Here is a 141,793-nt window from a genome sequence, read left to right as displayed (position 1 = left end):
AGATTCCCCAGGCCGGCTAAAGGGGAATTGTGCATTTCCCACAAGGGAAGGCAGCTCAGCAGAGAAGGGGGTCTGGACTCCCAAGGGGATGCAGAGTCATGATGCCTCTTGCACTCTTCTGGCTCAATGGGTATTGACTTCTTTCCCACTCAATGAAAGTTTTTTAATAGGAGCCATCAAAACTACTCCCCAGCATCCTGTGTCTCTTCTCTGGCAAATACACACCTGGGAATGGGTTAGGTGAGCTCTGAGGCAGGTACTATGTTGTTCAGCACAATCAAAACAAAGTTTTTTCTGGGCATGGTGATTATTTCTAAGGGGGAAAAAAGAGGTGGATTTCAGCTAAGTGGGAGAGTAGAGCAGGAATTTCTGGGTTCACAACCTGAACTGAGCTTCCTGAATTCTGCCAAATAACCTGTTCAGACACCTAACTCTTTACTTAGGCCAAAAAAATAATGAGTACAGTTAATCAGCTATATTTGCAATCTGGAAATAGTTTGTGCATGTGTTGTGGTGGGAAGGAGGGTGTCATGCAGAGACTTGCAGAACTAAGTGTGCTTGGCATACCTATTAAAATTTCAATTCATTCCTCTGGCTTGACATAAGATTAATTACGCAGAATGGAAGTGTCTTATTTTTTGGTGATGTGGAAGTTCTCAGCTCTGCATCCTGCTCTCTACTGGGGGCCAGTTCAAGCAAGGACTGGCAGGTGGAGCACATATGCTCGAACCCATCAGCTGCTCTTGGCATAGTTGCCAGTCCCAGTTGAGGTTTGTGGAGTGGGACTAGAAGGAAGTGGACACAGGTGGAAGGAGCCTAGCAAAAGAGGAGGGAGAACTGATGGGAGAATGAATATGTGACACATACCTTGAGTGGTAAAATATCTTGTTGCAGGCCTGACCTGAGGGCAATCAGTGAGAAGGGGACTGATTCAGAGGGCTTTATTCAGATGTGTTTAAAGGCAGGAACAAACAGTACCAGCAACACTCCATTCTGTCCCCTCTCCTGAAATTCAGCCCATGGTGCCCTTTACAGGGAAGGGTGCACTGCTCTCTAAAGCCCGTTCCCCAGGGAGGCTGGCAACACTCCCTCAGCCCAGCGTTGTCTCCAACCCACTGGCCATTTAAGTTTGCTAAGCCTCCCACTACTTCCTGCGTGTCTGATATCTTCCTCTGCCAGGTTAGTGTCTGGCCTCTTCTCCCTGTTTAAATACAAGCAAGATGTTTTTCTGATAGTTGTTTTGTAACAGTTTCTTAAGATATTTCCTGTTTGTTTGATTTTTTTCTTTTTATCACAAATTGGTTTTTAATGCCTATGTATTCAAGGCAAGAACCTGCCCAACCCGCAGTGGCACTGTTTGGTGTACCTCCTAAGCTCTGAGCACCTAATCCATTCTTCACTGGGAAGCAGACCTGCATGCAAGCATGCCAAAACCACAGTCTGTAGAGCTGTATGCTGGAGCCTGCAGGCAGCCTGAGAGAAGTTTGGAAAGAAGGACCCAACTTATCCAAAGGGCATCTGTCTTGTTTTGCCAAGGTGGCCAGAAACAGCAACTTGACTCTACCCACTGCATGGTGGGTGGCAATATTCCTTACAGTTTCTAAAGCACTTCCAATTTTCCATTCTTTAGAATTTCCTCCAAGTCTGCTGTATCATCACACAGATGCTGCTGCAAATCACTCTGACACTGCTTTAATGTTTTTTGTCTTTTGCACAGTGATCCAGAGAGAAGAGAGTCTTACTGGCAAATTTAACCAATGTTTGGCACAGAAAACACAAATACCCTAATTCTAGATTTTTAAATGACCCTAGGGACTTCACATAGTTAAAGGAGATGTATATACTAACATCTGAAATTCTTTCTGTTGCATCCCCTCATTTGCAGACCTCCAGAAAATCTGTGAACAACAAATATGGCCAAATCCATACTATGGCTGAACCTATACAAACCAAAAACAGTGGTATGAATTTCTAGTGAGGACTCATACAAAGAATCCAGTTCTCCCCAAAACAAGGACAGACAGAATTCCTTGAGCCTTTCTAATGTCACAGGAACAGCCTGGTGCTCTGTGGATTTTGCTCTCAATGGAAGATGGGGCCATTGCCTTCTCATATGCTGGGAAGGACAGGCTTTACAATATGCATAAATAAGAGAAAAAGCTGGAGGATGCACCTTCTGCACTCCATGTGCCAGGCAGTACCGAATCCTACATTCATGAGTGGACAAGTCTTTCACAATCATCAGTTGGCTGTTGGACTGCTCTTTAGGAATGGAATATCATGAGCCAGCAGCCATCCAACACATATGCTAAGACAGCTCAGGGCTGCCCATCTCACCCAGTATCCCTTCAGACCCAGGAAACTGCTGCTGCATTCTCCATATGGACAAGCAAGCAGAGTTTGTGGTCTCAAGTTTTGCTCACAATCCAGAAAGCAGCTTGAAACTCTGGTGGTGGTGGTTCAATACAACTGTCTGCAGCACACAAGAATTCTTTAGATTCTTGACAAGTGACAAAGCTTCTGTTTAGGCATAAGAAAAGGATGAGAGTGCATCCCAGGGCTGGAAAGGGTTATATCAGATACTCTTATGCCATCCTGCCTATTGCTATCTGCCTTACAGGTGCTTAACTGCTGATGTAGTTCTTTTAAGCTGTGTTACACAGGTCAGTGTTTTTTAACTTGTCCTATGTGTTTGGCTTCAAGGTTTCTCCTTTCTCATGGCAAATCCATTAATAATAAAACCTGGAGACATCTGCAGGACAAGGACTTGAAACTGAACTCAGCCCCAGTTCTTCAAAGTACTTAAAAGTGCTTGCATTGAAGTGGGGCCATAAAATCATAGTATAGTAAACTGCTTCTAGACTGATCTCTGCCCAGTGTAATGCCATGACATGACATGCCATTTTGATATGAACATTGATAGCCTCATAGGTTTTGTCTGCTTCTATGGCACTTAGACCTTCAAAGATTTTTAAAAAACAAAGTGGGGAATCTAAACAAGCGATCATTTCTGAGCCTAAACAACTAAAACAAAAAAATCAAAGTCTCTGTTTTGTTAATCTCTTAAAAGTATAATTGTGGCCAGATGTATGATGCCTATTTTTTCAAAGTAAACTGAATTTGAGAGGAAAAAGGCTAATTTCGCAATTTGCTGATGCAGTACATCAAGTTAATGCCAGAGAAGAGTTGGTTGACATGCAAATTTTCCAGTTCATGCATCTTATGGGTAAATTATCATATTTATGCTTCTATGTTTAGTTCCATACTAGAAATCTTTCTGTGGGGTCACTAGAAAAGTTTATACCATGTCTGAACAGCGATTGCCTGATGCACTGTACAACTTGCCATTCAAGTACTGCATTGCACGGGTGTGTAGATACAGCTTGGTACAATGCTACTGGACACAAAACTGTGTGGTCCTCCACCTGGGAACCTTGAAGGTCCCAGCAGTGGTGGTCAGATAGTAGGAACCTGGCTCAGGAGGGGCAAGTGAACTACAAAAGGGGTAAAGGCATTCCCTGACATGACACAGCTGCAAAAATGTGCACCTGAGCAGACCAAGCCAGACAGGAGATTGAAGGCAGACTAGCCTTAAGCTGCAGTGGAGCCAATCCCAGCTGCCCCTGTGGCAGGTGACAACTGAGGCAGAGACTGGGATATTTTGTGTGCCTGTCAGGCATGTGCCATCGCCACAAGAGCAGATGGGGCAGGCATGGCACACAGGGACCTGCCTGTGTGGCAAGTAAATACACAGAGCTCATTCAAGGCTCTTTCCCTGAATACACTCACTGGTTCACCCTCAGCCCAGTCCTGTGTGTGGACAGTCGGCAAATTTGGCCTCAGGCCCAGCCTTGAGGCTGCTCTTAAAATTCAGCGTGGATGCAGCGACAGTGTCAGCTTTAGCATTGCATGTCTCAGGAACTCAGCCTCCCTGCATGCGCTCTGAGCAGGACTGCAGGCTCCATGCTCTGCTCCCACATGCAGATACACCAGACCAAACATTTTTCCAAGGTAACTGCTGTTTGCTCCTCAGAGGGTTGCAATTGCAGAGCAGAAGGAACTCAACTCTTCCTGACAAAGCAAGCTGCATGGAAGAAATGTGTTAGCTTACCCCAAACTGTGAATCACTTCTGAAAAGGAAGACCTCTTCCTGGTGTGTTCATACATATAGAGAATCTGCATAAACATGCCACATGTCTAAGCACATGGACTCAGCCATATGCACCCATGAATACACACACACTTCCTTCCGTGTGCGTGCGTGTGCGTATGTATCCCTCTGCCAGCACCAGATTTCTGGCAGGAGCTCCTTCTGCCCTTGCCCCACAAACAGCAGGCACTAATTCTCCCATCTGCAGGCTTCACCCTTTTCCTTGCCTTGCTTTCTTGCCTGCCAGCAGACGTGCCCTCTCTTTACCTAGGCAGTCTTGCAGTCTCCCCACTGTTTCCTAAACTGGTGCTTTTTAATCAAGCAAATTTTCTGTTGAAGCCTGGTGTCATCAGGGGAAGTGCTGGAAGGACCAAACATTGCAGTGATTAGATAGCATGACATGCTGAAGCCTGTCCATATCCTGCCTCTGACTGGCACCCCAGTGGCACAGCTGGGCACACCTAAAAGCCCCAGAACCATGCACCCTGAGCAACGACAGACCACTTGTCTCTGCCTTGGGCTTATAGTGGACTGTATTGCATACTGATGATACAAACACAATAGCAAGAGATCACAAACAGAGGTGTCAAATATGATGATTTCTATTTTTCTTTTGTTTTCTAAATTTATCCATAGGTTATTGTAATTTTGTGTAGCTTAGTGATGCTTTGGCTCAAAGCCAAAGGCAAGAGTATTTTGAGGCAGCTGACTGCAAGGTTAGAAATTAGGTTAATACATTTTCAAAAACAGCCTTAATATTAGGTGGTCATCTGCTTTCCCTATTAGATCAGTCTTTTTAACCTTTAGCTATGCTGTTTAGCTGTATGTTATTCATACAATTTCACAGTTATTTGAAAACCAGACTTTGTCCCAGCACTTCTATCTTATGTGTTTCAAGAAACAACATCAAATCTAGCCTCATCCACTGCAAAGATTAAACCTTCATAGAGGACTGAGTTAGGTCTGATTAAAGTAGAAATGCAATTACACTTTCTTTTCCTGACTCTTCGGGTTTTTTAACCCATACAAGTGTTAAATGCAGTCTGGGGTGGAGGTGGTGTGGACATTTGTTCTGAATGGTTGTTCACTTTTTAGCACTTTCAAACAAGAATGATGGATTTGAGACCAAATCCTGTAATATTTGTTTTCATAGCACTGCTGAATACAAAAAGCTTGAATGACCATCCTGATATTGGTTCAAACCCCCTTTGTATAATTATATCAAGCATGATTACCATGCCTCTTTCTAGCACCATCTCCTTAACAAAAACAAGCAAATGCTAAGGAGGGTAAAAAGAAAACAGAAAGTGTAGATGAGGATAACTTCAATTTTTTTTCTTACAACAAAAACAGCCTCAAGTCTGGCCAGAATGTCTCTCAGATGTTTTATCCTCCCCCCAAATCCTTCCTAGGTTTTGCAATTTTAAAAACCTGCAAGCTGGGACATCAAAGAGAGGCTAGGCAGAAAAGGAAAGCAAGCACAGAGGCACTGTAAAGAATTAATACACACTGTAAAGAATTAATACACAAAGACCTGTGGGATTAGCGGCTGGAGATTTAGGTCTGTGCACAGTCACAGAGGAGACTGTGCAGACAGAGCATGTGAAAAGATTTGCCTTGAATATCAGAGTATCCTGGACAAGGGTTTTCTCAGCTCTGCCTTGCAGGATGGGAAGGCAAAGGCAGCACAAGGAAATCTACACTGAAACAACAGCTGAGTTACTGCCTCAAAGCCAGATCCCTTCCTCCCAGTCAGGACTGTCACATAGGCAGGTTTGGTTTTGTTGGGGCAGTTTGTTTTGGTTTTGGAAGGATATGCTTTGTCCTTGAGATTTTTTCTTTTTGGACAACCAACATTTGGGGCGAGGCCATAGATTCCATCAATGCGGGAGACTGCTGCGTCTTTTCTTTCTAGACTGAGCCCCCAGCCTGCGAGATCAGCATGGTGTCTCTTGATCCTTCCAAATGAAATTAGGAAAATGGGCTGGCTGACTTGCATCTGTCCTACGCTGCACGAAACGGCATTGCAGAGGGGGCGCATTTGCTAGGAGAAGTAATAAATGTAATTTCCTCCATGAATTAGCTGTGCCACACTGGCTCCAAAGGGGTCGAAGGGAGAAAAAGAAAAGAGCCACTGTCTGTTAAAATACCAGCCCCTGACTTATCAAAGGAAACTGGATATCAAGTCACACTTCAAAACCTAATGACAGCCGTTCAGGGGATTTGATCAGACCCATTTTCTTAGCTCAATTTTTACAGGGCACTAGAGTGAGCAAGGAGCCCTCTGTGCCTTTGAGGAGAAGGTGCCTGGAGGATAGACCAAGGGGATAGAGGGAAGGGCAAAGCAGGGCACCGGGTTGTAGCCCTGGCTCTGTTGGTGCCTAAAGTGACCTTGTGTAGAAGCAGGAAGAATTTCAGGTCAGCAGAATGTAATTACTCTGGTTGGAAAGTTGCCAAGATTCTGGCATTAACACCCCTATGCCTCTAAAAAATGCCACAGGGCCAGAACTATAGATTTCTCCATAGCTGAAAAAACCCAGCACTGGAGAGGTAGAGGAGCCTGTAAGCTTTGTGAGCAGCTTGAATTGTTATATAGTGGGGGTTGCAAAAGCAGTTACACTTTCCGAATCTCTTTTAACTTAGAAAACATGGCTAAATTAAAGATATTCCCCCTCTCCCCTTTTTCTCTCTTCTAGAAAAGGAAGAAGAAATTCCCTTAGAATTGTGGCATATACTCCTGGTGTAATAGCACACACAGATTATTTGTGTTTGCACCAGATTATTTCTTCTCCTCTTCCCCCACCCTCATTGCTTTTTGCAAATCAATCTCATTCAGGACAAAGTCTACAGCAGACAGAACAACACTCAATTTTAGCACTGTTCCGGCACCAGATGAAGACTGAGGAGCTACAGTGCCCTCAAAAACCACAGGTGAAGTCCTTTTTTTCTAAGCACCTCCTTCTACTTTGCAGCAGTTCAGGGGAAGCCAAACTGAGTGTCCGACACTTGGCCAAAGTTTTAACAGGCCTTCTGTAGCACAAGAGCACCCTAATAACACTATTATAGGGTATTGGGTCCTGCTGAGTTTCATTGCAAGCAGAAACATTTTATACAACCAGGTGTGGAGGCTTCCTAGATAGGTCTTCAAAACCCAGAGGCCTGCATCTGGTGCCAGAGGAGAGGAAGGGACACGCTAGCACAACAGCTGAATTGGATTATATTCATAATTCTCAGAAATGTACAGAAACACTTTCCAGCATGCAAACACTTGCATGTGAGGATTAGTCTTGAAAAGGCAGAATTGAATTCTTCCCTTTCCTGGCACAGTCCCCTTGACCCACAGGGGATCAATCAGCTTGTAAGCTACAGAAGAAAATATCTTTTCAGATACAGCATTTGCCAGGGGTTCATTAGGGGGAAAAAACGGCACTGCTTTAGACAAGGAGTGGCATTAACTTTTCTTCTTGGAAAAGGCAAAGGATATCAGTTACACAGAAACAGCCATGAAGTTCTGAGGATGGGGACCCCAATAGGACCCCTGACGGACTTCGAGAGCTACATGGCATCACCATACATTGCATATGCAGCTATGACAAAGTTGTGGCTGTGCAGCATGACTTCACTTTTAGATAAGGGTTGGGTCTCCTTATGTGACAGTTGTACAGAAGAGCTTGATAAAGCAACATGGAACAGTCACTGATGCCATCTCTTGCATTTTTCTTTTCACATTTTGTTTTCAAGCCCAGACTGTGAAAGCAGATAATGATGAAATACTTGTATTTTCAAAGATAGCTTCTGTCCTTCTCTGCTGTAAAAGGAAGTGTAAAAAATGTTGGCAGCCCAAAACAGAAGCAATAGAACCTCATTTTCTAAGTGTCAAGATTTCTTGATCTCAGCTCTTCACCTGGTAAGATTGCTTGAAAGCCTTGGAGGCTCCTGCCTCAGGAGCTTGCCTTTCGTACCTGACCTGCAACATCTAAACAAACAAGCAAGAACACATTCATTGCTTTCCTACAATTTTTGTTCTTACAGCTATTCCTATTTTATGAAAGCTAACAAGAGAGATGCATAGTCTAACTCTCCATGAGAGCTGGTTTTATTCTAGGGGAAAAAAATCTATAAACTACAACCACAGTGTTGTTGCTCTTGTTTGTACCTGAAGAGTCAATGAGAGTCAACCACTCCTGCATAGATTTTTGGTGGTAGTGCATTTGCTACTTTTTATAACAAGGGAAAACAGGAACAGACTGCTAGAGAAACTCACATGACTGCAAGTGAATCACTCAGTGCTATTTCTTGTATATGCACAAAGTTTTTCAGTCCCAGCATGCCCAATCCTCAGAGAAGAATATCCCCCTTACTCTATTTTGACTCACTACAATACCTGTAGGATCAGACTGAAGCCCAAACTGTGCTGTGTGCCAGAGAGAATAGTTCTACTGGGTAGATTAAAAAGGACAAAAAAACGCAGTCACGAGATGTCTCAGAATATGCAAGATGATGCTCTGCTGTAATACAGAAAACGCCCTAAGAAGATGATAAGCATAAGCTCAAGTGAAAAAAAAAAAAAAGGCAGGAAAAACTGACCACAGGCTTGTATTTTAGGCAGGGAAAGGAAGCTCAGTTGGTGTCATTCCAGCACAGACCACTTTATTTCAATCACAACACATTTTAAACTAGGAAAGAAAGCTGTCCAAGGAAGCCCTGACTGCCTCAGAGGCATTCTGTAGGTTCAAGCCCCGCTGAGACTGTGTGATAGTAATTCTTTCACAACATCACAGAATATGCTGAGCTGGAAGGGACCCTCAAGGATCATTGAGTCCAACCCATAGCTCTGCACAGGACCATCCCCAAGAGTCACACCATGTGTCTGAGCGCACTGTCCAAATGCTTCTTGAACTCAGTCAGGCTTGGTGCTGTGACCACTTCCCTGGGGAGCCTGTTCCAGTGCCCAACCACTCTCTGAGTGAAGAACCTCTTTCTAATATCGAACCTAAACCTCCCCTGACACAACTTCAGGCCAGTTTTCCCTCCTGGCTGCCAGGGCACTGTTGACTCATATTCAACTTGCCTTCAACCACAATCCCCAGGTCCCTTTCCACAGCACTGCTTTCCAGCACCTCATTCCCCAGACTGTATGCCCTGAAGCATCCAGGGTTGCTCCATCCCAGGTGCAGAATCCAGCACTTTCCCTTGTTGAACTTCATATGGTTGGGGGATTGCCCAGTTCTCTCATTTGTCAAGGTCTCTCTGCAGGGCCTCCCTGCTTTCAAGGAATTCAACACCTTCTCTGAGTTCTGTATCATCTGCAAACTTGCTTAGTATCCCCTCCAGTCCTGTGTCAAAGTCATTTATGAAGATGTTGAAGAGCAGAGGGCCCAAGATGGAGCCCTGTGGAACCCCACTAGTGACAGGTCGCCAGTCTGATGTTACCTCATTCACTATTACCCTCTGTGCTTGACCCATGAGCCAATTGCTCACCCACCACGTGATGTGTTTATCCAGCTGTGGGCTGGACATTTTGTGCAGAACTGTGAGAGATAGTATCAAAAGCTTTACTGAAATCCAAAAAGATTACAGCAACTGACTTTCTTTGATCAACTAAGTGGATTACCTTCTCATAAAAGAAAATCAGGTTTGATGAGCAGGACTTTCCTCTCATAAAGCCATGCTGGCTGTGACCAATGACAGTGTTGTCTTTCAGGTGTTTTTCAATACTTCCCAGAATAATCTTCTCCATAACTTTACCAGGCACTGAAGTGGGACTTACAGGCCTGTAGTTTCCAGGGTTCTTCTTCTTGCCCTTCTTGAAAATTGGGTTTGATTATGCTCAAGCAATACATCTGCACCCTGAATCCCCAAACCTGTAGCTTAGGGTAGTTAGATAACCACTGCAGGTGCTGCTTTTATAAATAAAAATTTTCAAAAACTTATGCATATCTTAATCAAGGTGCAATACTGAATGGATATTCACAGGTGGTAGCCTTTAGAGTATTTCTCATTCCTGAGGAATGAAGACATGAAGCAAGAGCAGCAAAAAACCACCAAAGACTTACTAGGTCCTCACCATAAGGTCACTGGGTTGTAATATGATAGTCCCAGTGGAACATTAGAAAGAGTATTTTCTTTTTTAGAATGGCAACAGTCTAATTTTCTGGCCTCCCCATGAATGATTGGAGGTCTCGCATTTCTGGATGATCTGGATTAGTGTAACTTTAATCTGCCGCAGCACTCATTCCATCACCAGCTCTGGCAGCAATCCAGACAGAGGACAGAAAACCTCCAACAGACTTTCTTTGGGAGCTTTCTTTTCCCAATACCCTTCATAGGCATGGTGACAGAGCTTTTTCTGACACAGGAATAAGTGTGTCTTACACTCCTGTTGGCTTTGAGAGCCTGAAATAGCCACACAGTCATCTGCCACAGGTATCATTCCTCCCATTTTATCATATAATTATGTGACTCAAAGGCCACAGAGTAAGCAGGTATCACAACCAGGAATACGTACTAAGATTTTTACACCTTCAAGGGACAAGAGCATTAAGCAAATGGCAACTTATCATGAGCTATTTTATTTGGTTCTGGTTAGTATCAGTTTTGAGAAAAAGGTGTTGATGGCATGAAGTCCTTCATGATATATTATACTATAAAAAGAGGGAAAGGGGAAAAATAATCAATACTCAGTTAAAAATAGACTCTTAATCTTTCCTTTGGTCAGCCCAGTAACTGAGACCAGGAAGCGGAGCCCTGCTGAACGTAAACTACAATTGTGGCACTTTTCATATGTGGTGGCAGATTAAACTATGACAGTTATGAAACAATACCCCTTCTTTATGAAGTGTCCTGTCTTACCACGGCTTGACCAAGACTCAGGATGTATAGCAGAGTGGAATGCTTTGTGGAGGACCCAAAAACTTACACCACTTGCAGCTGCAAAGCTTTCTAGCTCTTATTAAAGAAAAAGATTAGCCTCTACAAGTACCCAGTCCTGTCTCAGAATCACACATCATACACAAAACACATTCAGATTCACTCTAGAGTCAGGACTGCTATGAATGAGTTCCTTTAAAGACGAATTAAAAGTGTGGCATCTGTAAATAAAGCAACCTGCACTTATGAAGCCAGACATCTTCACTAGGAAGAAAGGGTCTCAAGCCAAAGGCAATAAAATATCTCAGTAGGACTATTGCGGAGTTTAAATTCCGTCTTTGAAGTACCATATAGTACTGCTGTTATGTGTGCTAATGAATAGCTCAGCATTCTCAACCAACTCTCAGTTAAGCACTACAAGGAATTAGAAATGCCTTGTGTCAGCCACTGTTTCTGTGAAGTCACTGGCAATGTTTTTGTGGTAGTTTGACTCTCTGAAGCCTTAAAAGTGGCATTCCTGAGGGTTTCCATAGAGGAAGGGAAAAAGAATGTGGAAGCAGGTGTACTGGATAAATAACAATAACCCTGAAATTTATTTCTGAACAGTTCTGAGCACCAATTTCAGCAGCAGCAAACACAAGTGTTCAGCAGCACTCTAGATATGCACGTGCAAATAAGGATGAGACAGAGACATGTAGAAATGTGAGTTATCTGTTCTCTAATTCCTCTTACTCCTTTTGGTTATGTTCATTTGCAAGAGATTAAGGCCAGAGAAAGCAGTTAGGTATACTGTAATAAATAACAAATCAATTGCTTTTGAACATGAAACTCTGCACCTCTCTGCTATCTAAAAATAGACTGCACAGGACAACTTTCACAGGAGATGCACAGTATCACTGAGTGGACCAAAGCCAGGAATCAAAGCCAGGATAATAGCAGAGAGAAAATAACTGTCATAAGCTATTAACAGTAGCTCAGTGGCTTCTAAGCTTAGCCTCACTTTTGCTAGCAGGAAAGGTTCTGGATACTGCTTCATTGAGTACACTGCCTTAAGAAATACTGTCTCATTCATTTGAGCCTCTCTTTCACCTGCTAAAGAGCAGCATTTTTGATCTTGAAGTGACATTACACTGCACAGCAGCCTTGAAAACACTTTCAAGGAAACATACAGAGAGGGATGCTTTTAAAAACATTAAAGTTCCTCTGCTTTTATTTCTGAACTCTAGAGGCACTTCTGTTTGTTCCCTAGATAAACCCTCGCCCTCCATTCCTTTACTTAAAAGGTTGATGTAGAAGTTCCAGTACATCTGTGAAGCATTTTAAGTAGTGTGACAGCCTCAATCTACACATAGTCCCTGGGAATTCAGTGGCTGGAACAGTCCTGCTCGAGCTCTCTCAGAAGGAAGCAAGCTCAGCAGCATTACCTTCTTCCAGCAGTGAAGTAACTCAGCTCTATCAGCTAACAAATATAGCTGTCTTTTGCAGAGATTAATGGAGAGGTGGGGGCAATGGACACAGTCCAGACTCCATCTCTTCTCCTGGAAAACCTCCCTTCCCCACACACATATACCCCTAACCCAGCTAATGAAGTCCCCTTTAAGAATGAGGGACACCTCTCCCCAGTCTCTGCTGCCTGACAGAGCTTTGTGCATTACCAGCAGAGCATTAACAGCATTACCTGTGCTGTTATCCTCTCCCAAGTGGCCTGTGCAGAGTCAAAGAAGCAGTCCTGTTGCAGAGTGCCCCAGTCTCCCTCAGCAGAGAATCATTAACCCTGCATCAATACGGAACCTTAAAGTCTGCCTATTCCCCTGAAATCAGTTAACACCAGGCAGGTCTCTGGGTACCAGCAAAGAAAGAAGTATTAACAGACAGTGCTCTCTGGGAGAAACATAAAAAACAAAAACAACTCCTCCCCTGCATACTTGTTTTTACTTACGCTCTGATCAGTTCCAAGAAGTCTGTTTTTCACCCAGCATGCTGCTGTCAGGATACACACAGTCTCGCAGTTGACTCCCATTTGTCATGATTATTGTTTCCATCAAGAGAGATCCTGCCTCAGGAATACGCATTATCTTTACATATCCAAACTCTCAGCAGCCTGAGAAACAGTAAACTAAATAGCTCACTATCACCAAGAGATGAAAGTCCTCCTCCCTTTTCTCACCTCTTTGCTCCCTACACATACCTTGTCAGGTCCTATTGCCCATTGCTGCCATCCACAAGCCAGAAGAAATGAATGTCAGCTCAGATGCACATGAAATCTCTGCCGCAGGCTTTTCTCCCTCCCTGCAGGGCTTCTGGGCAAGACCCAACTTACTCAAGGGTCATCTGTTCAACAGAATAGCTAAAGGCTCCATTTTTCTTCAGAAACATTGATCTCTCTAACACAGGACATGGTTCAGCCATTCTCTTTCCAGAAAATAAATAGAACATATTAGTAAGTTTCCCACAGCCATCTACAAGGATAATCTGTCATGTTGCAGCGGTGTTAAATTAGGACAATCATAGATAGTCTCCAAAAAGTACAAGAAACTTAGTTTTTTTCCCTTCACAGTGACTACTGTGACTAGTTTTCACAAGCAGTTGCAGAAGTCGAATTTGAGAAAATGGCCATTATATGAATTAGCATTTGGACTTGCACGTGTCTAACAAGCCACAGCATCAGAAGTTGGTTTTCCTCTGGCTGCAGCCTCCCCTATTTTTCTTTCATACAGATTGTCTAGTAACTCAAACTTTGAGCATACACCATGGGCATTGTTTATAGAGCCACAAATAAGAGCCACTCTGTATCACCTATTTTCAGGAAACTTACAGCAAGTCAGCAACTTCACAATGTATGTGTCAAATAAAATTGCACTTGGCAAATAAATTCAGAAATTGGAGAGGAAAAAACGTGGACACAGAAAAAAAGGATATAACAAATGTGCACAAGCTCAGATGGCCAGGCACCGTTTCCTTAGAAACCGGGCTAAGGACAGGAAAATCCTGTAACCAACAGCAATATCTGTAGCTGGGCATCCAGATTTAATAGTAAAGCCTTGTGTTTTAGAGTACAAGCTCAAAACCAAAAATTCTCCCTCTCCTCCAGATTATACAAGTGTAACACACTGACAGGAGTAGATAGTGATGGCCTTGTAAGGTTCAGATGCTAGAATTACTAGTGACAAGTGCATGGCTGCACATGATACAGCTGAGATTCTGATAAACACCATCCTTCCAGAGAATTGGCAGGAGGGTGCCGCATTATCAGCACCCAGTGTAAAAAGAAAGGATTCTCAGGGAAATAAGCTGCATTTACTATTCTGTGGAATGAAGTCCGAATTTCAAAAACCTCCATCTAGATCATCTTAAATGAAGAAAGGGATTTCACGAAGTAAAGGGGTTCAATGGAAACTTGTGCCCTTTGTCTACCAGTCCTCCTGGAGGATAAATGTAGAACAGCTCAGCATTAGCACTCACCTCCCGTACGCGACTTTTTGGGAAAAGTTCTTCAATCCAAATCCTTTGCCAAAATTCACTGTAGATGGCACCAAGACAATTTTTGAGTGTTACATGGCTTGTTTCATATAGGGATAGTTAGCAATAGAAGGAGTCTAAGTGTATATAGATTTCAAATAGTAAAAATCTGTACTACAGGTCTTGTGCAGCATAGGAAACCGGTGCTATAAGATATATAACTCCAGTAACACTGCTCTAGAGTATGCCAGGGAAGACTTGTTCCTGCAAGGACTCCAGAATAATTTAGATATAGACATGTGGCAGTGGTGTGGTTGTCTCAATGTGCAAAGCAGCAGAATTTGGTTAGAGAACTCCAAAACACATGGAAGTGGGAAGTTATTTTTTCAGACTAGGTATTGGAAAGTGCAAAGGTGATGCTGGTCCAAGGAAGACAAGGGTCTTCCTGCCTCATGATAAGGTGGGAAAAATTGTCTCAGTAAACAGAAAAGGGAAAGTCTTTCTGACTACATTGGTTGATTAGAGGTCTTGATCGCAATAGGACTGAATGTTCATTCCTAGCACTCTGGGCACAACCTGTGACTGACTAAATCTTAATCTGCATGGTGGAGAGGATGTGTATCTTACAGAAATCTTAACAGTAGCTGAAAGAAATGGGTTCTTCCCTTACTATTTCTTTAACTCAAGAGAAGGTGTCTGGTTGTCCGACAGTGCAATCTTTGAGCTAGTGGAAACAGGAAAAAAAACACGAAACCTGTTCACAAGCTGATTATTATGCAGATCAGCAATCGTTATCCTTTCTCTCATTACCTCAAATGCTTTCTGCCATCTGTTGGTAACAAACCTGCATCTGGCAGATTACCAGAGGAGCCCTAATCAATGGGTAATTGGGGTAGAGGATTGTGTGGACAATTGTGGACAAAAGCACAGAAAAACTTGCAGCAGGAGAAGGAAGTTTGCCCATCACAAGTGTGAGATCCTATACCCAGCATTTGTCTACCATTCTGATAGAATTCCTTGGGAAGAGTGTGGAGGGGGGGGTACAGAGATTTGTCACAGGCAGTGGGGTGAATTATACCAGCCTCTGTAATGATACCTCGTGCAAAAGGTTAATTTCCAACAGATTATGCCAGCGAGTTCTGCCAGGAGAGGCACAAGCAGAGCAAGCACAAACATGCATGAGTTTGCATTTCCACAGTTCCCTCTTAGAACCATCTGTTAATGAGACATAGAGGATACTACGCACTCTTTCAAGTACTGTCTCCTAGTCTAGTCTCTTAGTGCCTTCTGGTAAGAAATGCTCAAAATATGTCCACTGCAGGTTTTCCTTTTCCAGCCATGCATTCAGGGTCCTGCCCCATTCCGTGTAGTCCTTCCAAATCTTGATTACAGCAGCTCAGATCTAATATTCACATTATTCCCCTGGCTTCCAAAAGAAACAAAGCTTTTTAAATCCTACTTCTGGTGCCAAACTTCCAACAGAGACATACTGACAGATTTCAGCTGAATTTCAGAATGAGGTAGAGTTACCAGAGTCCTACAAGTTTTGAGGGAAATGGCATGTGAATCAAACAGAGAAACCCAGCCAGAACCTCCAGCAAGGGAAAGCAAAGGGGAAGTTGCTTCTCTGCATTCCCATCATCAGCTGGCCTGGTCAGTCAGCAAATGCTTTGAGCTACTCTCTACACATGGAGCTGTCAAGTAGCTACCACTGCTGCTCTCCTTCTCTACCATGAGCACCTAGAAAGTAAGATGAAAGTTTAACTGGCAATTGTAAAGATTTCTGTAAGAATCAGATTTTATTGATTCACCTTTCAAAGAACAGATCAAAACAAAACCATCACTGCTGTTTGAAAGGTCCACCCTTCTGCCACTCTATAGACCCAGAGGACCATTTCAACCAGAAAAAATGGTCAGGGCATTTGACTCTCTCTCTCTAATCACATTATAATAGCGCTAGAGATGTCAAGATATCTGAGTTTAATAATGACACAATAAATCAACAAGGCCAAGTAATCTCCCAAAACTAGATCTAAGGGTGTGAAAAAAGTAGTGCCTTTTTTTTTCCCCTGTGCCTTGCAGACCAGTGCTGTGCTATACCTGTTTGCACTGGCCCTGGCAGCTGGGAAGGCACATACATAACATCTACTGCCCAGACACCACCCTAGGAGTTTGCATTCATTGGGACACAGAAGAAATAGGGAATTCTTGTAGTAAGAAGTGGCCCAAAGAAAAGAAGGAAGTAGAAATCCCTATAAATATCCAAATCCTGCCAATGCCCACGCATGCTGGGCTGAGATCCAAAGTAACTGTTTTGGGGCGATAAGAATCCTTATGAGGCACTCGAGCATGGGAGAGGAGCACCAACACCCAAGCTAAGATGTTAATGAGACTGTGACCAAAAGTCAACATCCTAGAGTGATCTAATATCCAGGTTGTGGCGACTAAAAAGTGAGAATGTGAATTTTTACCATTCAAAGGCACTAAAAGGACACATAGGAATGCAAGTGAAAGTGGGTTTTTGAAGCATGTTCCCAAGAGATACAGATCTTATTTCCTTCCTGCTATTAAAGGAAAGGGGTGACTTTGATATGTACTGGACTACATTAGGACAGAGAGCAACACCCCCATTTATTAATTTTTTTTTTTTTTAATTCAGTGTTCCAGGGACATTACTGCAATCTCCATCTAACAGCTGCAGCCTGCGACATGTTGCATTTATGTCCCCACTCAGTAAGCATCTGGACACAATAACTTTTCATAGGCTACCAAACTGGATTGCTGCCAAAACCCAAGGGTTCTGTATAGCTTGTGACCCAAATTATCTAACTTAAAACTTTCAGAGATGGAACAGAAAGAGAGTTGGTAGAGAGATTTCCACACTGCTTTTTTGGAGGGTTGTTTTTGTTTTGAAATAGGGATATTGTGTGACCCACCTCAGTCACTTCTCTGCAAGATCGGATACCTGTTTGTCAACGGAAGGAATACCTTCAACAGCCATCTTGAGCCTCCCATACTCATTAATGGTATAAGTCAGAAAGATGAGGGGCATAGTGAAAAGCCAAATACTCTTCATATGTTAGTTGTGGCACCGAAAAAGCAGTGAAAAAAACTCAAAAACCTCAGACTCAGTTCTTCAACAAGACCACGCTACTGTAGATTTAAACATCAAAATTTGTTAAAACAGCCATCCTATTGCTCTGCTGCTCAGACAGCTCAGCACAGCTACTCCAAACAAGAGAGCACTGGTATTAATTCAGACATGACACTAAATTGTCCTGCTGACACCTCAGTAGTGACTCAGCTGTGTAAGCATCTAAGAACATTTTAAAGATCCTAGTATTTCCATACACAGACAGCATAATTTAGGAAATAAAACCACCTAAAAGCCAGGTATGACACTCAGTAGCATCTAGGAGAGCTGTTTATACATCAGTAAGTCTCCTGAATCCCAAGTATGCACTGTCCTATTCTCCAACTCCTCCTCATTCCACCAATATAGGAGGCTTGTAGATCATCCTTTTGTCTGCTGCAAATGATAAAATCTGATATACCCTTCCAGGCCACAACCTTGTGATGCTCTTTTCTATAACTCAGAGAAAAGTGGTACACACTTCAGGCAAGAGAGATTGGCCAGAAGCAAGAATTTTCAGAGCCTGTACTATTCTGCTGTATTGGAATAAAGACTGCAAGCTACATTCACTACCCTAGCACAGCTTTGGTCTGTCTCCTGTGTTTCATCCTTCTGAAATCTGAAAGTCAGTGGGCATCTTGTTACCTTGTCCACATAATTCCCTTCCTTTCTTCCTTAGTTTTCAAGCTTAGTGGAAGGGAGCTTCGCCACTCAGCCCATATTAACTCTTTCTATATTTAGTATTTATGTCAGAATCAAACAGTTCTTTGCTAAAGCAATGAGCAGAGAAGGTGAAAGAACTGAGTGAGAGACAAAGGTGGCTGCTAAGACGGTACCTGCCCCAGTGACAGAAGAACAAATAAAAAAGGAACATGTCAAGCATCACTTGATTTGTGCCCACTCAAGTTGACAGAAGAGAACATTTCTGTTCCCCCTTCATTAGATGTTTCCTGTACTAAAATATTTTTTGCTTTGGAAACTCTGCCACTGCAAGTCTTTGAAGCATATACTGAGGATTACCATAAACAACCTTTCAGAAGAACGTAGAAAGATAACGTGGTCCTAGTTATTCCAATCTCATTAACTGGGCAAGCAGGGAAGTTTGAAACAGACTGGAGAACATAAGGAATTGTTTTTCTCCCAAAAAGGCTGCTCAGCAGAATGTATCACTGTAACACAAATGCAGATGTCAATCTGAGACAGTCATGCTGTGACACACAGGCAAGTATTAAACAAAGAACTGGGACATCTAGGAGAGTAAGCCTCAAGTCTCTGTTTCTTCCTCACCCAGCAACATGCTGCTCAACTCTCTCAAACAGCATGAGCAGATCGAAGTTTACAGCCCTGTTATCAAGGATGGCAACATATGGTTCAGCTACATGTGGAATATTTTACTTAGATATTCTGTACAAATTATGTTGATAGCTACTATGAGAAAAATTGGACAACAGCTATTTTCCTAAAATCATATTAATTAGCCAACAATTTTTTACTACTCATGACTTCACAGGCTCTTACCAGAGAGTATCTTGTTCACATGGTGAAAAACAATACAGCAGCCACCTAATCCAGTCAGGCCAGCTGCTGATAATTGTCATGTAGAGTCTGTAGAGTCCTAAAGAAATAATCCATCAACCCTCATGCTCTTTGTCTGTGACATCCCTCAAAACCACACTGTGCACCTTGCTTTTAATAAATGTGAGAAAATAAAAGAAGAATCTGTAGATAGGAACAACTTTATTTTGAACCCAGTTCCACTGCAGTAACTTATTTATTAGAAAATCTATTCAGTATGTACACACAAAGAGATGAAAAAAGACTGTTGAATAACTGACTAATTGGAAAACACAGATGTCTGCTTAAGTAGAGTCCAGCAGCCTCCAAGTTCAGGCTGTGTTCTGAAGATCATGCCCCATGCCAAGTGACCAGCACTTGGAATTGAATTGCATGAAGTAGAGAATATCTGTTATTGGATACCAAACCAGTTGTTCAATCCTTTTTCTATAAGCTGCCACCTACAATGAACCATTCAATATGAAATGAGGGCTAGGCTATGGTTCAGCTTTTCCTGAATACTTTCAGTTGTAATAAACCTCTACCAACAAACAGTATTCTCAGTTCAGATGAAGCAAACAAACCATGTGTTAAACAAACAAAAGACTAGATCTAATCCTCTTCTGAAGACAACACAGCCTACAGCCACCACAGCAGCACAGCAGGAATATATGAATTCCTCTAAGTAGAGAAATGCCAAAATTACTATCTGTCACATATCAGGTACAGCCTGTATGCTCCTTTATAAAACAAGGATATTCATGTGGTGCTTGGAAACATATGATGAAAACCTCTGTGCAGTGAGACAGCCTGATGTTGTACAGACACATCAAGCTGTGCTTATTCCCTCACCAGCCAAGCTGTGCAGCTCAAGTGTTAAATTCAAACAGCTCTACCACCATCATCATAGGGGTCGTGAAGCTCTGTGGCAAGTCTGAACCCAATACTGACTTGCTACAAGTTGGAAACTGTCCTCTGCTGAGCTGTCCCACCATGACAAAGAGAGTGTGTAGGATCAGTTATAGCTCTACTTGTAACCTTAGACTGCTCCTGTAGCTTCCCTGTTCCTAAGGAACCAGTCTTAAACAAGCTGCCTTCAATACCTTTGGCCATTACAGAGAGGAAATGCCTGAAACCCTTTTTCTCTCCATCCCAACCAGTTTCAACACGTAGATTTAACAAGTTTGTTTAATCTTTTTCCCCTCCTTTCACCTGAAAGCAGCTGCAGGCCAGGTTGCCTTAAAGCTTATTCTCTAAATAAGTAGCCTGATGCCTTTCCATGAAATGTGGGAGTGAAAAAAACCAAACACTGAGTCAAGGGGGAAGTATCACACGTCTCCAAAATCACAGTACAGGCATGAAACTCAAATCCTGGAGGGTTCAAAAGGTGTTAAGTCTGGACTGGGCATACTCAGAGACAGCAGACAGCTTAGGAGCTGACCCCATACATAATTCACTGCAAATTCAGGGCATGCCTGTAATGTTCCACTTTCAAGACCTAAGCTTTTCAATTTTATCAAAATTCTTACTCCAAAGGAAATGAATTTTTTCTTCCTCAGTACCTCAGTGTGAATAGTACAGATCCATCAATATTACAGTTTCATTGGGGAAGCTTCCCTGAAGTCAGATACATAAAGTTTGGCCAAATTATTTTACAGAAACCACCATTCCCTTCTCTTTCTAGGGCGTCCCTTCCTTGATGTACAAAAACGACAGAAGATCCTTGCCAGCCTCTCTCTGGGGATGCCTAAAGATTCTCCCATAAACACTACAAATACCACAGTGAATCACATGGTACTCCATCTATTCTGGGTAAAAATACTTAAAGCATCTGAATAATAACAAATTAAAAATAAAAAACACTGTAAGTCCTGTATGTTCCAAACCTCAAATTTCAGCTCAGTGTACTTGTTGCAAGGAAGAGGCCTAGTTTTATTCTGCCTTCCCACAGCTCAGTACAGGTTTGTTGGATGAAGTGATGCAAGGAATGAAACCCCACTACAAACTAAGAATTTGCACTTGTAAACATAGACAGTCTATATGTTGACATTGACAGTACAGTGGTGAATGGCAACCACCCATTCCAAGAAATACATGCTAATGCATGACTACAGTCTGAGTCAAACTACAACATCTTATTTGATGGAGTGCAAGATGTACTTACTCCCACTTGCAGTTTTATTGGGACTATGACCCCACAACTCAGAGGCAAAAGCAAACATACTAACTTACCTGTTTATGCAAGCCAGTGTCCAATATCATATTACAAATCCAGCTTTACTGGTGCTTTTAACAAGACACACTAAATGTGAACTCAGGCAACTAAGGAGCTGGCTCACAGTCTGTGCGTCTGCTGTCAGGACAAAGTGAAAAGGAAGCAAGCAAAAATGGCCAGGCCCGAGGCCACCAGATATTGCAACTCCAAGCCCAAGGATGATCTCTCTACAGTTTACTAAATCAACTAGGTCTGTAGGGAACTTACACTACAATACAGCTAACAAAAGATGCTGCACCTCAAACACCGTGTTCAGTTTTGGGCCTCCCACCACAAGACAGATATTGAGGTGCTGGAGCGTGTCCAAAGAGTAACAAGGGTCTGGAGCAGAAGTCTTAAGAGGAGTGGCTGAGGGAACTGTGGTTGTTTAGCCTGGAGAAAAGGAGGCTTAGAAGGGATCTTATTGCTCTTTACAACTACCTGAAAGGAGGTTGTAGCAAGGGAGAGGTTGGTCTCTTCTCCCAGGTAACACATGACAGGATAAGAGGAAATAGCCTCAAGTTGTGCCAGGAGAGACTTAGATTGGATATCAGGAAAAATTTCTTCACTGAAAGAGTGGTCAGGCATTGAAACAGGATGTCCAGGGAAGTGACGGAATCACCATCCTGGGAGGTATTTAAAAGGCATGTGGATGTGGCACTTGGGGACATGGTTTAGTGGTGGACTTGGCAGTGCTGGGTGAGCAGTTGGACTTGATGATCTTAGAGGTCTTCTCCAACATAAATGATTTTACAATTTTATGATACTTACTAAATTAACAGAGTAAATGCCTCTTTTGATACTCAAAACCTGAAAAACAGTGATCTGTGAACAAAATTGCCTTTTAGTTAAAGACAATTTTTTAACATCTTTACCTCCAGTAACTACCTTGCAGGTCTGTATCCACACATCTCCAAAGACGCTGGGATCCTGGTTCAGTTCCTTGCTTTTGTACTATTCCGCAACACCTCTAGCTCTCTGCAGCAAACCTCAGTATTTAAATGGACAGCAATGACATCTAGTGGCTTGTTAAGAATTTGCCTTTCTAAATTTCCAGCCTGGGCATTCATTTTTTGAAAGGAGACAGAACACACTGCTCTCCAAGTTTCAGTTGGCTGCTTCCAACAACACAGATCAACAGCAAGTGCACCTGAAATTCTCTACAAACTCTTTCAACACACACACTCGCCATTGTCTCCCCCAACTCTGAGTATCTCCCCCCATCCCTTGCTCAAGGCCTAGGAGAGGTGATGTAGTAGGCACAAGTTTGCTTTAGGTCTTGCCTGCACAATTAAATTTCTTCAGTGTAGATCTAGCTACAGGTATTTTTTCTGGGTACACAGGGCTGGGGGTCCCACCCACCTTTTTGGTTATGCTGTTCTTTAGCTGCATTAAACTAAATGGCAGGGGTTATTCACACAGACAAGGACAAAGCCCAAGGCCACACCATTTGTAACAGCTGGTATACAGTTCATTCATAGCTAAAAAAACAAAGGACTGAGTCCTAAAATGTAACTATGTTGAAATTACAAGGAGAAAAGATAAAAACGCTATTCTGAAAGCAAAGAGAAAGACCTTGCAGATTAGATTTATGGGAGAACAGTAAGCAGTTCACTTCCCTCCACCACCACATATCCACTTGCCTCCCAAAAAAAACAAACCCTCTTACCTTTTTCACTGAGTGACATTGCAAAATTGCCAAGAAGCAAGAGTGGTTATTGAAACTTTTGAAGCATGTGAAATGTAAAGAAAGTTCAAAAGATACCTTTATCTAGCTTCTTGTATTACTGGCACCAGTCGTTTAATCGCTGCTGCAGTCTTTGCTGGCAGTAACACTCTTCACAACCTTGACAACAAATCACGTAAATGATTTTTCAGTTAACAATGGTGAGGAAGCATGAGATTTGTAGTATATGCATCTGGTGCGCACTCCTAGAGCCAAAGAAAACTACATGTGGGGGTTTCTGAGCCATCTCTTAATGGAACCACTGAAACAGTGGTTTCTGATAAGCCAAGAAACACACACCTCCAGGTGGTAACAAGACTGCCTATCCCATGGTTCCAACAAAGGAAAGAGGATTTCAAAGCCTGAGGTCTTCCTACCGTCAGATCTGTTCTTTATTACTCATGTCATTTTACACAGATAAAATTCATTCATTCCAGGCTGAAGCTCCCAATAAAAGCATAGAAGTTCTTCTGAAGTTCTGAATTGTTACCATAATTCTTAGGTCAGATCCTTGAGGACACCAATTTATACTAACATGAAGACCCATTTCTACAACCCTATAAACAGGGAGATTAGGAGACTGAGAGAGGTACTCAAGACAAGCACATTCATATGAAAGAACTGAAAAGGTTTTTCAGAAGACAGTATTTTCTATTGCCCTAATTACAAGAGTATGATTTTCTCCTTTTAGAACATTCAATTCTTTGTCAATTACTACCTTTGTGATTCAGCCCCAAACAGCAAAACTTAATTAAAATTTTATTTTCTTTAAATAAATAAGGAACTCTTGCTAAATCTCTAAAGAAAATATTTTGTTCCCTCACTCACAAGTAGTGATTACTATCTTCTGGGAAGAATTTTCCAGATTGGAGCAATAGATAGAAGCATTGACTTACAGCCATTTCCAGAAAGTATCAAATACTACCAGGAAAGCAAAAGACTTTTTAAGCACAAGGTACTGGCTTTAAAGGGCAAAGCAAAATTTCACACCACAGAACTTTTCTGTAGACTACGATTGAGTGAAACTCTGACTAGATCTCTAGTCTAGTTGTCAAGTGCAGCTTGAAGAGGACCACTTCAGGATAATACAAACAGGTTGTGTTTCTGCTTGCAGAACATCAGTTGAAACCTTATTACTGCATATATCAGTTTTGGTTTGGGGTGAAGACAAAACCAAGACCCGCTATACAAAGGCAGTCATAGTAGAAACAGCATGGAGAGAGGGAGAAAGGGGTGAACAAGCATTTCCAGAAACAGAACCTAGAGAAAATTCAAATGTATGGGCTTGTGCATAAAGCTTGTGAGAAAGAGAATTACACATCTTGAATTGCAGGCAAGTTATTTTAGTGTATTATGAGACACTCCTGCTTGAGAATTATACACATTCTTACATCGCATTGCATAGAAACGTATTTGTGTAGCATGATGTTTACAAAATACGTATGCAAGAGCATTTGTCCTTTCATGTTCCTCCCATGTACGTGGTTATAGATTCTCAGCAAAAAGGAAATAGATGACAATTCCAGCTTTGAAAGCGACAAATGAAGACTACATTGCTTAGTGTCCTTCACTACCTTTCCCTTTAAGCTTGTCTTCACCAAAACAAATACCACACAAGAGGGAAGACAAATCATGGGCTATTTCCAATTCCTTCTGGACAAGACGACACTCCATTAGCTTCCCATTGAGAACCTCAGAAGAACTGCAAGCAGCAAACATCTGCTAAATATATTCCAGGATGTAAGTTAGTTCTAACTATTGCTCAAGTTCTTAAACAGCCATAGCTGTATCTCCCCATTTTTCAGGACTACTTCTCTGTAATCCTGGTAAAAAGACCCCACTACTCTCCTTAGAGGTCCACAGAAGCCACTGTGTTCCTGCTCCTAGAGGTTATACTGCCACTACAGAAGGTTCACAAGTTGTGAACAAAACTACTCTCCCATATTGACAGCTGCAGATTTGGAAAAACTACAGCCAGCTTTGCATCTCCTCTTCATACTTTTGGGGATCAATAAAAGGTTTGTCAATGGATCGGATCATCAGCTCACCACAGTACACACATTCTGCTGCCACAATATCATCAATGTCAGCTTTGATCTGTTCCCGACTCTGCTGCCCCTTCCCCAGGCTAATGGTATCTGCATCCTTGGGACGATGGTGGCTCTTGGATGGCTGACTGGTAGCTGCCAGCTTCTTCTGAAGATCTTCAAGTTTTGCCTGCTTATAGGCAGGAAGGTTTGGGAAAACTGCTTGGAGGAGACAGTCATAGTGAAACATGTGACCACACAGGAAAAGGTAAAAAGGGCGGTTTAGAAGTGGAAAGTCACAAGCAGCACATTTTTCCTGAGGTTCCACAGACCCATACTTATTTCTCATTTCTTGGATGTCCTCTCGGATCCTCTTGGCACTCTGTGTGGCTTCCTCCATCTCCCTTTTCAGTTCCTCAATGTGTTTGTTGTAGTCCTCCAGCGAGTTACAGATTGCCTCCTTGAAATGGTCAATAGTGACAAAGTCTGGAAAGAATGGCAGCACATCTTCAATCTTCAGCAGGGCACAACTGGACAGGCAGGCCATTGCCTTCTTGACATCCTTCTCTTCCTGAACAACATGCCGAGCGATCTTCAACCACAGCTTCTTTCGGAGTTCCTCATCATCTTCAGGAAGATCTGCACAGGACTTGGCAAGATCAACATCTACCTAGAAGTTGGACAGACAAGGAAACAGAGTTAAGTTTCCCTCTTTGTTTATCCACCATTCAACTTCAAAGCCTGCTGTCCATTATAGGAGGCATTAATAGAAAACTTCTCTTTGCCTAGGACTGCACTACAGGCCTGCTCCTTGTTTACATGTCAAACACCTCTCCTCTCCACTAGTATTCCCCCATGATGATTCGCTTGCTACCCAACAGAGAACAAAGCCCAGCACAAAAAGGGCAAATCCATGTTAGAGTATCTTTGCTGGTCACACATTTCAGCTAAGACATAGCAAGGTCAATAGAAAAAAATCCAGCATCTCAGTGAAGGTCAGATTAAGCTGACAAAGGCATTCTTCTGTGACAATTTTCACAGCTAGGAACAGGAAGTAATTAGAATCCTTAACAGTAGCTATACAAGTCTTGCATAAAGGCAGATATGTTAAAGGTATTTTATGTCAGAGACTGAGCTTAAGACAGACAGTACTCTCCCTTGTACTTTCCACGCCCCTACCCTCAGTTATGGCTTGTAACAGTCTGCTGTCTACTTAAAACAATTGCAAAAGCACAGAAGTATGTTAACAGAGACAGGTCTTTCCTCCTAGCCTTAGCTGCACAGCTTCAATCCTGATGAGTCTGTCCAGTTCCTCTCAATGCTCCATTGTTCAAGGTAACTTGAATAAGCAACATTGCTGTATATCATAGCATGCACAGACACACACACACCTGTAAAGCAAGATCCACAGCCTCCTCATATAATTCCATCACTTTGTAAATATGGACACATGCATGGTGGTGCCCATGCTCTGCACACAGGCGCAATGCATACTTCAGGTCATAGTGGATCCTGTTTGGGTTGGTTCCTGCTTGCTCCAGGTATGATAGCAGTGAGTCTGGCCGACATAAAGCGTAAAGAGACAACAGGTAGTTGTGAATGGCTTGCTGGGTTTCCTCCAACTGATAGACACAGAACTCCATATATCTAATGGCTTCATTGATCTGCTGGGTGCTGGCACTCTGGCTGTAGTTAACAAGGGCTGGAATGAGGTTCCTGGCATCCAGTCTAGAGCCCATAGAAATCCAAGCATCAACTACCTTCTTGGGAATATGCTGGATGAGAACTGGAGAGAACTTGTAGAACAGCTTCTCATCTCTGTGCCTGGACAACACATTTAGAGCCTCATCATACTCATCATGCTGGCAGTGGTGAGCTACTACACGCTCGTAATCCTGCATGATGACTGCAAAGTACACCATGTGCTCTGTGTCGCCATGGCTTGCCAACAGCTCGTAAATAGATGCCCGATTATTAAAAAGACAGTCTTTGTTTTTAGGACTGCTCAGGAAAGTGCGAAACTTCTCCCGTGTATCTAAATAGAGATTTCGCTGTGAGGGATCTCCTTCCAATATACCCAGCCAGTTCAGGTACAGCTCCGTCAACCACGTGGTCAGCAGAGTGGTCTGTGTCTTCTCTGAAGGTTTTAGGTTACTTAGCTTCTTAATCAGAAACTCCATCAGGGCCTCTTCTTGCTTGGCTTCAATGAACTTCAGAGCAATTTCCTCAAAGTAGTTCTGGGTCAGTGCGTAACATTTGGCACTGTCTAGATACCTCTTGTTTTGGAAACAGTGCTCTGCCTCCTTTGCCAGTACAATATCTAGACACTCTGGACGGTCCTTACAATACTCTTTAGCTAAATCAAATTTGTTCATATTCATATACATCTTCCACACATCTCTAGATTCCCGTTGGACATGGTAGCGGAACACTACTTTCTCAGTGTGGATCCATATCTGCTGGACTGTAGGATCTTTGATCATGCACGTCAGCAGGCCAAACTTCTCCAGGAAGAGATCTTGGAAAACAACCTGCCCATTCAGAGTGCATACAGCCTTCACCCGGTCAGGCAGCAGCAACAGGAAGTGGAACTGGGTAAGTACAATGGATATTGGCTTGTTCACAGTTATATCAATATCAGAAGGATAAACCCAGACCCGTTCATCACTCAAAATGGAATCAGGACGACTATAATCCAATGTACCATATAAAACACCATTTCCCATCATCCAGGCAAAGGAGCGTGGGTTGGAGCGCAGTTTTGGAGTGTAAAAGGCTATCTCACTGAATCCCAAGTTGGCTGGAAACTCCCGAAAGCTGGGCAAATGGTCAGCATGCATAGCAAATATGGAGCTGAAGCCTTGCTGCTCTGTTCCTTCAGGCACTTTGCCAACAAACTGGAAGAGTCTCTTCCTAGTGGTTGCTATAATAAAAAATTTCCCTTCTATCCCTCGTTCAATCTCCAAGCAGCAGACTGGGGCAGGTCCTGATTCCTCCTCTAGAGTGTAGACCTGTCGGAAGTACTGGTCAGGGTTAGTGCTAAAGAGGCTTCCTTCACTGACAGAGATTTCAGCTTCGTAGATCTGCCCCTGGGATGTCCCCACCAGGATGGGCCCAGTGTTGGTCTCTGAACCAAGAAATTTGTTCCAGCCCACACTTTCAATCAAGTGTCCTTTCCAGCGAGAGAGTGCTCGCACTTTCTGAACACTTCTGTTCAGGTAAAGGCATTCACTGGTGTTCAGAGCAATCAGGAGATGGGAGCCTGCCAACAGGAGATGGGTATGGGAAGGAGAAGGAGAGAACAAATTAAGACCGTGCCTAAGCAAGCCAAATTCCTGAAGCTTCTAATCCTAACATTTGATAAGCTCCAATATCAACATACTTAATTCAACACTTTCCCGGGCATTCACAGGAATGTGGGGGATTTCCATGTTGGATCAGAATGGTAGTCCATATGTTGCAAACTTACATTACTAGTCTCAGATGCTTTAGCAAGAAGGTATTGTGTTTCAATAAGTGTCCTAAGGATAAACAGTTCCCAGAGTTCCCTACTACACCTGGGAGTCGGTGAGAGATACAAGCATCTCTTTCCAAACTTTCATTTAGTCTTTTAAAATCAGTCAAGGCTACAAACTGCAGATGTTTTATGGTCCTTTTAAAAAATCCTTATATAAACCATACAGCTCAGAGTGATGGTCAAAAATTTCCTTTTACTGGCTTTAGCAGCCTTGCTTACAACAGCCTAATTGCATGTGTTCATTTTAGAGAGTTCTGAAACACAACACAGACACAACAAGCCAGTGTTTTATTACAAGCAAAAGGGCAAATGAGTAAGCAGGGTCCTTGGGCAACAGAGCCTGGCCCAGAAGATTGACCTGTTCTCTTTATACACAGAACAGAAAGCAAACTTCACCAGAGCTTTGTTACGCATGCTGAACTGCACCACTGACCACTGTCTGTAAATACACATGGTCCACTGCCTCACCTGTGTGGTCCAAAAACATCTTGTAGACTCTGGCTTCATCTTTGCGTCCCAGCTCTACCTGATTAGGTTCATCTGGCTTCCCAAGATCAATCCTGCAAAGAGAAATCATGAAAGTGTGCTTCCAACAGAAGTCCATGTACGTGTAACTCCTCACCTGTTTTTCATATTTGGCTCATGGCTTCTTATCCAGTTTGCAAATATAAGTTCTCTAATAACTTAAGAAAAGAAAAAAAAAAACAGGCAGGGAAAAACAAGCAGGAACTTCAGGACTCTGGCAACATTACCTGAGAATGGTGTCTTTGCCAAGGCTCATACAGAGCTGGTTAGAGGAGACCACTAAGCTGTTAATTTTCTCTGGAGGAGCAAAATCAATCCTTTGCTTGTTAAATATTGGTGTTTCCTTCTCCAGTCGTGCATTCACATAGCCTGGAGAAAGAATGCGAACACTTAAAAACTAAATAAGACAAACCCCTGCAACAATAATCCCATACTGCATCAAAATCCAACCTAATAGACTAGAAGGATCATTGCCTGCTCTGAGTTTTACTGAAAAATGTGTGCTCCATGGAGCATGAACACAGAGAGCAGCACTTACTTGGATATGTATAACAGGAAAGAAAAGTAATAATATGCTTTACTGTCTTGTCACAGAACTGCAGACTTGTCATAAGTATTAATTTGAAATTCCATGTTGGAATTGAATGAGCTACCATACTTTACATCCATCACACACAAGCTAAAGCTTTTTTTAAAGCCATGTGGGGTTTTTCTATATCCACATAGCAGACTTCATTGCAGAGAGAATTCTGTTGGATCATTTGCTGCGGGGAACACAGCTGGAGTCAAAATGATGTCTTTACTGTAACCCTGTTTACCAACCATAACACCATCCTAATTGCAACTTTCCAGCTTTTGCAGGACAGCATGGAAACTACTTATTAGAACCAAAATAACAGCTAAGACTTGGTGATTGCTGAATCAGTGATCCAGTCATGTCTTAAATCACTTCTTGAGCCAAGACCCATTTAGACTGGTTTATCATTTCATGGCAAATCCCAGCATGGAGCCAGACTAACCTATCCTCAGATCTTTTCAAAAACCATGCCTGAATTCTAAGAAATGCCCAATGAAGTTAAGGTTAGAGTTACGAAGTTTGACAAGACACAGCTACCTTATAGGACACATGCTGTGTTTTAAGCCCAAAGAAGCAAACCTGGCAAATCAATGAACTGAAAATGGGCATGTGTTCAACCAGAGCAAGTTAGCTAATGTGACTAATTAAGTATTCAGCTAGTCAGTTTTGTCCCAGCCAGCTTGGGAAATGTGGTATACATGGTAAGGCACACGGAGGGATTATTTATAAAGGAGATCTAGGTGGGAGAGGCAGAGAATGGAGAAAGTCTGACCTGAGGGAAGCGACATACTTTTGGAGAAATGTGTTAATAAATAATTAAATCTTAGAGGTATAATGCTTTAAAAACCTCTTATGATCTTCAGTACAGATGGGCAAAGCACAAGATGCAGTTCCTTTGGCTATGACAATGGCAAAAGCCCAGCCATAGGCAAGCAGTCAACAAACAGACTTTTAAGACAGGTGAATCTTTAATACATGTGGCAGTGCAGAAAAGCAGCACACCAGATTGAGTTTTCACTACACATGGGTAGACCTCTGCACCAAGAAACATTGGACTTGAAGAGGCCATGCCACTCTACTCCTAAATGAGAACAGCACTCTTTATGGTCTTCTTATGAGGAAGCAAAAAACTACTAAAGTGCTCAGATAACCCAGCGAACTGTAAAATAAGAACACGTTCAGATAAAACCAAACTCAGACGACGATACTCACTAGCAAAATACTGAAACATAAGATCCACCAACAGATCTTATCACAAAGTTTCATCCATATCTGTCCCACAAGTTTTTCCAGTGACTGAATTTCCCATATGCACAAAGTCTTACACAACTCTCTGTCAAAGAAAACCACAGAGGATCTCAATTTGACCAAACTACCTCATGCCTGGAAGCAACACAGACAGATACTTTGCTAGGTTAACACATGTGCTTTGCTCCATATGCAAGTGAAGGATCTCTAAAGCAAGCAGATCCATGCAGCAGTTAGCCTGGACAGGATGATCAAACCCCAAAAGACCTAGAGCAAGTTAAGGCTGTCCAGGGCCAAAGCAGTTAACTAGGAAGGTGTAAACTTAAAGAAAAAATAAATCTGGAATTGTATCTGAGAGAGAACATACTACTTCTGCCCTACAGAGCATAGGCCTAACATGCTCTAAACTGGGACTAACAGCACCACTTTGAAGCACACTCAATACACAATGCAGCAGGACTTTAGGTTGGATAGAGAGTCGCTGCTTGGTTATCTACAACTTTGAGAAACAATACCTGCAGTTTAACAAATGCGGGGGACAACTAACTGAAACTGAGAAATATGTTTCAACATCTTCCAGAATTTCCAATCTAACCTTATGGACTGCTTTTAAGAAATTAACTATTGTATCTTTTTCCAAAATAAATTTGCTTAAACTTCAGATTGCCCACGAGTTTTACCAGCCCAAGTTTTATTAAAAATTGCCAGTCTGGTCTGATTTAAGAATAATTAAAACCCTGATTAGGCTGTGCCTTTGCCATTTAGCAGTTTCCCCAACTTCCTTTGCCAACATCAACTGTCAGCAAACAGGCAGATTTCTCAACTGTAAAGCAGCCATGACTGGAGACAGATGTTGCAGCAGTCAAGAAGAAAAGCTGAGGCCTTGAAACTTTATTTTCAGTGACCTGGCCTGTCCCAACACTGTTCTGCACAACAGCTATTCAGGCCACTTATTCTTTATCTAACATTACAATACAAAATAACAATTTATGTCAAAACAAACAAGAGGAACATACCTACTTCAGTACCTAGGCTCAGAGTAATTCTGCCAGTGTATTTATACTCAATAATATCCACAGTATGACAGAATTCATCAATTCTTACTGCATATATGAACCTCACAACCTGGTTTCCCCAAAGACTCACAGTGGGCAAGACTACATGAAGAAAAAATTTGAAAGAATGTGTCCATGTATTTCCAAACTTGTAACTCAAAAATGCCAGTTCTGCACAGCAGCTGGTACTACCATGACAATACCAGACAGAACAGAATCATCTCATAACCTACATTTCCCTGCCATACCCAACAAAATGTTGAATGGTGGCATCTAATAGGGAATGGTTATTGAACCTAATAAAGCTTGAATTTATCATGGAATATTCCTGCCATTTGTTTGCTTTCTCTCACAGGAAAGAAACAACTGACTGGTGATCACACCATCACTTTACATCAATTGGACACCTCCCTGAATAGAACCGTATACCAAAGCTTCGCAGATCTTGACAGAAAAGTTTAACAGTGATACAGACTGCTTTCTTGGTAACCTTGCTATCATATAGTCAGCCTAAGGGAACCACTCGAAAGAAATGAAGTCTCCGGAAACTGCCCCTGAGTTAGGAAACTAACTTCATGCAGGTACAGCTGTGTACACATCCATAACACTGTAACAGCTGGCTTCCTCAGAGAGGAGATAAAAAAAGAAGCAAAGTGATGAAATGTTCTCAACCAGCTACCACAGCTCTGAGCTGGGCAGGGCTGAGGTGTGGTTGGCTATAACTTGTGACTACAAAGGCATACGCCACTTGGTGCACGCGTGTTCGCACCGCACGGCACAGGGGCCGTGCAGACCCTCCCACAGACAGCAGCACCTCAGTTCTGCTAAGGCGCTGCATCACCCCTGGGCTCCACCAGCAATCAGGTGCTCCCTGTGTCAAAGCATTTCACACAGCAAACAACGGAGAAACAATCGCAGCTGAAAGCTGTGCGACACACACAGCGATACACCTTTTCCTGGAAGCACTCCCCACAGCCTGACACCACCCTAGTCACCACCCGGAGCTGCCCACTCGCCTCCTCGCTCTCAGCAGGAAGACTCGCACACCGAAGGCCCCGCCGAGGGGAGGAGGACACCTACCGGAGTGCGGGATGCCCACGCTGGCGCGGCTCTGCTGCACAGAGGCGGAGCGGTGCAGGGAATCCTCGTACTCGTCCAGGATGGAGGCCATGACCGACACCGGCCCCGGCCCCGGTCCCAGTCCCGGTCCCAGTCCCAGTCCCGGCCGCGGCACCCCCCGAGCCGCGCCGGCCGCTCCCCCGCGCTCAGCTGACCCCCGTCACGTGGCCGCACTGCGCCTGCGGGCCGGGCCCGCCGGGCGGGAGGGGCCGCTCCCTCCTCAAAATGGCGCTGGAATTAGTGACGCCGGTATTCGCAGCCCTGACCTTCGTGTCCCTGACCTTCCCCCGAGAATGGCTAACTGGCCTGTACCCTTGCTTCCAGGTCTTGGGCTCCGTGCGGTGCCCGCGGCTTCTGGTCGCTGCCGTTGATGCCAAAAAGCCTCTGTTGAAATAAGAAAGGGCCTGCTCGAATAAACAAAGGAGTTTTATATGTCAGTAATAATCAGATGATCTTTTATCGGCAGTTTTGTATGCCAATAATAAACCAGAAGTTCCTCTATGGGAGTTGGACAGTCTGGTTTCGTTGTTGAATATAACAAGATAGAACCATGCCGAACTTGAAACCCTGTATTTGTGACCAAATGCCAATAAAAAGAGGTAGGGTACCATCCCAAATGAATACTAGAGACCCCTCAAATGACCGCTTCCCAAATATGTGTGCATGTGTAATAAAATCTATGCAATTAATTAACATATGAATAAAGATGCTTGGAAATAGGTGTAAACTTATGGGAATGTAAATACATATGCATACAATAAATTGGATATAAGCAATAGAAATGTGAATCTCCATGTGCGTGATAGGCAGAGATACCCCCCCATGTACCTGGTGCTGTAACAAAGTAATGTTGGCTTTCTAACCTGTAGCTCTGGTTTGAAAGTTTTCTTTCCCATTTTTCCGTGACGCTGTCCTGTTGTGTGCAGCCGTGTGCATGAGAAATCCCCTCCTGAGTGCAGCAGTGTGCAGCACTAGAATCAGTCCTGATGGTCCTACAAACACAGTATTTCATAGTGATTCTACTTGCTGCAACTAGGGATTGTCTGTTTTTAAACACTCCTGTAAAAACTCCTGTGTTGTGGCTCTTGTGTAGTACCAAGTGGTAAAATCTTGGCTCTATTGCTAGAATGATGGTTGAAGCACAGCATATGAGGATCCAGCATAAGGCTGTTCTTGAACTATACTAGACTTGCTCTGCAAGTTTATCCCAGCTTTCTAGACTAAATCTGTTGGACACAGCTTCTGTATCGCTAAATAGTGCTTATAACTTGAGAGTTTCTTTTGTTCTGGTGTGCTAACAATTGTTATTTACAATTTTACCTGCTAGATTAAACTAGCAGAATTTATAACAATGGCATTAACAAAAAGACTAATCTTTTATACAGCCCTTTGGGTTTCACAGAATCACAGAATATGCCAAGTTGTAAGGGACCCACAAGGATCACTGAGTCCAACTCCTAGCCCTGCACAGGACCATCCCCAAGAATCACACCATGTGCCCGAGAGCATTGTCCAAATGCTTCCTGAACTCTGTCATACTTGGTGCTGTGACCACTTCCCTGGGGAGCCTTTTCCAGTGCCCAACCACCTCTGGGTGAAGAACCTCTTTCTAATTAATATCCAACCTAAACCTCCCCTGACACAACTGCAGGCCATTCCCTCAGGCTCTGTCACTGGTCACCACAGAGAAGAGATCAATGTCTGCCCCTCCTCCTCCACTCATGAGGAAGTTGTAGACTGCAATGAGGTCTCCCCTCACTCTCCTCCAGGCTATATAGAATGAATAGAGATGTCTATGTGTATACTATATGTATTCTCTATACTATATGTATGCTATATACTATACTGTGAGTTTATATTGTATATTAGATGTAATTTTCACTTTCTGGAAGGAACAGAGAAATGTTGTCCCACAGGGTACAGGACAGTTTGCAACCCGGAGGAATCCGTTTCAAGATTGAGGAGGTCTTCCCAAACTTAGTTTGGACATCAGGTGGCAGTGAGGCACCACTAGCAGCAGTGGCATGTGGTTGCCTTTGCACAAAGTTATATCTCCTTTTTCTCTGGTCATTTACTGGATACCTCACTCCCATAAACTAGGGCTGTGATCTGCATCACTCAGCCTTAGGCCTTCTCCCCAGTGCTTAGCCAAATATGCAGGTCCCACGCTAGCAGGGTTCCTGGAGGCTCCAATGGTATGCCTCCACAGGGTCACCTCTGCCTGCTTTGCTAAAAACAGAACATGGCTTTTGCTGACTCTGCCTGCCCGCAAGCTCGGGCAGGAGCCAAGACCCAGTTCCAGCCTCTGCTCTTTAGCCGCTTTATGTGGCAGCTCTGAGCCAAAATAACAAAACCACATTCTTTTGCTGTCTAATCATCCTGATCATCGTAAGCAGCAACTGTTCTCCTTCAGCTTCTTAAAAGGTACGTACAAACTACATTAGGTTTAGGGTAATGAGTTAGGAAGGGACTTCTTGGACTATCAGATCCATTCTCCCACTCTTGTAGATACCACATCATATAGTCCTTTCTCTATTCCTATCAAACTCTGTCTGAGAGTGTGGGTATTTTTCCCCCAACTGCTCCCACTCGTACCTGTTCCAAATGCTCTCAGGATTTCAAACTCTGATTTCAAGCTCTGATTTCCAGTCTAACATAAGCTGTGGCTAGTCTGAATCCTTTTGTTCTTGTTCAAACACTGTCCTTTAGCGTACAGGACATCTGAGAGCGTTCATTTCCTCTGCAAAAGTCATAACCAATGATAGCCTTCATTCAGATGTACCAAATCCAGGATTTATCAAGAAGTTCCTGCCTTTCTCGTCTTAAAAAGATGAGGTAATTAGTTTCCTGGAGCATCCAAGTAGTTCTCTGCATCAGTTGCAGCTTCAGCTTATGTTTATGTAACAGGGTTGAGCATAGTTTAACCCCTCATTTCAGATGAGATCTCCCCCTGTTGCCTTCAACAATGATGCTCATACTTTTTCTCTTCTTAGTCATATTTTTAGCAGTAGAAGATTGAAGGGTTATTTGGTAAGGGGGAAATAAACTGTCTTGAAATATATCTAGAAATTAGGCGAAATTGACATTTTGCACAAATTTCTCAGTGTCCAGCTCTATGGGCTGTTTCCACTCAAAGCCTAGATTAGGACATATCTTAATAATTTTTTTTCTTGGTCACGTCCAGAAATGAAAGAGATTTTCTTTCTTATTCTGGCAGATGTTATAACCTGTTAGGGCTGATAGCTAATGAGAAACCTGTGTCTGATTTTAGTGTGGTTAAATTGGAAGCCAGATTCTCACCTTATTTGGAAATGAAACACCAGCCTAAAGCTAAATCCAGGCCCACAATCCTGCTCCATCCATCTGCACTATCATCTGCTGTGATTATTTAATTTACAAACCTATACAATAATAATATCCCAGTGCTACATTCACAGATTTGGTATTCTGAAAAGAAAAGGAGAGCAAGGGTTGCAGGCAAAAAATTTATCAGCTCTTTGATTCACCAGGAATGTGTGGAGAATCAGATTATTACATTTTGTGTGTAGCAGTGGTATAAGTCTAGAAGAGGAACTTGTGGGAGAGAATCTAGGTGATTTCGGTGATATGTTTGGATTGGAAACCTAAATCCTGGTCTTCTTTTGGTGTGACTGTGATCACAGCTGCAGTAATTTGCAGTAATTTTAACTTACGCGGTTAACATTTTCTCCAAGCTATGGACCCAGCTATCAACATCCAGATGCTATATGACATGCTAATCTCTTCAGCTGCCTTGAGGAACAGATTCTAGATAATGGTCTTGACAAACATATAATGTGTCCAAGGTCCAGACTTCCAGAATATTTAGCCTGTCTGAATCTGAGCTTCCTCAACACTGTCTGTGTCATTCCTGGCTGCCCTGTCCAGCCCACACTTTGTGCACCTCAGTGCATGTATGATTGTAGAGTGAGACAGTTCATTGCCCTGCAGCAGATGAGTATGTGATCCACAATCCAAACATGAGTGCTGATGCAGAGGAGACAGCCGGAAGATGTGGCTATGGGAAGAGGTAAGGGCAGAACCTAGTGACAGAATTATAATTTGAATTAAACCCTGGACTTCCTCTTACATTTCCACTACAGATGCAGTACTGATCATCATTCCACCTCACTGTATATAGAATATTCCTTCACTGTGATCAACATAAAAAATACACTGCATTCATAAAAGCCATAGGCAAATAGGTGTAATTCCCTAAATGCAACACCCTCCATAAGATACCAACAAAGATACAGCCAGGCTCTCAGACACCCCTGTACCTGCTTTGAGGATAGTCTGAGATACCTATGTTCCCCATCCAATCAACAGACTTTCTCCCAGGAGAAGGGAGAGTGTTTTTGAGTGACCACTTGAATGCTATGTACAAATTAATGCAGTAAAAGAAATCACAGTGGCTGTGTACCCATGGGTATCACAGTTACCCATGAGAACCTGAATTGGAACCTACATGGGGAGCCATACAACAATTATAATTTGTCCTGAAAGAGATCAAAGCTAACAATGAGTTTGCCAGAGCCCACCTACTAGCGATTAACCAACCTCCCAAGCTCCTCAAACTCATTGTCAGAAGCAGACTTCCTGCAGACTGGTAAACGCTGGGTGGAACCATATTACGCCAGAGCAGCAATTGCAGACTTGCGTACCCTGATGCCTTAAGAAGTTCTCCCACAAGTGAACTACCAAGGCCTATTGATGCTACATATGCACTCCAGATCATTCTGCCCTTTGTAAGCCCACCGAGTGCCCCATGGAAACCTAGGGCATAACCTCTCAGTCCTACAATGAGGATAAAAAAGGCAGGAACCTTTTTCTGGTCACCAACACCCTGTAGCTAATCCCTCAGTTCTGATCTTAAAGGAAGATCCATAAAGGATAAGCTTGAGACCTGAAACTGGTAACTTGGTTGAGACAGTGGTCTTACAGCATTTTATGGTTTTCCTAGCAATCCCTCTTCAACCCAGCCCCTCACTGTTTGGTGTTAACTGCCTGCCTTTCCCTGTTTCACAGTGGGGATATGAACTTTATACCTTTCCTCTTGTTAATTCCCTCACCCATTTCAGTTAATTGTTAACTCCTCTTTTTTGATAAAGTGTCTAATTGATTGACATAATAATAAATTAAGCTCAGACCATTGTCTCCCAACCTGTCTGTAGTCTGAAATTTGCTATTTCTCTTTCAGATTTAAAGAAAGGGCTTTGAGTGCCTTAAATCTTGCCTGTTCTTTCACATTTATCAGTTGATGTATTAAAAGATGTACCTTCTCCAGCAGATGGCAACACACTTCTAAATTATTTATAGAACAGCTGTGAGGTAGGACTCGTTCCTGTGTAAGTCAGGTGGGAAATGAATTTGTCTTTGAGAAGGGGGCTTAGTACAATACAGGTGCTTGTCTTTCCTTGGAACATTTAAGAAAATATTTTCTGAGCTAGTGACGTTGTCATGTCATTTAAACATATTATTCTGTAGTCTTAAATTGTTGTGGCTCTTTGCCTCCCCATTTAACTAGAGTGGCAGTGAACAGATGAACCAGAACATCTCTGTGCATCTCCCATGGCATGCTCTTATTTTGAAGAAGCACTAGAGTAATTCAAAGGCCAGGATAATGAGATCTGTATTGAATGTTGTTTCTCTCCCTTTTTTTTTTTATTTTCCCAAAAGATATTTCAAAACCAGACATCTCCAGTTCACACCAGAAGTACCCATTAGCTGCTCTAGAATTGTAAAGTATTTTTATTGCTGTGAACTCCAAAACTACAGAGTTCCTACCAATCAAGAACTCTATATTGGAAAGCAAATACTAGAATATTTTTTCCTTTGATTTCAGTTGTAGTAATTTTTCTGTCAATAGCCAGAGCCTGATTTTTCACTGACTTTTGTGCTGTGGCTGTTTCTGTCTCTGTGAAGTTGATAGAAAATTATATGAAGAAGCATTTGACATCACTTCCTGCAGGTTGCAGTGACCAGACAAGGCACACCGCAAGGGAAAACCGGGCTCAGGCTCTTGTCTTCACCCTTTTGTCTGTCACTTCTTTTAACTGGTAATTATGCTTGATTTTTCCCAGGGAGGATACTCACTCAGGTGCATGACAAAACACTGGGTGACTCAGCACTGGTTGTCTTATTGCTTATGACTATGAATGTGACCGGCTGGGCAGTGGCTGTATCTTGATTTCTTCAACGTATCTCTTGGCATCACGGGACCCGGGTTGCTCTGGAACCTGCACTCCAGTTTAGCTCCGCTCTCAGTCTTAGATCCCCGCTCACCTGCCCCAATGCACAATGACATTGTCACCTTTTCTCACCATGCCCCCATTTCTCATCATTTAGGGTTTCTCTTTCACAGCACCATAAAAGGATTCAGAAATGTGATCCAAGGGCACCACTTGCAAAGGGAGCATACTGACATACGCAGCCCACCAGCACAAATGCAAGTAACGCTGAAGGCTGTGTTTGCTCACTAGTGTGTTAAGAGTGGCTGATAATTTTTTCCCTCTCCCTTGGTAAGAACTGAGTTCTGCCAACTGCCGTAACATGAGATACTTTTTCTGAGGCAATGTGAGTAGTTCAGTAGGCTTTGGAAAAACGATAGTGGCTTCCAGTCTGTGACTTTCAGACAAGACTCAGGAGAAGAATATCAGCCAGGTACGCAGAAGACAATGTTGTCAGAGGTGAAGAGTAAGAGATTGTTGGAGGTGAAATATTTCTCAGGAGCCCATAAAGTCAGGACCAGTAGCTGCAAAAAAAGCCCGGTGTCACAATTTCCCAAAATTATAACACCGCATTTCAGAAGGGAAAGTATATGGAATAGTTTGAGCTGATCCATAGTTTTGTCCCCACAAGGGACAAGCCCTAGTTTCCTCCTCATCCAAATTGGTTTATGTACTGGTCTTAATTTGGTCAATAGGTGAATTTCTCCTTCCACACGAGCAGTGAGAAAAATGGCTATAATTATTAGAAATGGGAAGAAAAGGAAATGTCTTCCTCTAAATGACTGTTTCTTTTAAAAACAGGACTTTGTACAGATGTATAAAGTTTGTTTGATGGTAACAATCACACACTACCTAAATATATAGATTTATTTCCACTGTAAATCAATTCGTACTCTAATGGAACAGCTTTTCTATTTCATTTAAGAAGCTACACATGATAGCGCAGCTCAGCTGAGTAACAGCTAAACACTAAAAGTACCTGAAACCTATATTTGATCTGCCTGAAAAGAGTTTGATCTTCTGCACTTAATTCCTGGTGGATGGGAATTCACATCATGAGAAAGACCATCATAATTTGTACTAATTATAATTCTTGGGAGAGGGGCCAAATACAGCCTTGCAGACTGTGTATTTCCCACTCAGACACAGCTGATTTTGGCAGAGGAGCATGTGAGGCAAGCAGCATGCAGTGGGGCTTTCCTGCTATACCTGCTACCTACGTGGCAGAGCTGGTCCCTGTGGCTGTCGGTTCAGCAGCTCAGGAAATGGGACAGAGTTTCACTGCAAAAAACCCCAAACTGTACAAAAAAATCTAGAAAACCCAAAATGTCTGACTCCTCGTTGTGTTGTGAAACTAAACTTGCATCTTCTGTTCACTGTCAGGAGCAAGGCAAGACCTGAGAAATGAACCCATGGGAGCTGCCCTGTTTGTTTGCTTAATCACTTAGTTTAAATATAGATTAAAAATCACTTAAGCTCATTGACAAGTTGTGTATGCCAGCCAATGGGTGTCAGAAGCTGCAAGGAAAAAAGAGCATAGTCTCAGAAGGAAGAAATTTTAGGAGGAATGAGAGAAAAAGAGTGGAGTGGGGCAACAGTGTATCTTCTTAGGGGACATCCATTCCCAAGTAAACAGTATACAGGAAACAAGAGCTGTCAGCTTCATCTCTTCCCCCTGCTACTGCTAACAGTGAACAATTTGGTGAATAATCCCTCATTTACATTCATTTCTTCTGATTAAATGGAAATGTCATAGTTCACAGAATGTTAGCCTGTGTCTGAAGTGCACTGAAAAAGCTCTGCAAGGTCCTCACTTGATGTGCTGCCTGCCTTGGCTGTGGGGTAGTGTGTCCTTGCCTGTCCCATTGGAGGCACAGCCACACCTCACATGTTGCAGCACTTTTTGCCTTTTCTGGAACAGTTCAGCTGTCACCTGGCTCTGAACTAGCACTGAAGAGTGTGGCACCAGAAAAAGCTAATCTAATACAAGCCAGTCCCTTGAGACTGCAGCCACTTGCTGTAGCAAGACTATCTGGCACATGTTTTAGCAGCAGTCTAATTTCTAATACCATCTCCTTTTTTTGTGGCTGTAGAAATTTAAGGCTGTGCTTTAGTAAAAAACACAGAAGGGGTTGATTAAAGCAAACTGCTAGAGAACACTGCAAAGAAAAAGCCTTCTTCCTTCTTGTTCCCAGGAAGCTTGTGGGCTGTCTCCAAAGAGTGGTCATGCTTTGTCCACTGAATCTGAAGGGTTGCAGCGCTTGTGACTTTCTGTCAACCATAGGGAAAAGCATTCTAGACTGTGCCTGGCTTAAAGATGTCTTCTCAAGTTTAGTATTAATACAGGTGAAACACCTGTGTAGCTTCTCAGTGTGGATGCAAACCACAGCAAGACACTAGCTCAGGAACTGCTAATCAGAGGCTCCTTGCAGCACAAACCTGCCTAGTGCAGACAGGTCTCCCTTGCTGAGAGCACCATGAAGAACATCGTGGTAACTAAATTAGTGGTGTTCATAGACAGCCAGAGTTTAGCTCCTCCATTGGGACACAGATCCACGTTCAAAGCTGATGTTGCAATACTAGGTATTGCAGGCATTAATAGTTTCCCTCTAGTGTTTTCAATCACTTGGAGGTGCTATGGCTGGTGTGCAATGATTGCTGTGATAGTGTGGCCACATCTCTCCTTTTAAGTGGTGTGCTCCCACCCCTCTGTTTGTTTAGTCCTACTTCTTTAGACAGTAGGCTCCTGAGGGCAGGGATGGAGCTGTCTTCTCAGCTGCCAAGGGCAGAGTGTGGTTTGTGAGCTACCGAAGGTGAATATGAAAAAAGGCAGCAGGCTGGGAACTCCTGCACATGTCCGTGCAGCTGGAAAAATACACTCTGTGGCTTTTGTCACCATGTAGCAAGAGCTTGGCTGGGTCAGATAAATGATCATAATGACAATCACACAGTTAACAGATGTGATGTATTTCGGGCATTTGTTTTTCATTGTCCCTCGGAATATTGACCAGTACTGTTGGTTTTACTCCTGTCCTGATTTTATGGCAGAAATCACAGATGCCCCAGATGGGGCAATGGCCCTGCTTCTTTTGAAAAGGAAGCAGGAGGGGGACGGATGGAGTGTGGTTTTCCCGTGTGTGCAAGACACAGAGCACGGCGTGGCACCCACCGAAATTCCGAGGGCAGGAGCTGCTCGGAGGGCATCGTGGCGGATGGGGGTGCAGGACCGGGGCTCTCACAGTCGGGACGAGGCGGGAGGAGGCGGCTGGGCCGGGCAGGGCTGAGCCAGGCCGCCTCCCGGTGGGGCGGACCGGGGCGGGACTAGGGAAATAGGGGTCGGTTTTGTGCTTAGGGTGGCAGGTGTAGTGATGAGGAGCGAGGCTCGGCGGGCTGGAGAAGGTGGCCCCGAACGGCAGCTCCGATAGCGGCCCACTCGCACGGGCATGGCAGTGACTTCGCCGCGCTGTTCCCGTCGCTGAGTCCTGTGGAGTCCCCTGTGCCAGTGCCATTGCAATTGCCATGCCTCCCCAGGAGCTCCTGGATTACGCGCCCGCCCTGCGGAGACACAGCCCGCCCCGGGGCAGCGGCCCGGAGCTGGGCATCAAGTGCGTGCTGGTGGGCGATGGCGCCGTGGGCAAGACCAGCCTGGTGGTCAGCTACACCACCAACGGGTACCCCGACGAGTACCAGCCCACTGCCCTTGACACCTTCTCCGGTAGGTGCCCTCCTGGGCTGCGCGGGGTCTGGGGCGGCGAGGGATGATCCGCATCCGACGCGGCGTCGGGACGAGCGGGGCGGAGGTGAGCGCTCCCAGTGCCGCAGCTGCCGGCGGTGCTGCGCGCCGGGTGCTCTGCGGCCAGCGCAGCCCGGGGGCCCACAGCCCGAGGGCGTTTCTGTGACTCGGACCGAGTCCTTCGGGCATTTTGCGAGGTTTAGCAGATGGAGGTCCTACGTTCTGCAGGTCTGTGTCAACCCAGCGTGTGCCGAGTTGGTTTGCAAGTGCCATGACCTTGGGCACCTTCCTGGTTTTGTGGTGGTGTTATGACTAAATAGATGGGGGGCATAATTTTTTCGTTATTGTAGTTTGTGGTGGTTTTAGCTTCAGAAATATCACAACATTGCACTGTAGGCTTTGTAGCTTCAACTGACATTCAGGAAAACCATCCTGTTCCCCACGTGTGTGCTGAAGTTAGCATTGAAGAGAGGTTGGCAAAAAGTTGAAGAGCTTTGTAAGTCAGGCTAGAATTGCTTTCCCTGTCAGCTGATGAGCTCTCATTAGTTTCCACTTTTCTAAATGCTATCTTTGTTCTTGTTCTACATTCCTCTTCCTTTGGGCTCCAATTTCTAATATAAACCCCAGAAGAATACAAAGCCCTTTGAAAGATTTCTTATCTTTATTTGATATGAAGAAACACAACAGTACTTGATAATACAGATTGGTAGATTAGAGATGTGCTCGAGTCAGACCAGGAATGAGACATCTAATGTGTCATAGTCTCAAGGTGCTTAGAGGGAGTGTTTTGTTTGTCTGAATGTCCCCCCACTTGCTCACTTTTATACTGGGAATTGTTGATTTACCTTGACCCTCTCCAAGCTCTTCCACTGTCACTTGAAGGAAATGAACTGGGAACGTGTTGTTGTTCAGGGTCCGGCAGCCCTTTGGGAACAAATGTAAGGAGTCCTGAGTCCTTCAAGGGAAAGGTTACTTCTCTCTCTGCTCGCTTTACATTGATGTGTATGGTTTGGGCTAAGAGAGGCTTAAAATTACTGTTATTAGCCTGCACATTTTTTTTGAAAGGGCAAATCCATAATAAAATTATCCAGAAAGGTGAAGGCAGCATGAGTGCAGAGATGCTCACATTAGCAATAGGCAATTTGAAAATAGCTGCACATGGGTTTAACCTCAGTCTGGATGTCCCAAGTACTAAGCCTGCCTTCAGAGATGCATAGGATTTGCTACTGATAGAAATCAAAAACATTAAAAATGGGTATTCTGAAGTTCAATTTCTGCTTCTTGGGAGGAAATGGGAGAATAGATAAGTTTCCCTTCCCGCTCCTGCTCTTAACCTGAATAAATCTGAGCAAAGTCCCTTCCTGGATTCAAAAATTGTTGTTCAGGATCCACTTCAGAAATTTCAACCCAATTCCTCCCACTCTTGGGGAATACCTGCAATTGCAACTGCCAGCAGAACTGAGCAGTTTACATCCTGACTTTAATCCTGGTCATGGGACTGTGATGCCAATAACAAGATTGGGCAAAGTATTGCATTATTAGGGAAACGGCTCTGGGACAGTGACCCAGCCACATACATCTCTTTGGGTGCTACCTCCTGCTGGGTGTCGCTGCCAGGTAGAGCAGCCTTGGGTGAAACGCGTACTCGGTGACCTTTCTCCACCGGGCTATCCTGTTCTGCCGGCCCCTTCGCTATTGTACCATGATCCATCCTCATCCTGAGGGTGCGGACCTTGTGAGGGCGGTATTTGGAGGGCTGTTGCAGAGTTGCTAGTGTAGCTTAGGCTAGCAGGAGATGTGATAAAACTTTGTGCAAACACTGGAACAGTAGGTAATATATGTCGTGCCTGTCTTCTGAAGACGGCAAAACATTTCAGAGATGCTAATTCCTTCTCTCAATGCACTTATGAGACAGAGGAAACCAGATACTAGAAAGGCAAATGCCTGCTGCCTTGAAGATCAAGTCAGGATCTAGCAGGTTCTTTGATCAGGAACAGGTTTCTCTTCCTCCTCTGGGGCAGAGATATGGTAACAACCCAACTTTTTCCCAGTCACAAGGAAGCAATGACTTTCAGCTATGCCGTGAGGAGTGGCACTGTGGTGGACGCACCCACCCCTTCATTTTTCTTCCAGTCTCAGTCTCCCACCAAACTTCAGGCCATCTTTTGTCTGTGTCTCCCCCCCTCCCGACTGCTTTCAGGGAGGAGCCTTCTCCTTCAGAAGGTCGTGTTAAACTCTCTAAGTCAGTTGTTTCTATCAGTTTTCTCGTCTGACTGATTTCTTCAAGATTTCCAAAAACTTGATCTGGTTTCTGGTTGGGAGTTTTTTTGTTTGCTTTTGCTTTTGTTTTTAATGAAGAAGACAATAAAGCCTCCTCTTTGCACATAGCAATGGAGTTTTGCTAGGTTGTGTCAAGTGCCAGCCATTGTCACCTTAGCCTGATGTCTGCCTCTATTCACCCAACCACAACCCCTCCACCTTGTCTGGACTTCAAGTGACTTCCAGCTTCCCAACCATTTTCTCCTTTTCCTCAATTCCTTACCAGTCTCTGTGGTATCTATGTGCTTAAACATCTAACAGTTTCGTTCCAGATTTCTGTCAGAGGTCCTGCCAGCCCTCAGTCTGAGTCAGCTGATACCACATGAAGGCTTACTGTGATTAGGGAGTGAAATGGGAGCAAACTTTACATGTGTAACTAAGCAGTTTTCCAGTTTTCAGTGTGTGGATAGACTCTGAAGGGGATGTCACTCATCACTGTTTCCTTAATAGCTTCTTCATTTCAAGATGGGTTTAGGTCTTTGTTTTTCCTTAGCTAGGACACTCACAGAAATTTTTTTAAAAGCCAAATTTCTGGACTGAATGGGAAAAATCTCTCAATAGCTGGTTTGAGAGTGATCTGAGTTTTCTTGGCCAAGAAGCTAGGAGCAGGTTGCTGAAGTTCTCAGTTTGTTTTTTTCCTGTGTTGTGGAAGAAGGACGAGTGGTTAATGAGGACACCATTTGTCTAAGGGTTCCTCTTCTCTAGAGGAACGGTTAGTTGTTCAGTAATGTGGAACTATTCTTTCAAAATACTGGACAAGTACACAAAACACCCAAGAGCCAACAAAATCAGAAGGTCTGTTGCAGGTCTCTTAATGTTCCCAGTGCAAGCTTCAGCTGTTTTAGTGAGGTTTGGGAGGATGGTCAGCTAGGAGGACAGACTTAAGTGACTTCAGTGAGTCTGTTCAATGGGATACGACCCACAGTGCTCAGGAAAGGCCCATACAAGTGTGTGTGTGAACGCTGATCAACTGCTTTAGACTCATCCTCATTCTCTTTCTGCTACAGTGCAGGTCCTTGTGGATGGAGCCCCTGTCCGGATTCAGCTGTGGGACACTGCTGGACAGGTAAGCTCTATCAAAGCATCTTCCAGTTCTGATCCTGTGGGACAGGGACTGTTGCAGGCTTTGAGGAAGGCAGTGTTGAACTGGGAAGAAAGGAAATGCACTAGCCCAGCACCAGCCATTTGGTGAACGGCTCTGAAACTTGTGTCTGAAACGTGGCATGGCCACAAAATCAGCACAATGCTCTGCCTCTGAGGGTCTTCCTATCCTAGTTAACATGTGGAAAAGCTACTGAAGTATCATGCTGTTAGAAGATCAGTCCAGTGAAGACTTCTTTTTTCTTTCTCCCCTCTTCCTTTGTCCCCCCTTCCTTTTCTACAGGAGGACTTTGACTGTTTGCGCTCTCTTTGTTATCCCGACACCGACGTCTTCCTTGTCTGCTTCAGTGTGGTAAACCCAAGCTCCTTCCAAAATATTACTGAGAAGTGGATCCCTGAGATACGAACTCACAACCCCCGGGCACCAGTGCTGCTAGTGGGGACACAGGCAGACTTGCGGGACGATGTCAATGTCCTCATCAGCCTGGATCGCTACCATGTGAAGCCTGTGCCCCGACCTCAGGCAGAAGGTCTAGCTGACAAAATCCGGGCTGAAGCCTACCTGGAATGCTCAGCACTGACTCAAAAGAACCTCAAAGAAGTTTTTGACATGGCCATTGTCAGTGGTGTTGAGCACAAAGCACGGCAGGAAAAGAAGATGACTGCCAAAGGCATCAAGACTCTCTCCAAGTGCCGCTGGAAGAAGTTCTTTTGCTTTGTCTGAAGCTGCTTTAAAGGAAGGGGAAAGAAACATCCAAAGCCAGTATTGGCTCTGCACCTTCTTGGAGTGACTGCTCCTATGGCCCCAGCAAGGAGGGTATGATAAGCTGCTGGGCTTGGAAACCTGTCTCTTGCTGGGTACAGTATCAGATGCCTAGGAGACATGAACTAGATTGCCATTGTGCCAAGATGTAGAATGGTTCAGGCAGCTATAATACCTGCTGGACATGTCTATAGTGTCCCAGACTAAGGGGAGCCTTCAATACATGAAGACTCAGTACCCCAGAACAGGCAGGTTCCTTACATTGTTCAAAATGACCAGTTTCCTGGTCGAAGCTCACACACTTTTGAAGTTCTGATGCAGCATAATAAATGTGGGGGACTTTTGAAATTGGCCTGTGTTTTGGCTGATTTACAGGCTTGGCAGAGAGTAGGGCAGGGGCGACTGCAATGTGGTCAAACATGGGCTGCAGAGTTTGTAACGTGAGACTTGGGTTCCCCCTCTGATTCTGTTTGCCAAAGTAGGTAGAAGTTACTCGGCTGTGAAAAAGCAGCACTCTTTCTTAAAAGCCCTCTATTGAGAGTACCCTTGAGAAGGTATTTCCTAAATAAATGCCATTAGCAGGCTGAAGAGAAAATGGACTGGGAGCTACAGTAATACTTTGAGCAAAACTTTTTTTGAGAGGACTGTCTAGTCTACTGGGGGCCAGTGTTATAGTCCTATCCTAAGAGGTAGTTGTGAACCTGGGGACCTACTTAGAAAGGCTTTTTGTGTGTGTGGTGTTTTGAGAGAAAGAACAGGTGAGGAACAGTGATGAGTGAGTCTAGCAGCAACAAAACTCTGTCAGCAAAGGCTTTATAACACTACCAAGGGGTGAAATGTAGAGGGAGAGCCACGCATGTAATGAAAGAACAGAGAAGGAAGAAAAAGAAGAGAATAAACAGGAAAAAGATGGAATGAAGAAAGGGAGATGGAGAAGGAAGGAAGAATGAATGTTATTAAATGAAAGTTGTGATTCCACTTAGCTGAGTTGCTAATATTCAGGGAATATTCTAGGGACCTGAAAAATTTGCTAGTGGTATCAATTTCAAAGTAATATTATCCATACATTCAGATCTGAATCAAAAGGAGGATGTTGTAGTGAGAGAGAGTTCCTCTTCATCAGTAAAATCCTCCACTTCAGACCTACACAAGAGAACAGAATTTACCTTGTACAGTTCTTCCTGAGGCTGCAGAACAGGAAGGGAGGGTACAGGGCTTATTTCTGTTGTGCTTCCATTTCTTAGAAGTCACTGCTTGATCTGCTGAAATCAAAAGCAAAGGCAATCCCTGAAATTTCTGCTGGAGAAAAACATTCACTGTGTTTGCTCCCTTCCCCTCTCACCCGTTTCTCAGGGGATTAATATCCTTGTGGGTCTATTCACATTTTATTACAGAACTTTCATCAATTTCTAAATCTTCATTTGCAGAGACATTTCATTTTGGTTTATGTAGCAGAGGGTGTGACAGGTCTGTCAAGCAATACTTTCAATACTCAGGGGGTTCTCTGCATCTGGCCATGGCCCATCACTTTGGGAATGCTCTGGAGTGATGTGACAGAAAGAGATATAGCTGTGGATGGTTTGCCCTGGACCGAAAGCAAGCTTTTACACGAGCTAGTGAGCCTGTAAAAAGACAAATGCAAGTAATGCAGTCTGGCTCTAAACAAATGCCTGCAAACATCTCTCGCAACTATCTCTTTTTGTGGTGCAGCTCACGTAGTCCCTAGGACATGAGACAAGACTGCTGTCTCTCTGGGCAGTATTGCAGGATGAAAGAGGTGGATGAGTTTTCCTGCAAAGGGAAGTTGCCCACAGCCTTGGAGCTACTTGTAGGGTAAAGCTTAGAGACCTGAAAAGGATGGTGTAGCAAAATGAGCTGAATGTTGAAAGGACTCCTCCTATAGAAATGCCATTCAGGTCCAGGAGGAGTCCTAAGAGATGGTGAGTATAGAGGCAGTAGCTAGGAGTGACATGTCTGACAAAGGTTTAGGTAGGACACCACTTCCTGAACAAAGCTCTCAGCAATGCATCCCTGCATGTATTCCTACCTGTACAGGCACCTTTGCTGTATGACTAGTTCAGTTTGTTGGGTCTTTACACATTTCTTTAGCCTGTGAGACCGAGAGCTGTGGTATGACCTGCCAAAGAGCATGCCATACCCCTATGGAGAAAATCCACAGGTGGAAAGAACACCAGCCTCTCTCCTGCTGAGGAGAGCAAGGGTTGTCCTGCAGTAGCTTGGTATGAAACAGGGATTATTTCATTCTGGAAAAGAAACTGTACTAAGAGCTACTTTCTTCCTCTGTGATTGCGTCTAATACTTGGTCAAATAAATTTTTTTAATGTCCACAATTTGTGTTTGTAATTTTGTCAGTGCAAATTAAATTGGGCTTTAACATGGAGGAGGAGTTATTCCATTTTACTGACAACAGCATAAGAGGGAAAATAGCCTCAATTCTCACTCCATGTCCTAACCACCGTTAGCAATGGTAAAAATCGCCTCATAGCTGAAACCTTCCAAATTCCTTCTGTTGCCTCAGTTAATCTTTCTCTACCTCAGCAGCCAGTCAGGGTGAAAGTTCCTGGGGGGAATGGAGTAGTAAACATCCAAAGCTTTCAATGCCTCTCCCCAGAAGCCACCATCCAGAGGCCAGTCAGGAGGCCCTCCCAGCATTCACTGAATCAAGCCCATGTAGGACTTGCATTTGGAGCCTTAATAACAGCATGCTGCTCTGTCATTAGGCTGGTGGGTAATTTAGCAACCAGTTTTATTTAATGTACCTTGGTAGTTAAACACTGTTCAAGTGCTGAAAAAATTTGCCTGTGTCACACAGGATGCAAAGGTTCTATCCAAGATAGCTCACAGGACTCCTCCTTTTAGCCCCATCTTCAGCATTACAGATAGGTCAAGGTCTGTCCACATCTGGGCTCCCATAGCTGCTCCAAAGTCAGAGGACTGGGAAATGAGGCTGCTGAGGGTGCAGTGTGGTGGTTCAGCAGAGAGCTAGGAGAGAAAATAGACAAAAACCCCAAAATGTCACAGAGGTAATGAGCAAATAGGATTCAGAAATTAGAAGGGAATAGGAAATTAATGCCAACAAAACACGACTGGGGAACTTGTGTTTTGTGTGGGGAGGTTGTTGTGGGGTTTTGGGGGTAGTGGTGTTGTGTGGTTGTTTTTTGGTTTGTTTGTCGTTGGGGGGTTTTTTGGTTGGTTTTTTGTTTTTGTTTAACAAAGTCTGAGATCACACCGTCCTCCTGCAATCTACTGTTTGCTAGATGTAAAGTAACCTGTGGGAATATTTGGAACAGGCTCTCAGCTTTGCAGCTTCCTGGCACTAAAGCTTACAGAAGAACCTGTGAATGGAAATAGCAGCAAAGTGTGAATTAACTTTACTGGGGAGTGAGTCATTCCACTGAGCCATATCCTGTCAAGCGCACAATAAGCACTCTAAAACTCCCTGAAACCCGTGAACAAAGCTGAACTCCTGGGTGGGGGTGTGAATCTACCTCATTAAATGGAGTTTCCTACCAAAGCCACCTGAAGTGTCTGTAAAGCCTGGCTCTAGTCCTCTCCGTGGTGCAGTACTGGATCTGTGCTTTGGTAGTTTGGGTTTGTTTCTGCCTTGCAGTGTTGCTTGACCAACCTGTATTTTCAGATGCTGCTGGGAGCACAGGGGAGTTCCTGGGATACAGTTGCTAACACAAACCACCCCACCAAGCTGGATGAAGCTAGCTCAGCCCATTACTAGGCCAGCACAATTCCTCATAAGTGATGCCTACTTTTATGCCAGAAAGGATCCGTATGATTAGTTGATCTGACTTGCTCCATCAGAGCAGGTTCAGCATCAGATGTTAAAAGTACTTCCTTTCTTTCTCAGGACTCTGACTTGGATCCTGGACAGCAGACTCCTTCACAGTCCTTGCACCCACCAGAGTAACTGATCAGGGATTCCCACCTGCATAGGCAACACTGCAAGTACTTCAGGTACATACCATGTTGTATAAATGCACATGAAAGCCAGTGTGCTTGCTGCCAATCTCAGCTGCCATCTTCAAAGGAGCTGAGCTCGGGTGTCAGCAACGGTAGGAACACAGTATGGAAAGGAAGGACCCTTTAGTTTCCTTTTTCAGTAGGTAGCACACCCTAAATAGGCCTTATGCCAAGAAGGTTCCCAGCTGGCAACACTTTCCTGAGCTTTCACTGAACCCTGACTGGGAATTAATCCCCAAAATAATACCAAGTTTCGTCTGACTCAGCACAGCCTCCTTCCAGCACCAGAAGGGCAGGTCTAAAAGTCCTTTTGGAGATCTTTATGCCCTGTAAGTTACATCCTATTTACTTTGAAGGGACAGGCTGAATTATTATGAAGTGAGCTGACGAGAGTCCAGCAGGAGGAACCCTGCTGAAATGCAATTACCTGTGAATGGCATCCTCTCCCATTTCCTGAGATGGGTATGATTGCATTAACAACCTTATCACTTTCTTAACACCCCCCAATATAATCCTCAGGTGCTAACCGGCTTTTTTCTTCAGATTGCTCCAAGTTTAATGCTATGTATGAATTAAGCGACCATTTCCAGCTTGGAAGCAGGATCTGGCTTGACTTTTCTCAGCTGTAGTGGCAGCTAAGTAATCTGCTTCACCTTTGTTCTTAATACCTCTCTGCTAGACTGGCCCCCTCCCAGGATCCTCTCTGCAGCCTCTCAAAGAGCAGCATGGGAACACGAGAGGAGCAGGAGAGAGCAGAGACATTGCTTAAACAGACACGGTCACCACAAGGAATGTTTGTCCTGTCACAGAGAGTGTGTTAATGGAACTGCTGCTCTTCCATCCTGCTGAGAGGTCCTCTCTGCCCAATATGCTGTCCTTATGGTCTGCTTATACATCTTGGCTCTCCTTTACAGCATTGCCTCTCCTGGAGCCCTGCTAAATCACTCTGTAGTGAGGCTGGGAGATAAAGCATCTATATAAAGAAACCACTTGAACTTTACAATATGGCTCCAAGATTATTCTCACTGTACCGGAGGATGCTGGTTGAGACCCAGCACCTAGTCTGCATCTGCTCACAGAAAAGGAATCAAAGAGCTGGCCCAGCTGGTACCTGGCCCTCTTGGAAGCTGCTTACTCATGACTCTGCTGAGTCCAGCCCTGGGCTCTCCGTTCCCACAGCATAAATGCAGCATTGTACTTGCAAAGACCTATTGCACAAGAGAGCAAGGTATGTTTCAACGTATCCCTGAGACAGGTTCCCTTTGCTGCAGACCCACGTGACCCCCGTTCCCAGGGTGACACCATGCCCTTTCCAGCTCCTGGACTGAGCTGCTCGGCATCCAAACTTGCTGGACTTGTTCTGGAGGAGCAGGAGGAGATGTGGGTCCCATCCTCCCCCTCCAACCCCTTATCCCCAGCGCTGCCCCTAGGGCAGTGTTGTGAACTGAAATACTCTGGTTTCTGCTGCTATGGAGGAACATCAGGTGCAGAGAAATTTGGCTCGGGGACAAGTTTCACCGCGAGTCACTGAGCCAGGCTTTTCTTTCCCATGAGATAATCTTGGGCGGGGCAGACAATCTCTTAAAATTAAAATACAATGAAAAGACAAGGGCTTCCCAGGGTCTAAGGTAAAGCTCCCTTTCCTTGTTTTCTCAGAAAGCAAGCCAGGTTCTGCTGAAACCTTCCCCAGGCTTTCGGCGCAGCAGGAAACGCTGCAGTGGCAGCCTCAGAGTCAGGCCTGGTTTCTTGGCCAGAGTACGGTACCTGCTGCTCCCCCAGCTCCCAGCTGGCAGCCAGGGCCCACCCATGGGACCTGGCTCTGCTGGTGGTGAGGGTGGAAGAGCTTGACCTCCCATGGAGGAACCTCCACAGACCTGCAGAGGAGGACAGTGGGAGAATGCAGTTTAGCAAATCAGGCACGGATAGCAAAGCCTCCTTCCCGTGGCACCTCAATGGCTGCCCTGGCATCATTGTGCTGGTGACACAGTGGGGCTTTCTGGTGGGGGCAGCACTGCTGATTTCCAGGCAATTACCTCCATGTGAATGCTGGTGGCAGTTGTTTAACATCACAGATGTTAAACTTTGGGGAGCTCAGGGCACTCAAGTCGTGGGCTTGCCCCTTCTTCCACCATCCATATAAACGTCTCGCCCTGCCACCGAGCTTAACCCTCTGCTTTGCCAGGTAAACACCTAGTTACAAAGCTCAGTGGCAGCAGGGACACAGGGATCTAACTGGGATCTGTCAGGGATCTAACTTGGAACTCACTTGCGATGCTTCAACGCCTCAGCCCCGGAGACTGAGGTACTTTCTCATACAAAAGGGAAAGTCAGCATCACGTGCTGCAGCAGGGCTCATCGTGGGAGGATTTGGTTTTCCAGTCACAGACTGCATCCCTGCAGGGCTGGATGGGAGAGAGGCTGGGAAAATGCTGCCCAAGCAGTGAAAATGGGTTTCTGATGGTATTGCAGAATCCTTGCTGCTCTCCTGCAGCAAGCGCTTTGCTAAGCCCCCCTGCCTGGGGAGCAGCGTGTGCCTGGGGACAGCTGGTGCCTGCTGTGGCCAGAACCACTGGGATGGCTCTTCACAGCGCTGAGGCAGGAGGAGCAGCCAGCTACCAGCAGGGCTTCAGAAACAGCACATTCATCTTCCCTGCCAGTAAGCCAGAGAGCGCCTGGGGCGGGTTGATGACGCACAGCACACCTGAGATCATTTTCATGGGAATAGACCCGTGAGAGACAGCGAGAGGAAGAGTCAGGGAAACTCTCCCAGCACTTCAGTCAGTGTCAGCATTCACAGGGCAGATTTCACAAGATAAACAAAAGCCTTTAATAACTGCACTGGAGGGAGACACTGAAACCCTGTGAAACCTCTGCCAGGAAAGAAGAGCAGCAGGCTTCTCACGGAGCACCAACGCCACCAGCCAGCCAGAGACTTGGCGGGCGCAGAGAAAAAAAGGCTTGCAAAAACCAAACCATAAAGATCCAAGTGTGGGTACCCAAGCTGTACTCCCAGCTGTGGGTAGTAGTACACATGGTGCTATATATAGCACAGAGGAATATTCATTCTACTTGCTAAGGGGTTTTAATAACAGGGAGCAGATGAAAGATGTCAGCCACCCTGAAATATTATCTGGGCAGCAGTGTATAATTTGAAGGGAGGGTAGGAGAGGATATCTAATGTTGTGATATCTTCTATAGGATGATTTGGTTTATTTCTTGTAAGCCAAATAGATTTGTAGAATAACAAGCTATTAGCATCTAACAGTAAAGTCTTACACGTACAAGACTCCTTTCATAGGATGTTAAGCCTGAAATGTGGGGACTGTATGCTGACCAATAAAATACAACCATACCTTGGGAGGAAGAGGACATCCTTCCTGCAGTGCCTGCCTGGCTGCCTTATAAGTACCAGTAACAGCAGTACCCAACCTCTTTCTGTGCAGTGCATTTATTCACCATCTCGAGACATTTTTTTTCAGATTATAAAGACACTGCATTAGGTGTTGGAGAGAGGGTAAGTCTAAATATAATTTTTGTTGTCAGAAACCTGGAAATGCAGACCCAGGCATTAACATCATTTCCCTGTGTGGTTTTGGGTGAATGACTTTCCCTTTTCCATTTGCAAGAGACAGTTCCTTGCCCTCCATAGTATGGTATTCATGAGTGCCACAGCAGGGTAAGGGTTATTGCCAGGAATATCTCCACACAGTCCTCAAAATGGGACAAAGGTTCTGAAATGTGTCCAGACACCCGTCTCCATTAATGTCTTCTGTGAGTTTCCAGAGAGAATTGGAAAACCAAACTCTCTTGATTATAGCTCGAGATCTGGGGTTTAGGTAATTAAGGGAGAAATTCAGTATTCATTTAGAGCAAATGTCTCCAACCTTTAGAGCTGTTGAAGGAAACACAAAAACTGTAGTCTGCAAAGTTAGGAGCTGATCAAAAGGAAGCCCTATACGTATTGCTATTTAAATGGTACATATGCCACCTTGGTGATATGGTAGGGCAGGAGGAAGACTGAAACACAGTGTCTTCATATAGCTATCAAGTCCCCAGAGAATAATAAAGAATTGGACCCAAAATGCAGAATGTGGGACATTCATGTCTGCTCTACTGCTTCCACCTGATATCTGTAGCTCAGCCAGAACTATCTGAGCATAGCCACAGCCAGGGCTGATGAGAGGACACCACACAGGAGGTCTGGGGACCCAGCAGCAGCAAGAACTGTTTTTGAACAAGACTCAGAACTAGTTTTAGTTAAGGATGGAGAAAGAGCATCCCACTCTGAGTTTATCATTTTTAGGATGGGCAGAGGAGGAAGAGGTATTCTGACTATTGAGACACCTCTGCAGAGCTCAGTAGACAAGAGCAACTGACAAGAGCAGCACATGCTTCCAAGGCCAGCTCTCTGCGTAAGCAGCTGATGGCCCAGGCAGGTGTGCCCGAACCCATACTGAATTCTGTGTTGCTGGGCTGTCATGATACATGGCTGGATGAAGCTAGCTTATCACTGCCAAACTCTGATCATGCCTCCCAACTAAGGTACAGCCAGATTCTCAGGTGCAAAAGGATATATTTGAGGGTCACAAAACTCTCCTGTTGACACTTGCTGTCAGGCATGGATTGGACTGTTTCCCTCTCCCTTTTCCAGAGGTGAGACCAGAATGGAGCTGCTGAGCACCTTGACAATGTGTTCATCAGGAGGGAATGGCACACTCCGGGGTGCAGCCTTCCTTCTTCTTCATCCAGATATATAGCCAGTAAAGAGGGAGTTTTGCTTCTGCTAAATATCAGTGCCGACTTCACTGGTGCTGCCCTTCTGTGTTTTATTGGCACCTACTGTAAATCTCTGGCCACATCTGTGGTCTAAATAATTACATCCCCCCAGCAAGAAAGGTTGAGGGGGCAGCATGAGCATTTAAATTTTACAAATGGGACTCTACAGTAAGCCCTGTTTACTCTTCCCTATACTCATTTTTATGCATCAAGGAGCATAAATTAGTAGGAAGAGACTGAGTTCTGCTCTCAACCTTCTGTCCTAGAGCATGGCTTCATTGGTAATTAAAAACTACATTTTAGCTTAATTTTCTTCCCACACTTGGCTGTACTCTATCTTACCCCCATCTCAAAGAGGCATGTCAGTCCTTTCATATCCTCACTGGAGTTCACAGAGGTTTGCCAGCATTAATCAGAGGCAATTACCTCTGCCTCTTTAGACAGGGATATCAGACCTGAGCCTAGAGTGATTCATTGCAAGATTGCTTTCCCCTCTAAGGTTCTTCCAGACATCTCCTTTGACTGAAGACCTCAGCTGGTGCCTTTGGTCATTCTACACCCGGGAAACTCTCCTGGCAAGGAACAAGCCCCAGCTACTACACAGCCTCCTATGCTCCACATCCCTGTCTTTTCATCTCACTTGGTGTAACTGATAAGAGGGTTACAGGCAGATGCTGCCCAGGAATTATCTAAACAACATTTTCACATTTTGATAGATTATCTTTTTTCAATGGATTTTTGGGTGGAACTGTCCTGTTCTGGTGACCACCTATATCAATGCAACCAGGGCTGCTGGATCACAGGCCTGTTCTCAGCAGTGAGTCTGTATGAACCTTGGAGGAACCCAATCACACTGACCATTCCTGATGCAGACGTCTCCAGGATTCCCGCCTTCTGGCTGAGAAGAAACGAGTTGCACCTTCAACCTTTGCAGCTCTGATGCTCTAAAAACCCTGGCTAGAAGGATATCCCTTTTGAAATCCCTTGTCTCTGTGGGAAGAGAGATCCCTCAGAGGTGAAGAGACCATGCTGCTTCTTACATTTATGAGAGAAAGAACTCGTGGTTTCCTAGAGGGAAAGTTTTCCATCCTACAGAAATCCCAGGGTTCAGTGTGGGTCATAAGAAAAATATACATTGGAATATTTGCTAGGAATATTCCAAAGTAGTAGAAACATACGTCCCAGAGAAGAAATGGAGTTCCAGCAAGCTGTAGCACTTGAAAGTGACAAATCATAACTATGCACAATATGAAAGAGATACTTTGTTACCACTAATGTTACTACTACTTACTAAATAATGTTTTTGTTATTCAGCTCAGCCTGCCAACACCTACTCTTGAGTGTTGGCTGTAGAGATCCTTCCCACTGAAGCCTGTGTCAACCTCATAGAGATCCTGACTGCAAATAACACTCGGGTGGCCCTGGCCCACCAACCTGCATGTACCTCCAGAGCTCCAAGCAAGTGTTTGCAGAAGAGCAAAAGAAATCTGATGATTTAAAAGGGAACAAACTTTCAGCACAAACTCTCTGGCTCGTCAGGGAGCAGAGCATTTCACATCACACCTGCCATGCTATGAAATGAAGTTGGAAAAGTGTGAGTGTTAGGGGCCTGTTGGGATAATTGCATGAGGATTGCTGCCCTTTTATTTCTTCTGTTCCCCTCCCAGCAGCCCACCAGCTAGGATAGATTTCTCTGCTGTTCTGAAATAATGTGAATGTTCTGTCTGCAGATCTGGCTTTGGGGTGCTTCTGTGCAAATACACTGCTTTGGTATTCTGGGGTCAAGAAGATAAAATGAGCAGGAAGGAAAGCAACTGACTGAAAATAAAGCACATCTCAGTAAAGAGATGAAAAGTACTGAGGTAATCCAGTTTTGTGTAGAAGGGCCAGAGTTCTCGGAAACCCAGAGAACTAGAAAAGGGCCTACCTCTCACAAGGGCTAGAAAGCTTCTTATGGGGGACTCAGCCCACGTGTAGGGTGCTGCACGCAGAGTCCTGTCTCAGCAGTGCTGAGTGAGCAGGGTATGAATGCTTTATGCAAAGCATTCCCCTGCAAAATAAATGTTGCTCTGGATGTAAGGAAGCTGCCCAGTCATAATATGCATCGCTGATTGCAGAGTTGCACAAGAAGAAGATGGTTCTGAAGTTGATGAGAGCAGCTCTGTAAGCACCCTGAACCAGCAGGGGCTGGCTGGACAGCAGCTCACATCCCACAGTTTACCACTTCATGCTGAACACTGACCTATTTTCAAAGGCAGAACCTCAACTCAGAGAGCAGAGAGGAAAAATGGACATGAGGCAAAAGTGCAAATGTCTTCTGCATGCTCCTTAATGACACACACAGATGTGCTCCACTTCTGGCAGTGAAGGCAAAACAAGTGAGCTGTCACTTCCATCTCTGGCACTTCTGGTGACAGGGAATTCCTCTGATAGTAGGGACAGATTTCCAATGTGGAAAGCAGCCTTTTTTTTTTGGACTGGCTTTTCCCTGTTTAATAAAACCTTTTTTCATCTTCTTAGCTAGAATATATATCCCCGTTCTTAAAAGGTGGACAATAGCCTCCTTACCAGTAGAAATTACCTCTGTGTTGTGAAGAGGACAGGGACACGAAAAGCAGGCTTCTCTGACAGGGCAAGCCTTTCCATCACAGCAAAACACTGCAGTGTATAACAGGCTACAACGCTGTTTTGGTGCCCATTGTTCCTTTGCATAAAAGCCTTTGAACTAGAGTTAGTAATTATGGGAGCCACATTGTGCACAGTTCCTTAGCTGCTGATATGTTTATCTGTGGAGCATCAATCTGACTTGCTTCCAGGAGGTTTAGATGGCATGGGGTCATGCTTGCATCAGCTCATAAACTCCTGAGAGCTGGGTTGATCTCTTTCTTTTGTATCTGTGAAGCACACAGCATCAATGAATTCCCCACCCCTGATTTAAATAGCTGCCTCAATTCAGCAATGACAACGGGCAAGGCTTTAAGGCATGGGGACTGGAGAGGCACTGCAAAGGTGCAGGAGCGTTTCCTGGCAGTTTCAGGAGGTTGAAAACAGAGGGGCTTTTAGAAGAAATGAACAAACAGATCTTGCTATGCTAAAATACATTTTGTCATGAAAACACAAAGGTTTGCTTTCCTCAAACCTGTCTGGACTTTGGCCAAGCATGACTGACAAACAAACGACTTAGAAGCAGTCACTGGCCATGGCAGGATCCTCTTTGACATCTACCTCTACCTGGGAGGAATAGGGATGCTTGGGCAGCAGGGCAGTCCCTCTGATTTGTCCTAGGGTGAATCAGCAATCTTAGCTTCACTAGGCACACTAAGGATTTCTAAAATCTCTCTTATTTTGTAAGATTTTTGCTAATCCTATGGAGCCAGGAAATCCAGTGCTCTAACCATCAGATATGTGGGACAAACTGTAAGAAGAGGTTGAAGCATAGCCTCTTCGTGAGATACTCAGCTTGCTCACGCTAGGGGTAGAAAAAAAGCTTTTTAAAGAAAAGAAAAAGTTTTGGCACAAATGAAATGGGTGTGAACGGGACAAAATTCAAGATAGGTTAGAAAGCAGGAGATTTCTTTTGGTCACAAAGCCTGGAAGTTCTGGAGAGGTTTTCAGATGGAACACTGTGAGAACAAACCCCTCCCCGTGGAGACTGAGCATGTCTTGTTTGTGATGACAAAGTTGTCTAAAACATAAGGTAAGTGGATGTGAATCAGGAGGCCCTTTCCAGCCCAGTGTTCAAAGCAGTTTCAAAGAACTGCTGTACCTTACAATTACAAGCACGCTGTGGATGTCTCCTGTGCTTTGCCCAGCTCCACAACACTCATCTCTTCAGAAATTTGGACCATACTATGTGCAACGTATTACTCCACTCTAATTGCAGAACAGACAAGCATAGACTTGGTTAGGAAGCAAACATCGTTTGTCTCATTGCTTTCAGTGGCCACTTTTAAGACGCACTGAGCATCATCTCTTCGCTTGTAACAGAGTCAGGAGCCTGACCTTCCAAACATCACCTTTTTTTCGAGAGACAACTGGGCAGAGAGCTGATTTCCTTACTGCTTGGACTGGGACAAGAACTCTGCCCCCATCAGTCACCCACAGGTTTGGACTCACAAAAATCCACCCAAGATGTCAGGAGCATAGCATATCGGAAGACAGCCCCAAACCCTTGTCATGGAGGCAGCAGTCTGGTCACAAGGAGGTGACTAGTCAAGCTCTGAACGTTTCAAGGAGAAGTTGTTTTGTCCTCTGCTCCAAGAAGATGAAAGACACCCTGGAGGACAGTTTGGTTCATCTTTGCTGAAAAACACCATTAAGCTGGGTGAGAAGACAGCCAGGTTGTTTTTACATTCACACAGCTGCTGAACATCTCCCACAGATAGGGGTGTGGGTCCCATATGGATACACTGGGGTGAACATTTCCTTATCTTGAATTTTGCTGTAGGACACTCAGCTGAAGTTAGCTTTCTGGGAATGAGAGGCACTGTTTTTTTCAGCCAAGCATATTTTCAGTCATTAGGGCTTCCATGACGCTCTCTGCAAGGTTTACAAGTATCCCACCCAAACTATTATTGGAGCACTTTGAACAGTGTCAAAAATCTCCTTAGTCACTCAAACTGGAAAAATCTATTACCACTTCCTTTCTTGACACCAGTACCTCTGGTGCAGAACATTTACAGTGTCCAGGAACATACAGAGAGCTACAGTGCTTCCATGATTGGAGAAAGATGCTATCTCCTGTCTGATGCTGTGATACTTGGATTGTGCCACATGGTCTGGCAGTTCCAGACATCTTGCAATGCATACCAGAAGTCTCTGGGGCAAAAACCAAAGAGACAGGAAAGAAGGGTGTGCTGAGAGTCAAACAAAGGTAGAGTTTATGGGAAAGTGAAGAGGAGGGGGGCAAACAAGCAATAGGAAGTTAAGACTTTGAACAAGCCCAGTCATGACTCCAGTACCAGTTTTACCTGTCTGATGCCTGACCACAGCCCAGTCTGCCCAATGACTTCAGTGGGAACTGGGCTGCCGAGCAGCGCTGAGCATGGGGTTTGTCTGCTGGTGGGGTTCCTGTAGAGGAGAGGTGACCGAGACATGATTCAATGAGCGTGTCAGTCAGCTGGCAGCCCTTGCCACAGGTCCATATGCAGGAACCAGAAGTGGCTCTGGAGAGGAAACACTGATCCGCATATAAAATCTCTATTGCAGGACTTGGGAAGCAAGTGGATATTGACAGAGGAGGATTCAGTGATCTCTGCAGCCCACCTCAAGCTTCATATGGTTGCTGAAAGGGAGACCCTGGTTACAGAACTAGGTATATTCACAACTCATTACAGCTTAACATGATCCCCCCTTTCTCCCATTAGGGAGAAATGACTCTCCCTATCCAAAACATCTTCCTTTCTCCTACCCACCAGAGTGTAATGATCTGGCCAAGCCTTGAGCTTGGTAAGAAGAGGCAGCACTCAATTAAAACAGCAAACCAGCTGGGCACACAAGCCCTTCTCCATTTTGAAACAGAAACAGCATACTCCAAGGTGAGATTAACTGTTTTGGATTTCATTAGTTACCTATCAGTTAGGCCTTTTTTCTCTGGAGGAAAAGTCATTAGGACCTATGAAGTAGAAAGGGCATTAGTTGGACAGAGTCAGGAAAGACAGTTATGTCCCAGGGAAGGACAGGCATCCTGTGCTCCCTGCTATCCTCATTTCCCTGGTTACTTCTCAAGGTCTGGAGATGATAACTCCAATGCATTTCTGCTTTGCTTCTGCTAAAGAGAACAAGTGAAGGGGGGATTGAGTACCCAATCTACAGGTTGTCTGAGACCTGTGAGCATCTCAGCCACAAAAACCTTCTGGAGGAATTTCACTGGAGTGCAGGGAGGGGAGCAGGGACAAGGGGCTTCATTACCTCCAGACTAGAAACTTGCTGAGCTCTTCAGGGCTACAGAAATAATAATTAAAACAAACAAACACAAACAAACAAAAACAAACAAACAAAGAAAAACAAAAACAACAACAACAAAAAAACAACACAAATCAAACTGCTACTACTGCTTTTTTTTTCCCCCACTCAGAGGGAAATGATGATCGAGTTGCCTTTTGTACCTGCTTTATGTATGATACTGTGTGGATGAAATGCCAGAGCGTGCACTTCCAGGGATGCAGGCCCTGCCAGCCAGAGCTCAGAGCATCCCTTCCTAACTGGGAGAGGCTTTTCTCCTGACTTACTGATGGTCACACACACAAGCCTGCCAGGAAGTACTTGGCCTGCTGTCTCAGGTGACTTATGCAAAATAATTGGTCCCTTTTGCCCCAGTCACAGGTTCTACTTGACCATACACTCCTGGGCATTTGTAGCCCACTCATCCTGCTGCAGAAATCCAGGCTCAAGGGAGAAGCTTTTGCAGTTTTACATGCATGTTTCACCACTCCTGTTTCCTGGTTCTTTCCTCACGGCTTCCTTGGAACAGACTGTCAGAAGAGTTTCCAGCCCACAGCTGGCTAATCATGCACAATTAACATAAACCTGAACATAGCAGGGAATAAATGAAAGCTGGGAAAGCCCCCTTTTCTCAGCAGCTGGATGAGGCAATTTACAGAAAGCCTGGAGGCATGGGAAGCAAATGAGCCTTTCATGAGGTTGTGGGTCCATGTGAAAGGGCAGATGAGGGCAGTTTAGGGAAGTGCTTCTGTACCCCTCAGCCCCAGTGATGTGGGCCAAGGCAGGACAGCAGGTGAGCTCCCTGCCCCAGACACCAGCCCTGCTGAAAAGGGTGCAGGGGGGCAGGGTAAAGCACTCTGAACCATGGGGAGGGCCAAGGGGTGAGATGGCAATGTTACTAACAATCTGTCAATGAAGAGATACACTGAGCAGGGACTTGACTTGCAGGTCAACAGGCAGAAGCTGGATGTGGTTTTCTAGAGCTTCAGTCCAGTGCTGTAGAGCCAGGGCATATAGGGCTAGGAGAGATGTTGGGGCTAATGGGTATGGTTTGATGTTTCTGGGTAGCTTCCCTCAGAGATGCTCTCCAAGCCATGTTCCTGTAGGTTCTCTTCTGCCAGTGCTGGTGGCAGAAGAGCTGGGATGCCCTGGGGAGTTGGTTCAAGGAGCTGTACTAGCAGAAAACAGATCCCTGAAAAGTGAATAGCTTTTTGCCAGAATGTTTTGGGGGGAGCAGTGATAATGTGAAGAAAGCAGCCTGAGCATGGGACTACTCCTTCAGCTGGGGCTAGCTGCAGAACAGAATGAGTTGTAATGCTGAGCTACTCCTGTGGACAATTTTCACCATGAGCTCTGCAGGCTCCTGTTTACCCAGGGGTCCTGCCCTGTCTTACACCCTTGGCTGGAGGCTCCCACCACAGAGAGGCCTGGGCCAGCCTAGCAGGAAACTCACCCAGCAGAGAAACAGAATGTCCCACCAAGTGGACTTGCCTGGCACTTGGCGATATGAAGACCAGCACCCATGTAATGGAGCCCAACTCACCTCCAGTGTGCAGAGACAAATGTGTGCAGCCATCAGGAAGAAACTGCAGCGGATTGTGAAACATCAGCTGCGAGGTACAACATGTGAGATCCTAGATCAGTTCCTTGCATCCAGGGCCTTGTGGAGGAAGAGGAGCCTAGTGGTGAAAAAATACTGATGAAAACAAGTTGTTATTTTCTTGGTACTTGGGCTTCCCTTTGGACCACTTGCCCCAGGGTTGGCCAACAGTGGAAGTTCCCCCAGTACACAATGCTTTTGGTATTCAAATGACAGTGTCTGGAACACTGACTATTTCCAAGCACAGTCCTTTAGATGCTTACTGATTTTCTGATGGCTAGGTATTTGCATGGGTTTTACAGTCTTGTGTGTGTTTAAGACAGTAATGTGATGGGAATGCAATAAAAAAGGAAGAAGATAAAGCCTCCCTGGCTGAGAATGTGCATATACAAGGTGATGGGAAGGATGATATTGGGCACACGCATTGTGCCAGCTCTTCCCTTTATCTAAGGGGTTGTTCTCTCACTCTGACTCTGTCTCTGGCTTAGCAGTTGAATGGGGAGATAAGTGGAAGTAGGATAAAAACAGCATGGCTGAGCAGCATAGGATTGGTGGATGGATCAGCTGGCAGAAGACATGGCAGGCAAGAGGCGATTCCTTGGCAAATCTGTTTTTCATTTAAGGCAGATTAGACCAGGCTTTGGGGTAAAGGGGAAAAGACTTCCCCCTGTCCCAAAATACTAAGATGAGAGGGAAAGGAAGATTTGTTGACAGGGTGTAATTCTACAGCATAAGCAGGGATAGTTTCTAAATATGAGAACCAGTTCAAACTGGTTTAACAGAAACTTCATGCACCAAAAACCTCTAGCGAGGACATTAGAATAAGAGCAATGCATCCTCTCTGGCAGCTCCTGTCTGCTCAGCTGTGGAGCCACATGGTCCACGCAACGACCCCATAGCTCCCCAAAGCATCTGCCTCTCTTGTTCATTGTGTCACAAATGCCACTCCATCTCTAATATAGATTTGCAGCTGCCTCCAAGGCAAAGAAGGGTTGTGCAATGAAGCTTGAAAGACACAGCTACCAGCTTCCAAATTTGATGACAGTCTACAAAAGAACTGTTTGGGCTTGCTTGGATTTTAATGAAGACTTTACTGCCTGAAATCCTCTGATTACAGGAAAAAAAAATCTCTTATTTCTTTCAAAACATAGTGTGTACATTGGGAGCAGTAGAAGTCAGCAAAAAAATCTGGGAAACTTATTCAGAAGATAAAGAGCACTCACAAATAGATAAAAGCACCCACATGTTTGTTTTTTTCAAAGTCTCATTGAAAAGTTTTGGGGGCTGGACTGATGACCCCAGTATCTGGGGTAACCCATACAAAACCAAGGGAAAGCAGACCCAGGGCACTGAGGACCCACAAGAGGTTTGGGAGACCTTAGGTCCATTCTCTGTTCTTTTGAAGGTTGTACCAGCTCCCCCCTGTCTTGCAGGTGATTATGATGTTTTGAGAACCTGTGGAGTATGGGAATATGGACAATAACATTATCATAGACGGGGAAGAAGGGAACAGGACCTCACATTTAATGGAGCTCATAGAGGCCCACATCTCACAACTGAGCGCCAACTTCAGCAGTGCACAATGTCCCTGCTGGTTTTACATTACAGTGTCCAAAGCAAACCCAGTCGGATATTAAGATATTGCTGCCCCCTCTTGTGGACATCTCAAAGGAGCCAGCAAACCACCCTGGGCAGCTAGTCTGGCTGAACAATACCCCATACTGAATAAAAAATGCAGCAGTGCAGCCTGCAGCTGCTGGTGGAGGCAGGAGGCAGGCAGAAGAGCTCTGAGCTCCAGGCCCCTGGGGGTGCAGCTGGGGGAGGGAAGGGCTCCCATGATGCCTATGTGAGAGGGACACTATAGTTTAATTTAAAGAATAGTTTCTGACTGCTGGAGTCCCAGCAGCTCAAATTTCTGGGCCAATATTTTGCTTCAGCTGGTCACAAGTATTTTTTAACAATCCTGAAGCAGCTGTCATGTGGGTCAGGTATATCAGGGCAGAGAACAAAGACACAGACACTTTTGCATGCACTGAGACTTGTGAAAAAATTCCCTTCTTCTTACTGGAGTGCCTGGTTGGCTCCAGCTGGACTCCTGGCCTCTGCATCTCCTGTCATCATTTTGTATATCCTCTCATGTAGGCTGGTTCTGGGCAAATTAGCAAAGATAGTAATTAAACACTGGGTCTGGCCCCTGCAAAATCTTCTAGAGCTGTTACGGGAACCGATGGTTAGTCTCAAAACTTCTGACACAGTTGGAGATGAGGACATCTTGGAGAGGAAACCACTGAATGAGGGCCACAGAAACTGTCACACCTGAGGTGGCACCTTGCCCAGGAAATACTTACTGGTCAAGCTTCCTTGCAGAAAGGTTCTTCCATGCCCTGTTACATACTGCAGAAGAGATCAGAGTTGCTAGAATTTCTAGAGCTGACTATTTCTCTGTGACTATAAGCTATTACAGTAACATTATAGTTCTGTACTTGATGAACAAGGGAGAATATTTCCAATTTCTCCATTTCTTCAGGGAGAAAAAGGGAAAAAAAAGAGTTTCTGGAAGGTTTCACAGGTTATTTCTCACACAGGCACTACTTTAGTGAGCAGCATTTGCTACCACGCCCTGGACTAGCCATGGTACTTCAAATCCACATCTGCTCTATTTAGGAGCTCCAAGCACACTGCAGTAGGAGCTTGCCACAGTGAGGCCATTGCTTGTCAGGTCAGGACAGCTACTGTGTTTATTTGCAGAGCCATTGTGCCACAGGGAAGCCAGAGACACTCAATACTTAGCTGTGAGCTGATGCTTCCTGCATCCCAGCCACACAAATGTGAGGTCCCCTCCAGCCTCCTGGGATTATCTCAGCCAAAAGCTCAGTGAAGTCCTTTTTCCTGACAGTCAGAGCAAGGTGGGTAAAAAGCTTTGCTGGTCAGGAAGGTCCTTTTGCAGAGATGGAGATCACCAACAGGTCAGACTGGACACTTGTGGAGGGGCAGTAGGTTCTGCTCGGTAGGGCAGCATGGAGGGCAGCAGCTCTCGGGGTCTGGCAGGAGCCTGGCTCTGCAAGGCATGCAAACAACCCCCTGGAAAACACTAACCTTCGTGGGGAAGGCATTGCCTGCACGCACTGCAAGGACAAGGGGCAGCTTCAGATCTTGGAGCCTCCTGCACTGCAGAGCAGTTGTGGGGGGACACACTGGCAAGCTCTGTACCAGGAGGAACAGCTCTACCCCAAACCATCCAACAGCTTCACACAACTGTGTTTTCCTGGCCACAGCTGAGGATTAGAAGATCCTGACAGAGGATCAACATAGAGGATGTGCTCCCCATCTGGCATAGTCAGCAGAATGGGGCAACTCAGCTTTCACTCAACAGTGTTCCTGCTTAGTGGGCAGTGAGGCAGCCACCCTTGACCACTGGTCTTTGAGGAGTGGGATTCTCATTTTGCAGAAAGTTTCAAACTCTGGGCTCCCGTTCCTGTCCAAAAAACAAACACATTTTCCGGAGCTGTGATTTCCCAGGGAGCAGAAGCCCTTGCGTCAGGCAGGGAGTATGGGGGTTGAAGACAGGTGGGACTTAGGGGGTGCAGGCCCACAAGCTGCAAAGGCAAAGGCTCAGGCTGGACCTGCAGCCTCCAGCAGGACTGTGTCCAACACCAGGGGACACAAAGGTGTGCTGTAAGTGAAAGAGACGGCCAAGCACATACCCGCCTCTCTCTGGAGAGTCAAGAGAAGCAGCCATGGTTTCAGGCAGCACTCCCAGGCCAGGCTCCCTCTGGGAGCAGTGACCCCATCGGCTAAGCTGAGCTGTGCTCAGCAGAGCTGCTCCTGGGGCAGCACTTCAGGGGACATGGGGGATAATGTCTGTGCTTATGTGTAGAAATAGCTGGAGACGGCTGGACAGGAGACCTGCGTAGAGTGGGTGGTCATGACAGAGCAAAGTCCACAGCCCAGAGCAGAGTGCACGGAGAAAGCACTCCTGTTGTGCTTGGAGGCTCAGCCAGTGCTGCCAGGTCAGTGATGCAGGGCAGGTCTGCCTGGTTCCCTACGTACCCACTGCCGATTAGCCAGTTAGATTTAGCTGACTTTACACTGCAGTGCCTGAGCGATCACCAGCCTGGAGACACAGCTAGAGCAACTCCTGTTTGAAAAATAGTGTCTGCTTTTGGTTTCAGACCCAAAGCCCAAACCAGTCTGACCAGCTGGAAGCCAGTTTCAGGTTACACCCTGCCTTGCTCTCTGGGTGACTTAGTGGGTAATGATCTCGCTCCCAACACACCTCATGCAGTAGTTGCCTCTCCAGATATCCACATATGTTGCATCCCGCACTCCCAGCCCTCCCCAAGCCATGGGACTGCTGCTCCTGCAGCTCTCCCCTGAGATACCACAGTCAGGGCAGATGAAAGGGTGGGAGATAAGCAGGCATGGGAACGGTACCTTCCCCCTCTGCAGGTCATTGCTCCTCAGACACCACTCCCAAGCCAGATAAAACAAACAATTCCTTTTTATTATCAGAGTGAATACACACACAAAAAAATAAATCAAGACACTAGGTTTATTGCATAGGCCATGATAGGCTGTGGGAAAAACAAAAAGATGGAAGAAATGGTATGAGACAGATCATGAAAAGCCATGGAGGAATCTAACCAGCCCCAGGGACACTCAGGCAGATGCCCATCACAGGAAGAGGCATGCAGTCAGATTGCCAGCAGGCTCTGGACAGTGGTTTCTTTACTTCCAGCCCAGGCATCAGCCCAAGGAGGCAGCTCTCCTGGCACTGCACTTGAGAGGACCTGAGTCATGTCTTAAGCTGGGCATGGCTTCACCAGAGCCTTCCAGAGCCATTTTGCCCTCAGCCCTGAACCAGTCCAAGCACTGGAACTAAAGTCTGTACATAGATTTATGCTTCTTTCACACACACACACACACACACACACACACACACACACACACACACACACGTACACATATGCACCATTTTCCTCTCTCTTCACAGCAGTTTTCCAAGAGCAGCAGGCACTGGAAGTTTGGGGACTGGTGCTGACCCCATATCCACCAAAGCACATCAGGCACTTCACAAATAGCTACTTCTGCCCCAACAGAAGTCCTCAGCTTACTGAGGTACAAACCTGGACCACAGAGATGCAGCAGTACAGAACTAGGAAGCATCTCATTGCAAAGGGACTATGGGGGAACACAATACCTTGCCAAAGCAGGGATTTGGTATGCTGCCCTGGGGCCAGGGATGACCTCTGGACCTCCCAGGGTCAGGCTTATCTTGCACAGGGAGGGACAAGCCAGCAGGAACAAGGAAGCCTGCAGAGATTAGCTGGTGGTATCCAGTCCACTCCTGTGCTCTGGGAGGTGCCAGGGACTCAGGTCAGGCTTTGTGCTGGGAGAAACACACAGTAAAATCAAAGCTGAGGCAAAGTTTTAACTGCGAGGCAGCTGGGTCCTTCCACCCTCCCCTCATCATCAGCAGGAAACGTAGGGACATTTACTTTCCTTTCATGTGAGAATAAATAGGTATTTTCTCAATGTGTCTGGGTTCAGACTGAACACTGGAAAAGCAACCAGGGCAACTCACAGAGAAAATGGTGGACATGTAGTATACACAGGAGGCTGAAACACAACAGCCAGGTAGAAAAAAGTCTAGGTATGCTTTTCTGTTAAAAAGCAAAGTCTAGTGATTAAAGCAGGTATTTCTGTTTCCATCCATCTTGAAAACAGGAACCACTGCAGAGTGTCACAGAACTATGCAGGTCTGGATGGTTATGTGACTCCCACAGACCTCAAGAGACTCACCATGGCCAGGAAGACTGCTGTGAGGCAGGGCCATCTTGCAGAGGACTGGGAGAAAGGGAGGAAAGTACAAGGTTGGCTGGAAGAAAGTGGCACTGCAAACAGATTGCTGGCTCTGGTGAGCTTGCACCATTCACCAACATAAACGCTACACAGATCCAGTCCCAGGGTCTTTCAGGAAGTTGAGCAGAATAGTGCTCCAGGTCTAAGCAGAAAGAAAGATGTAATTCAGAGTTTCACTGGATTGTTTGAGGTTAGAAGGGATGGATATCAGAGAGCATCAGAATGCTCCCAGATCCTCACATTCCAGAGCAGCCATTTAGCCAAGACAATCACAAATACTAGTACTGTCAAATCATGGCTAGATCTTGGCCTGATGCTACAAATGTCTTCACAGAGAAAAAGTCCTTCAGGCACAGGCCCATGCATAAAAACAGAACTCCTGAAGTTCCGGGGAGTACCCCAGTGTTGAGCTGGAGAGAGACAGGCTGTAAGTCAGACTGGTTTGGTGGCACTGCTGTAAAACAGATGCTCAGTGTCCTCTGTGGTGGAGAGGGTTGAGTTGGTAGCAGTGGCAGGCTGACGGCGACGGCTGTTCTTCTTCTTTTTCTTCAAGAAGAAGTAGCCAATGATGACCAGGACCACCATGATGCAGATCCCGAGGAGTACGGCAATCACTACCTCAAAGGCACCTGCAGGGATACATGAACACGTTAGGAGGGATGCTCTGATGCGGCAGGAGTGGTCAGGAGGAAGGAAGCACAAAAACCGCTGCTGAAATTGTGCTGGCCAAAAGAAGAGTTGGGCAACAGCTAGCATGACAGCAGGGTGGTCACTGGACAACTAGGAAAGGAGAAAGATGGCAACCACATGGCATAAAGGTATGGCCAAGGCTCAGCCAGCCTGTCTCTCCCAAATGATGGTTCCCAGCGTTTCCCAGATGCACCACGCCCTCTAAAGGCTGTTCCCAGACTTGGCCATTTGACACCTGCAGAAATAACAAGTTCTTCTGCAATGCTGGCCTTGTGTCATACCTCAGCAGGCCACCAAAGGGTGGTCACAGAAGGCACCTCCGGTTAGGACAATGCTGAGGAAGTGAGCTATGGTGGATAGGTTGAATGTTTGGGGAAGCGCTTGTAGCACTGGTGTGAGCACTTGTTCTTCTCCAGCCAAACAAACTCCTGCATTATCAGTGGAGACAGTCAAACATGATGCATTGCAGAGATGGTGTAAATCTGAAGATTAAATCAATCTCTAGGATTGAAGAATAAAGGTGTATAATTTCAGGAGTTTTCTACTGAAGAAAAAGGCCTACAGCTCTGCAGTAAAAGGACACCAACCTTCATGTGATATTTTTTAAGGAACTTGTATTTTAATAGCCGTGGACTTTTTTAGTGTTGTAGAGAGGGTGTACAGGGTTGCCACATTTCCCCACATTCTAGCACCCAACGTTATTGCCATATCTGCTTGAGCCTTCTTTCTTGCAGAAGTTAGTAGTCCTTATGTGAACTTAGGAAGAATTTTACTTGCCATTTTTTGATGTTGAACAGTGGAGCATTCATGCATGTTGATGGAAAGAAAATCAGGACCCTCTATATGAGCTACTGTCACAGACACAGGTGACACTGTTGCACTTTTCAGGACAGGGAAAAGCAATAAGCAAGATCTGTAAGAAAAACTGTTACTCACTTAAGATAGCAGTTTGGGACTCAAATGATTCCCATCTTCGGCCAATGACATCTGCTTCTGAATTGGGAACACAGAGGGAGAAAAAAAGGTTGGCAACAAGGGATAATACAGGTTTCTGATGACTATATTTCCAGTGCTCTGAAGCGACTGAATGCATACAGCATCCCTTCTTGACAACCATGGTACTGAGCTCTGAGGGCAGGCTATGAGGCACAGTGTAGCTGAGGGTGGCAGAAAATCAGAAAATCAGCAAGTTTGTCTCTAACAGATACAGTTTGGCAGAATTCCTCCTGTTAGCCTCCACAGCAACACACACAAAGCTCTACAGAGTAAACCTTTCCCTTGTTTATTTAAAACTGCAGCCTAGTATATGTCATTGAGGATTTTCATAATTTCTCCCCTCTCACTTGAGATCTGGAGCCAAGCTAGAAGGTTAGATTACCTTTGTCTCTTTTTCAACATCAGTACCCAAAATGCAACCCGTAATTTCTCAGAGCTGGAAAGCATTGCAGAAACATGCTGTAGATACACCATTCCCCATAAGCCATTGGTCACTGTGGGTCATGGCCAGGGTTTGAGAGCAGAGCTGCTTTGACTGAAAGCTCCCAAGGCACCACCTCTTTGGGACCACAGAACTTAATCTGAAGGATTTTCAGTTTGATTAGAAAAACTCTAGCCCTCGCTATATATGCTTACTTGTGATGCCTGAACATGATTTCATGCACTCTTCCTCTTCTTTGAAGTTGTTGTTGTTGCCACCACAGCCTCCATAGGTGAAGGGGTCACATTTCTCCGAGAATGGGTTATAGTACCAGCGGGGGATGCTCTCGCTGCACTGTCCAGTATCAGGCAAATCCACACAGTGACCTGGCAAAGCAAGGGAGAGGTGTTTTAGCATGCTTTCAACAAAACAGCACAAGCACTACGGCAGAGGAAAACTATAGCCAGAACAGCGGCTTTCAAGTCCCCACTGCCCAGTTGCCAGCTGCTCGAATTGGCATTGTCAAGACGAGCAGCCACCTGCCCATAAACCCAACTAGCAAGGAGGAAAAAGGAACATTAGAGCATGCAGTTATGCAAAACCCTGGATTCAATCCCCTGTGGAAATGACCTGTCCTCCTTGGGAGGCAGAAGGGAACATGAAGAGCGTGGACACACAGAAACCACAGATTGGCTCAGGTCTCCTCTAGAAGCAAGCTCTATTTCAGTTGACTTGGAATATACTCTTTTAGCCCAGTAATAGGTCCACAGTCTACACTAGTACAAACAAGGCAAAGGTATGGGATTGAACACAGGCATTGTTGTGTCCCTCATACTGCTTTGGTTTGCACTACTTCCAAAAAGCTGCTGTAGCGTTTTGTAGAGTCCATGTACTGTGCCCAGCAGGCAACATGCATGAGACCTGCTTGGGTGGAAAAAGTTTAGGCAGGACAGTGAAAGCTTGCTCTCAACAGCTGTCCTCAAGGCCAGGGAACAGGACCTTGCTCATTTTTAATACAAAGACTACCCAGATGCTACATCTGGTTTTGGATTTATACAGGGAAGCAGTTTTACCATGAAGCAACAGACTGAAGAAAAAACCAAAAGCTGGTAGAGGTTCAGCCTATGTGCTCTGGACTGTACATACCTTGCTTATGTGTGACATTGATTTTCTGCAGTCTATTGAACTCACGAGCATCTGTGAAGGAAACATTCCATGTTAAAACTTCTTTCAGCAGTTGAAAAGAAATGTCTCCATCCATGTAGACATGGGCAAATGGGTCTTTCCTGCACATTCCTTTGCTATCACAAGCCAGGGAAAGTGAGATATCATTTGATGTTCTTAAATATCTCAAAGCTATGAGAGCAACATGGGAAAAATAATATGTAATAAAGAGAAACTATTCCCAATTTCCATTCCACAAATACAGAGACATAACTAAGGAAAATGAAGGCTGCTTTCTTGCTTTTGTTTTCCATTGAGAAGTATGGGAAAACTGCTATCACTCCAGGTTTTAAGAAGTACAAAAGAGCACTAATGTAGAATATGAGAAGGGCAAAAGAGATGAATTGCAGGCTTGCAGCCTAAAAAGGTAGCAAAACATTCATATACAGGAAAGAGATTATGGCAATTCTGTCACAAGAGGGGAGGAAGGATGGAGGGAGTGAGGAGAGAGTGTGGACTTAGGCACTTAGGCATCTCACCACTATGCATTTACATTAGCATAACATGAGGACGTTAAGGGGACTGTGTCACTGGACAGACTGGGAGAAATCATGGTTTCCTTTCCCACTTCTCAACTCTATGAGAGCAGATAAGGTCACTCAGTGAGAAAAATACTGGAAGGGGAGGGAAGAACAGGCTCTGAAGTCTTACAGACAGGTGCAGAGAAGACAGTCAAAGAGTATTTAAGAGGCAGAAAACATACAGAAGGAAGGTCATCTTTTGCAGTCAGTAGAGATACAGGAGATGGCAGAACCTGCAAATATAATCCTGCAGAAAGAGATAATGCAGTATCAGGAGATAAAAGCAGAAGACACCAAAAAGCATTGATTTAGCACCTGTAACTTACATTGCAGTCATCCCTGGGCAGATACTACAAAGTACTTACATTGTTCACAGTACATCTCATCCGATCCATCAGCACAGTCAAGAGTTTCATCACACTCCAGATAGGCATCAATGCAGCAGCCATCCTTGCATCTGAAGAATGGGGCCTGACAGTTCCCATTGCATACTGCATCAGAAACAGTTCAGATAGCTCATTAAAACTGATTGTTTCTCCCTGCCACACAGATGCTTTATGAAGAACTTAAAAGCTGCTGAGAGGGTTGGCAAACAAGAAAGAAGGCAGATTGGTAAAGGTCTCTTCTCAGTGCTACCCTAGACTCAAAAAAAAAAAAAAAAAAAAAAAGATTCCTGATTATAAATGAAACATTGCTCTGGGAAAGCCATGCTTCATCTCAGGAAAGAAGTACACAGACAGTGGAAGCAAGAAAGAGCTACTCAGGAAGAATATGGAGACATTGTTGAAGCATGGGGGATTAAATTAGGAAAGCCAAACCAAAACCTACACACTGGACTGTGAGAGCTTCAAACCCCTTTGCTCCAGAGGTACTCCCAAGTGCTGAGTACTGTACCCAGTTCTGAGCTCCCCAGTGCACAAAAGACATTGGCATAATAGCGTGAATACAGTAGAGACTCAGCAAGGGCCTGCGGCACAGGACCCAGCATGAGGTTATGGAGAACACAGAGGTTACGGAGAGGACAGACTCGTTTCGGAGGAGCAGTAATAGGATGAGCAGCAACAGACAGGAGTTGCAACAAGAAAAGCAATTCAGTGTAAGGGTAAAACATTTTAATGAGGGTCAAACACTGGCACAGTTTGACCAGAGAAAGTGTAAAATCTCCTTCAACTGGATGACTACAGTCCTGAGCAACATAATGTGACTCAAAGCTGGTAGATTTTGAGTAGTGGACTGGACCCGATGACCTCCATAGGTAATTCCAACCTGAATTATCCTATGACATGAAAGTAAAAGGCTTACTAAAGAAACTAGTCTCCAGTGCCTCACTTTCCACACCGACTGAGTCCTAATCAAGAGCCACAGGAATGGACATGAGACACGGAGCCCAAGCTCACAGCAGGATTACACCGTGGTACAGGAGACTCACCTGGCTGTTGTCGCCCACCAACAGAACCTGAAGAGACAAGGGGAAAAAATAAAATAAATTTACCACTACATCATTTTGTCAGCTCAATATCAGCATTATATTGCCTTCATATGTCATCTAAGGAATGCATATTTTCTGGAAGGAAGCCCTGGATGGGTTAGGGAGGTGAAATACAGATGCTACCCACCCAGGGACCCCAGATTGGCAGGCCTGGAAGAGAACAGGAGAACTTCCCACCACTAGCTAGACCATTTCCAAATGGTCTTTCTTTTCCAAGACTTTTGCCTCCTCCTTAAGCTGTTCACTACAAAGGGCCTGTTTATTTGAGGCAGCAATATATGGTTCTCAGAACTTGGCCAAGAGGGTACTAAGGAGGGAGATTAATTTCATTTGGGGAGTGAAGCACTTCTGGCCCCCCACAGCACAATGCTGCCCTCTGAATTTAGGTTTCAGATGACACAAAGGTTTGGTGAGGGCTTTTGCAGGCAGAGGCATACCAGGGACACTATCCAGTGGAGCAGTGCTTCAGGAGCTGGGTCAGATATGTTGGCAGCATAAGAAAAGGACTGCCCATCCATAATTAGCCCAGTCTCCTCAGCTTACTGGGCTCTAACTAGCCATCAGCCAAGAAGCTTCAATACCTGTCCACAAGGTCATCCCAATCCTAAGAGAAAGAGGGGGCTGGATTTTCAGAGAAGACTCACCTCTAACATTCTTGCAGGCGAGTGTACACTCCTCTTCCCGTAAGTAGTTATTCTTGTTGGGCTTGCAGCCACCAAAAATGAACTCCTCACACTGCTGAAGGCTTGGGTTGTAAAACCAGCGTGGAAAAGATCCTCGACACCAACCCACCTTCTTTGGGGTCAAACAATGCTCTATCAAGAAAGTTAACATAAAAGGCTCTGGTTAGACAAGTCCTTTGGAAGACTTTCTCCTTTGTATATGTGAAGGCAAAGGAAGTCCTCCAAAGGACTTGTCTGAAAGAGTTGTAAAATCTTGAGCAGCATGGAGAAGTAGAGTAGGGAATCACAGAATGCATTTTTTAATATGAAAGGCAGGGTCACAAAACCAAAACAGAAGGTGCCATATCCATAAAACAAAAGGAGCTGCTTCTCCACAAAGCACATAGTTAAGCTGTGAAACTCCTTGTTTCAGGATGTTGCTGCTGTGCAAATATTACATGAAGTCAAAAAGGGATTAATCCATGGTTATTAAACAAACAGACACCATCTTCTGCTTAAAAAAATATTCCAGCTGCAAAATCCTTGGGGATTAGTCAAGCATAGTAGGGATATACAGATCACATGTCATGTTCTTGTACTCCTTCCAAAGTATCAACTGCTGGACACTGTTGAATGCAGTGTACTGGAGTTTGGTCAGACCATTAGTATCACTTGATGTGATTGTTCTTACACTTTTATGGTACCTGTGGTAAGAGGAGAAATCCCCTGCTTAGCTACTAGTCAACCATTTGTCCACAAACTCCTTGCTCCTAATGCACTTGTAGTGCTGAACATTTTTATCATTAAACAAGGCCATTAAAGGAAAAAACATAGAAATAAAGCCAGGGACACTCGGAATGTCTTACAAACGGCTCTACCTACCCTGTGACCCAAGGGATTTCACAGCAAAATCACAGAGTCAACAAGACCCTTCAGGTTCTCCTGTTTTACCCCCTCAGTTGCACCCAGGCTTCAGACCCTCTGGTGTCACCCAGCAGAGGGCAAGGACAGGCGGAGCGGGTGGGGTTATTGCAGGCCACTTCTGCTGCAGCAGTATGTGAAAACCCTAAACCAGACCACTATGAATGTGGAGACCTTTCACTACTGGTCCAGGATTTTACTGGAAAAAGCTGGCATTCAAGTCCAGCCTCTTAGTTGTGCTCTTCTTCCATCTACCCCTCTGAGAAGAGCACCAGTAATGCCAGAGCAGCACCCAGGCTTAAGGACTCCAGCTAGACCTCTGTGGGCTCAGGCTCACCTTCCGTCTGTTCAGAGTTCAGGACCATGATGGTGATGTTGGTGAAGTCTTGCTGTTGTGCAGTGTCTGTGACAGTAAGCTGGAAGACGTAAGTCCCCACCTGCAGGTTGGAGATTTCTACCTGGTCTTCTTCGTGCTTCTGAGAATGCAAAAGAAAGGCTTATGCACAAGAAAGTACCTCTAATGAAGGAGTGAGTGAAGCCATGCAAGGCCCATGTTCCTGCATTAAGGAGAAAGGAGCTTGGATGGAAACCTTCAAGCAGATGTCTGGCATGAAAAATGTCTCAGTGCTACACAATCCCCTCAAAATCATGGGCTGGTACCCAGCTGGAATAGCAGAGAGAACAAGTACCGCAGCATAATTAGATATTTTATATTTTGGGTCATTGTGAAAGCACAAGGGGAAAAAAACCTCTTTGGAGAGGACTGAAATACCTGTAGTTTTTATTTTCCTTTTTAAAACATAAAAGCTATTAGTATATAGGGAATAAGGTAGGTGTATTTAATTATTTTGTCAGAATAGAAAGCTACAATATTATTGACACAAACTTTTCCCCTATATTTACCTAGAAAATTGCACCTTCACTTCCATGCTATCTCTGTTTTTTGTTACATTTCAAAGGAACACAGCCTCGTCATACACTATTTTAATGTAGTATTAGGGGACTCTTCCCCCTCTCCCCCACGATGCTTTGGTTGGGTTAGGGCAAAGGGAAAAGGAAAGGAGCACTTACTGATTTCCACAGATCCCTTAGCACTCTAGAGCTTGTCACTGCTGATGTTCAAAATCAGCTGTGGGCCTGATGTACTCATTTGCTAATTCTTCCAAAAGGTGCCACAAGAACTCCATATCAGCTTCAAGGCTTTCCAAAGCATTTTGCAGAAGTTTAACAGAAATAATTAGCTCTTCTAAAGCCACAATTCACTTCTAACATCTATCAAATAGGCAGTGTTCACACCCCAGAGATCTTGGATCCGGACAGGAGACATGACTTTTGCTCCAGCTCAGATAAAACAGGAGGAAGAACCTATGCTCTAAAGAGAGAGACAAAGTCCAGGAAAAGCCCTAGGAGAACAGAAGCAGAGTCTGAGACTGGATTATTCAGAAACAGAGGAGGAGATGCATCACAGTGGACAGAGCAAAACTAACTGCAGGCCCCTCACTGAACTACAGGATCTTGGGACCAGAGGCAGCTTTTGCACCAAAGCTGCTGCCTCTCAGCTGCTACCACCCAAGCAGACCAGGTGTTGTTCAGGGAGGTTTGAGACAGCATTCTGTGCTCCCTGTTGCTCAGGGAGCCTGAGACCTGATAGGCCAAGAAATGCCACTTCCAAGTAGTGTGCAAGAGTGTAGGGGCAACCACAAGGAGTGCTCCATAGCTTTTGGGAACAGGCTCGTTGGTGGACTGGCTTGAAGAAGGAAGGACAAGGTAACATCTAAGTCAGGGCTGTGACCACCCAACCTAGTGCAGACCACAGGTGACACTGAGCAAACTGCTTACTTCCAGCAGCTCCCTACCTTTATCTCCACTGAAGGGTTGCCAAGGATCAGTTTCCATTCATAGCTGACTATCCCTCGGTCATCCGTGCTCTCTGTGCCTCTCAGCATCACTGGCTCCCCTGGCTGTACCCTCATGTCCTTGACAGCACGGGCTATTGGAGGATGGTCATCTGCAGAAGAAATGTAGAACAAGGAATGGGTAAGAGGTTGAAAGGTCCAGTCCTTGTGTCCATTACAGGAAGACAAGGGAGGGGCATTCTTCCAGGCTAAATCAATACAGACTTCTACTGCTGAAAGGAAAACACTTTTATACAGCTGTACTCCTTGCAGCCTGAGCGAGCAACAGGCAATCAGTACTGTTAATACTGCACTCACTAATTTAGTAACTGCACAACCCATGCTGGCAGTGTCTTTGAGTCAGTTGGCTCCCTGGCCACTTCTGTCCACAGGAACCACCATAAGAGGGTCACCCTGTGGGTACAGCCATTGTGCTTCTGACTGTTGAACCACATCCTCGCAAACCAGCACAGAGCAATTCCCACCCTTCACTTAGGGAGATGGCCTGATGCTGAAGAAGCGGAACTGACTCTCATCATTCCTACTACCATCCCTAAGGACCACATTAGTGTATTTAGCTAGAGCTACACACTGTGGGACTTGGATGGGAAACATCCCTCCTCCAGCTCATCTTCCACCTCACTCTGATATGCATGCCTTTAAAACAGCATAAAAATGCCATTCATGGGGTTGTTATTTTTGTACCATCTCATGGACTAGCTTACCAGCGACCACCACAACCTATTAAACATTTTTCCAGACTGTAAGTGCAAGAGATGCAAATTGATCCCTGCCTGTGCCAGCAAGAACAGCCTATACAATAACACCATTGAGCTTGACTCATAACTCCTTTTGGCCTGAATGTCTCTGATCACAGGCTTAGTACATAGCTCAGCCCATAAAACTCCACCTGGTAGCGCCTGTACCAAGTCCAAGACTCAATGTTCCAGTTCAACCTGAGTCTTTTGTAAAGGCACTGACCATCATTTATAAGCTAGATATAAATCACTCTGCCATTACACTGTTATATCAACTGTGATTGAGAAGGGAAATAGTGTTCAAACGCCTTAGAAAATTACTCCATTAGCTGATTATTTTCACTGTTGCAGACTTGCTCCTAATTTCCTGTTTGAGTGCATTTAGATTCAGATCCCAGCTGCTGGCTCTTACTGGAGTTTACTGAAGGGACATTTAATATAAAGCATATATATGAATAAACTTGACATTCAAAACAAGCTACTTAATTCTTTTGTCACTAAATGCAGTAGGGTAGAGGGCTTTGCAAGAAGTATTCCAGAGCAGTTACCACAAACCCACCCAGAATCTTCTATCTTCTGCTATCTTTTGCCAAATGAAGACATACTCATTCTATTCCGGTCTTGCTGCCACCAAAAAAATCTCAGGGGAAGCAAATCTGTTTACACATCCAAGCACTGCACTCAGCCTGTCTGGCTGTGGAAGGAGGGCACTTGTGTGCCAGTCCCCCGGGGCTCCCCATGCAGTCTACTCCCAGCTGCAGCCCTGCAGTCTGGTTTTATCTTTTCCCTTTTCATGTAAGTATTGGGTGGAAACAATATGGAATCAAGCTCATATTGTTGAGCTTGATCCATCCACCAAAACAGGCAGAGGAGACCAAGCTGGACTGAAAAAGGTCAGGAAGACGACACAAGCAGAGATGCCCACCCTGGTATCCTCTCACCTTTGGGTGAGCCACAGCTCCCTACCACTCCTTCCTCAGGGCTGTGTGCCAGAGTGATGGGTCCTGTCTCAGTCAAGCACAAAGACTACTGAAAGACATCGAGCAGGGACAAGAGTGCCTGGCATCTCTTGGTTTTGAGCAGGGCCAGTAGGACAGATCAATGGAATTTTGCCTTATTTTTAAGTGGTCTTGCTACGAGAACATTCATAAGCAAAAGCGATGACTGGAGCTGGCAATACCTTCCAAACCAAACAGCCCCACAAACACCTTGTAGTACACAGCACTGCGAGCTCAGGAAAGGGGAGACATTCCTGCCAGGCAAATGATGCCAGGAGCCTGCTAGGAGAAAGGCAGCCTACTCCCTCCCACTCTCCTGCCAGGGTAAGCCCAGTAGGTGGGTGCAATTGCACAAAGCCACTTTTCAACAACACAGAGGCTGATCATTAACTCATGACTCCAAATCATATTTTTCCTTACATTTTTAAGCACATACACTTTAAACAAAAAATTGCAGGCCAAGCGGTTACTTTGCGTTGTGAATAGCACAGTGAAGTAAAAGCTCAGTTCTGATCAATGGTCAGCAATTTCTCCAGATTCCATCACTGATTAGCCAAATTTCCTTACTCTCCCTACCTCCAGAAAAATAGTCAAGAGTATTTCCTTATCTGTGGTGACTGACAAGGAGGAACGCTCACTTGAAATTAAGGACTTCTTTTTCAATTCTATCCCTTTTCTCCTTAGGACATCTAAAAGCTCAGTGACTGAAGTATTTCTGCCACACTGACTATATGAAGCATTCCATGGCAAATGGCTGTTGTCCACCTCAGATTCAGAAACAAGTGCTTACTGAGCCAGAGCAAGTATCAACAAACTGCTTGTGGAAGGGAGATTCTCCATTCAGTTTGTTTTGCTCTGAAAGTCTGTTGGAAAAATGAAAGTTACCTTTGCTATAATGCTCTTTTGACTATGGAAAGTTTCTGCTGTAAAACTCTGTAATTAATGGGGAGGTTAAAGCTTTATGATGCTGTTCTGTGGTGTGCTCCTTACTGTGAAGCATGTGCTGTTGGAGTCACATCATTAAGTGACACCTTCTGCTTCCATTTATAGAATGCATCAGAAGGGGAAATCCAAAATGCTTAAAAAATTTTTTTATTATTCACAGTGTATTCATGCCTCAGTCTCTGATTTTTGCTTTTTTAAAAATTTCATCTAGTTTAAAGGCTTATGGAGTCAGTGATTTGTCTGGCTTCATCTCTAGTGAGTGAACTTGAACCAATGTTGAATGGGGAACAGGAATTTAAGAGATAATAAATTCCGACAAGGGCTGCAAAAGTAAGCATCTAGGTGGGGGGAGAGACCCCACTAGGGACCTTGCTATCCAAACCTGCAGGCACCAGTGAAATCCCACAGCAGAAAGCACTTGCAAAGCTTCCAGTTTGGGGTTTCTCTTTTGGAGCTTGGATATTAGCTCTTGCCCTCAATATACCAACCCACAGAAAACCAGATTTCCTCCATTCCAGGGCTCATGCAGATACACCCTGAGTAGCTGAGACTACAAAGCAATGCTTAAAAATACCTGAGAATAATTTGAGGTTGTCACTAGAAAGAGCTAGAAAGCTTTCTCGTGGTGACTGAGGGGCTCTTACAGCCCCCTGCTGATTGCCTTTGCAGAAGCAGTTTGCAAACGAGACAAGTGTGGCTTGCGCTGGGAACACTGAGGCACTGAGAAGGGAAAGATTTCACTGGAGACAAAAGCCACTGATCAGGCCAAGACAGAGACAGGAGCAGAAATGAGGCCACCTAAATTCCAGCATCCAAAGACACGCAGCCTCAGAGATTTCAAGTGACAGAAGCCAGCTGAACCCGCCTGCTGCAAAAGCAGGTGGGCAGCAGTGTGGCTCTTCCCACAAATGCTAAAGCTCTGCTCTTGCATTGCTTTCAAGGAAGTCATTCAAAAGCAAACAGCTTTCTCACCCATCGACACTAGAAAACTCTCCACTTCAATAAGCAAAATGAGGGATGACACTCCTGCCACAGTGTTAATTTGACTGAGGAAGGAGAGAGAGAGAAGGAACAAGGCAATGCAACATAGTGCCTGGAGAAAGAGAAATATAGGCTCTTTTCCTAGGGCTTCATCCTGGCTGGGCAGCAAAAACAGTTATGATAAAGCCATACAGTTCTCCAACAACTCATGCAGAGCCAAGCAGCTCTCAGCATGAGTTCCCAGATGTGTCTGTAGTGGTTTGTAAGAGGTGCACAAGGCAGGTCAACTTAACCTCTCTAAAACAACGCAGTACGACTGAACAGATTATATTTTCAGAATAATGTAAGTTGCTGGTACCACCAGGTCCCCTCCATCCTTCCTCAGGGTGTGGGAAACTAGTCGTATTTGCTTTAGCACAAGTCTGTGCCATTTTAGTAAAGATGGGTTTGTTCCTCCAGTCTCTTTAGACTGGAGCTCCAGTGACAGGACATGATGTAGCCACTTCAGTAAATGCTGCCTGACAAACAGAGCAAGTGGAGGGGAAGCTGCTCATCACCCACTCTGAGCAGGGAGCTGGACCATATGGTCTTCCAGGGCCCTCCCAGTACATGTTATCCTCTGAATCTGTGGTGTGGGTACCAAATGTGCAACTCCCCCTCTCCTGGTCTGAGCTGAGTGCTGGAGGATGAGCAGCTGGCTCAGGGCTGGGGATCATTCAAGGGTAGAACTGTCTAAGTCAAGCTGGGATCCCACCACTGCTCATTTTAGTTGCACTGTGCCCACAGAATGGAAACCAGTGTGGGACCAAACACTTGAGGAGGGATGAGCTTCAGACTTGGGGAGCATTCTTTTTTTGAACGCATTACCAAAGTTTTAGCTTGAAAACCTCTCTCCGCAGTGAGGCAGAAGTAAACACAACCTGAAGCCTGCGGTTCCCCAGCACTTCCCATCTCCCACTCACAAGTCCTGAATTCAAGAGGAGAGTGTTACCGAGCATTTCACAACCACCGCAAAGGTTCAGTTCAAAAAATGGACAAAGGTTCAAGGAGGTTATTTTCCAGTTTCACATCCAAAGCTGGTTTGCCTAGACCAGAATAAGATGAGGCTAGTCACTTAAACACTGGGCTCCATTATTACCAATAAAGTGTATGGTGAGCCTGCCCCTCCCGAATGAGCCAGGCAGAAAACTCGCACCAAAGTTCAGCCAGGGAATCATTTAAGATCGTTTTAACAATAACATCAGAGACTTCAGGCTGTACATTAGCTAGAAGAGGCAAGAGACAGTGCCAAGCTGTAGTCACCAGCTTATAAAGAACTCAGAAGCTCTTCTTCTCCAAAATACTGAAAATACACTCAGATGATGTGCAAAAACCAGATTTCAGCTGTATTTATTATTGCCTGTACCCACAGGTTTTTCTAAAGTCATAACAGCATAAGAATGGCCACAGTGGGTTAGAGCATGGGTACCCCATCCCTGTGTTCAGTTGCCAACAGTCTTGCTGTGGATGCTTGAGCAAGAACAGTGCAAGTATATACACTAATTTCCCCATAGCACTCTCCCAGCTTTCAGCTACTTTTATCAGGCTTCAGAAACACTCCAAGACTAAACTTGCCCATTCAGCAGCCCCCCAACTGTGCACTCTCTTTCAAGTGTTACCTAGTCTCCTCCAGAACATATATAAACCTCTTAATTCAAGGGGTCTGCTCCCTGCAGTAGTAGTGTGGGTCTTGCAACATGTGACTTTTTTGTTTAATGTCACCCGCTGGGATCACTAAATGGATATTCACTATTCACAAGAAAAAACATGCTTTTAATCCTCATTATTGCACACGATGTCTGAAGATTGCCACAGGCAAAGGCTCCTAGGACACCTGACAAGCAGCACATATAGGGAAGGAATGAATGATAAAGCAGCAAATAAATCTCCTGCAGACACTCAGAGCCAGTCTCAGGAGGTTGACAGTAACCTGGGCTCCTAAGCAGCCATGAAACTTCACACTGATACAGCACAACAGCAAGAAAATTACACAGTTTTGTCTCCAGTTCTGGGCCAAGATTTTTCACCTGTAAACATCTGGGAGAAAAACCTCACATGCCAAAAACAGCTTCCTTAACCCTTGTTTCACCTTACCTCTTCAGGCATTCTCAAAAGGTCAGAAGCAAAAATGCTTTAGAGCTTCCTTATGCTGCCAGGTGGATACACTCAGTGCCCGAAGCCTCCTTCATCCTGCCTCCTGTACCTGCCCTGTTGTGCTCTTCCCCTTTCCCCCTCAGTGACAGCTAGGCATCCACCTTCCTGCTCAGACAAGCCCATTCCTTCTGCATGCACCCAATTCCAGCATCATGGCTGGAGGGGCTTGGGGCTTTGTTTGGGTTTTTTTTTGTTTGTATCTGAACCAAAATGGAGATCTGCATTCTTAAGTGTCTCATCAGCTGCTGTGGGGAGGAGGGTCCAGATGATTTAACCCTTGTTATTATTTTCTATTTCTCCAGTAAAATAACTCCATCTCGTTCCCTGCCACCCTCCGATGTCATTCAAGGTGATTCAGCATCGGTCAAAGACAATGCCTAAAAATTTCAGGAGAGAAAGGAAATGTGTTTCCTATCAAAGCACAGCGTGAACACTGCAACTGATCCAAATACACAAGACACTGCCCAGCGTCTGTCCCTACAGCTGGAGACCTGCCTGGCACCTGCCAAGAGTTGAACAGGGGTGTAGAAGAGACTGAGCCCTTCCTACACCTGCAGCGGTATCATGGCGCAAGCCCCACGTGAGCAAGGAGGGGCATGCCCGCCTCGGCAGGCAGAGTAACCCGAACTGCATTTCTGGCATATTTTTCACTTCTCACTGATAAGTCCTCCTAGGTCTACCTGCTCCACCACAACCATCCCAGCATCTGCGAAAGGAGCGTTAGGGTTTGCAAGGCAGCACTAGCCTATTGGTGGCTGGGATGCTGCAGCTTGGTGCTGTACCTTGGCAAACACAGGTGCTGTACGTTGGCTGGTCGCACAGGGAGGTCAGTGACCCAGGGACACTCTAAAGACTCGCACCCATGCAATGCCAAGCCCTGGGACCAGCCAAAGGAGGGGGGTTTGCAGTCTCCTTGTATGAGCACTGGTCCACAGAGATGAAAAGACTGAATTGCTCAACAGTACATTGTATTTTAATCTAATCTTGTGAAATCAGGATGTTCTGGAGATGATGCATTCCCCTTTCCTCCTACAATGAAGCATACAGGAGTTCAGACAGCTGCTAGCATGCCACCTCCAGTCCTGGTGATGTGGCCTTCAGTTCCTCCCTAACTGCAGCTCCTACAAAAAGGATTTTGGGCCTGAGATGGAGGTGCAAGTGAACTACTGCAACAGTGAGACACATTTTCCAGAAGGTCCTAAAATCCAGTGGGAAGCCACCAGTAGGGACAGAGGACAGGAGGGCCACTTCCTCCACATTGCTGTTCAAACCAGAAACACCCAAGGGCTGCTCCAGAGAAGTCATGCCCTGCTCTGAAACCCCCACACCGCTACTCAGGGTGGATGAAGCAGACAGTATGGGTTTGGTGCCATTTTCCATCTCCAGCACCCAGAAGGCTCACAGGTTGGCACATCCCAGCAGAAGATCAAAGACCTATTCAGCTCACATCATCGAGCCCAAGCCCTTGCACCCACCTGGATGCTCCCCTTGTCATCTTCACAGATCCTTTCCTTCCCTCAGGGGGGCTGGGAGGGGGTGGGAGAAGGATTACCGGTACAGATATCCCCTAACAGCCCTGCCCAGGCTTCAACAAATAATAAACTGGTTATGGTTGCCAAAGACCCAGCCGGGCTAGAAACATCTTGGCCTCATTAGGCTTCAGCCAAAACATGGAAGGAGGCAAAAGGAGGACTGCTGTGTTTTCAGTGTTTCTGAACACACTGCAATTCTTTGGGGACAGCAGAGTGTGTGGCAAGTGGCCAGCTTCCAATTAGTTTGTTTTCCACCTGGTTCTCTGAGTCCTGGTGCAATCTTTCAGAGCAGGGAAACGGACTGGGGAAGAGAAACCCACCTCCAAAGGGGAAATTTTAAGCAACCTCTCCCAGCTGCTCCTCTCTCTCCCCCAGCAGCAGGGACCAGCCCCAACAAGCAGAGCATACTGAGACACCTCACCACCCAGAGTGCTGTTAAAGGTAAGTGGATTGCGTCCTGCCTCTAGCCCCTGAGCAATTAAGAGATTAATACAGCCCTTTAAAACCCAGTGATGTGTAGATTTTCAGAGGATTTCACTTTCCAACCTCAAAGACAACGGGGAGGGAGAAGAAAAACAATACCTTTTTCTACATTGCCAAGTAGTAAAACCTCAGACTGTGTCTGGTAATCACACTCCACCCGTTTCGAATAGGTTAAAGAATTATTCCCTCTCCATTTACTAATAGGTAAACTGAGGCACGGATTTTAAATGAGTATCAAGATTGGGGAAAACGTTTGTGGCAGAGAAACATACAGAAACACCATCTTTAGCATCACTTTATCCTGGCTGTTTGGCAGCACTGCTGCACAAATGATGGCTGGAGGAGCTGGCACCAGTGACCATTAATGCTCTTCCAGACCCACTTTGCAGGAATCCCTAATGGGCACCTTACCACTGGATCCGCGATTCTGCATTGCCAGGTAGGAATCATACACGTCCTTCTTCAAGAAGTTGAGAAAGCCGATCTTCCTGGCAAATCTGCAGACGAAAGCCTGCTCATAGAGGCAGTTGAGGAGAAAGCAGCCCCGGATGTGGTCTTCCTCCGTGCTCGAGCCTTGCTCCACGAGAGCCAGGTTACAAGCGGGGTCCTTACAGCAAGCTCTCATGCAGTCCCTGCTCCGATGGACCATGGGGGACGATAGGAAGGTGGCTCCATTCTGGACAGAGGCATCTGTATCCAGCACCCAATCTGGCAGTCCTGCCGTAAAGTCCTCCAGGCACATTTCACCGAAGGGTCTTTCCTTCTGCCCTTCGCCGAAATCCAGCGCCAGCACGAAGCACATCCACGATACAAACCATGGACCCGGTCTCCCTCTGGCCATCTTGGCGCCCCAATTCCCACTGTCTTGAGACCTTAATCCTTTCCTAAAGGAAGGGAGAAGACAGATGAAGATAAGAGGGACGGTGTTCAAGTGTGTGTCACCCCGGGGCGAGAGGGGAGCCGAGCATGGCTGAGGCCGCGCTCTGGATTCCAGCTCGCCCCTGGGGTAGCCAGCGTGTCCCCCGACCCTGCAACTCATCCCCAGGCACGTGCTGTCAGCCCCCCACCTGGGCGGTCTCCGGTGAAACTGATCCTGAGAGGGGGCGTCCCCCTCGTCCCGTTGCGCCTTCACCCCCCAGGTGTGCCTCCCGTTGCGCCCAGCGGAGACAAAGGCACGGCGAGCGCAGGAAGTGAAAACCAACTCCCTTAGAGGAAAAAAAAAAAAAATCAAGTCACTCCCCTGCGTGATGAATTGCGTAAGAGGAAGGGGAGGAGAGACAAGCTGATACCATCTTCTCGCCTGCTGGAGGAGAGCCCTGTGGGGTTCATTAGCTCCCGCCGGTGCAAGGGCACCCACTCCAGATGAGCACCTCCCTAGCTGGATGCGTGCTGCATCCCCGCGCTAAGAATGCTTCAAAGGAACTGAAAGCCGGGGAGCAGGCGGTCTGTGTCCTCTGGCAGTCGCCCTTGTGCTCTGATGTGGCCAGTGGCACGAAGCACCACTGCCCCTGGTCTTGCTAACCCAAATGAGTCAACCTTGTAGCCCTATCTGCTGTGCCCACAGCCGTTGGTGCTGCAAGGGGTTCTGTGCGTAGTGCAGGCATCTTGATATAATGAATTCTCTGCTCTTCGAACACAATATTCCTTTTGAGTGAAAGCACTTGGGATCATATTTGGAGGCTGGCTGCATGGCAGGAACCCTGCCACCGCAGCAGTGAAAACTTTGAGTAATCACACCCCACTGACGTCCAGCATTTCACTGTTCTCCTCAATCTCATGTAGATCACCCATAGTCCATTTATAGTGCCGTTGTCTTACAGGACAGTGATGTTTGGGGTCACAGGAACACAAAGGCTGCCTGTCCATGTATATTTTCCTTTTCTGCTTCTACTTGCAAGTCCGTGATCAAATTCCTCTGTTCAACAGATACACCTGTGTCATCTGCCCCCTCTGTCTGTAAACAGTTCTAGGCAAACTATTCTTATCCCTCTGTCATTGCTGGTAATTTGCTTGGACATTATTTGTAATGAAATATTTCATCACTTAAAACAACAACAAATGAGAGATGGCATTTCATGGTATGTCTTTGAAAAGAGATGGCGAGCAGCAGCTATGTATCAAACAGTTGGCTTTGGGGATCATTCTGGTGTCCACCATTTCAGTTCTTGCTGCTTCTTTCTGTACCTCTGATCCAGTCTCATGTGTCTTCATAGAATTTATTGAGAGTCCTTAGAGACATGTTTACCACCTCCTGTCTGTCACAAACACCATGGGAACATAATATTGTGGTAAAATTATTTTTCAATACCTCTCATGACTTTCTATGAGAAAAGTTTTAAGAAAATACTTTCTGTGGCCTGATGCTGACATTTGTGTATAGTACTGACTTCTGTTTGGAAAAGGAAATTGCTTTGATTTGGCTATGGTAGTGTATAAAAAAAAAAATCAGCAAAGCCTAACCTGTGAAAATGGATAGTAGGAAACATGCACATCTAGAAAGCAGAGAGATGTTTGTTTTCCTAGTTGGCTTTACGAATCTTTGTCAGAAGAATCATGGGTGCCTCTCACTCCATACTCAGACCCCATCTCTATACCAGGTCTTTTGGACCTTGCCAGACTCTGCAAGCAGTAAAGAGGGAGTTGACCTTGCTGTCCTGAACATCTTCTAAATACAGGCAGGAGAAACAAAAACAACAACAAAGTTGTCTCCTTCTTGTATTCTGAACTGCCTGAGGCTCTCTGCTGGGGGCTCTCTCTTGTATTTAATCTGGAGGAGATTTTTCCTGTGTAAATATTCAAAGCCTCCCGTGTGGAATCAGGTGAGTCTCAGTGCAGTTCCCCAGCACTAGACCAGGGAGCTAAGGGTTCAGTTGGCCCCATGGCAAACCAGCCATGGATATCCCCACTGGTGGATATCCACACTGGCAGATATCCACATCCATGTTTGGATATCCACTGGTGGATATCCACACTGGCAGAACTGGCCCTAAACAGTCTGGTTTGGTATTTTTGTCTTACTGGCAATTACCTAACCTACCTCAGTAGTAATGTCGTATTACTAAATCTGTCAAAGGTTTCCTGCAACTGTGAAGGACATGACATCTTTTCTGCTTGTGCCACATAATATAACTCCTGCAAGCTCAGAGCTGGGAGAATTCCTTGACGGGCATCTCGAGAGTGTGTGTGTGTGTCCTTCCATCTGCCTGCCTTTTTTTTAAACATTTTTGAAAGGATAAGGCACTTCATAAGATGATCTAGCCTGGCCTTTAGACTTTTAATAGCTTTTGCTCTCAGCAGAAAGCTGTGCTAATGTTCTACTGCAAGATTTTCTGCTGCTCACTGTAAATGTCTTTATAGTTACTTTGTATTTGGTTTTATTCAATATATTTAGTAACAGTAGCATAGTTTCTAAATATGCCCAGTTGCTTCTGGAGGGATTCAGTAATTGAGATTTTAATTGAGATTAGTCCTGAGGTTAAGGACTTCTACTAGGAACCGCTCTCTGTTGCAGCAGCTTTTCTCCCAACTTGTTAACTCAATTTTTGGTCTTCTAATATAGAAATCCCGTTGCAGCCCTCATCTTCTGCAAAATTGATACATTCCCATGACTTCAGCTGAGATGTGTTATTCGTATTAGCGTGAAGGGAAAGTAGGGTGTGTGATTTTATAGCTTGGGAGTGTTTTTAAGGGGTCCTGAAACAGTGAGTCATTGCTAACTTCTGTCTGTCTTTGAAGTGTCTGTTCTCAGTCTGGCAATAACTTTGCAGGAGATGACTCAGGGGGGTAAGCCACACCATAGTTTAATATTTGACTAAGATTAAAAGAGCTCTTAGACACACATGGCTTATAACAAGCTTGGTGTATCACCTGCCTTCTTTCTATGTGATCACTCTTGAGACCCCAGCACCTGTTAGCAGCTGGATGCTCACCTTCCAGCAACAGGCAGAAAAATAAGGATGAATTGGTTCAGGTTCCCTTTTGCCACATTTTACAACCCATCTCCCTGGCATCACCACCCGCAATGACTTCCTCACAGAAGCTTGTCCTACCGGCTGCTACAGATGAATCCATTCTGCTGTGTTTTACCTGGGAACCACTCCATGTACTATTAATGCTTGGGAGACAGGTCTGCTTGCTTGCTTGTTTTGTTGTATTTGCCTCAGGTTAAACGTCCTGGTGTGGTTTAGGGGTGAGACCCGGATGCAAGTGACGGCACAAAGATGTGGCAAAGGAAGGAGACAGGAAGGAATCTCATCAGGCTATGACTAATCACTGGTCCTGTGGAACAAAGCAAGAGAAAGGATGACAGGCTTCTGAGTCCTCCTGAGAGCCATTCCCATTGCATCAAGGGTAGCTTTGGGGAAGGAAGGTACAATGAAGTTATGTAGTTTCTGCGGGGAAGTTCTTGTCTACAGTCCTGCATGGCACTGGCTTTTATTTCAATGTTAGTAACCAAGGTAAACCCTTAAGGGCGAGAGCACTGGGAAAGGAAGAAGGGGAAACAGTGTCTAGACTGGTTACATGGAGAAAGTATCTGCACTTTTGTCCTGTCTATACTAGGCTTTTACAGGGAGACAGGTATGGAAATGTGAAGCAAAGAACCTTCAATTTGCAGGAACTAGAATAAACTTACATTTCCCACTGAAGTTCACATTTCACAGGCAACTTCAGCTGTTCTTCAAAGCACCTGTGAGTGGAATTGGATTTTCCATGAGATTCCTCATGGTCTCTCCTTCTCCATCACTTCCCACAATGTCAGCATTGCTGGAAACCTTCTTTCAACACCTTCAGCCCAGCTGCCAGTGGAAAAGTCTGCTCTCTCCTCTCTTTGTAGATGGAGATTTCCCTGCAGGTGTGAGTGGTACAGTGCCTGCAAATGTAACTGCATCCTTTCAAGGGGATCAGGTCATAATAAACTTCTTGGTGCAAGAGCTGTACATTGTCTGCAAGCCTGAAATGCTGAAAGCAGGCTGGAAAACAAGGAAGATCCCCTTCAACTATTCAACCAATGCTTTTCTTGTCTTTACCCTTCAAAGACTTCCTGAAACCTCTGTGCCACATGAAAACACTGATCATGCTATCAGTGCTGTGGGCTTCTTTCTGTGGGGAAACAGCAAAGCAATGAAAGAGGGAGAGCAATAAAACAACATGGGCAGGTTTTTACAGATTCCCCAAATAATCCATTTGTCATCTAATTCACATTATCATCTTCATCTAAGTATTCAAGGGGAAGGGAGGGCTTCTTCCTCAGTGGAGATGCTTACTTATTTCACTATAGGATGTCTGAGGATGGACACAGATAAGGGCAATTACTTTCCTGAATAAGGAGAGGGTCTAGGGTTTGCTCCTCCTGTGGTGTTCCAATGCAGTAGGTAAAATTATTTCTCATTTACCCTTCTCAGCTGCTGCTGAGCCATTAGCCTTTACAGTTCACTTGACTTCCAGTAAGGGAGGCCTGAGGCAGGGCAGGTGTGCAGGCTAGCTTGTCTGACCTCCTTATTGCTGAGACCTGTCTATTTCCTGAGGCAGTGCCAAATGGTGCAATTTTGGGTTGATCAGTCAAATACTAAATTGGGAAATATTTTCCTCTGTCACTTGTCATTCTTCCATCTCAGTGCCCTTTCATTGCCTTGTGAAAGGTGAGACTGTCAGGGGAAAGGAGTAAGTCTGATTACCGACATCTGACTGAAGAATATATAGGCTCCTCTCTGCATATTGGTGGGAAGGTAGTAGTACTTCTCAGGTGAGAACTGTTTGAGCTGGAAATCCCTGTGTGTTCCTGAAGTCTCCACAAGCTGAGGGTGAGAGATGATACACTGACCCTTGTTAGAACTCTGGGGCAATGGTGCAGCCTTTTTTATTTCCATGCTCCCATGGAGACACTGAAAAATAAGGGAAGAGGATGATGGACATCAAGATGCTGGGTGTACTGGCATTGCTTACTTGGGACTCTGGATTTTTTAAATCCCCAGTCCCAGCTGCATTTTCTGATCTGCACAACTTTTTTTTCTGTGCCTGTTCCTGCTCACAGGAAACTGCAGAACCTCTTTACCTTGTGGTGTCACTGTAGTATTGATACAGTCACCTCTGCTGGCTTCACTGGTTTAATTTGTGTTAACTATCACGTTTGTAACCACAGTGAAAGTGATTATTTTCTAAAGCAGGTGGAGAGTGGCTTCTGCTGTCTTGAAGGGAAACATTCCTCCCTAGGCTGGGACTCAAGGGAAAGGGGCCAACTTGGTTCTCTGGAAAGATGATCTGGGGCTCTGCTGAATTATTAAGTACACACCACAGCCATCAGCTCAGAGAGAAAGAGAAGCACCAGCTTAGGTCACAGGTGCAGGATGGAGATTACTAAGAACAGAGGAGTGTAACTGGATCGGACTCATGCCCTTGGATGCTCTGCTGCCTTGATCAGTGTCACAGCTGCTTGGCACTACGATACATATGCTTGGCTTGGTTTGGTGGGCCTCTCTGGCACCACAGACAGTTGGAAAAGTCCAACTCCACAGTACTGAATCCTCCTGCTCCTTTCAGGGGCATCTCACTCTTAGAGCAAGCCTGGAGGAACAGCAACCCTAGGTCACACACATGGAAACTGAGGCACAGTGTTTCAGTCTAACAACTCAAATGTGTTGACCACGTTTAAACTCTGTTTGATCACCAACATAAATGATATGCAGATTTGCAGAGGACACAATCACAAGCAGCTGCACCAGGAGGTCCACTGGAGCTTATGTATCTGCAGCCCTTGTGAAAAAACAGGTTGTCTGATTTGATGACTTTGCTGCCCAAGTATGTGTGTTCACTCCAGAAGTTTTGGGCAAGGTTGTATGCCCTAGGCTATAGAGAAAGATAACGAGGTTGAAAATAAGATCACATCTCCCAGACATGCCTGAGATCTCCAAGATCCTTCCGCTGTGCATGTCCAAACAAAATGGTGAATGTCTTTCTGTCCCTTTGGCCACATGAATCTGCTGTGATGCGAGGAAAGGACAGGATGGGGTGTGGCCCTGTGAAGAGCAGCAGGCAGCTGCTTCTTGTTTGGTGGCAGCTGGCACTTACCAGCACTGGCAGGTGGCTGGTGCACTCATAGGAGATGCTGCCTCATTCGAGGGGACAATATCCCTTACTCTGAATGAGGCACCCAGTCCTGTTCCTGCAGGAACTTCTACCACACACTTAAGGACTGATCTTGCACTGTTTTTGCTTATTCCTCTTTCTTTAATCATAAATTGAAATAGTTTACTACTGGAGGAGGTCTACTTTATCAGTAAATATTTATTTCTATATTGCCACCTTGTAAGTCTCATCCTCTTTCTCTGCTGTTAATGCCAGCCTCTCTGGAGTTCCTTGGGACAAGGAAATATAGGTTGTTTTCCCATGTTTTCCCCTTTCAAGTATGTCAGTCCTTGAACACCAAAATAGAGCACTTCTAACTGGAGACAGGAACTTGTCGTCTGACAGTGTTTCTCCTTTGGTCCAAAGTTACCTTGTGAAAATCTGCCTGTGTTGGGCCATATTAACCTTTGAAATGTCAATAGTTGTAAAGGCATTATAAGATGTTCAGCGGGTTTTGCAAGGTTTCAAACAGTTAAGAATCTCTGAAGAATCTGCACACACTGAGTAGGCTCCGGGCCTCTCACAACAGAGATTTTTTGGTCTAAATAAGACAGTTTTAGGAGTGAGATTAGAGGGAGGATCTAGTCAAGCAGTGAGGAAAAATGAGTAAAGCTGCTTAAATTAAATAGCTGACAATTGTCTTCTGAACAGAAGCTTTAGGCTGTCTGAAAAGCAGAGGAGATATTATCAGTTTCAGGTATACTTTAATATTTTATTCTTCACTGATGTGAAAGCAAGTTTCAGAATCAGCATTTTGTGGAATTTCCCGTCAGAAAAGACTTTTATTTTTTGCTCACATTAAGGATGAAAAGAAGGACTGTAGTGGCCCTGCTCATTTTTCTATCACCCTGTGCACAAGATGTTGCTGGCTGGTGGTACCACCATCCCTCTGAGGACAGAACTGTGGCAGATGGACTGGGTAAGACTTCCAGAGGAGACCAGCCCCCTTGCAGACTGTCCTATGCTGCCTGGCAGCAGCTATCCGTGGGAGAAGGGTTGGTTGCTTTTCCTTTGGTTTATCTAGCTCTTGGTCTCCAAACTGGAAATACCTTGGCTGTCAGGAGCAGCAGAGGCTTATTTGCTTTTTCCACATGAATCATGAGACTGGAGATGTTCGATCTGCTTCATGATGGAGGGTCTCAGCCTGCTTGTCTGTTCAATGGGGCAGATCCCTGGGCAGGTTGCTGAAGGGCTCTGGGAACAGATGAATAAAGAGGTGTGACAGCATCTGGAGGGACCACAGGTGTCCCAGTCCCCTGGCACCCTGTAAACACAGGGTGTTTATCATGTATCCTTCTAAATGGTATAGGGCAATAATGCTGCAGACCTTTAACCTGTATTCCAGTTAGGAAGAAACTGTAAACCAAGCAATGATAATATATAGTATGATAGCAGTTTATGATGCTTCAGCAGGTGAACCTGTTTACCATGAATAATACTTTTCTATGGGAAAGAGATGATGCTATATCCTGAATCAGGCTTTCCCCTGCAGTGTCATCACGTGTACAGTGTCAACACTGTACTACTTTTCTAATAGGAGCACAAATATTTTCTCTTATTCCAGAAGCCTCTTGCTCAGATGATTTCAAATTCAGGCCACTGGGATTTTTACAGAAATTTTTGAGAAAGCTGGAATAAACTTAGAGAATGTAGACCAATGTAAAACAAAACTGCTGAGCCCAAGTTTGGGTTGCAGTGTCATTTTCTGACCTACTGTAAAATAGTGGATGTAGCCACCTGACTCCAGACCATTTGTTATGTGTGTGGTGGGTCCAGTGCTTTAGCTGGAAAATGCCAAATACACCATTTCAATGGGAGCTAAACCCTGTAGCTGCAGGCAAAGTAGTTTACAGAGTCAAGTATGAACTGCAGCAGGATTCAATGCATTATGTATGGATCAGCCCTCTGGAATTGCACATGCATGTAAGTTATGCCTGTAGGAAAACAGTAATTTAAAACCTCCGTCTTCCCCGCCTCTTGGAGCTGACTTACGTTAAATATTAACAAACTTGGTTCATCAATTCCCTGGTTCACTTGGCTTCTTTTAACAACAGACGTTATTACAACAACTACTCTGTCTGCCTCCCTGCTTCTTTCAGCACAGCCAATGGTGAAACCCAAGAATCTGCAGCTGTAACTCTGCCTGCAGAGCCTGGCTGTTGCCCCAGTCCTATAGTCATCCCCAACTTTCTTCCTGAGATCACAAATGCAAATGTATCCCACCTTTGGCTCTGAGTAGCTTGTACTGAGAGACGCTTGTTGCAGTGAGGCTTTGGCTAAAGTAGACTGAGGAAAGGTGTGAGGGAGCCCACAGGAAGGTGAGTTCCTCTTGTCAGAGGAGGAAGCAGTGAGCATGGCCAGCAACCCCAGTGCACTGCCCCGGGTAACCTTCCAGACGCCAGAGAAACCTGGGGAGGAATCATCGCACAGGAAACTGGGCAAGTTGACCATCAAGTATAACCGCAAAGACCTACAGCGCTGGCTAGACCTGGAGGAATGGATCAATGCCCAGCTGCAGGAGCTGTACCAATGCCGGGTGAGTAGCTGGGGCAAATCAGCTTGTCAGGTAAATGAGTCTAGAGACCCTGTGTGCTCAGATAGAGGTTTGCTTGCTCTGCCTCACTGGAAATAGTTTCTCATCTTCATTCTTCAATAGGTATCTCCTTGCCACCTGCTGCAGTCCTCTCTCTGACTGGTGTATCAGTAGGCAGAGAAGCTTGCACTGATACAATCCAACCAGCTTTAAATTGCCTGGCATTGCACCCACTGAGGGGATGTAGCTATTGCTCAGCACAAGTAGCAGAACCTGGAGAGATGTATAAACCCAGGATGCTTCTTGATGCTGAACTGCATGTGGTGAGTGGCTTTGCTGCGAGCAGTATTTAAGCTAGCTGGGTTGGAGTTATCAGTGTATCCCTGCTCCTTTTTGTGGAACACTACTGGCAGAAGGAGAAGGGAAAAAAACCCCTATGTGCAAATGTATAGATCTTATGCCTTCTTCTTCACAAATCCTCAGAGCCATTTTCCTTGCCTGAACTTCCCTTTGCAACAGGAACAGTCCTTCTTAAATTCTTTCTGCCTACCTGAGAGTTGTCCCACTAAGAAAGATCCAGGAATGCTTAGGTCCAGCACCTGAATGGTGTGGGTCTTTATTTCAGCTGTTGCAGAGTAGATGACAGTTTTTTACTGGGTAGTGTGACATTTAAGTCAAGTTCCAGCACTGGCTGCGTACACTGAAATTTGAACCTTGTACTATCACTTCTATGCATATACTGTGCTTAGATGGATGGCTCTTCTGCTGGGTGCTTTCATAAGTGATAGTGCTTTTCCATGCCTGAGAGTACCTTTGGAGTGTGGTACAGGAAAAGGTGAAAGGATTTCCTACACTGTACATCGTGACCTTAAACCCATTTAAATAGCTTGACTAAGAGTTTTTCTTTACTCTGTAGGACAATGGCCAATACAGTAAGAGAACAAAGCTTTCTTGACTCAGAGCCCAGTACATCTTCAATGGAAGACATAGATGGGCCTAACAAATTGTGTAAAACAGCTTATTCATGTCCTGGATGAGGATGGACTAAATTAAGTGCCAAGGCCTTTCTGTCCTGTTTTCTGTATTTGCACCTCAGCACAGTGCTAAGCACATTTAAGGGAAAAAGAGTTGATGATTGCTTAGAGTCTTCTGCTCCGAGCATAAGCACTTTCAAATTGCAATCAACAATGGAAGTGGATGTGTTAGCACAGCCCAGGAAAGGTAGTTTTTGTGTTATATGCCACGATGGTATAGAGAAACTTTTGCCTGCCCAAGGTGATTTTCTTAGCCTGAGAGCCATAGAACGATGTCAACTCCATAGCTGAAGAGCCAAACTTCAGGAACTGTCTCAGGGCTGTCTTTATTATCATTGTTGCTGTTGTTTTTTACTATTGTAATCATTATTATCATAATTTTCTGTGTGAATTTTCCTATTTGATATTTGTGGGAATGTATCAGATTCTCATGCCATGTTGGGAGATAAAAATAGTTCATTTCTGTTTTAATTTATGCCATAGGCAAATAACAGGCAGCAGAAAACAAATATGGAGAAAAGGTCCTTCCTTCTGCTGCAAATGAATGGCTCCTCTGAAAATTCCCCCTATGGGGAATTACTGCAGCTTTAAAGACTTAAGTTTTTGGGACTTTTTTGGAGACAGACGAGAAGCACTTGGTAGCACCAGTCACAAGACCCAAGATGGGGCTCCCTATGTGCTACTCTTGCTGAAGTCTAGCAAGATAGACCTTTACACTTGTAAATGTGTAAGAAAAACAAGTCAGCTTACGTTATCACTTCTGCTTTTCTGAAAATTAAGAGCTGTTTACTGTCATCAGAGCAGCTGCCCAAAGGGGACGTTTTTTTCCCTACTACAAAATGCCAGCAGGCACAAGTGAGAAACCCAGCCGTGCCCTTACAGAAACAGATTGCCAGTGGATTGCCTTTGCTAGCACCTCTCCAGCACAACAGATTTCCCTACTTCCTGGTGTATTCAGGCCAGCCGAAGAGATTTGCTACCAGGAACTACATAACATGATGCTGTGCCAGGTCAGAGACTATTAATAGGGTACAACAGGGGGGATTACATAGGATCTTTTCAAATACATACATGTGTCACGGTCATTGCTTATAATCACCCGGGTGTCCAGCAGGTCCTCCTGCTCTCCTCTGTGCATTGTGGCAAGACTATTTAGCTAACCTGCTACTCTGGGCTTCCTTGTGTCCATCAACTTCCATTACATTTACCATTTTCTGTTATCTCTTACTTTGCTCCACTTGCCCCTTGGCAGTGCAGTGTTCCTCAGTGTCTTCTAGACATTCAAATGCCAGCAACGTTAGTTCAAACATCACCTCCTGATACAAGTAATATGAATGCTATGATGTTTACTATCATGAAGCTTTTTTGCAACCAAACTAAGACTTATTGATTTTCAAAATGATTCCTTGCACATGGAATCCAGAACAGCATCCACACTAGGACCAAAAAGCCACAGGGAATTCCTAACCTGTCCCACCCTCCTGGCCTATTTAGCTTCTCAGCCAGAGACAAAGTTGAACTGGATCAACACCTGCTTTCTAAACAGTTACATGAAAACTATTACTTTTTAAAAAAATGCTATGTGGGTCACAGTGCAATATATTTAACTCTGGTTTATTATTTATTGTTAAGTTAGCTGCATATCAAAGTCAAAGGCTTTCTACTTCCTCTCTGGCATACAGAGACATATCAGACACTGCTAAGAAAAAGTTTCTTTTTTTCCTGTAAGTATTGCCTTTATGTTTAATGTTTTACACATACATCTGTAAATGCTAGTTCGCAATCAGGTACTGTGCTGTTTACCCAGTATCCTTACTCTACTGATTATTATGTCAAAATATCACTAGTGTTGTGTTGTGAAAGATTCATTTTGCAAATACACTGGAAAACCACAACCTGCTTTCCTTAAAGACTTGTAGAGACTTTTGAAGCTTTAATGTGTCCGTGATCAAGTTTTACAAATGTTTCCAACTAACACCCCGATGTAGTACAAGATTATTACTCCAGTCATCAAAACTTGGGGTCCCTCTTACATTAAAGAAGACTATTATGTCCCACTCACGTCTGTTAGAGAAAGCTGGCAAAATACTGTTAGGTCTTTCAACAGCATAATTTTCTCTCCATTGCTGCAAAAAGCCTTAGTATAAATACAAAGTACGTGAACGTAATTAGCATAAAAGCCTAAAATCTTCCTGTATTATTTGTGCCTCTCTAACACTAAGCCTGCTGGGTTTGTTTGGCGAACTCTTCATAGATGAGGGGTGTCACAGGCTGTCTTAAATTGCATTGCAGTTGGATAGTCTTGAAAGGGTCTTTCCATGATGGATTATGATCCCTGAACAGTGCAGTGGTGGGAAAAGATGAAGAATGTGTACATCAGGAGGTGTGGTTCTAGCAGACTACGCAAAAGGGCTGGAATCTGTGCCCTCTTTATAAGAACCTCCTTATTTTGAGATGATTTATATCGCGACTTCAATTTTGCAGCACAGTTTTATTGTAACTCAGCTGCTCAGTTCTTTAAAGATGGACTCTAGAGTTCTTAGATGTTGGAAGGTTTATTAACTGTGGTGGGTTTTTTTCTTTTTAGCTAAGGGAAGAAACAGAGACAGCAGCTCCTGAACCACAAATTGATCTTGAAGATCTCCTGGAGGTCCCTAATGAAGAACAGAAATTAAAACTACAGGTCAGATAGAGAGACTTGGTGACTTTAGATCAGGGACTTTTATAAAGAGTAGTGGTGTGGGGGGGGTAGAGAATGTGTGTTTCCAGTGTTGTATGATGCTTCCCTGTGTTTCCACTTGTCAGAGGTAGTAAGATTATATACACTTTTTGTAGAGAGGGGAGGATTAGATGAACTCATAAATACTAAAATGATGACTCCTTGTTTTTTTAGGAAATCCTCCATGAGTGCTCCAGCCCTACAGAGGTGAGTGAAGCACCATATACATGTACGTATGTTAGTTATATGTTATACTGTGCTGCTACAGTGTGTCTTTGTTGCTGCTTGGCTGAATAGCCAAGATATTACTGTACTGTAGATTCATTTAATCCTAATGGGAGGTGTTTGCCACTTTATTCTGCTGTGTTACAAAATTACATGTAAATCTAAATAGGTGAGCTGAAGGCAGAGCACTGGAGGAAATAAGGAATTATGCTTTACAACCAAAGAAAGTTCATTCCATGTTTTGGAATTTTGGAATGACCAGGCTGAGTTGCTATTTGGTCCTCAGTGTAGAAAAGCCAGAGATAGCGATACGGTTCACATAACAATATTGCACACTGCCAACTAAATGCATTCTTAGCTTTAACCACTCTATGGTTATGAATTACAAGAATGTAAGATGGTCTTCATGTTGGATTGGGCAGATAACTGCTGAGCAATGGCCATGTAAGTTAGTTATACGCGTGGGTTTCTTTTCCCCACGTGAACTTTACAAGTACTGATCTTGAGTTAGAGAGTTAAAAAGTCCCACAAGCAGCCACAATGTCCAGAGGAGTGGAGCCTAATACTTTGCAGTGTAGTGCATGCATCACAGAGGAAGTGCCTTTGCTGCATTGAATACCTGTGCAAAATGGGGTCCCCCATCACTGCTTCAGCCACGTGCATTACATGTGAACATTGTGCTCAGACATCGTTCCTCAGACTCCACATCTTGTCGAGCCTATGTAGCTGTACAGTGATGAATATACAGAAAATGAGATGAATGCATGACTATCACTGAAATTAAACTAGGCTGTAGCAATCATTACAGATAGTCTCCTAGTAGGGGTTCAACAAAGCTGGCAATACAGAAATAGTTTTCAGAGTGTGTGAATTTCAGATCTGAGGCAAGAATCCCACATTCCCTGAGTGATAATTGAAAAGAGTTTGCTCTACTGACTCATAAGCCATGAAGGTGTCTTGTGGGCAGCACAGTACCTGCTGAATACAGATACTGCTACCCCATTGGCAAAACCATGTACTTTCACCCTGGTGATCTTGAATCCTCTTGAAAGATCTCAGCAACCTAATTCCAGAAGGCAGGTAAGAAACAAAGTGGTTTCCTCTGAAAGGACTAACTGAAAAGGAATGAATGATTCTAGGCATTTACTTCCAGAGCAAGTTGTGGCAAAGTCTGATACCAAAGTGAGGAAGCTGGGCTTCCACACAGCACAAATGCTAATAAGCTGCAATACTTCCAGTGACCTTGCCTAATTACAAGGACATGTAGCTATGTCTTTGGGTGAAGAAAGGCTGCACACTTCTTTATGGTGATGTTACTTGTCATGCAGAGAGTAAAGTTTGCATATTGCCCTCTGCTTGGAATAACCAGTTGGTCCAGTTTGGTTCATAGTCCTTGGCTGTGTCAGCAAAGTAGTCAGGGTTTATCTCCATTAACTGCTCATCTATCTGCTCTGCCTCCCCTCAACCCCTGCTCAACGTTATCATTAGTCCTACATACGTTTTGCTCCACCTCTTCTCTGCCAGCCACTTCCTTGTAGAGCTGGCACAGCTCCAAGATGGTTTGCAATCCACAACATGGAGCTTTACAGGTTCAACAAGAGGGACAGCTTGCTTTGCCCTAGATTGGAAGGGCAGAAGAAGTGGGCAGGAGGTTATGGTGGCAACAGGAAGCAGTGGAACCTAACAGAGGACAACAGCATCCTGAGGTCATCTCAAGGTAGAAAAAGCAGGTATCTGGGATGAAGAGGGGCAGGCTAGCTCCTAGGGAGAAAATAAACATGGCTTTTCCAGAGGGAAACAGGGGAAGGGAAGTAGAGGAGCTTTTAAGACCCTGTTAATCCATCAAAAGGTCTCCTTTCCTAAGCTAAAAGATAGGTTTGCTCAACAGATGTCAAAATTCTGGTTTCTGCTCAACATAAAGGCAAATGTGGGAATGATCCAAGTGCCATTGTACTTTTCAGGCTGGTGAGCACTGGAATTAATATGACATCCTTCTTTAACCAATTCTTACTGTAGGACTTCATTACGGAATTGCTTAGTCGATTGAAAGGTCTCCGGAGAGTCACCAATCCTCAGAAGAAATGACCTTGCTCACATGAACACCCACCTTTGGTCACAAGGAAACATGTGTCTTCTCTACAAAAAACAGGATCAGCAACAGCACTTCTGAATATGTTTAGGACTTATTACTGAGAAACATCACCAAGTTTGTGAACTTTGTACCAGTGGTTTGAAGTCTCCACTGCTTCCAGATCTACACACATAGCAGGCAGCTAGAATGTACATTTTCTTGATTCTTAAAGAGCATGTTAGCCTGGGGAACAGGACAAGGTGTCCTTCCTTTAGTTTCTTCTAGGAATTTCCATGCTGGCCAAGGAGCACTGAATACAATTCTCAGGAGCTCGTTGAGACTTCTTTTGTTCTGCCCACTGCAAGGAAAACAAGGCATTGGTTATCACTCATTCATCAACATGGAAAATCAGTCACTGTTAAGCTGCACCCCATTTCAGTCTGGGTGGGACCCAACTGCGATCTCCTGCCTGTTACCGCTGTACCTGACTCTACAGCATTGCACCTACTTTGCAAGTCTTATTAAGCCTCTGTTATTTATGAAGGTCGGACAGAAAATATCCAGTATGATGGAAGGAAAATGGCCAAGTGCACCTGGTCTACTTAAGGGGAAGTTTGTGAAACAGCTGTTAAGGCTAATGGAAGAGATTTTCTTTTTTCTAAAAGGCTAAGATTTAGTATTTTTTCTAAGTCTTTTTTCTATAAGACAATGATTTAGAAGAGTCTTCTAAAGGAGCAAGGTCTGGGAATGATTTTTCTCATAATTTAAAAAGATGTTGTAAAAATACTTATTTTGTATATTAAACCAGAGAAAACCAGCCGTGCACTGCTTGCTTTTGTTCTCTTTTTAGGTACTAAAGAAAAACTGAAGTAAAAAAATATCTGCTCCCAATTTCCCTTCAGGGAGCACCTCAGAGAGAGTCTTTTAAAGACAAGGTAGGTCTCACAAATGAGCAGTGAAGTAGGACACACTGTCTTGCTGCAAACTCTTCTGGCTACAACTAATGTTTGTCTGGAAAAGTACAGAGGAAACTACATCCAGCCTCTCAGCAGGTCAGTAATTTGACACATGTGACTAGGAAATAAGGTAGCAAATGGAGGCCGATTGCTTAGGCAGAGCACTCTCACATTATGCCTGCCCCTACGCTCAGGCCTGCCACTCAAAACACAAGAGTTGCTGAGTCACATCCAGAGGGGCTTCTATGTACCAGTACATTCAAGGCCAGCTTTTGAGTACATGTTTTGTTTGTTTGTCAGACAGGGGCAGAAGGGACCAACTCTGGAACAGGAGGGACATGCAGGTTAGCTAACAAACACAAACAAGAATTCTTGGGCTGGACCAGTAATATCTTAAATACATTAGTCTTTCCATCTTTAGCAGTAGCAGAGTGATGACTATTACCTTTTGCTTCCCTCCTATTTTCCAGGTGTCAGTGAACAAGCTGTGGGCCCTGTCCTCTGAGAGGACAAAATCCAAGCTGCAGTAACAACTGTGATGTAAGGGCTTGCTTCCCTTCAATGCTGTTCTTGTAGCTGACTGGCTCCTGGAAGTTAGCAAGCCGTGCAGACCATGTCTTGTTCTAAGGCTCCTCCAAGATGCTCTAAGCCTCACCCACTAGGTTGGAGAAATGGTCTTCCTTTATCAGGGCCAATATATATCTATGGTAGTCCTGGGAACAGGCCATTTTTCACCTAGAAAGGGATTAATAGGACATGCCTTCCCTTCTGAAATCTCAGCTTTGTAAGTAAAATAACAACAAAATTAAATCCAGAGCTGCAACGGTTGTAGATCTGGCACTGATCATGGATTGACACCTGATAAGACTCAAGAGAGTCGTTGAGACAGGAGAGCAGCACACAGATAAAAAGCTCTGAGCACGGTTAAAAACAGACTGGGATCAAACAGAAGTTCAGGTGGAAGATCTAGGTAGACAGGCCATGAGCAGAGTGTCCTAAACTAGAGATGTAACTGGTTACACACAGTAGTACATAGGAGTCCAGATTACTTACACACCCTACCAAGAGGCTTTGTTTTTACTCTGCTGAGCAGCAACAGTACAAAGACCTGACATGCCTCTCCTCTAGCCCAAAAGAGATATTCTTCTCTCCCCTGGGCATTGTTCTATATTTCCTCAATATGGAGTAATGCAAAGAAAATTTCTGTCTCTGCATTAAGGCAGACATTGTTAGAACGAAGGAAAAAGGAAGTTCTCAAAACTCCCCTTGACAGAAGTTGTCTTTGTGCTTACTCTGCAAGTAGTAGGAAAGGAGTAAGCTGCAGCCCCTATGATGTGCAGTTGGGTCTGATCCATAAGGACACCAGTACCGCATGAGAGAACTTCAAACAAGCACAGTGTTCACTGGGAACAAGGCAACACGTGGCCAGGGGCAGATGATTTCTCAGCTCACTGGTGCAAAAGAAAAAGCAACACAAGGCTATCAGAGCAAATTGTTTTTTGTTTAGTTCTTAAACAGTAGTAACTCATACTTGCTTTTATTTACACGTTGGCTGTTCTCACCCTAGACCACAAGTATAGACTAAAATCAGTGTTTTAAAATTTTTTTCAAATATCTTCCAGTTAACTTTGCTGTTTCTCAGCACCACCACTAGCATAAGGCTGCAATGTTTAGTATGTACATACTGTGCAAGAATGTTGCTTTAAAGGAACTTTGCCTTCTTGATTACACCAAGATAACTCAGAATGTATGAAAGTTCATGTGCTTTTCTAATTTCAATTTTTGTTGGGGTGAAGCCTACATAAAAACATTTTGAGTGGGAAAGAAAATCTCATCCCTTATGACATGCTACAAAGACAAAAGCAAAGAAGGTGAATCTCTTTCTGGAAGATGCCAAGCTGTCTTCAGTCCTTGAATGGCTATGACTGAAGTTGATCTGGCCTATCAGGAACTGATTGTTTAGCAGTATATTTTCAAAGACAAGGATGGGGAGTAAGCAACACAGCCAAAAGTGCACTGCCCACTTAAAGGTCATGCAGCATTCATCTTACACAACAACAGATTCGGCTAGGTGTGCTTCCTGCAGACAGCTATCTGGATACCCTTTTACCCCTCCTCCGTGGAGGTCACTGAGGCAACAGCTACAGTGGGGAAGGCTTTTCAGAGGAAAGTGACTGAGCTGCTACTAAAACAGCCAATTACATGCAGAAAGTACAGCAGCCACAAAAATGTCCATTAGTGCTGCAAGGAAAGCAGCAGCATGTGTATGACCAAAGAGACTCTTCTATGTATGACTAAGTTCTATTTCAGGCATTGGGTTGGGTGCATTTCTGAATTACTTGGGATGGCCCCAGAGAAACCAATCTGGAATCTAATTAAACTGCTTCCGGCTGTAACCTGTTCCATTACTACTGATGTGAACAGGGCAGGGCATACAAGACACAGGCTGCCTAACTGCACAGGAGCTCAAAGTTTGGATGTGGCTGATGAAGCATCCAAAATGTTGCAAGTAGCACACCAGCTCACACTAAGATATTAAAAAAAAAAAAGCAGCTGCAAATCAAGAGGCTGAAGCCCAAAGGAATAGATCAGTCTTAAGAGAGATATAAGAACAGATATTTGCGCCTTCCCTTGTTTATACAAAACACAAAGGATTTAACCTAAGACAGAACTGGACTGTCTTACTACCACACTAATTTTACATGTCAAATAGCAATGAAAAAGTGTCATTCCTATGGTGACACAAACCCATAAGAGCATTTTGTTTTTCTTTTTAAGACTGCAAGCTTCTCAGGGCTGTAACTTATCTAAATTTTGTTTAACACAGGGCTCATTGTGAGCTCTCACATCAGAACAACTCAAGTAGTTTTCCCATCTACCTGTCTCAAAGAGACAGGCACTGGTGAAGCAAGGACTGCCAGGAGAAAGAGGATCCTCCACAGAAGCGAGGCTTTGCCACCCCTTCCTAACAAAAGGTTTTGATGGCACTGCTGCATACACTTGCAATTTCTAGTGTGTTACCCTGCAGTATCACTATTCTACATTGTCTGAATCAGGCTTCTGTTGAAGGGCCTGAGCCAGTGCAGCACTTTAGCACAAACCCAGCTTCAACAGCAGTTTAATTTATCTGCTGTGCTCTGACCAGGGGTGACAGAGGAGCAGGCAAACACTATTTTGTAAGTTCACCTTGGAGGTGAACTTAAGTTACCTTAAGCAGAGGGGCAGGGCAGACAGCTGGGAGTGGTAGTGTCAAACCAGACAGGCAAGATTCATTGGAAATTCCCTGTCAAAGGCAAATCCTTTATTTTGTTGCCATTGGAATTTGTCAGCCTCAGAGAGCTCTCTCAGAAGTTCACATTACTCTGGAAAGGGCTCATCCTGATGGAATAATAAAGCATGTTTACAGCAAGTTTAGTTGGGTATTTGAAGCAATTCTGGGTGCTCTGGACACTGGCAAGTGCCACTTGCATCTGGATTGTCTCCAGGGAGGGATATGAACATATGCAACTGAGCTTCTCTCATAGCCAGAGAAAGATCATCACGCAAGTAACATAATTATCCTACCAGGGGAACAATAATTAACAAAGCTAAATCCTGCTTTCAGACTAACGCACAACTCTTCCAGACTGATAGGTTGCTCTTACAGACCACGTGACCTTGGCACAGCCAATCCAGATCACAACACTGTGTATCAGTACCAGATTACCTTTACAAAGGATCCTTCAAGTGAGCAACACTGCCCATCAAGGCAGAGTAGCCCCTACACCTTTTCCAAACACACCACAGAAACATTTTTGATGACTTCATGATTCTTCCTTTCTTTCCCTAAGCCACTTGGCACAAGGACTAACATACCATTATAAGAAGGCAACAATTTGTAAAGGGCTATCAGGCGTTTCCAGGAGAGACTTTAACCATAGGCCTCTGTAAATAATTTTTATTACACTTTGAAAGTTCTCATCACACACGTGATCACAAAGTAGACAGTTTTCTCAGTGCAAAGTGCTTTGCTGCCTGTTGAACCAGTGTGTAAGCTGTTAGCAAAAGCAGGAAGTTACTTATCAGCCAGTCAGTACTGCCTTAAACACTCATCTTTACTGCAACCCACATTGCCTTACCGTCTGTATTTATGGACTTGTATCCACATCCTCATTTATTCCCAAGCATACACAGCAAACCCTGCACTTCTCTGGAGTATTTGTGAGGACAAAGTCATACACCCTCCAAACCTCTCAGATTACAGCACATCCTTTAACTGTCCAAAACATCACCCGTTTTGGCTGCAAATCCACTTGGATTCTTCCTCCCATCTGGCCGGCTCCTCTATTTTCCCATTCTCCAGCTCCTTTACTGCCCATGAAGAATGTGATTACTTCTGCTTGCAAGGAAGATGATAGCGGGAGGTATGGTGGTCCATCAGGTCAAACTCATCATGGCCTTCCCTGAGAAGCAAATACAAAGTGCAGTCAGAAGTAAATACCCAGGCTGGGAATTCGCCCTTAGCTACTGCACAAGGTATCTCCCAGCAGCCCTTACCTAGAAACTTATCTCAAGGGTTAGCTGTGAGGATCTGACTGGCAGCCACATGGACTGACTACTTAAGGTATTTGCTTGTAACAGAAACCTCTGAGGTGCTTTGTGGGAAGGTCTGCTCAGCCTTGCCTGATGGATTCGAAAATGACAACAGATCTCTCTGTTTCTTTGCCTCTTGGAGAGATTCACTTAACTGATGGCTCATTTGCAGCACTATGTCTATGATTCCAGGGATATAAGCAACTCCTATGACAACAGACAAAATGACAGTCTGCTCTGCACAGCTCTGTTGTGGCTAAAACGCAGTGGATCAGCAGCTGTCTGAACCATGCTCAGCAGCGGGCAGTGTTGAGACACAAGCCTGCATCTGCAGGGAGCAACTTAAACACTCATTCACCTTCCAGACTGCTGATTCTGCTTTTACTGATGTTTGCTGTTGGATATTTTTGTTTGCTTGCTTTGTTTTTAATAATCTAATACAGCCAATCACATACTTTCTTAACATTTTCATATTTTTCCCATTCCATTTCCATTTCTCTACAAAAACATTTGAAGGAAATCAGAGTATATACACAAAAGCATCTCTTGTTATCTCAACCAGATTCTTAGCAACTTGCTGTCTAAATGTCTTCCAGCCAACTACCCAAAAGTTTTGAGGCATGAAAAAAGAGAAGTCACACAACCTGTTAGGAAAAGCTTTGTATTCAAAGGAATTAACCCTCCAAATCTGAGACATGCAATATTTTTCAGAAATCAAGCTAGAAACATTTAAGAACCAAGACTACAGCTGCTGCAAGGCCTGACTGGTGAAAAAGGGTTCACACATACATATTTCAATAAAGATCTTTTTAATATAGTTTAATATTGCAAAGTCTCAACCTAAGAAAAGCTTCAGGAATTTATACTTTCTGATCTCCCCTCTTAAGGGAAAGCAGCCCAGATCATCCGTCAATGGCATTAACAAGCCATAGGAGTCACTGAACAATAGTCTCCTTTATCCCATCCCACGTAATGCAGCACACCAGCTGCTCCAGAGAACAGTCAGACAATGTGCCCAAACATGCACTGAGGCAGTACACACAGAACATTCCTGCCTAGGGTCAGTTTAGTCCCTGAAGCCTGGGATAACTACTTATCACACAAAGTATTTCTGTAACAACTAGCATTCAGCTCAGATCTGGGTTCCTTAAATATTCCCTCCTACTGTCTGTTTTATTGCCCAACGGTAAAAACAAACAAAAGGGACCAAGCTTTCCTTTTACCTGCCTCTAAGACCAAGAGGAATTGTGAGACTTACTGAAAACAGCGCTGGCAGTAGAGATCCCCATCACAGCCATGGCAGCGCAAAGTGGCATCTTCGTTGCAGATACAGCACCAAGGTAACTCATCCTCATCACTATCTGCCCTGGCAAGAGCTGTGGTCGTTGGAGTCAGGCTCTAATTCACAGAAAAAACAGAGACACAGAGTTCAAACCCCAGCAGAGAAAATACAGGACTTTTCATTGTAATGCATGATGGCCACAATGACCTGTCATATAGTTTATTCTCTGCTGATGCTGTCTGTGAAAAGAACTTGCCCAGAGCCCAAGGATAGGCTCCATATGCATCTAGATTGTTGAATAAAACCCCAAGGTACTTCCTAGAATTTAGTTGTGAAACTCTGTTGCTTGGAATGTAAACAGGTATTCACCCTTATTTGGTGTCTACAGCAATTCACTCCCACATTGTCTGTACTGTGTTAAGCGCATGAAGGCCAGATCTTCTGGCAGGCACCACAACAATACCATGTGACACACAATTCCTGCTGTAAAAGCAAGCAATCAAGCAGTTTTGCTGAAAGCAGTTATGGGGGAAGGGAAAGTAATGGGAGGTTGGGTGTGTTTTTCTCCCTGTTATAGAAAGAAAACTGTGGGACAAAGGAAGTGATTTGCCAAAAGGCCTCTACTATTGATTTGTACCTGTGGTTGGGACAAAAAGATCTTCTGAAATCGTAATCTAAATATATCCATAAGGCAAACTATTGTCTCCTTCTCCCTTACAGAGAACTCTTGTGGAACTGAACAGTCATAAACACACTGAGACACAGTGCCTGGACACTGCCAAAGGCAGCTTTCTAATATAATCTTTTCCTAACACTATCTTTTACATCAGTAATCTCAGAAACGCAAGGTGGCATACCTATGAGATGGATGTTTTCAATAATGCTTACAATTAAATAATTTCTTCCATGGGGGATAGGCCTGACAGGTGACTGTCAGTCACAGGTCCATTTAATTCTTGTAATATACATTAGAGAACATGTTTGTATTTCCATAGTAGGCCAGAATCCACTGTAAGCATAGGATATCTTGCTACTAATTCCTTCTTCTGATATTATATGAGAACACAGACAGTGTATTACCGACTAGAGGTTCTATTCTGCACAAGCTGAAAGCACCAGCAAACCTCCCATTTTCTCAGGTTCAGGATGTATGGTACTAGACTGTGGCCTTGTCAGTCTAATTTTTTATATATATATATTCTTTAATATTCATACTGTGAGATCTCTGCTGACTTCTCCAGATTTAGATGACACCATAACATTCAACAGAAAGCCAGCCTGAAAGGAATTGTATTCCAGGGAGCAATTCCTCTTAAATGGATGATTCACAGCTGAGCTCAGGGCTGGTCAGCCTTGCAGAAGCTGCTTGGCTTGTCTGCCCTGGAAAAACTGGTTGGTTAATCTTTTTCTGCATTAAGCCTAGGATACAGCAAACTTCTGCTGCAGAACTCTACTCTCTTAAGACCCTGGAATACATCAATTCAAGAGATCCTGACCAGCTCACTGACCTTTTGCTTTGCTTTCTTACACAGGTTCTGTTGTGAGGGTCCTGGTTGGGTGGTCTGATCTGGAGGAATGTTGAATCCACTTGCTTCATCCAGGGCTGCTTCCTCTGTGAGCTGGTAACAAGAGAAAGCAAGAAGCCTCTTGTTTCAAACACACCTGCAATCCTCATTCTAGGCCCTAAACCTCCCGCCCTTCTTGCTCTCATGCAATAACAGGAGATGAGAAGTCTGAATACATCTTGTTTTATCCAGACAGATGTGAGCTCTCTGCACTAGGAACACTGTGTGTACACTGTGGACAGTCAGTGCAGCAGCAGGGGCCTGTAGCAAACACACTCTGCTTTGCAGCACAACTATCAGCAGACTCTCAACATCATGCTAATCACACGTGTGTGATGTATCAGACACAGCAACTGTCTGATAAACACAGCAAACTCGGGTCTGCCTGCCAAGACAATTCAGAGACATTTTTAGAGAGAAATAAGCTGTGCTACACAGCACACGTGTCATCATCCATGTTCTAACTGGCTAGGGGAGCAGGTGGAACAAGAAGTAAGGAAGTAGCAGCAGAGTGGGGTTGTAAAGACACACACACCACAAGAGACACTAAGCATGAATGAGAAAGACAATGTGACAGACTAGAAGCATTGTTGTCAATCGCCTGCCAAAATAGCTGAATGGCCCATGGGAGCTAGCATTGGGAAAGCATTAGGAGGGGAAGGAGTGAAACTCTTCCGAGAAACACAAACACACCCTCATGTATGCTCATCAGGTAACAGACACACTGAGAGGAAGATAAACAAGGCCACAGCTGCCACTTCTGACCTGTTTTAGCACTCTGCGAATAGCTTCCTCCTCAGCCACTTCCTCATCACTGTCAGGAAGTTTATAGTTTTCCAGTGTAACTGTAGGAGTAAGAAATGAGAGACTGTAACCCACATCTGCTTCAAATCTTGTGCCCCTTATGTACCAGAGACAATTGCTTGTGCTGTGAGCTTGTTTTGGCATTCTGGCTCTGACACAAACAGATCCTTTTCAGGTGCAAATTCCTCAAAAAGGGTGTTACTGTTTGGTTTTAATACTGGAAGAGGGAAGAAAAAAATCCCCACCAAACCCAGAGCTTTGCTTTTAAAAGCTTTGTTAACCTCACCAGAGCATGCTAGAACTACCTCAGAGAAGAGTGCAAGACAAAGCAGTCTGACCTTACAGCTCCAGCCTTTACCCTCAACTTAGATCTTTCACACTGATTTCATAATGAACCAACTTGTACAACTTTATAGACAGAATCAAATCTCAGTCTGTTTCTTCAGAACATAGGAATTAAATGGATAAACACTTCTCAGAAAAGAAATTACTCTGTCACAGCAACTTGATTCCTCTCTTGGCACTGTATTCTCATCTGCTGCTCACCTTTCTCTGGGTCCTCGCCTTTGAGTGCTGCCAGTCTCTTGGCAACCTGTAAGATCTTCTCCTGTCTAGTATTCTCTTCCTGCAGCTCAGCAGCAGCTTCTGCCAGAAGTTTGTTCTTCTCTTCCTCTAGCTGTTTTGGGTCCAGATTTGCAGGGCAAACACAATCTTCACTTTCCCGATTGAGATCATTCAAACTTTGGCTACTAACAGCTGCAGGCAGACACACAGAACATGCTGGTGACTCAGCAGCAATGATCCTTGGGCACAGAAAACACAATAAAAGCAATTCTACAAGAGCAGCTTGCTGCTCTCCATGAATCCAGGTAATAATAGGAGAAGGCATGCCAGTAGGATCCTCACTGTACATGATGAGAAGAAAGTGCTAATCTGTGGTCTACAGTGAGATTACAGAGAAAGCACTGCAGCTAGGAAGATAACGGTATGCCAAATTCCAATGCTTTGTAGCAGTGCACAGGTGCATTAGGAGTAGCAACACCTCCTCCCCAGGGAAGGGTCACCTTAGAGAAATAGAGAGGAGCGATCTGTGTACAACAACCCTGACAACAAGGAACCATCTCCAGGCAAAGACACTGAGACCCAGTATGGAGCCAAATGGCTGCTCTTAGTCAATTTGGTAGTCATAAGGGGGAGAGATGGACAAACTGGACACCCAGCTCACCTCTAAGCTAGATAGGGGGGCACATATTGCCTTCTCAATATAGCACATACATTATTAGATATGAACAGGTCTTTGGAAGCCAAAATAAATACCTTGAGGCTGAACTCTTGGTCTGTAATGCTCATCAATGGCAACTTCCTCAGATAGTTGAGTTAACAGGTCATCTGTCTGCTGGACCAGACTTCTGGTATCAGGAGGCTGGTGTACCTAAGAAACAAGGGGGGAGTTGGGAAAAGGCAAATGAGAGGAAAGTGGCATACTCGATCAAAGGAAAGTTTGGCAACCAAGATCACCCTGGATGGAAGCAGCATAAAAAGATGCCTCCACTGATATTGAGAATCTCAGCTTACAGCTTTATGTGGTGTAAGACTTTCAAGGGCTTCATTTTCACAGGTGCTGAATGCACACAGCTCTAAGAGCAGTCACCCAAACAATGTGAAGTGGTGCTGAATGTATAGGAGTACATGCTGCTGGGTCCCAATCCCAGCTCTGTCACTACCTCCAATGCAAACAAAGTGCCGTTCTCAACAGTGCCAGCCAGCAGCCCCAAGACCTACAATAACATCTGGGCATGCAGATGAAAAAAGAACCATGAGGAAATGATATTCTGGGGATAAGTCCATTCCCATAGGCTTTCAATCCAACTGATTCCTCTGCAACTTCAGACAAACCATGCTGAACTTCCATTTCTGGAATAATTAACAGGATTTTGCCCAGCTGGTGTGCAGTAACGACCATAAGATACAATTAGAAGGTAGGGCTGATAAGCCCCAAACACAGACAAACAGCTCTGAAATACTATGACCACTTAGGTATACAAATGGATTGAGAGTAAAAAACTTAGCAACTATTGTTAAGAATATACACATGAACTACACCTGACATGAAGAAGCACATTGGATTCAAATTGAGGCAGTGAACTGGTAAAGGCTGACCATTTGCTTCTGAAGCAATGACACAATTAGGAAACAGAGATTTTTGAATTAAGCTACCTGGACACAAAAAAGCTGAAGAAGGAAGAACAGTTAACATGCTGGGACACCAGTTACTGTGTCAGCTCAGAATAAATTGCTGACTAAAGAGCTGAGGGATCTTACAGGTCTGCGAGCCTGGGAAGGAGGATCTCTTCCCTGCAGGACAGCCAACCGATCCTCCATCTCCTTTGTGGATGGAATAGGTCCCCGGCCATCCTCCTTCAGGGCAGCCAGCCTAGCTTCAATCTCAGCCTGAGTAGGGATGGACTCTGCAATTCAGAATAACCCAGGAGAAGAGATTATCCTGTTATTGAAAACACAACACTTCAAATTTTTTTTTCTTAAAATTGTATTTCTTTCTGGAATCAGACTCTGAACACCTGAGCAAAAACCTCCCTTGCCTTCAGAGTCCTTGCCTCCTTCACAGTTTATCTCCTAGCCATAAGGTGAGTATTAGAGTAACATCATTTGGCAATCAGCTGACTCTGAATACTAGGGACAAGCAGAGAAATAAGAGTCTTTTAGGCAGTATAGTCCATCTCCTAATGCCAACCTAGACATATATCAGACTGAAGCCCTTCCCTGCCACGTAACAGACGAGAGGTAATGGCCTCAAATTGTGCCAGGGGACATTTAGATTGGGTATTAGGAAAAATTCCTTCACAGAAAGGGCTGTCAAGCACCGAAACAGGCTGCCCAGGGAAGTGGTTGAGTCACTGTCCTTGGAGGTATTCAAAAGATGTGTAGATGTGGCACTTAGGGACACGGTTTAGCGGTGGACTTGGTAGCACTGGGTTAATGGTTGGACTTCATGATCTTAAAGGTCTTTTCCAACCTAAATGATTCTGTAATAACCAGGTAACCACTTTGCAGTGTGTTCTTTCTCTTCTAGGGATCCCATATAATTTTAAAAATAGTTTATTCTCCTGCAAGCACCTCAAGGCTGTCCCAGAACCTGACAGCTGTGGACTGGGATGAGAATCCTCTTCCTTCTCTGTGAGACAAGGCTGGCCAGAACATAGTCCTACAGAGAATGGAACCCAGGACAATGACCCACAGGAAACCTTCTAAAAAATACTTTGGCCAGAGACCTTCATTTCATTCTGCTCCAAGCGGCCTTGACACAGGCTTTTACCCCCAAAAAAGGAAATGAGAAAGTGATTTTACACATTAGATACTGCCCCAAAATTGAGTTGTAGTTTCAAGGGAAACCCCAAGAAGCAAAATTAAACTGGAACATTGACCTAAAATCATTGTAGAATTGGGCCATTGTGGCAGCAGTACTTGGATGCTCTGTCCTATTTTAAGCCTTCATTTCCCTAAAACAGCAGCCTCTTAACACCCAGGACTCCCCTCTCCCTCCAGGTTCCATGTTTCCCAAGTAGCAGCGTTCCCACCCAAGGTATTTACAGTATTCTCTACAACTCACTCGGTTTCCTTTCCTCCCTGAGCCTCTCCAGTCTCTCTGCAATAGCTCTATCCTCTTTTGAGAGCCCCTGGTATCTGGAGCCTGCTCGAACTGGGGGTTTTGCAGCTGCTTTCTGTTGCTCTTTCAGCTGGTTTTGCTTAGCCTCAAAAGCTGCTACACGCCTGTGACAAGGATGGAAAAAAGACATGACAATTGAGAACAGGGATTTTAACCTGGAGATATGAAAACATCCTCTGTGAACCCAACAGAAATGAAACCAGTCTCTCTCATACCAGGCTCTCCAACATCAGCACAATGAGGTATTGCTAAGAGTAAGGAAAACCTTAGCTCACAGGAGCAGCACGCCTGGCACTGCTTCCCAGAAGATATGGAACATTTCACCACCAGGTTCCTGTTTCCAAGCCAGCTCTCATCAGTCACAGATAATTGCAGGCAGGTGGCTTTTCAGGAGTCTATTCAAAAGAGTTCACACCCCACCCCTACAAACAAACTAACAACCCAAACAACAAAACAAAAGCTCTATCCTTAATCTAATTCTGAATCCAAGCAAATACCCACATCGAAAGACCTGCTTTTGCAGGTCTCCACAGGGGAAAAGGAAGCCTAAAAGGCTACTCTGCAGCAGAAACAACTGATTATCGAGTGCAACTTACTTTTTGTAGTTTTCTGGTGGTGACCATTTTGCTGAACTGCTTTGAGATCCCTCTCTGAAAGACAAAACCAATGATTTTTCTGAACTCAAGATACTGACAATACTTCAATCACCTAGTCTCTCAACTTAAGAGGAATCAGCAGACTTTTCTTAACCTCTTGATACAGGCCCTTTCATAACCTCATTAATACTGAGAGCAATCAGCTTATGAACTGGATTAAGATAAGATAACTGCCTGGGACAGGAGGGGATTTAATTTCTAGTCCTTTGGTCCAATTGTTTTGCATTGTGATTTAATACAGTCACCGGTGATCCAAAGGAGGTGGGGCTGAAATACTCTTGCCTCCCACAGCCTACACCTCCCACTTCAGAAAGCAGGTAGACAGTAGTTAGGTAAGACTCCCAGTGTAACTAGCTTCCATGCAGCAGAACACTCTGGAAGTAGCTGGGGCATGCAACAAAAACAGAATTATATAATGCACAACCAAAACAAAATGTTACAGAAGTTATTATATAACCACCATTATAACAACATCTTCTAGCACACCTGAACACTGCACACCACAAGCACATATTGTATAACTATCTTCTACTTCATTGTATTCAGGTTGAGGGGCTAAACTACACACTTAGGGGAGGTAGTTGTAGTTGGCATATTTCACTCATTCTTGGAAGCAACAGCTACAAACACAGCTAAGGCCTGTATAGTAATGAATGAATGTAACATTGTTGGACTGTTTTCTGGTTCTAAGGTTTCAGTTCTGAAATCTATTTGCATGAATAACAACATATGCAGCTTACAGAATGGGGTGCCATCCAGAGGGACCTCGACAAGCTCAGTAAGTGGGTCCATGTGACTCCCATTAAATGATGGGTCCCGTGGTTTAACAAGGCCGAGTGCAAAGTTGCGCCCGGGTTGGGGCAACCCCTAGTATCAGCACAGACTGGGGGACGAACAAATCAAGAGCAGCCATGCTGAGAAGGACTTGGGGGTGCTGGTGGGTGAGAGACTGGACATGAGTCAGCAATGTGCACTCACAGCCCAGAAAGCCAATTGTGTCCTGAGCTGCATCAAAAGCAGCGTGGCCAGCAGGTTGAGGGAGGGAATTCTGTCCCTCTTCTCTGATCTTCTGAGACCCCATCTGGAATGCTGCATGGCTGGCATTCCCAGCACAGGAAGGACACAGACCTGTTGGAGTGAGTCCAGAGGAGGCTACCAAGTTGATCAGAGCGATGGAACACCTCTCCTATGAGGAAAGGCTGACAAAGCTGGGATTATTCAGCCCAGAAAAGAGAAGGCTTCAGGGTGACCTAATTGCAGCCTTCCAGTACCTGAACAGAACTTAACAGAAAGACAGAGAGGGATTTCCTACAAGAGCATGTACTGACAGGACAAGAGGGAATGGTTTTAAATGGAGAGTAGCTTTAGACTAGATATTAGAAAAAAATTCTTTACTGTGAGGTTAGTGAGGCACTGGCACAGGTTCCCCAGAGAAGTTGTGGATGCCCCATCCCTGGAAGTGTTTAAGGACAAGTTGGATGGAGGGAGCTCTGAGCAACCAGGTCTAGTGGAAGGTGCCCCTGCCCACAGCAGGCAGGTTGGAAAGAGATTGTCTTTAAGGTCCCTCCCAACCCAGGCCATTCTATGATTCTGTGATCTACCTGCTATCCGCTCAGGGAGAATTTTTTTCTTCTGTAATTCCGTAGTACTGATATTAAAATGATGAGAAAAAAAGGCCCAGAAGAAACACAGAGAAAGGCTGCCCTGGTTTTTTAATGGCTTTGAAGTTGTAAAGGGAAATCAGAAAATTTCAAAACTGAAACGACTGAATACTGTATTTCACTGTTTCCATAAGCCAGTGAAGATGAAGACCTTCGCTAATGAGAGGCTCCTCTCCTTTAGACACCTGCAGAGCCAGAAAATTCCCCACTAATTGGTGAAAATTCCTTGCTATATGAGAGAAGTGGAAAAGAGGAGTAAGAGAAGGAAGGGGATACAAAAGAATTGGCTGAGGGATTCTGGTGTATACTTGTGTTCTTGTGTTACTTGTTCACATGTATAACCCATGCTGCTTCTGAATTACTTTTTTTTTTTGTTTTCAACAGGCAATCTAAAAGTTATGTTTGCAAATTTTTTTTCTTTGAAAAGCAAACTGATTTTATGCTACAAAATTTTAAATCTTCAACACTGAGGATTTGTGTCACTCCCCACAGAGGTAATAACACTTTGAACATCTTACTGTCAGCCCATTCAACTACTACATTTCTGAAAAGACTGCCAGTGCTTTTAGAGGGGTGTGGATTTCTGGGCAAAAACACAGTGGGGCTTAACCTGGGCTCATCTAGCTAAGATGTCCACAGTAATTCAGTGTCCTTCTGTGAAGTTTTAAACCTGGTTCCTTCTGACTACTCTGCCATAATAGAAAACAGGCAACAAATCCTGATTCATATCTTTGGACTACACAACTCGTAAAACAACAGTTCAGAAACAGCCTGGCTTGAAACTCCAGGGTCCAGGCAGCATCCGTGCACAAACGGAAGGCACAGCTCTCATGCATAAATCTGCAACACAACACTGGGATGTAAACTGAAGATACAAAGCAGGAAACTGTCTTTGGGTGAAGAAACACTCATGCCTTACCCAGTTAGTTTTTCATGACACTGCTTGCACACCTTCTGCTGCGTGTTTCCACAGCGGGGAACAACAGCAGTGAAGCTCCGGCAGCCCGAGCAGAACGACCGTCCGCAGTTCTTGCAGCCACACTGCAGAGACAGAGAGAGGGGCAGGGCAGCACCAACCCGTCATCACACACCCCCACCGCTCTGCCCGGCCGCACGCAGGCACAGTGCCCGTGACAAGGCACACACAAAATAACGCTGGGGCTGTGCTGATTTTTTGTAAGAGAACTGTATCACCAGCTGCTGATGAAGATACGGAGACTTTCGAGAACCAGCACGTAACTCCTGCTGGGAGCTGAGTCACCACTTCATCCCATAGTATAACAAAGCGTGTGCGTGGGAATTGTCTGAGACAATGACCGAATGCTGGATTAGAGGGATGACATGATGATTTTTTTTCTCTTTTTTCTTGTTTTTGTCAGTAATCTCCCATATTTGAAGACATATTGCAACTAGGCACCACAATAGCTCAGTAAGCAAGGACAACAACGCCGGGATGCTGGCCAGGAAGCTGTCTCGGCGCAGGGCGAGGCGGTTCCCGGTTCCCCTCTCGGACCCTCGCATTGTGGGGGCGTCACCCGCGGGACCGGCCGGTCCTGACCCCCCGCAGCCGGACTTGCCTCTTTCTTGAAGACAGAGAACTTGGACGCGCATCCATAGCACCGGCTATCCATGGCGCTACCGGAGGCGCGGCCCAGCCTCAGGCGCGGCGCTGCACGCCCGCTGAGCCAAGCTCCATGGTCGTCCCCCCCAGGTCCCTTGGCTGCCTCAGGCCCGAGGGTCGACGACAATCGGGGCTGGCACTAACGGGGAGGCGCAGAAAGCGCCCGCCCGTCCTCAACACACAGGGATGGCGGCGCACGGCCCGACGGGAGTTGTAGTCCCTCGCCCGGGCCTTCCCGGCGCCAGCCGACGGGCAGCTCTCCGTGGATAAACTACACTGCCCAAGGCTCCGCACGGTCCCATGCCGGGCCGCCCAGGCCACTACCCAGGGCACCATCGCCGCACGATGCATTGTGGTACCTATAGTCTGGTGCCGCCGGCAGCGCCATGTCCCGGCGGACATTAGCCGTGGGTGTTAATTAGACCAAAAAGTGTCTTCTCTAATGCTGACACGGTTGCCCCCGAGTTACTCTGGTTTTGGGGTCTTTTTTGTCTTAAACCTGTGGTGAGATCCTGGTTCAGAACAGCAAGAATCGACTGAATTGCAAAATTCCGGTTATCTCCAGCCCATCCTTGCCAGTGTGCCCTCAGAAGGGAATGTCCTGCAGTGTTTCCAGAAAGAGTTACTGAGTGTACCATGAGTCATCCTGCTAACCGCGTGGGTTTGCAGGTAGATTTTGCATTCTTTTCAGTTTAATATAAGTCCACACTGTAAAAACCTACAAAATTACATTAGGAAACTGAATGATGTATTCAAGGAAGTAAGACTCATTAATACCTGAACAAAGCTAAATTTAAAAAAACAATGGAGGTTTCCCCTCTCAATTTTTTATTTTTGATTTGTTTTATTTTTGTTTGTATTTTTGTTTTGGTTGGCTGGGTGGTTTTTTTGTTTGGTTTTGGTTGGTTTCTTGTTTTTAAAAAACATTGGAAAGACAACTGTATCAAACTTGGAAGCTAAACTTCGCACCTGTTCAGCAATTATGCTAGAGACCACCCGGAAATTCCACGTATCGTAGGCATAAAGCAGGGAATCGAGGCAAATATAAACTCAAACAAAAGACTTCATTGTCTTTGCTATTGAGCTGATCAATAGGAAAAGAGGAAGAGGAAGTTTGAATCTTAATGTTATAGTGCAATCTACCGATTGACAGGTGGAATTTGGAGTGCCGCTCTTTAAGACAAAAATACAGTGAACGAAAGAACTTTCCTATCCACCACCAACAGAGAGGCACGGGAAGGAGCAACTTAGAGAAACTGAACATCCTTGTTGAGAAACGCCTCGGCTGAATTCGCCGGATGGAACTGAGCGCCGTGACCAGGGCAGGAGAAAAGCTCACTGTCCCGTGTCTGGAGAAGAGGTACGACGCGTTCCCATTCCCATTCCCTTTCTCTTGCAGGTGTCCGCCAGAGGGGGCCCGGCCCCCGCAGTTCTCCAGCTCCTACACCAAAAGCCATTTGGGAACAGAACAGCTGGAGCTTTCCTTTATTTCTTCTCTTACCCGGTGATGTTTCCCATGATAATGCAGACTCGATTATAAAATCCTATGTGACAACTTAGCCTGTAAGGTTTTCAATTTCTGTTTGAAGTCCAGGAGAGATTAAATCGTCTTTGGTTCATGTATCTTCTCCTTGCCAAACTCAGTTGTTGCATTCTCTGTCCTACGTAGTTATAGCTGCAAAAGCTGTGTTCTTCTCTAACTCGCTGTGAAACTGTGCCCCAGTGTATTAGACTTGGCCTTGATAATCTTGGGGCTTGATTACTATAATGGAACATGTCTAGAAATAAAGCTTTGGATCTGAAAAATTTTAAATTAAGTAAAAATGTGACCATTTGCCTACTAAGTCTCCCAGGCTGTAATGTTTTTCCTTGCAGTTCAGTCTGGGAAATAGGGCAGATCATCACCACAGTGAAATTGAAAACTGAGTTTCAGTACTCTCTTGCTGTTGCAATAGGCTCATTTTCTTCTATTAGATGAGGAATGAACTGTATTACAGCCCATCAAAAGCTGCCCTTATTTTCTGTTAGACATTGTTTGCAGTCCTGAGCAATATGGATCAGGCAGAGTAAAGTCAGGACCCTGAATTTCAGGAAAACAAACTTCCAGCTCTTAAAGGAATTAGTTAATAGGACCCTTTGGGAAACTGCCCTCTGGGACAAGGGACCAGAACCAAGCTGGTAAATCTTTAAGATCTGGTAGATCATAAAGTGCAAGAGCTCTTGATCCCCAGGTGTAAGAAATCAGAAAAAGAAGGCAAGAGACTGGCATGGCAAGACTAAAGGGCAAAAAGGAAATGCACAGGTAGTGGAAGCAGGAAAGGGTATCCTGGGAAGAGCATAGGGATGCTGCCTGGTTGTATAGGAATGGGGTCAGGAAGGCTAAGGTGCGATGGGGCTCAACCTGGCAAGGGATGCAAAGAATAGTAACAAGGTCTTCTACAGGTATGTCAGCCAGAAAAGGAAGGTCAAAGAAAGCATTGCCCCCAATGAACATGACTCTAATGAATGCAACAATGGATAAGGAGAAGGCTGAGATACACAACAAAATTTTTCTTGCCTCAGTTTTCACTGTCAACCTCTCTTCCTGCACTTCTTGAGTGGAGGGACTGCAAGACATGGACTGGGGGAGCCAAGTCCAGAAGAGAAAACCAGGTTTGTGTGATCACCTGAGGAACCTGAACATACCTGTCTATGAGAACTGAGAAGATGCATCCTAGAGACATGAGAGAATTGGCAGATGTAGTTGCCAAGCCTCTCTCCATGATATCTGAAAAGTCATGAGAGTCAGGGGAAGTCCCAGGTGGCTGGAAGGGAAACACTGCACCTTTTAAAAAAGGGTAAAAAGGAGGACTCTGGGAATTACTGATCTGTCAGCCTCACCTCTGGGCCTGGGAAGATCATGGAACAGGTCCTCCTAGAAGCTGTGCTAAGGCATATGGGGACAGGGAGGTGATTAAGATGGACAGGGAGGTGATTAAGACAGCCAGGACAGCTTCACCAAGGGCAAGTCCTGCCTGAGCAACCTAGTGGCCTTCCATCATGGAGCAATTACATCAGTGGACAAGGGAAGAGCTACAGGTGTTGTCTGTTTGGACTTCTGTAAGGTCTTTGTCATGGTCCCCTACAACATCTTTCTCTCTAAAATGGAGAGAGATAGATTTGATTGGTGGACTGTTTGGTGGATGAGGAATTGGTTGCATGGTCATATCCAGAGGGTAGTGGTCAATGGCTCAATGTCCAGATGGAGATGCGTGACAACTGGTGTCCCTCAGGGGTCCATATTGGTTTGATACTGTTTAATATCTTCATCAATGCAATAGACAGTGGGATCAAGTGCACCCTCAGCAAGCTTGCCGATGACACCGGGCTGAGTGGTGCAGTTGACATGCCTGAGGGAAGAAATGCCATTCAGAGGGACCTGGACAAGCTCAAGAAGTAGGCCCTTGTGAATCTCATGAGGTTCCAAAAGACCAAATGCAAGGTCCTGCACCTGGGTTGGGGCAACCCCAGGTATCAGTCCAGGCTGAGTGATGAACAGGAGAGCAGCCCTGCTGATGACTTGAGGTATTTACTGGTTGAAAAGCTGGAGCCAGCAATGTGCACTCACAGCCCAGAAAGCCAATTGTATCCTGGGCATCATCAAATGCAGTGTGGCCAGCAGGCCGAGGGAGGTGATTCTGACTCTCTGCTCTGTCTGGTGAGACCCTGCCTGGAGTACTATGCCCAGGCCTGGAGTCCTCAGCACAGAAAAGACATGGACCTGGTGGGGAAGGTCTAGAGGAAGGACACAAAGATGATTGCGGAGCTGAAGCATCTGTCCTATGAGAGCAATCTCAGAGAGTTGGGGTTGTTCAACGGAGACAAGAAGGCTCTGGGGAGACTTTCTTGTAGCCTTTCAGTACTTAAAGGGGGCTTGTAAGAGAGATGGGAACAAGCATTTTAGCAGGGCATGTTGTGATAGCACAAAGGGCAATGGTTTTAAACTAAAAGAGGGTAGATTTAGACTACAGATAAGAAATAATTTTTTTACAGTGAGGGTGGTGAGACACTGTAACAGGTTGCACAGTGGATGCCCAGTCCCTGGAAGCATTCAACGTCAGGCTGGATAAGGCTCTGAGCAACTTGGTCTAGTTGAAGATGACTGCTCATTGGAGAGTTTTGGGCTAGATGACCTTTAAATGTCCCTTCCAACACAAACTATTCTATGATTCTATGATTCAATGACTAGGGTTGTAGTCATGCAAGTGTCATCTCAACCACAGTTACTTACTTATGTAAGGCAAATGTGTTTTAAATTAAACACAAAAAAAGGCCTATGAGTAGTGCATTTTTGCATGTTTCTGTAGTGCTTTATTCCAGGCTGTTTTTCTCCTACAGCAGTAATTGACAGATCACTGCTCTGGTTCTTACAGACTACAAAAGCATAACACTTGAAGGCTCTGATTTGCCTCCCGGATAGGAACCAGGAGAGTCTCAAAGCTGGTAAGAGCGGAACATATGGACACAAATGCTCTTGTTTCTTCCACACACACAGGCTTCTAGAAGCGTGTCTCTCTTTAAATAGGTCTGGGTTTGTAAGCAATTAAGGTAATACCAGTTTGTGCCATGAGTTATGTACCTCTATGGGAATACATATATAAATTCCTCACTGCTAGATACTTCTGGTTTTTAAGGTTAAATTCTTACATGTTGGATTTCAAAAGTGTGTTAAGTGAGTGCTGAACTTTCATTAGAACCTCTGAAAATCCTCTTATGGTGGTATTTGAATCCTCAACTTTTGGCTATACTGTCCATTGTTTCTACTGGCTAGTTACTCTTAATTCATACATCTCAGACTATAAACCTTAAGAGCAACCTTATATATAATATTTATATATATAGGCAATGCCTGTTGTGGAAGGATCATTGTCTGTTAGATGGAAGTCCCCTTATATTGTGCATTTGGGTTACACTTAAGCTCTTAGGAGGGTTTGTGAATCCTACAGCTTCTCCATTTTTGATTCACAACTAACTGTGGATCAAGGTGAGTGGCCATCATTTTAAGAAGGAAGGATGCCATTCATGAGGATGTTTTCTATCTTGCATTTTCCTGTTTGGTGGGCCACAGATTTATAGATGAGTAATAGAAAACTAAAGTAGAGACTACTGTCAGGAAACCAGAGATTTTAGAAATAATGAGAGGTTTTGATATCTGCAGAGGGTCAGGAGGTGGTTTGGAGCGTGTGTGGAAGCTCCAGCTAATGTGCATATCCCTTAAGGAAAGCAGTTAGCAAGGACCCCTAACAGAAATCATTAAAAGAAGAACCTTAGATCTCATGCTGAAAAGTCTTTTCTGTGAAAGAGAGAACTTATTCATCATGTTATATTTCAGGCTGTCTGCACATTCAGGAATGCGTTTCTACATTGTTACTGTTGAAGAGCTTGCTTACAAATAAAGCACCCTGATCGTCACATTGCCATATTTACTTAAAACCATATTTCTAGGAACAAATTGCAAGACCAATATTCCTATATGTTGTATATTGCTGTTTGGGCGTGTTGTTCATGCTCTTTTACTAAATATGGGTGAACACCTAAAACATTGGACCTATGTAGGGCCCCAGATCAGGCCATGGGAAGGGAATCTAAAGTAATATTCAAGTTACAAAGCTGTTCAGCACTATCTATTTAAAATAGGGATCCATTCAACGTTGTTATACAAGGAGACTTGTCACGGGGTTATTACTTTTGCACCTCCATGAAAGTCCTCAGACTCAGGGAGAAGAATTAACATTTTTACAGTCTGAAGTTGAAGTTAAAAATAGAAGTAGACTTTAATTTTCTGTCATGCTGCTGAAATTATTACATTCTCCAAAAAGGTGCCAATCTAAATAGTGAGCCAAAATAATTGAAGGAATACCAGAAGACAGGAACTTGTAAGAACTACAAATATTTGTTGCCTGCTATGCATGCACTTTCCTACCATGATGCGAGCTCTAGACCCTGATGTCCATAATTTATCAGTCTTCTGTGGGTGAAAATTAGCTGGTGCTTAAAAAGCAAGACATTACAGTATCTTAAAAAAAAAAAAACAAAACCACACACACACAAAAAAGTCATCATAATTCAAAATTTTCTTGGCTGCCTTCCTAGCACCAGGAAAGCAAATTGGCATTTTCCACATGCTCTTCTTCACAAAAGCATAATTTCAGCAAAAACTTTTATTATTTATTACATTTTCGTATATCTCAGTTTGGCATTAGCATTCAATTCTGAATACATCAAATCAAGGCAAAGTGCTAGCTGTTTATGGTGGTGATTTCTTTCTCCTCTTCAGCTGTCTTCTCAGAGGAGGAAGATTTCTCTCTACAGACAAGGTACTTCACACCTAAAATGTTCTCCAAAGAGAACATTCAATAAATGCACTTTGCATTAAGTTTTCAGGCCTCATTTTTAAAAAGTATTTTGGTAATACCCCATGGACAATTTCAATACCTGACTCAGGCCACAGCAAAGTGGCAACAATAGGTGCTTCACTCCATTTCCTCTCCCTCACTGCTTGTTCCTGCCACTCTTAACTGTTTCTTAAATTAAATTTGTTCCCTGACCTCATTCATCTCACAGAGGGTAGTGCAATTCTTCAAGTTGAGATGCTGTACAATCATCCTAGTTTGCACCTTCACTGTAAAATGGTGATTTCCAGGCTAAGCTCAGGTGCTTATAGGAACTGTGTAAGTGATCTTGGCTTCAAAGCATAAATAAGTATGTGTCTGAAGGTTTTTCTGTATGTATGCTGGAATGCACATTAGGGTTGGGTAATAACATTTACCAGAATACAGGCTAAAGTTGCTACGTAGCCATATTCTGGATTTTTTTTATGGGCAGAGTTTCTACCACTAGAAGTTGTTGAAAATCTGTTTACATAGTTTCAGCTCTGCTATTGTATTTGGCCATGCAACACCAGCAATGGAATTAGTAAAACAAAAAGCCTACAATCTAGACAGAAGCATCCCATGGGCAGGAACATTTCTGTCCATGATTCACCATGCAAATTACACCACTGCAGACGTAAGACTAAGAGATCAAGCTTCAAGCTTGTGAAAGGTATCAGGGAGCTATATTTTTTTTCTGAAATTGGTGGCATTTTGACTTTTACCTTTGGCTAGCTGGACTCTTATTTTCATTCTGTGTTTTTCAACCCCCATCTGTATAGGACTTACCTACCAAATGTATAACTCATCACAAATCCGGGCAACTCCCAAACTATATCACTGTGAAATTCAACCAGCACAAAGTTCCCAGTGGAAGTAAAGTCTGCAACCTTCTCTGTCCCACAGTAAGGGCCAACTGCAGGTGATGTAGGTTGGCTTCCATCATGTATGAGCAAGTAGTCGTAGGTGCATCTGTCACTATATTCCAGCTCAAAGGATAACATTTTGAGAGATATCTGGAGAAAATACAAAGAAAGCACTTTGCTTCCAGGTTACAGCCTTTTCTCTTACCCTTTGTATGTAACAAGGACAAATAATCTAAAATCCTTGCATGCAGGCACTGTTTTTTATTCTGTGGTTGCACCACATCCTGATCCCATATGGCAATGCAAATAAGTATCAAATTATTTGCTTAGTTCATCAGTATTTGGATTGGAAGAAGAAGCAAGGGACAAGATTGATCTTCTACGCTTTATGTTCTTTTCTCTAGAGAAATATAAAAACAACACCTGTGCAATGTTTGAGTTTTCTAGTGGGAACTCTTACTTAGGGATTATTTTGAACAAAGCTTGTACCTACTGGTACAAGCTAAATTCATGAGTTCACACGCACGTGTAAAGGTTTTCCCTTGCTGAACACTTCAGATTCCAAGATACAACATAAGTTCTTAAAATGAATTTTTGCTTTCAGATTTTTACTCTGAGAATGCCTGCTGAAAAAATGACATTACAGCTCTTATTCTCCAAGGGAAACACATTTCATCAGAGAACAGTGATGAAACCCACAACTGAATTCATCTGTGTCTTACCTTGTATCCTACTGGAGAACTGATGATCCAGAAGCATGCTCTGTTTTTGGGGTATTTATTAGGGTAGTTTGGAGAAGTGATGACTCCATTTGAATCTCTGAAAGTGGCTCCACAATTCACTGAAGAGTGAAAAACAGAGAAAGACATATTAACAAGAGCATTTTGTCAGTAGAAATGAGCTTGCATATACTCAATTGTATTATTTCTTCAAGCCAAGAAAAAAATGTACTACCATGAAAATCAACTGTTGAAATATTTTATTTCTTCGCTTAATATTTGTATCAGCAGCTGTACTGAAGGAACTTAGAAACATCTGAAAAATAACCTTTGGAGAACAGGGAACAGCTGCATCTAAAGCTGTATCAGTCTTTAAAATTGAGTGTTACCATATTAGCATAGCATTCTAATGGCAGTACCTGCACTTCAGAAAAGAATTAGCTCAAGTATTCAAGATTGCATTATCAAGCTAGATCTAGTGCTTTCTAAAAATGACTCCATCAAATAATGCAAAAAGAGTAAAAATGACACATTTCTAAGACTTCTTCAATTTATGCTGTAAAAAGGTTTGGATTTTCAGTTGAAATAAAGCAACAGCAAGTTATTTGGGCTACTACCTAACTGAAAGCATGCTGCAGCACAACAGAATTTTGTCTGGCAGTCCATAATGCATTTGTGCGTTTGCAAAACAGACACCCCTCAAGTGACTACAGTAAGCACTGTGTTTCATGGACATAACAAAAGCTTTTGATTCAGAAAGTGTAAGTTACCCAAGATCAGTACCTCTCCCATTGCATAAAATCCTACAAAACCTTGCATAACATCTTGCCTGGTTACTGGCTTTACGTCTCATTGGTTGAGATCTCTTGTTGAGTTCTGCAGTCTTTGTGCTCTTTGGCTGCACCACTCCTATTAATTAAAGTCATTGCACTGTTTTTATTTAAAGAAATTGTTCTGGAGATATGAAGAAGCCTAACAGAGGCTCTCAGAAGAATGTGAGTGGGATCTCAGGATTACTAACGTGAGATCCATGCAACATCCCATTTTGTGTTTCCTGTAAGCCTTCAGACCCATCATTGCCTGGCCTCCTGCATTAGCAATTGCTGAGAAAGTCTAAAGGATGACAGAGACCTACTCTGGAGTATATAGTAAAAATTTTAAATTCTTACATACAAATACTATTAATGCTGTTCTGTAAACTTTGTAAAGGAGTGTTCATACCCCTGTTGTAGGAGGCTCTGAATCCTGTGGCTGTAATGCTCTCATCACTTGCAAACTCTACCAGCATTGTTGATCCAGATGCCACTAAGGAGGGCAATGGACCCTTCCCACAGTACTTGTCCAGCAAGACAGGGGAATTCCTGCTGTTTCCATTGTAAATTTTTATATAGTCAGAAGAACAGTCTGGGGAGGGTTGAAGATCAAAAGCCTCAAACTGCAGGAAAACCTTGAGGAACAAGAAAGCAGATGTGGGGTTTAATGCTATCCACAGGGAAAGCCTCAAACCATCTAATGGTTATCAAGTGAACCAGAACTTCATATTTATTTTACTATCTATGTATCATTGAAACTTTACTTTCTTTATTAAAAGAGCATAGAATTTCACCTAGCTATCCTATTACTGAGCCCCCGGAGATTGATGTTTCACTGTTGCTTGTCTTTCAAAAGCCATCCAATCTGAACTGGATAAAAATCAAGTTAAATAAGGCATCTCATAGTCTTAAGTCTTATGAAAATTGTTGAGACTGTCTTTCATTCACTGCATAACAAAATAAATGTCTTGATCCATGAAATTGACTCCCAAGGGGTACTCACGATAATGAAATAATTCTGCATAGCCCACACACTGAGGTTCAAACCTCTTTTCTCCTAATAAAAGTTACCTTACTTCGACGGATGCGGATCAACCACAGACAGTTGCTGTTGTTCGGATACGGAGATGGGTAATTGACAGAGGAGAATGAGCCTTTGGATTTAGGCAACACAGAGCTACAGCAATCTGAAGGGAAGAACCAAACAGTGTTGAAGAGAATGAAAACTGCACAAAAATCTTCCTGGAATGCCTGACAAGTCTCTCCAACCATTTGCAAAAGCTTGCAAAAGAGAAATTAATTATAATGCTTACAATTGTGTTGATGTTCCTAGTGTAAAAGTTATTGAAAAACTGCAAGTGAAATAAAGGTAGTTAAAGTACTTATCTGATTCAGCTACTAATGTTTTTTTAAAGATAGCAGGGCTTCATTCTTTTCACATTTTAGTTTACTGAAAAAGGCCTGGATCAGCTGTGAACTTCCTTAACCTCAATGACGGAACTAGTTTCAATGAAATCAGTATATCAGTTCCCATCAGCAAATGTGTGTATTTATAAGTGTATGCAAAAATCAAGCTTGAAAACTAGACACTGTCACTGGGGGAAAATAGTAACAGCACTGAAGTCTAGCTACAGACCTAGTGACTGATATACAAAGTCTGATCTCATCTGTCTTTCATCTTTCCACGTCTTCATTTTTTGCACTATGTGTAACTCCCTCAATTACAAAACACGAATATATGACATCTGATCATATGAATTTATGACATATTTCTCTTGCTCCCTGCTTTTTCTGAGACAACTAGACTTTTTCATGTTTGGTTTTTGCTTTGCACCTGAGTTTTTCTCTCTCTTTTTTTAAAATTTTAATTTAATTCTTCCAAACATACAGATCTAATTATGAAATTACATAATAATGGTATTGAAGTGTGATTCATTCCCAGTCCCACTGTCAAGAATAAATATCATTAAATATTTGTTATCACTATCTTTGAGACCATGACAGCCATTGTAAAGTTGTCTTATCTGAAGTTAAGGATTTGGAGAAATCACTCTCCGCAATGATTTCTGTACCTAACTATCCAAATGAAGGAATGCTGTTTCCTTATAATTTCTAATTATTTAACTAAGTTCTAACACAATTCAGAGCAGAATTTAGTACACTAATATTTAGGCCTTGTTAATGTTTCTTCCTGTTTTGTTGAAAACTAATTGAATAACTGCCATAAAAGTCAAATACCATATAAATCAATTAGCCTATGTACTGGGAGTTCAGGCAAAACCCATGCATTGCAGGAGCATGATGTTATACCTGTTTTGTGCATCTCAGCTGATGAGTTCCTGCTTACAGAGGAATGCTAGGTATTTCTAGACCTTAAGATACCACAGGGATGAGTTAAGAAATGGATGGAGCAAGGAATTAGATAGCTATACAAAAAGCCTGTGGTTTTCTCCTCAAAGAGGTTTCTGATCATGCTGAATGGCACCCATACTTACAGCCCTTCAGTCATTTTCTAGTAGAGAGAAATCACAAACCTGCTGGGACTACTGAGGCACATGACCCTAAGCCATAATCATGGCTGAGGAGAGGTTACATGCTTTACAACCTTCCAAGCTCTCCTGAAATTAGAATGTGACAGAAGTAGCACCCGTGATTTCTCTAATAGATTTTGCTTATGTCAAAGAGCAGGGATTAGGTGAGGATACCTCAGAATGACAGTGAATTATTGAAAGTAAATTATCCTTTCCAAGAAGGCAGGGGTTTGGCACAGGGATAGTTGTTTCCTCTTGTAGAGTGAGGGAGAGATGTATTGAAGGGACTGATGGCTGAGTTCCTTTGGGGGATGTCTGTCAGTGCCTACAGACATCAGCTGTATAAGGATTCATATGCCTTCTATCTACAGCACTTACTGCACTTGTAGAGCTTGTTGATTTTGGCTACATCCAAGTTACTCAGCCCTTCTCTCTGCCCAATGGGTATAGAGGGGTCAGGAACTGGTACAATAGTTGGTTTCCCTGGAGTGCTGGAGAAATCGTACCTATAGGAATAAAGAAATCACATTTCTAGATTACTTCTCATAGACAGTGAAGTTCTCTAACTGCCTAATCATATTCATGTACCACATGAACAGAATGAACAGAATGGAAAAGGACAAGAAGCTTCTCAGAGACCAGCTAGTCTTCCCTGAAGAGGATCAGCGTGGCAGCCATTTGGTGTGCAGCAGCTGAAGGCAAGGAAGCAGAAAAAGCTGCACTGTCCTGAGTCAAGAGAGTTCACCAGTGTCCTGGCAAAATGAACTGAATCCCACATTCTTGGTTCCTGAGGCAGAGGAGCAGAAGTATTTCTGTCTCCATTACTAATTGCCTATTTGCTATTTGCAATTTCCTGCTTTCGGCTAGGCAAGTTTTATTTCACAGTTTTGTTCAGAAGTTGTTACTTGCTCATGGAAATAAAGGAGAAGGTACATGATATAAGCTTGTACATTACGAACTAAAATGTAGCCTTTAGACAGTGCTCCCAGATGAGTATAAGGCAGCATACAACATCTTAATGATATAAAAAAATAAATCCATCTTTCTTGCCTCTATACTTAAATGTTGTTGTCTATGATCAGCTGTTACTATATTAATGAAATAATTTAGACTTCAGAACTAGTTTAGATCAGTGACTCAAAACAGTTAGACTTCGGACCACAGCCATGTCAAAGGCCTCTGCTAGCAAGAGGCAGGAGTACAGTGAAAGAAAATGGTGTCCTATGTTTTTCTTCTATCCATATCAATTCTTGTTTTCCAGGACTCCTGCGGACAAAGGAAGTATGCTCGCTCTTAATTATATCCATTCACTCAATTTTAAATGAACAGCAAATTAATTCCCTGCACAGAGCAACTGCTTCTTCCTAGATCTGAAAGCTGTTTGCTCCTTTGAAAAGACATTCCAGAAAACAACTTACGCGCCATAGTGCATCACTGAAGAGTAGTCGTAGGGAAGACCCAGGTTTCTGGAATTCATTTTTCCAAAGTTCCCTTGTTCCCCTGTAAGGTAGGAAAGCAACATTTCAGTCAGAACAATTATTGCTGCTCTAATAGTACACTGACTGCTGTCATAATCCTAAGAGCAACTTTGGATACTAATACTTGTTCTCATGAGATCTCGGATCTAGCAAAACCACCTGAGATTTTTGAAGCCAATGGGAATCCATTTTTACAATCTAGTAGGTTTCAGAATATAAAGTGAATCAAGTAAGTCAAAGTTTTGATATAATCAATGAATCCATTACACTCTTCAAGCAAAAGTATTCATCTGTCCATCTTCTTTAGGATGTCTCCAAATACATTTCGGTGCATTATCTTGAGTATTATAAACATCCAACCTATGTCTCCAAAGCTGCATCCATACATTTAGAGGGAAATCTGGCTACCCACGTAGGTAAAAAATTCAGAGCTGTGCATGGGTCTTGCTGAGTCCTTCCACCACAGGGTTATAAGACCACAAAAGAAAGGGATACAGTTTACCTTTTCCTTGCCCCAGAGGCCATGTTTATCAGCCATGTTCTGGCCTTGTCTCTTATCAAACCCATCAGCAATGACTACAGTGAAGAGATGTGATTCACATGAAGCAGAGAAACTCAGCTAAACAAATTCTGTCTGAATATAGCTGCTTTTCATCTATTTAACCTTAAAAAGTCAATATGAGATAAAAAAGTGTTACACTGATACAGGACTGGGGACCAGGGACAGAGATGGGAATTCATGTCACCTAGCTTTATTTCTCTAAGTTAGGCACTGAAGCTATTCCTCAAGGCTTCCAGGTTAGTCAGAGGAGAGGGAAAAAAGAGAGACACAGTTGGAGGGAGTTTTATCTGAAGAAGACACCTCGTTCTCTCCATAGACTGCAGAGCATGAATATGAATTGCATTCTGGGTCTCTTGGCCATGGTAAGACAGGCAAGCAAGCACTGTCAGAGCAGGGAGCTGAATGAAGTCAGTCTGGCACTGAAGCTAAAGCCCTAACCACTGGGCACTCCTTTCTAGTTCTGTTCCGTTATTGTAACTGTAAATGTGGTTTGTAAACCACAGACCATCTGGACAAGAGTTCAGAATTGGATATCTTTGCAGCCTACACAACTCAGCAGGCTTGCAACGAGAGGAAATCTCAGCCAGTAATGCCCTTCAGCGCTGGTCCTGGGCTGAGGGCTAAGACATGCAAAAAGAAGATTCAAAATCCTGAGTAATATAAAATTTGGGGATAAACACAACTTTGGAGCTTTTCGTAGATCAAAGCCTCATTAAGGCTTAAACTGTTTCTCAAGAGCATTGGCCCTCCTGACTGTGTTTTAATCTCAGTTCCTCTTATCTGCTGTACTGACTTCAGAAAGAATTATCAGCAAGTGCACAGCTTCTTTTGAGGTGATGAACAGAGAACACAGTTCAAATGCAGTGAAACATCTGAGCATGTGGCTACTGGTTGGCACAGAAGTGCTTTGCTGAATTTGTTTGCTAAATAAAGAAAAAGTAATGGCATCCTGGCTGGACTGAGGTGCTGCCAGCAAACAACTATCTCCCTCATCACATGCCAGAGAGATCTGGCTGTCTAGACCTGCACATGTGTGGGGACTTACTCTATCTTTTCCACTCTAAAAAAATAAAATAAAATCTACCTCTGCCAGAATCTAAGTGTAATGACTCTTCTGAATATTTTTTTCCCCAAAAGTTTGGGAAAAACAAGCTGAGTTTCAAGTAGCTAAGTGGACAGCAACCAATCGGGCTGCATTTTGTCAAAACAAAGAAGTAGGATGGCTTCCAAGGTAAATTACTGGATAAAAACAAAATGCAGAAAACATCCACAGTACGGAAGTCCTGGCAAGAGAACAGCTTGTGTGAGAGAGCTGGGAAGCTGCAAAAGGTCTTGAAGTCTAGTTCTGCACCACCAAGGTCAGGAGGAGCTCTGCTATGAGCACAGCAGCATGTTTTTAGAGGAGATGTACACTAACAGTCCTCATGAACATAACTGTGTTTCTTTATTTCCTTTTCCCTTTATATCTTTGCATTTTTTCCCTACAGTGCTTGAGCTGCATACACTCTGCATTCTAACTCCCTTGTCACACAAATCATCTCATTCTCCACCCATGGTGAACACTGTTAAAACACTGAAGATATAGCCCATCTCCTTTTGCATAGTCTTGTCTTCTTTACCTCTTTCCCCTCATTTATCCTTTCATGATACTGTGCCTGAATCAGAGCTTGGTTACATCTGGCGCAGGGGTTGAGCACAGAGGGTAATAGTGAACGGGGTAACATCAGACTGGTGACCTGTCACTAGTGGGGTTCCACAGGGCTCCATTTTAGGCCCTGTGCTCTTCAACATCTTTATAAATGACTTGGACACAGGACTGGAAGGGATACTAAGCAAGTTTGCAGACAACCAAAACTGGGAGGAGCTGTTGAGTTCCTCGAAGGCAGGGAGGCCTTGCAGAGAGACCTCGACAAATTAGAGGACTGGGCAATCACCAACCATATGAAGTTCAACAAGGGGAAATGCCGGATTCTGCACCCAGAATGGGGCAACCCTGGATGTTTATACAGACTGAGGAATGAGATGCTGGAAAGCAATATCACAGAAAGGGACCTAGGGTCCTGGTCATAGGCAAGTTGAATATGAGTCAGCAGTGCCCTGGCAGCCAGGAGGGCCAACCTGGGGGGCATCAGGCAAAGCATCAGCAGGTGGTCGAGGGAGGGGATTGTCCTGCTCTGCTCTGCACTGGTGCAGCCTCATCTTGAATATTGTGTCCAGTTTTGGGCACCATAATATAGGAAAGACATTAAGCCATTAGAGAGTGTTCAAGGGAGGGCAATGAAGATGGTGAAGGGCCTTGAGAGGAAGCCGTATGAAGAGCAGCTGAGGTCACTTGGTCTGTTCAGCCTGGAGGACACCAGTGACAGAACCCAAGGGAATGGCCTGAAGTTGTGTCAGGGGAGGTTTAGGCTGGGTATTAGAAAAAGGGTCTTCACCCAGAAGGTGGTTGGGCACTGGAATAGGCTCCCCAGGGAAATGGTCACAGCACCAAGTCTGACAGAGTTTAAGAAGGATTTGGATGATACTCTCAAGTACATGGTGTGACTTTTGGGGATGGTCCTGTGCAAGGCTTGATGATCCTTGTGGGTCCCTTCCAACTCAGCATAGTCTGTGATTCTCTATCCTTCAGAAATTATGACATCTGTACCTGTGGACTTCCCTCTGCAAAACTAGTGTCTGTGTGTCTAATATATATAACTTAATGTTTTCAATTCCTCTTTTCTAGTATATCCTTTGCTGGCATTTCAAACATGGCACACCCTTGTACAATGGCAAACAACTCACAGCAAAATTATACCTTAACACTAGAGCTGAAACCTCAATAAAGAACAGCACAAATGGAATTTACTTAGGACATCATGGGAATAGCTGAAAAAAGTTTGGAGAACAGTGTGTTAGGAATTTTCAATAAAAACAATCACGTTCCATCTGGAGAAAAAGATAGATATATTTTCAGCTGTGCCTGACATTGAAGAGCTGAATATCTCATTTGTTGAAGAGGCGTATGAGAATTTGATATCCGATTGTCCAGCCTCATTTACTATTATTTTCTATAATGAACTAAATACACTATTTTATTTTTACAATTGTTTTGGGTTGTCCAGCTCTCTCACAGCTGTCAGATAAGTGATTTCCTCCATACTTTCTTCTGATATTTTTCTTCTGTGTACCACTTTCCCACTTTCCCTTTGATCTCCTGCTGTTCTCTCTACCCTTTATTCCCCAGACCCTGGAGGTGTGTATATGAGCCCACGTTTTCAGCACACAGATCATGGGCACATACCCAAACTATTCATCCTTCATTCCTTTCCCTAAATAACATCCACTTGTTTTTCCTCTATAGATTTACCTATCCTGATTGCTCCCCATGGCTCCTTCTTTTCATGGGAGCGTATTGTCCACAAGGAGGAAATAATTGCAGTCTTTCTTCTCACATCACTCCAGGTCCTAGAATTTTGCACATGCTAGTGGTTGCATGTGCTTCCATTGTCTCAGTATTGAGTCTCTCGTTTGTATACATTTTAGGATATGTGCATTTCACTCACTGCCAGTGCCAAGACGTCTACTTGCTGCCTTCTCCTATTTCCATGGTTTTCCTCAGGATAGAGTTGCTGCGTGATTCCCCACCATGACCTCGAATGTCATGTTTCACCCAGTTAGGAGTCCTATAGTCTCACTTCATGGCCAAGTCTTATCTATAACATTTTGCATTCCTGATGATCTTGGTATTTTGAAGTCTGGGCTCAAGATGGCAATCAAAATAAGAATGTAGAGCTACTTTTAGGCTGTATCTTCCACACTACCATAGATGTAGCCACAGGAATTTCCCTAGTACAAACATTCTCCTTTATCTGAAAGTATATATTTTCTTTTAAGATTTAGTGGACATACCTGCCACTATGTGTTCCCACATAATCTTGACAAATCTGTCCCGATCGCTCCGTGCCTGTTCGTGGATGAAACCCAGCGCGTGGTTCATTTCATGCTGAATTGCTCCTTTATCCATGCAACCATTTTTCACCAGGCCTACTGCTTGACGTCCTCCAATTTTTCCAAAGTAAGACCAGCAACTAAGAATAGGCAATCAATAACCAAAATGATTATATTCAGCCAATACAAATATACAGATGTACTGTTTATGTTACCAAGGTCCTTTAGATATGCAGCCACAGAAGAGGACATTCAAATAGTCACTGCCATGAGATAAAATTTTTACAATTAAAGAAAATGTCTCATTTTTTAATTACACCCTGTTACTTTTAAGTCCACACACACATTTATTCCTGCAGCCTATTAACTGATTTAACTACTAGTATATCTTAAGAAAAATGAATAATTGCACCTGCTCTCTGAATCTTTACTCCCAGGATAAAAAAAAAAGGCAATTCCTTAAGTCCAGAACAAAACAGAAAAGAAATCTGAAAGACCTTTTGAGTGCTTCCACTCTCAGGAGACAGGGAGCTTACCTCTGCCCGTGTTCGACATACACGTAGTCTGTTTCTGTAGTGCGATTTACAAACTGCACACAGGTCAGTGTGGAGATCTCTTGCAGAGCATCAGCAATCCAAGACCTCTCTGTTAGGGCTAGAAAGAGAATGGGGCCAGGAGAAATCTTTCTTGGTTCATAAAAACCAAGGTGCATTGATGGGATGCATTCCTTTAAAACTTCACGTTTTTTAGCTTTTTATCTTACAAGTATAGTAAAAAAAGGGCACAAAGCCTTCAGAGATCTTCAAGTTGATTGGACTTTTAAGGGGAGGTATAAGAATTACAGCTATCAATATGCATATTCTATAGGAAACCCCTGATGGAAAGCAAAAGATTTACATTGTTTCTTCCATTAGACAGGACAGAAGAAATGAGACAGTTTCAGATATAAGTAATTAGATTAAAATATCCCAAATGAGCCAGTTGACTGTAGCTAGGCACCAAAACCTTATTTTGTTTATCAGAAAAAAAAATGCCTGCCACAGCCCCTGTGGAATCACTTGAGACAGCCAAGGCTCTGAAGATCACATGTGGTGTTTCTATTCAGCTACCAAATAAAGATCAGAGTGTTTATCTACTTTGGAACATTTTGGCCTAATTTGGCTTCCTTAGTTATGAATCATCTATGACTGATTTGTATCTCAATTTCCTAATATTTAAAGTTTGGAGAGAAGGAAATAACCCTCACCTAACCACAAGAGTATATGCCACAGTTCTGGAAGCACATAGGCAGAGAAGCAGACTAGATAACGCAGAGACTGGGCTTTCCTCAGTTTCTTTCCCTGAGGAATGGGAATCAGGCACAGGCCGTATTTCACTTCCATGACATTTTCTCTCCAGGTAAGATCTTTTAAGAAGGGTCTGTATGGAAGCCCCAGTCCAGATTAAGGCATCACTCCTGCAGCCTTTTGCACAGGACAGAGCTATTGACTGACTAGAGGGAATTAACAAAGGAAAAAATATCTTCAAAGATTTTTCCTCCATTTTTGCCTCTACAGGGTTTCTAGCATGGGAATATTTCCATGAGAAATCTGAAAGAAAATTATAGAGTTCAAAAAAGTGCTCCTAGTGGTAATTTTGACAAAAATACATTCATAATGTGAATAAATTATGCTTTTTCTTCTCTACTTGCTAAATATCAAAGTGCATTGTAGCTAGCAGGAATGGGCTAATATTTGAAATTACAATTAATTAGCTGACTACAGCCCAACTAACCACATATTTTAGTGTCTGTAACTGAAATGTTTGGAGTCTTAGCCAAACTACCACAGGGCTAACAGGACAGCAAAAGAAATGTGTCAATAAACTCTCACTTGTGCAGAGATTGCTTTTGGTGCGTGCCACAGAAAAATAAAATAACAGGGAGTATAGGGACTGGACGATCAATGGTAACTTTACAGCATTCATTTGCATACACTCACAGAAATCAGCAGAGATGTTAACTGGAACCTTGACTAGTCCATCTTGTGACTTAGGCCATAAACAACTCTCACAGTTAATTGCACTGCGTCGTCCTCTTCTCAAGAGGATGTCTCCTTCATACACAGCTATTTCACTACCTGGCAGATGAAGAAGATAAAGAACATAGAAGGCACTGAGAAGGCAAATACACGTAAAAAAGGGAGACAAGAAGTACACACTAAATAAGCTTTTGGAAATTTCTTTCACTGAAGTTCATCTCCTAATAATGTGAGAAAGGATTAGTATGTCAAGACTGGTTAGGTTTGCCTTGCTTCCTGGGTAGAAAAGTTTAATATTAATATAGATGTCATAGTGCAACTTTAATCAGTCCTGACTAAATATATTTTAGCTTAAAAAGCTTTGGGAGCTTTCAGAGGGGACTGCTAAGTATTATAAGTCATTGTTCTCTTCATTAGAGATTGTGGAATTAAAGAAAAATCATAAGTGACCTCTGTAAAAATGAGATGAATCATACAAAAGAAATTACTATTTTTATGATGCATATTGAATGCATGAAAGCTATTAATTTCCAGGTTAACTGTTAATTTGACATAAGACATTGTGACATCCACCTCAGTTCTGACTCCAAAATACTTGGAATACATTTCTCACAGACAAGAGCTATCAGTTATTAGGCCAAAAAAAAGTACAGCAGTCTTGGGCATAGCAGACAGGGAACTGCTATATATCACATAGAAAAGAAAATAAAGTGAAGAATATTCTGATTTGCTGAAACTACATATAGAAAAGAACATTTCATATAGCGATTGCTCTATAAGTCTTCTTAATTTCTTTATCCAAACAGCATAAATAATCATACTGAATATGACTTTAAAACACACTTGAATTCTGTGAATTGCCTTCCACTGATGCTGAAAAACATTTTCAAAGAGAAAAAAGTACCAGATAATGATGCTCAGGTATATAGATCCAGCCCCACCAAAACCTGCAGTTATTTATATAATAATTACAATCAAACTCACCTAAGTCATTGTTTCTTGTAGCTATCTGAAAAAAAAGCATATATTTTAATACATATTCATCTCCATAGTAGAAGACTTCTGTCGTGTAGAATCACAGCAGTAGAAGTTTGTAACTAATTTTAAGATAGAGCAACTCAGCAGCAGCAATGTAAATTCTCAACATCTCAGAGCAGCAACACACCTGGACAGGTTTACTTAGTGCAAAGCTATAGAGAAATGCTAAATGAGTTGGCAGAAGAAAGTATTTCATTTTCAAGTTTCCAAGATGATCTTCTCTGCTCTGCAGCTCAGTTGTCAAAGTTGTGGTTAGTTTACTTGGGGCAAGTTTTATGGGAAAGCTGCTGCTGTTGTTAACAAGTGTAACAAAATTAGATAACAAGAAGTATTTTTACAAAACAAACAAGCTGCAGGACCTCTCAAGAGAATTTCCAGGCTCTCATTTCTTATTTATCTTTAGAAAACAGAGGAAGTGGAGCAATAGGAAAGAAAATTCCATAACCTTAAAGTGACTCATCTTTAATTCTAAGAAGAACCCATGAGCTGCTGTAGGTCCCCTCTGCTGACCAAGGCAAGGATATCTGGTAGCAGTCTGTTTGCAGCAAAACTCAATTTCAAACAACTCTTTGATCCATCCACACTACCTGTTCTAGTAATTCCCTAGCTTGCTGCCAGGAGCCACTCTGCTCTGCAGAGCCCATCTATAAGCTTGTCCCCTCTGTGCACAGCTCTCAGCCAGGCATTGCTAGCCAGGAGCACTAGAAATCTGTTGGAGTCAGAGATGAATCTAATTGTTGATTGAAATTGTTTTTCCAATACGGTATCTTGCAATATAATCACCACTGACAGCAATTGTATGTCTTTCTGGAATCTATAAATAAATAAAAACACCAGCTCACAGAGTTTTGGCTTCCCACCTTCTGGGAAGCCCTCCTTCCTTTGATGTCCATGAATAGAAACAAGACTAGAAAGACAGGCTGAATCCTAGAAAATCCTACACTGTAAGAGTAAGCCACAGAATGGGAATATTCATCTTGCAGACACATGAACACCACCATAGGCAGGCATATCTTGCATTCTCCTTCCAGCTTCAGCCCCTGCAGAAATACTGAGGTGCTATAGAAAATCCTAAGGATTTGCTGTATCAGATCTTTAAGAAATAAGCAAGAAAACCTTTGGAATTGCCTGCAGAGACAAATTTTTGAGGAACCTATGTGGTTCACCGCAAATTGAGATGGCAGAGGGTGCCTTTTCAGAGAGATGTATGGGCTGGTCCTTTGTTTTTAGGGAGTACTTTGCTAGGAAAATTTTAGCTGATATTATGTAAAACTTTGCTACTAATATTTTCATTTTACCCTATTAATAGTTTGCTCATAAAATTTCTAAAATATTCCACATTTCCGTGACTTCCACAATTCATCTACAGTTATAATTTCCATGTGGATTATACGGCAAAATGAAGTGCAACATAAAAGGCCCATTTTTCTTTGGCTGATAAGAGGATGAAGTTCAGAAGTCCTCATGTTTGTTATATTGTTAACCAGAGCTTTTCCTGTACAGTTCCAAGCAACCTCTGTGTCTATTCAAGATCAGGTTCAAAAGAGAGACAGAAGGAGTCACAGGAGCATATTCCTGATGCTATACATCACAAAACGACAGAGGAAAGAGCAGAAGTTATTAGGCAGTAGAAGCAAGAGAAGACAACCTGTTCCAGCTGGGTCACTCCAGGTGTGCAGCAAGGAGGGATGGGAGAGCCCTTTGAAGTTCTGCCAGTTTTGCATATCCATTTCATGGGGGAAAAAAAACCTTGAACCAAGAGATTTATCCCATGGTTTAATTAATTTTCCTGACTGCCAGGAACAACTGGGTATTTTTCAAGGCTAATTAATAGACCAAAGTCTCATATCACCTGATAGCACATTATCAGAAGTTGTCTCGTAGATGCAAATTTCCTTTTTGATGCTGCTTGTCTACAGTTGCCTGCTTCAATATTTTAGCAGAATAATGTTCAGGTCTTGTTCTCATTATCTATCCAAATAATTTGATTACACAGCTGTAACTTGCATTCCTTCTCCCATATGCCTTTTCTTACACTGTCTTTTGGCATTTCTCATTGTTAGCCACACTGTCCTTGATCTGCCAGATATTTTATCACTCCCATTGGTTAGAAATTTTAATATGTTTATCATATTCTTAGTGATGCTTGCTTAGTTTCAACTTCATTTCACGGCATAGAATGGGCACTTCTTTCACCATGTAATCCAAGTACCTCTGGCAAAATGTTTAATGATAAAGTTAGAAAAAACAAACATCTGTAAGTGTTTAAATATAGGGTTTTTCTCTAGCCCTGTATCAGTAATAGGTATCATCAGAAATTATAGGAATGGTATGTCCCATGACTTTTCCATAACGAGAAAGTACAGAGGCACTTTCCCTGGCTAAAGCATTAGAGCAAATGAACCTCAAGGGACACAAATTTCAGGAGAGTGAATGGCTATGTGACTGTGTAAGTATCCAGTGGAATATCACTCTAAAACTCAGTTCCTCAGCTACTCGCATAAAGGTCATGCAGGCAATTTCTAGTGAACAAACAGTTGGCATAACTCTACTGTGTTCACTTTAGGAAGCTTATTACTTTTCAGGAGGATTCACAGTTATCTCTACATGCCTAAAGAGGCCAATTGTTCTTACTACATAAAAAATCCTAATTTTTAAAGTA

General features: G+C 44.0%; 6 protein-coding genes and 1 long non-coding RNA gene across 9 annotated transcripts; 3 read left to right on the top strand and 4 right to left on the bottom strand.

Annotated features, from left to right (window-relative positions):
* Positions 1–23,516: 23,516 nt before the first annotated feature.
* Positions 23,517–33,369, bottom strand: VPS18 (VPS18, CORVET/HOPS core subunit). Its single transcript, XM_027706313.1, has 5 exons — positions 33,176–33,369; positions 29,443–29,584; positions 29,159–29,250; positions 26,565–28,435; positions 23,517–25,843 (listed from the first exon to the last, which is right to left on the bottom strand). Exons 1-5 carry the CDS (start codon positions 33,264–33,266, stop codon positions 25,115–25,117), a joined length of 2,925 nt encoding a protein of 974 aa, XP_027562114.1. The 5' UTR covers positions 33,267–33,369; the 3' UTR covers positions 23,517–25,114.
* Positions 33,370–42,857: 9,488 nt separating this feature from the next.
* Positions 42,858–47,362, top strand: RHOV (ras homolog family member V). Its single transcript, XM_027674250.1, has 3 exons — positions 42,858–43,177; positions 46,522–46,580; positions 46,899–47,362. Exons 1-3 carry the CDS (start codon positions 42,982–42,984, stop codon positions 47,337–47,339), a joined length of 696 nt encoding a protein of 231 aa, XP_027530051.1. The 5' UTR covers positions 42,858–42,981; the 3' UTR covers positions 47,340–47,362.
* Positions 47,363–68,224: 20,862 nt separating this feature from the next.
* On the bottom strand, positions 68,225–87,457 carry SPINT1 (serine peptidase inhibitor, Kunitz type 1). Of its 2 annotated transcripts, none has more exons than XM_027706243.1 (11): positions 87,329–87,457; positions 86,673–87,145; positions 78,333–78,484; positions 76,814–76,952; positions 75,538–75,708; positions 74,834–74,860; positions 73,770–73,895; positions 72,806–72,856; positions 71,875–72,045; positions 71,179–71,235; positions 68,225–70,181 (listed from the first exon to the last, which is right to left on the bottom strand). In XM_027706243.1, exons 2-11 carry the CDS (start codon positions 87,100–87,102, stop codon positions 69,985–69,987), a joined length of 1,521 nt encoding a protein of 506 aa, XP_027562044.1. In that variant the 5' UTR covers positions 87,103–87,145; positions 87,329–87,457; the 3' UTR covers positions 68,225–69,984. The 2 variants fall into 2 exon arrangements, with proteins under 2 accessions (XP_027562044.1, XP_027562034.1); XM_027706233.1 differs by having other exon boundaries at positions 76,814–76,949; positions 87,329–87,437.
* Positions 87,458–95,289: 7,832 nt separating this feature from the next.
* PPP1R14D (protein phosphatase 1 regulatory inhibitor subunit 14D) lies at positions 95,290–102,088 on the top strand. The gene is made up of 4 exons (XM_027706290.1): positions 95,290–95,919; positions 99,538–99,633; positions 99,844–99,876; positions 101,911–102,088. The coding sequence occupies exons 1-4, from the start codon at positions 95,737–95,739 to the stop codon at positions 101,977–101,979; spliced, it is 381 nt and encodes a 126-aa protein (XP_027562091.1). The 5' UTR covers positions 95,290–95,736; the 3' UTR covers positions 101,980–102,088.
* Positions 102,089–106,843: 4,755 nt separating this feature from the next.
* ZFYVE19 (zinc finger FYVE-type containing 19) lies at positions 106,844–118,943 on the bottom strand. Of its 2 annotated transcripts, none has more exons than XM_027706268.1 (11): positions 118,724–118,943; positions 118,066–118,187; positions 115,426–115,479; positions 114,773–114,933; positions 113,467–113,612; positions 112,462–112,576; positions 111,691–111,900; positions 111,066–111,185; positions 110,284–110,402; positions 108,752–108,891; positions 106,844–107,363 (listed from the first exon to the last, which is right to left on the bottom strand). In XM_027706268.1, exons 1-11 carry the CDS (start codon positions 118,775–118,777, stop codon positions 107,291–107,293), a joined length of 1,314 nt encoding a protein of 437 aa, XP_027562069.1. In that variant the 5' UTR covers positions 118,778–118,943; the 3' UTR covers positions 106,844–107,290. The 2 variants fall into 2 exon arrangements, with proteins under 2 accessions (XP_027562069.1, XP_027562078.1); XM_027706277.1 differs by having other exon boundaries at positions 110,284–110,394; positions 111,106–111,185; positions 118,724–118,941.
* Positions 118,944–119,108: 165 nt separating this feature from the next.
* LOC113978942 lies at positions 119,109–130,916 on the top strand. Its single transcript, XR_003537686.1, has 3 exons — positions 119,109–119,436; positions 123,180–123,249; positions 130,705–130,916. It is a non-coding gene; the product is annotated as an uncharacterized LOC113978942 (long non-coding RNA).
* Positions 124,698–139,414, bottom strand: LOC113978920 (embryonic protein UVS.2-like). The gene is made up of 11 exons (XM_027706256.1): positions 139,259–139,414; positions 139,078–139,102; positions 138,055–138,192; positions 136,612–136,729; positions 136,037–136,215; positions 131,524–131,605; positions 130,484–130,611; positions 128,646–128,761; positions 127,984–128,209; positions 126,766–126,884; positions 124,698–126,193 (listed from the first exon to the last, which is right to left on the bottom strand). The coding sequence occupies exons 1-11, from the start codon at positions 139,325–139,327 to the stop codon at positions 125,963–125,965; spliced, it is 1,431 nt and encodes a 476-aa protein (XP_027562057.1). The 5' UTR covers positions 139,328–139,414; the 3' UTR covers positions 124,698–125,962.
* Positions 139,415–141,793: the final 2,379 nt, after the last annotated feature.

Source organism: Neopelma chrysocephalum, unplaced genomic scaffold, assembly GCF_003984885.1.
Source record: "Neopelma chrysocephalum unplaced genomic scaffold, ASM398488v2 Primary Assembly neopelma1_24, whole genome shotgun sequence".
Lineage (NCBI taxonomy): Eukaryota > Metazoa > Chordata > Aves > Passeriformes > Pipridae > Neopelma > Neopelma chrysocephalum.
The sequence above is the reverse complement of the archived record's forward strand: the minus strand, read 5'-3'. Positions and strand labels throughout refer to the sequence as shown.

Bases quoted from the DNA above. Each gene is read 5' to 3' on its own strand.
- VPS18 (XM_027706313.1), bottom strand. From the start codon at position 33,266: ATGGCCTCCATCCTGGACGAGTACGAGGATTCCCTGCACCGCTCCGCC. The intron at 29,251-29,442 runs GTAATGTTGCCA...TTCTCTTTGCAG, and splicing joins GGCAAAGACACCATTCTCAG to GATTGATCTTGGGAAGCCAG. The intron at 28,436-29,158 runs GTGAGGCAGTGG...TCCTGTTGGCAG, and splicing joins GATGTTTTTGGACCACACAG to GCTCCCATCTCCTGATTGCT.
- RHOV (XM_027674250.1), top strand. From the start codon at position 42,982: ATGCCTCCCCAGGAGCTCCTGGATTACGCGCCCGCCCTGCGGAGACAC. The intron at 43,178-46,521 runs GTAGGTGCCCTC...TTTCTGCTACAG, and splicing joins TGCCCTTGACACCTTCTCCG to TGCAGGTCCTTGTGGATGGA. The intron at 46,581-46,898 runs GTAAGCTCTATC...CCTTTTCTACAG, and splicing joins TGTGGGACACTGCTGGACAG to GAGGACTTTGACTGTTTGCG.
- SPINT1 (XM_027706243.1), bottom strand. From the start codon at position 87,102: ATGGCCAGAGGGAGACCGGGTCCATGGTTTGTATCGTGGATGTGCTTC. The intron at 72,857-73,769 runs GTAAGTACTTTG...TTTCCTTCACAG, and splicing joins TGAGATGTACTGTGAACAAT to ATGCTCGTGAGTTCAATAGA. The intron at 70,182-71,178 runs GTGAGTAACAGT...GTATCCCTGCAG, and splicing joins GTCCCAAACTGCTATCTTAA to GTGCCTTTGAGGTAGTGATT.
- PPP1R14D (XM_027706290.1), top strand. From the start codon at position 95,737: ATGGCCAGCAACCCCAGTGCACTGCCCCGGGTAACCTTCCAGACGCCA. The intron at 95,920-99,537 runs GTGAGTAGCTGG...TTTTCTTTTTAG, and splicing joins AGGAGCTGTACCAATGCCGG to CTAAGGGAAGAAACAGAGAC. The intron at 99,634-99,843 runs GTCAGATAGAGA...TTGTTTTTTTAG, and splicing joins AACAGAAATTAAAACTACAG to GAAATCCTCCATGAGTGCTC.
- ZFYVE19 (XM_027706268.1), bottom strand. From the start codon at position 118,777: ATGGATAGCCGGTGCTATGGATGCGCGTCCAAGTTCTCTGTCTTCAAG. The intron at 111,901-112,461 runs GTATTTATTTTG...GTCTGCCTGCAG, and splicing joins ACCAAGAGTTCAGCCTCAAG to CTGTTAGTAGCCAAAGTTTG. The intron at 108,892-110,283 runs GTCAGTGAGCTG...TCTGTGAATTAG, and splicing joins GTAAGAAAGCAAAGCAAAAG to AGCCTGACTCCAACGACCAC.
- LOC113978920 (XM_027706256.1), bottom strand. From the start codon at position 139,327: ATGAAATACTTTCTTCTGCCAACTCATTTAGCATTTCTCTATAGCTTT. The intron at 128,762-130,483 runs GTAAGTGCTGTA...TCTTCCCTTCAG, and splicing joins CAACAAGCTCTACAAGTGCA to ATTGCTGTAGCTCTGTGTTG. The intron at 126,194-126,765 runs GTAAGACACAGA...TATTTTCTCCAG, and splicing joins GTTCTCCAGTAGGATACAAG to ATATCTCTCAAAATGTTATC.